Source organism: Oncorhynchus nerka, linkage group LG14, assembly GCF_034236695.1.
Source record: "Oncorhynchus nerka isolate Pitt River linkage group LG14, Oner_Uvic_2.0, whole genome shotgun sequence".
NCBI classification, from domain to species: domain Eukaryota; kingdom Metazoa; phylum Chordata; class Actinopteri; order Salmoniformes; family Salmonidae; genus Oncorhynchus; species Oncorhynchus nerka.
Genome location: NC_088409.1, coordinates 60,062,320 through 60,198,435, shown reverse-complemented (window position 1 = coordinate 60,198,435; position 136,116 = coordinate 60,062,320). Strand labels below are relative to the sequence as shown.

Genomic DNA, 136,116 nt, shown 5'->3' with positions numbered 1-136,116 from the left:
CTGGCTCCAGGTCCTCTACAAGTCCATGCTAGGTAAAGCTCCGCCTTATCTCAGTTCACTGGTCACGATGGCAACCCCCACCCGTAGCACGCGCTCCAGCAAGTGTATCTCACTGATCATCCCTAAAGCCAACACCTCATTTGGCCGCCTTTCGGTCCAGTTCTCTGCTGCCTGTGACTGGAACGAATTGCAAAAATCGCTGAAGTTGGAGACTTTTATCTCCCTCACCAACTTCAAACATCTGCTATCTGAGCAGCTAACCGATCGCTGCAGCTGTACATAGTCTATCGGTAAATAGCCCACCCATTTTTACCTACCTCATCCCCATACTGTTTTTATTTATTTACTTTTCTTCTCTTTTGCACACCAATACATGACCTGTACATGACCATCTGATCATTTATCACTCCAGTGTTAATCTGCAAAATTGTATTTATTCGCCTACCTCCTCATGCCTTTTGCACACAATGTATATAGACTCTTTTTTTTCTACTGTGTTATTGACTTGTTAATTGTTTACTCCATGTGTAACTCTGTTGTCTGTTCACACTGCTATGCTTTATCTTGGCCAGGTCGCAGTTGCAAATGAGAACTTGTTCTCAACTAGCCTACCTGGTTAAATAAAGGTGAAATAAGAAATCAAAAATAAAATATCACTATCGTTATTGATCTTGTTTGTGTAGATACGGTATATTATTTTATTTATATCGACATTATCTATTTCTGATATTGCTGCTATGCAAGTAACCATTTGTGTACTTTTTACACCTTCTGTGGCGATCCGCCCACTTTGCAAGACTGAGCAAAATATTGATATATAAAATGAATATTGATATGTGTGGTCGTAACATGATTTTGTGGCATACCACACACTCACTAAACACAAATGTTTTGTTTGTAAATTATGTCTGAGGTTTGGAGTGTGCCCCTGGCTACCCGTCCATAAAAAAATGGGCCTGTCTGGTTTAAGGAATTTGAAATTATTTGTACTTTTGATACTTAAGTACATCTTAGCAATTCCAAGTACTCAAGTAAGTATTTTATTGGGTGACTTTTACTTTAGTAATTTTCTATTAAGGTATCTTTACATCTGGACACTTTCTGTTCACCTGGAAATGTTCCTTATTGTAGGCTACTACCACTTTTAGTCTTAATCTTTACTGCACTACTCATTGTTTAGCACATGACCTCACATGTGAATCCTTAAGCCAGCCCCACCCATATCTTTAAGAGGGTGTGAACAATGCTGAATGGGTGTAGAAAAAGGAGAGCTCTCCAGTCAGTACCAAAACATTAAAAGGCCCTTTTCTCGAAAGTATATCAACTTTCAAAGCAGAATTACTTTCCCGTTGTTCCTCAAATGCAGTGTATGATATACCATTTTGTAGCTTTGAGTCTCTACTTTACTCTACTATCTGGTTTAATTTTATGGGAGACTTAAGGAATACGGAGTGTTTAAACAACATACTCTCAAGCCAACAACATATTTTACATATCTGTGGACAAAGTACCATCTTACACAAGATACCTTAAGGAATTCATAGTCTGCCTCCCAAATGGCACTATTCCCTATATAGTGCATTACGTTTCACCAGAGCCCTATGGCCAGACTTATGAGGTTAATAGTATTTTTTTGCGCTTTGACAATTATTTTGCACTACGAAAATTTCACCCGAAAGTAACGTTTTACACAAGAAACCTTAAACTATAAGAGGTCCGAGGTTAGGCCACTAAAGCCTGTCGTTAAAGACTAGAGAAGACGGACCAGATAGGAGACTGGTCAGGCTATCAAGGGGCACGCCTAAGACTCCATCCAATCCATTGTCTTGTTCTTCCAGAAACACAGAAACTCCTTCACTCCCCTCCCCTCTGTTCTCTCTCTCCTCCCATCCTCTCCACATTCCTCTCATATTCCTATATCATCCTATCTTCTCTACCAGACCTTCAGGCTTTAGCTAGTGTTCCATCACCTCTCCTGTAGAATAATAGAATGGAGACGTTGTGGAATTATAATGACAGACATTCCTGTTCCATTGCAATGTTCCGTGCTGGCTGGACCAGACCGACAGCCTTAGTGTTGTAGTTAAGTGTGTGATATTAGGAATTTCTAATTCATTGATTCTTATCAGAAGCCTGAATAAAACAAGTTATTATTTAAACAGCTACTACAAACTTCGGCTAACTTTAGCCACCACTAGCTAAAAAGCAATGGGAGTAGCACAGTAGGTGCATAAAAAAAAGGTCAAATCATCTTTAAGAGTAATGTCAAACCAAAACATTCCCCTCCTCCCATCTTCTCCTTCTCTACTCCCCTTTCTTCTCCTCTCACCATGGGCCCTAGTCAAAAGTAGAGCACATGAAATATCACCAGATATAGATTCTACAGACACTACTGACTACTTCCAATCCCATTTATACCTCAGCACAAATAATATTTGTTTCTCTATAACCCAATATGTATTTCATATATAGTGTATTGCATTGGGGGCAATGGAATAGGTGGAGTAGGAAGTGCTGCTGGATATTTAAAACAGTCCCCTCAAAAACGAAACATTTGGTTAGTAGAGACCTTACTGAATCATTTCCACCCCCTCTAGCTGAAACATGTAGTCAAGTATTTTTCTCTATGGCCATATGTATCTTATATACAGTGCATTGCAATGAAGGGAGTGAGTGGAGTAAAGAGTCACCAGCACTATGTATTAAACCAGCTGCCAAGCACAAGAGACCATTTATATTCTTCAGAATCTATTGGGTAATTCCAATAACATATAAAGTGTGTTTCTTAAAAAATACACAACAGTTTAACATAACTGTATTTGTGTAAACCTTCAAAATAAATGCTTTTTAAATAATAAAATATATAAAATCGAAAAAATATTTTTTTTTCTTCCATGGTCTTTGTTCTTCTATAAACACAGCAACTCGTCTCTCCCCTCCCGCTGTTCCATGTCCTCCTTCATTCTCCTCTCATATCCCTGTCATCCTATCTTCTCTATCTCCCCTCCAGACCTCCCGATTTAACTGTTTGTGCTGCCTACATAATTTCCTGTTGCTGGGAGAACAGAATACAATTCTTCTCACTCATATTCTTTACAACGTCACACCCCAATCCAGCCATATGTCTCGACTTGAGGTTCAGCAGTAAATTACAAATCTTCCCTTCAAGTCATAACGATGCAATGCTAAATGTTTGCGCCACGGTGGCGAATGAGTGATATGGCTTCAAAATGCTCCTCAATTCAGGGATGGAAGGTGTCACCGTACTCCTCAATTTCGCAGCTGGGGTAACTAGAAGATTGAAATACTGCTCGTTTTTAATTGAACTTTATTTTCTGTCAGCATGCTAGGCTAACTAATGCTAAAGCAGCCCATTGGATTCCACAACACTTCCGGCAAACTCATCCAAGGCGGATGAGAAAGTGAGACTCCCTATTTCTTTCTGGTTACATTGGAGTCAATGAACTAATAGACTCAACTGCTATAGCACTGGTGTCTATGGGAGAGCCACACCCTTAAGCAGACCGGAACGGACGGTAAACGGCCTGAGTGAACTTTTCCTTTATCCACCATCTTTGTGTTGGCGTCGCATGTTCATGGAATCCAATGGGCTGCTTTATCATTAGCTAGCATTGCAAGCTGACGAAAAAAAAAACGGTTTAATTAAACTAGCAAAGCAATAGTCACAGAGCCATGGCTCGTTGGCCAAAGCTTATGGGGAAATGTAATGTTATTTTTGGATAAACACAGAAAATAAGGTAAACACAGGCTTAGGAGATCTTACATTTTGTCCTATGAGATCATCTTCATCAGCTAACGTAACTTTGGATTTTGAAGCATTTGTGTAATTAAAACAAGCACATAAAGGTCATGTTAACTGACTGATATCATCTCATAGAACACAATGTATAAGATCTCCTAAGCCTCAGACTTTCAGATTTTCTGTGTTTATCCACAAACCCCATTCATTCTCCCATAAGAAAGGCTGAATGAACCACAGGTTCGTTTTTTAGAACTACAAGCTGACGAGCTCTATTTCAATCTTCGAATTATCCCAGATCCGCGTACGATATCCAAACAAAGAACTAAGACGGATAACAATTTTGACTGTATGGACACATTTTTATTGTTGTCCGCACGAACTGAGACAATACGGGCGTGGAGAGGATGGGCTGCAACAGGAAACATGTGCTAGCTGTTTTCAAAGTGAAAGCTTTGGTAATAAATAGTACTGGTAATAAATAGTATACTATTTTCTACTAGGCATCAGTTTTCTGTAGTTATATTGATCGCATAAAATGACTTGCCCTAGTTAAGGTCCATGAGAAGGACACACGAATAGCCAGAGCCATATAGATAAATATATGACTCTGGCCATAGCTGGTGCATGAGTTGTAAATGACAACAAACTAACCCAACCTTACATTATTTAAATTAAAACATTTAGAATATCAGCTCATGCCCTGAATTTACATGAAATGACTGACTCTCTGTTTTATACCAGCCAACATCACCAATCACTCTTTCCCTGCCTGGCAAGGAATGGAAGAAGGAGCGGGATGGTGGAGCAGACATGAGGATAGGACAATCAACCATACTGTCTCGGATTTTATTTTTGTTCAATTTCTTACATCTGCGTATCTTATTTCACACCTGTTTCAAAGAGGGGACCCAATGTTCCTCCACTCCTTTTTCAGGAGGATGCGAGGAAAAACATGTCATGCAATCATTGGTGGCTGTGTGCAGTGTGACCGCTATGTGGAACACCACCGTTCTCTACCTCAGGGGTGTAGTCATTCTGGTAAACTCACGGGCATGGACATCAGAATGAATAGAACAGGCTTGGAACCTATAACCCTGGCAATTTGACTGGTCAACTTATGGGTACACTTGCAATGGCTGCCTGGTGTTGTCAACAAACCAAATGTTTATTTGTCACATGCCTCGTAAACAACAGGTGGAGACTAACAGTGAAATGGTTACTTTACGGGCCCTTCCCAACAAAGCAGAGAGAGGAAATAATGGAATAGTAAAACACGTAATAATAATAAATACACAACGAGTAACAATAACTTGCCTATATACAAGGGGTAAAAGTACCAAGTCGGTGTGCAGGGGTATGAGGTAATTGAGGTACATATAAATAGGAATAAAGTGACATAATAAACAGTAACAGTAGCCTATGTTAGCTGGTGTAAAAAGAGTAAATGTAGATAGTTAACTGAATAGCTACATGGACTATCTATCAGTCTTATTGCTTGGGGGTAGAAGCTGTTCAGGGTCCTCTTGGTTCCAGAGGACCCAGCATTGGTACCGCTTGCCGTGTGTGATGCAATCATTTCCATGGTAATGTATACTGAACAAAAATATAAGCGTAACATGTAAAGTGTTGGTCCCATGTTTCATGAACTGAAATAAAAGATCCCAGAAATTTTCCATATGCACTAAAATTGTATTTCTCTCATTGTGTGCACAAATTAGTTTACATCCCTGTTTGTGAGCATTTCTCCTTTGCCAAGGTAATCCAACCACCTGACAGGTGTGGCATATCAAGAAGCTGATTAAACAACATGCGCATTACACAGGTGTACCTTGTGCTGGGGACAATACAATATCTCTCAAATGTGCACACAACACAATCCCACACGTCTAAAGTATTGATGGAGTGCAATTGGAATGCTGACTGCAGGAATGTCCACCAGAGCTGTTGGTTAATTACTCTACCATAAGCCACCTCCAAAATTGTTTTAGAGAATTTGGCAGTAGGTCCAACTGGCCTCACAACCGCAGACCATGCGTAACCATGCCAGCCTAGGACCTGTACATCCTGTTTCTCACCTGCGGGATCGTCTGAGACCAGCCACTGCGACAGCTGATGAAACGGAGGTGTATTTCTCTCTGTAATAAAGGCCTTTTGTGTCGAAAAACTAATTCTGATTGGCTGGGCCTGGCACCCCAGTGGGTGGGCCTATGCTTTCCCAGTCCCACCCATGGCTGTGCCCCTGTATTCCCAGTCATGTGAAATCCATAGATTAGGGCCTAGTTAATTTATTTCAATTGACTGATTTCTTATATGAACTGTAACAGTTAAATCGTTGACATTTCTGCATGTTGTGTTTATAATTTTGTTCAGTAAATAAATACAATAAGTATCATTCTTTTTGTGTTGTTTGTAAACTCGGGTTCCCTTTATCAAATGTTAGGTTTGGTTGAAGATCTCATAACATTCCGTATCAAAAATATGCAAAAACTTGTCTCGTTGCTATGACAATAACTGCGTAGCTAGAGAAGTCAACAATCACCACTGAATTATTTTGCAAGTTAGTTCTCCATGTTTGTGCTACATTAAGGCTTAATCATTCAGTCAATTGAGCATTTCTTGCCGTTCTCATATCTCCATTGTGTCAGTTAATGAAAGATATTTAGGAAATGGAGGGAGAAATTCAGGGTTAATTAGTGATAGACACCGCTGTGTTCAGTCACGGGTCTAACATTGAGTGGAGAGGAAGGACTGTTGTGTTCTAACCTGTAATGGAGGGGAGGGATGCTTTGTTTAAATTGTTTTGATACATTTTGCAGGGTTATTGGGGTGGAATGGCAATCTGAAGGGTTTTATAATTTTATATATATAATTTTATCCAACTGTGGATATGTTTACCGTTTTTGGGGGGGAATATCTGGTTTACAATGATTTAATTGGCAACTGAATAGTAATTTTATAGCTATCATAAGTTACTTTTCTCCCCTTTTATCCATCAAACGGGTATTCACATCACCACAGATGGATCAGGGTTCATTTAGTGATCATTTCCAGTAATCTGAGGGATTCTAAAGTTGACGTTGCTCTATTGCAAGATGCACATCTTTTAGAGGGTGGACATCTTTTCGAGGGTGATGTCCATAGACTTCAAAACAAATACTACAAACTGGCAGCTGCTTTGTGCTTTACATCTGAATCGAAAAGGGTGCTTATTCGACAAACACAATCGACCCCTTACAATTGAAAAAAGTGGAAATGATTAACAGGGTACATGTATTACATATGTTCCACTCTGTATGGAAGGAAAATAGCATTTGACAAAGATTTTCTCCCCTCTGTAACCAGAAGCCTGCTCAATTTATCGCATTATACGCTTGTTATTGTAACTGACATCAATGCCATTCTTTTTTCTAAGCTCGATAGATCTGGACCACATCATAGCTCATCACAAGTGAATGCTTCCAATGCGCTTAAACAATTTCTTAAAGATCTTCATCTTAATGACTGTTGGAGATTTCATAATCCCACAACTAAGGACTATACATGCTGTCACGCTGCCTCTCGCGCAACTCCCCTCCTCATCATGAGACACACCTGGACTCCATCACTTCACTGATTATCTCCCCTCCCCCACCACAGAGAGGTCTAAGGTTGCCATGGTTATTTCTCTGCTGAGTGGGCTACGGCCATCTGGGAGAGAGGAGAGGAGGAGCTTGCTTCGTATGAGGGGTTCATGGCTCTGTTCAGAGGTATCTTCGAGAGGGTGGTGAGCCCCTACTCTAACTACGGCAGGATGACCAGACAGACCACTGTCAAGTACACACTCACCTTCTGGACAGTAGCAGCATCCAGCAGATGGAATGAGTCGGTGCTCCATACGCTATTCAGAAGAGGACTGCGCGATGAGGTCCAGACGGAACTGGCATGTTGAGATGATAACCTCTCGCACTTCACGCACTCATTGCGATGGCGTTCTGAATGGATAACCTATTTCGGGAATGTCGATACCCTCATCGCTCCCAAGTGGCGCAACGTCTAAGGCACTGCATCTCAGTGCTAGAGGCGTCACTACAAACCCTGGTTCGATTCCAGGCTTTATCATAACTGGCTGTGATTGGTAGTCCCATAGGGCGGCACACAATTGGCCCAGCGTCGTTAGGGTTTGGCCGGGTTGGCCGTCACTGTAAATAATAATTTGTCCTTAACTGACTTGGCTAGGTACCTTAAAAAAAAGGAGACGTTTTAATCGATTCTCTCCCTCCCTCAGTGACCCATCTGTATCAGAACCTGAACCCATGGAGGTAGGGGTCACACGCCTCTCCGTGGCTGAGCGACGCAGACGGAAACAGCCGGGGCTCTGTCCATATTGTGTTCAAGGGGGACTCCGGCTTCATCAGTGTCCTGTACGTTCCAACTCAGGATACACGAGAGCAGAGGGACAGTCACGTGTTCTTCCAGGCAGGTGTGAGTATCCCTTCATCATTTTCTGACGAACCCTTTTTAATGTCGGTCACACTAGCTGGCTGTCCTTCATGTACTGTTTCTACAGCACTAGTGGATTCCTGTGCTGCGGGCTACTTTATTGACCAGACCCTTGATTCTTCTCTGAACATCACCTCATACCTGCTCTCTCTCCGTTTCCGGTTCAAGCCCTTGATAATCGGCTACTAGGATCCGGAACCATCACACCACTCACCTTCACCGTGGAGTCCATTCATCAGGAGAAACATTCCCTTCTTCATCATTAGTGCACCAGCTCACAAGATCATCCTCGGCCTCCCATGGCTCCAACGCCATAACCCCACCATCTCATGGTCGAGGATGAGAATCATGGACTGGGCACCCGAGTGCCGGAGAACCTGCTTTCCTGTCCCTTCTCGAGTCGTAGACCCTGTGGTCTGGGACATAGATGTGGACATTAGCCAGAGTTCTAGCCATGGGCCTAGTGAAAGTTATTAACAAGCTCAAACATCCTGAGCAAACAGGGTTTATTAAGGGTTATCAGGTAATCATTTCATGTGGTTTCTGAGGCTTCCAATCTGGACACCGTGTGCTGTGTTATCATTAGATGCAGAGAAAGCCTTTGACCGCATAGAGTGGGAATATTTATGGTTCGTTTTTGAACATTTTGGTTTTGGAGCCAGATTTATACATATGATCCGCACCATGTATGTGAATCATTCTTCTATGTTTACTGGAACTACCCATTCTAGTCCATTTACCATACAACGAGGATGTAAACAAGGTTGTCCTGCCTCCCCTATGCTATTTGCTCTCTCTCTTGAACTGCTGGCACAAAGACAAAACATACGTCAAGATTCCGCTTCCTCAAGCAATTTCTCTGTATGCAGATGACATACGTCGCAAACGCTCAGATATCCCTCCAGCCAATGTCTATTTTCACAGCATTCAGCTCATGGTCTGGTTACAAGATCAAATCAAATGGTATTTGTCACATGCCCCGACTACAACAGATGTAAACCTTATAGTGAAATGCTTACTTTACAAGCCCTTAACCAACGTTCCAGTTTTAAGAAAATGCCTAAAAAGTACCAAAAAAAGTAAGAGATAAGAAAAACTAAAAATCAACTGGTCTAAATCAGCTTTACTACCTCTTAACTCAGCTATGGGAAGTGTGATACCATTGAATAAATAAATCACCAAATGATGCATTACCATATCCCCCACTATTCTCACCACTTGCAGGAAGAACTACTAAGTAACCTTCTTTGCATGCTAGAATCTCAATTATTAAAATTAATGCCCTCCCTCATATCAATTTTATGAGTTCCATGTTACAACTGTCGCCTATAGACCATTGGTACTCTGTCATAAAGAAGTTCATTTGGGGGTGAAAGAGACCACAGATTAAATATACAACACTACAGAGAACAAAAGCAACAAAAGCATCAGGTGGAGTTGCCAGCTCTTCAGGCTTTCATGCCTCAGCCAGTACATCGGGGTGTCAAGACTCGATTGGCGGGTCAAGCGTCTGATGCCGAGTCTACCGAGGATGCCTCAGCTAGCTCATCAGGCTTCCATGCCTTAGCTAGCTCGTCAGGTTTTCAAGACTCGGTAGGCTCGCCAGGCTCCCATGCCACAGCTGGCTCGTCAGATTCTCACCAGGTTATAAGCGTTGCGGAGGTCCAGTTCGGTGAAGAATTGGGCCTCTTGGGCCAACTCCAAGGCGGTGGACATCAGGGGTAGGGGGTAACGATTCTTGATCGTAATCCGGTTCAGCCCTCTGTAATCGATGCAAGGACACAGGCCTCCATCCTTCTTACCCACGAAGAAGAAGTCTGCACCAGCTGGGGATGTAGAGGGCCGAATGAAACCTACCGCCAGCAACTCCCGGATATAATTGTCCATGACTGCTGTTTCAGGGGTCGAGTGGGAGTACAGACAGCCCCGGGGAGGTGTGGAGCCTGGTATGAGTTCTATGGCACAGTCGTAGGAACGATGGGGAGGAAGGGTGGCGGTTTCTCTTACTGAAGGCCTCCCTGAGGTCGAAGTATTCGGGAGGGAGAGCAGAGAAGTCTTCCATGAATGCAGGAGGACACGGCGAGGCTCTTGGTGGAAGTCTTAGACATTTAGTCTGGCAGTCCTTACCCCAGTCTAGTTGGTGTCCCATGGACCAGGAGACTAGGGGGTTATGTAGCTCCAGCCAGGTGTACCCTAGGATAAGGAGGTTCTCGGGAGCAGTGATCAAACGAAAACTAAGAGTCTCAGTGGTTCACCCCAATCTGCAGTAGAATGGGCTTGGTCTGATATTCCATCTGACCGGAGCCAATGGGCCGGCTGTCCATCGAGGGCTTGAATCTGCAGAGGGACGGGACATTTCACGCAGGGGATTTATAATTCTCTGGGCGAAGTCGTGATCAATGAAATTGTCTGCGGCCCCAGAGTCCACAAAGGCTTGAATCTGGTGCTGACGGTTATCCCAGTGGAGGGTTGCGTGTAGTGACAGACGGTGACTGGGTAGCTGGGAGGTAACTGCACAGCTCATCAGGGTCTCCCCTTGTCCTGGCGAGCCCTGGTGTTTCCCGTCAGCTCTGGGCATGTGGCACTGAGATGTAGTAGAGTAGAGGCAGCAGCCTTTGGGCTCAGACGTGTGCTTCCAAGCTGTGGGCTCAGACGTGTGCTTCCCAGCTGCATGGGCTCCTCAATGCTGAGTTCGGGGGGCTTGGGGTGCTCAGGAAACCGGGATACTGGGGTGGTGTCAAAAAGGCGCTGTCTCACGCGTTCTCGGAAGCGTTTGTCAACCCTGATTGCCAGCGTTATCAGGGACTTGAGGTCCTTCTCCCAGTTCCCGAGAGGCCAGTTCATCCTTGGAGTTAGACAAACCCTGGTGGAAAGCAGTGGCCAGTGCCTCTGTATTCCACCCACTCTCGGCGGAGAGGGTGCGGAACTCATGGCGAAATCAGCCACTGGTCTGGCCCCTTGGCAGATGTTGAACAGTCGGCTGACTGCTTCTCGTCCGACAACTAGGTGGTTGAAGACTCGTCACAGCTCGGCAGTGAAGGCTGCTATGGAGCTGCAGGATGGTTGCTGCTGTTCCCACACTGCCGTTGCCCATGCCAGGGCCTTGTCCGAGAGTAGAGAGATGATGTGGGCGATCATGGTGTGGATCAGTGTGGAACAAGGAGGGCTAAAGCTCTAACACCAGAGAACCCCTTGCATCCTCCCGGGTGGCCATCATACCGCTCTGGGGCTAGGATCTTGGGTTCCAGGTGCAGGTTCCCTGGAGGAATTACGGCGATGCCTGTAGCACTGGGGGAAGAGACTTGGGCATGGGCTCCTCGTGGCTTGGAGACGTGCCGTGGTTGGAGGGAATTGGTGCCCGGAGGGTCTCAGATTTGGAAGAGTTGTCTTTGCTGCCAACCCAACAGTGCTTCTTGTTGGGTTATCGCATTCCTAATCAGGTTAATCTCTGGTTAGAAGCTTGCTGTGTCATGGTGAGGTTGAACCCAGGTGCAGAGAATGGTCCAGACGATTAATCAATGATTAAGGATAAACATAAATACTTTAACGAGAAAAGATATCATAAGGATCACCGTAACACAGGAGAAAACAACGAACACTAGGATTAGACACTCACTCAGGGGACGAAGACACAGGGTAACCGAAATCAAGCTTCTGCAAAGAGAATAGAAAAGACAGCTCTTTTAAAGGGGGAAATCATAACAAGGAAATAGAAAACACCTGAATGTAATAATAGTCTCAAGGGCCGTCTCTGGTTCCCTCTGGTGCCAGGAGGAACCATGACAACTTCATAGAAGAGTTTATCTTTCACAAAAAAACACGATCACACTTTTATGAGTAGACTAAAACAACTGACACACACAAAACACTAAAAGGAGAGGAAGATCATGTTTTCCGGGGATGTTCTTCCTCAGAAGGAGCAGAGGGAGAGTAGCAGGTTAAAGCTTTCACATACTAACCCCTACAGAGAGGACAGAGGGTACGATGCGGTCGGCCTCCCCACCTCCTACACACACACGCACACACACTCCTTCCTCCTCCCTCCCTGTCTTCCCAGGGATGGGAAATGATGGCTGTAGCACAGGGAGTGTTGTCGATAGCTTCATGGCTGTGTGCATGCGGTATAAGGGATGCTCCCCGCTCTGGCTATCTCCACAGTCTCCTTGAACTCTCCCGGCCAACCCCTCGGACACTGTCACCAGAGAGTCTTCATACACACTGCTGCATCTTGGCAGCTGCCCCCCTCCACACACACTGACACACTCAATTGAAGTAGCTAGCAAGCGAACACATCATCACATAGTGGCCTATAGTTTGTGTATGATGGTTAGCACATTCAAACTCATTAAATGGCATGTAGCAAGCCTACCGTTATAATGTAACAGTAGATTCATTAATAATAGGTTTGACTATTTTATATATATATATATATATATATATATATATATATATATATATATATATATATATATATATATATATACACACAGTTGAAGTCAGAAGTTTACATACACCTAAGCCAAATACATTTAAACTCATAACGGTTCGTTTTCACGTTTACTGACGTTGCCGTTTCACATCGGAAAACCATTGGCCGTTGAACTAGGTACATTATCCACATTGATATGTTTGTAATTGTCAAAAACTGATTTGTTGTCGTCTTTTGGGGAAAAGGTAAAAGGTCAGTGGTGAAACGTCACAACTTGGGTAGCAAAATAGCACCACATTTTCTGCACAAGCTACAGTACATACAGTTGAAGTTGGAAGTTTACATACACCTTAGTCAAATACATTTAAACTCAGTTTTCACAATTCCTGACATTTAATCCTAGTAAAAATTCCCTGTTTTAGGTCAGTTAGGATCACCACTTTATTTTAAGAATGTGAAATGTCAGAACAATAGTAGAGAGAATGATTTATTTCAGCTTTTATTTCTTTCATCACATCCCCAGTGGGTCAGAGATTTACATACACTCAATTAGTATTTGGTAGCATTGCCTTTACATTGTTTAACTTGGGTGTAACGTTTCAGGTAGCCTTCCACAAGCTTCCCACAATAAGTTGGGTGAATTTTGGCCCATTCCTCCTGACAGAGCAGGTGTAACTGAGTCAGGTTTGTCGGCACACGTTTTTTCAGTTCTCACAAATGTTCTATAGGGTTGAAGTCAGGGCTTTGTGATGGCCACTCCAATACCTTGACTTTGTTGTCATTAAGCCATTATGCCACAACTTTGGCAGTATGCTTGGGGTCATTGTCCATTTGGAAGACCCATTTGCGAACAAGCTTTAACTTCCTGACTGATGTCTTGAGATGTTGCTTCAATATATCCACACAATTTTCCTTTGTCATGATGCCATCTATTTTGTGAAGTGCACCAGTTCCTCCTGCAGCAAAGCACCCCCACAACATGATGCTGCCACACCATGCTTCACGGTTGTTATGGTGTTCTTCGGGTTGCAAGCCTCCCCCTTTTTCCTCCAAACGTAACTATGGCCAAACAGTTTTATTTTTGTTTCATCAGACCAGAGGACATTTCTCCAAAAAGTACGATCTTTGTCCCCATGTGCAGTTGCAAACCGTAGTCTGTATTTTTTATGGCGGTTTTGGAGCAGTGGCTTCTTCCTTGCTGAGCGGCCTTTCAGGTTATGTCGACATAGGACTCGTTTTACTGTGGATATAGATACGTTTGTACCTGTTTCCTACAGCATCTTCACAAGGTCCTTTGCTGTTGTTCTGGGATTGATTTGCACTTTTCGCACCAAAGTACGTTCATCTCTAGGAGACAGAACACGTCTCCTTCCTGAGCGGTATGACGGCTGCGTGGTCCCATGGTGTTTATACTTGCATACTATTGTGTGTACAGATGAACGTGGTACCTTCAGGCATTTGTAAATTGCTCCCAAGGATGAACCAGACTTTTAGAGGTCTGCAATTTTTTTCTGAGGTCTTGGCTAATTTCTGTTCATTTTCCCATGATGTCAATCAAAGAGGCACTGAGGGTGAAGGTAGGCCTTGAAATACATCCACAGGTACACCTCCAATTGACTCAAATGATGTCAATTAGCCTATCAGAAGGTTCTAAAGCCATGACATAATTTTCTGGAATTTTACAAGCTGTTTAAATGCACAGTCAAGTTAATTTAGGCAAACTTCTGACCCACTGGAATTGTGATACAGTGAAATAATCTGTCTGTAAACAATTGTTGGAAAAATGACTTGTGTCATGCACAAAGTTGATGTCCTAACCGACTTGCCAAAACTATAGTTTATTAAGAGGAAACGTGTGGAGTGGTTGAAAAACGAGTTTTAATGACTCCAACCTAAGTGTATGTAAACTTCCGATACATGGACACACATACAGTACGTCTGACCACAGACTGTTCCTATAGAGTGACAGATCAAAATAACAAACTCATGACATGGAACACAGGCAGCAGAAGAAGCATCGTTGACATCAATTCAGCAATCAAAACAACAGGGGACTAGGAAATCTCCAACTTCAGTACGTTCAAAACAACAGGGGACTAGGAAATCTCCAACTTCAGTACGTTCAAAACAACAGGGGACTAGGAAATCTTCAACTTCAGTACGTTCAAAACAACAGGGGACTAGGAAATCTCCAACTTCAGTACGTTCAAAACAACAGGGGACTAGGAAATCTCCAACTTCAGTACGTTCAAAACAACAGGGGACTAGGAAATCTCCAACTTCAGTATAATCAAAACAACAGGGGACTAGGAAATCTCCAACTTCAGTACGTTCAAAACAACAGGAGACTAGGAAATCTCCAACTTCAGTACGTTCAAAACAACAGGGGACTAGGAAATCTCCAACTTCAGTACGTTCAAAACAACAGGGGACTAGGAAATCTCCAACTTCAGTACGTTCAAAACAACAGGAGACTAGGAAATCTCCATCTTCAGTACGTTCAAAACAACAGGGGACTAGGAAATCTCCAACTTCAGTACGTTCAAAACAACAGGAGACTAGGAAATCTCCAACTTCAGTACGTTCAAAACAACAGGGGACTAGGAAATCTCCAACTTCAGTACGTTCAAAACAACAGGGGACTAGGAAATCTCCAACTTCAGTATGTTCAAAACAACAGGAGACTAGGAAATCTCCAACTTCAGTACGTTCAAAACAACAGGAGACTAGGAAATCTCCAACTTCAGTACGTTCAAAGCAACAGGGGACTAGGAAATCTCCAACTTCAGTATAATCAAAACAACAGGGGACTAGGAAATCTCCAACTTCAGTACGTTCAAAACAACAGGAGACTAGGAAATCTCCAACTTCAGTACGTTCAAAGCAACAGGGGACTAGGAAATCTCCAACTTCAGTATAATCAAAACAACAGGGGACTAGGAAATCTCCAACTTCAGTACGTTCAAAACAACAGGGGACTAGGAAATCTCCAACTTCAGTACGTTCAAAACAACAGAACTCCGACTGGGATTTTCTTTTCTTTTTTAACGCGGTCAATTCCAAGTCTGAAACCGGGCATCTTTCTAGAACTCTGACTTTCCGGCCCGAAGATCACTGACGTCATGATTTGACCTCATCTTGAGAGCACCGTGGAAGTTGTTAACCACAGAATCAGATAGAACATCTAATCTTTTCTTGGTCAATCATATTTCAACTTTGGAGCATTGAGTAAAGAATCCTTCTTGAGTGACGACAAAATGCATCATAAACTGCCCGTCAATGCCAGCTGACTAGTCTGATATCATGTGTAGGCTAATAAAGCTGATACTGCTGCACAGTGCATGGAGAAGCCTTCCCATTCTAATCTATAACCTGTGATGTGAATACAGTGTTTGGTATAAGATCGATCATCTGTGCAGTACTAAGAATAATAGAGGTACAATTTCAGTCACTAAGGAAATAAACACAGCAAACCCCTGCTGATAATGAGACCACAGTGTTAAGGATGTGACTTAGTGTTAAAATGGGGGGGGTATATTGTGATATCAAATGTTTGTTTGACCGCTAGATTTGATGGATATTAATGACTAATGTACTCTATTAACCCACGTTATCGTTCCAAGACAACTCCCGCCCATGATTCGGAGGGTCATGTGTAGGTTGTATGTGTAGATCAACCAGCAACTCTCAGGAAATAACAGGGATCACACTTTCTCGTGCTTTTACAGTTTTAGTTTCACACAGGAAAAACAGAACGTTGACTTCACTGTTTGCTGCCAACAGGGTTAATTAAGGCTATTTAGCCTTCTGGTGTTATTATATTAGGTTTAAATTCAACCTGATATTTGAGCATATCTAGCACAGATTCCTTTGAATTCGATAGTTGGTATGTCCTTGTTTACCAGAGAGAATCTACTGTGGCAATTTACTCGACACATTTGATTCATTTAAAACTTGTGTTGGTGTCCTGACTTTTCATTTCCAGTGTGTTTAATACAATATGGTCGTTTCTCGTCAAAAGGGGAAAAGTGAGTATTCCTGAATTGTCTACGTCTAAAATTGTTAACTTAATCAAGCCAATCACGATTGAGTTAATATAGTATATGTTTTCATTAAATCATAGTCTAATCAAGGTATGTCAAATTACAGCATTGTGATCTCCATCCCACCAGAACAGGGACACATTTCAGGTGGTCTTTTAAAACAGATCTCACACTAAAAGGGCATTATCATAATTTTCCCAATGTCTCAGTATTATTCCTACCTCATTGTGTGGAAATATTAAAATCATGTTTTTGACTGCACAGGACCTTTATATTATTTGCCTGGATACAGAGAAACATAAACTTTGTTTTAGATTAGGACATAGGAGAACATTCTTTAAAATAGCTTATTGCAAATAACATCAATGTGTAATTTAAAACAAGTAGTATCTCAGGGTATGATTCATCGTCTCAAGAACCTGGGTTAGGTCGCCCTTAATTAAGATTGTTATCTAAGATGTGGTACCTGTGACAACACTTCCCCAGCAGCCCATGGAGGGGCTCTCCAGTCTCCTCAATGTGCTCAATGGTTCTGTCTCTTAAGCCATTACCATAGGTGAAAAGCACCATGGTGCTTCTCCATACCCCCTCACCCAAAACACTCAGGTATTTCTCCACAGCATGCCTATCTTCCTCGGTGAAGGAGTCCACGGGTATGGCCATAAGGAACATACTAACTACCCTATAGGGGCACAGGGATGCACTGCCTCTCATCTCTAGTCTTACCTGCTTCCATTTGGACAGACTGTAAGACTCCAACCGGGAGGGTCGACCACTGTATTTGTATTTATTATGGATCCCCATTAGCTGCTGCCAAAACAGCAGCTACTCTTTCTGGGGTCCAGCAAAATTAAGGCAGTTTATACAATTTTAAAAACATCACAATACATTCACAACACACTGTGTGCCCTCAGGCTTCTACTCCACCACTACCATATATCTACAGTACTAAATCTATGTGTAAGTATAGTGCATATGTTATCGTGTGTGTGTGTGTGTATGCATGTGTCAACCAATGTTGCTTCACAGTCCCCGCTGTTCCATAAAGCTTTTTTAAAAATCCAATTTTACTGCTTGCCTCAGTTACTTGATGTGGAATAGAGTTCCATGTAGTCATGGCTCTATATAGTACGGTGTGCCTCCCATAGCCTGTTCTGGACTTGGGGACTGTGAAGAGACCTCTTGTGGTATGTCTTGTGTGGTATGCATGGGTGTCTGAGCTGTGTGCCAGTAGTTCAAACAGACAGCTCGGTGTATTCAACATGTCAATACGTCTCATAAATAAAAGTAGTGATGAAGTCAATCTCTCCTCCACTTTCAGCCAGGAGAGATTGACATGCATATTATTAATATTAGCTCTCTGTGTACATCCAAGGGCTAGCAGTGCTACCCTGTTCTGAGCCAATTGCAATTTTCCTAAGTCCTTTTTTGTGGCACCTGACCACACACGACTGAACAGTAGTCAAGGTGCGACAAAACTAGGGCCTGTTGGACCAGCCTTGTTGATAGTGTTGTTAAGAAGGCAGAGCAACGCTTTATTACAGACAGACTCTCCCCATCTTAGCAACTACTGCATCAATATGTTTTGACCATGACAGTTTACAATCTAGGGTTACTCCAAGCAGTTTAGTGATCTCAACTTGCTCCATTTCCACATGATTTATTACAAGATTTAGTTGAGGTTAAGGGTTTAGTGAGTGTTTTGTTCCAAATACAGCGCTTTTAGTTTTAGAAATATTTAGGGCTAACTTATTCCTTGCCACCCACTCTGAAACTAACTGCAGCTCTTTGTTGAGTGTTGCAGTCATTTCAGTCGCTGTAGTAGCTGACGTGTACAGTGTTGAGTCACCCGCATACATAGACACTCTGGCTTTACTCAAAAGTCAGTGGTTTTGTCGTTAGAAAAAAATCCACTGCGACTGTCCTCCCTTCCTCCACTCCCTGTCCCACCACACACTGGACTGCTTTTTACCACTGTCAAAATGGTATTTCCTGCTGAACTCTACGTTTTGGATGCCTCTGTCAAAAAAAAGAAACAATAACATCTCAATATAACCTGTGCAGTTATGCAATGCTACCATGTAGCCTAATGTTCTCTATTTGCAATTGTCTTCTTTAAACCTTTGCCACAAACATGCAATTTTACACCCCAGCTCATCATTGAGCCTTGTGAGAGCAAAGCACTTACTTATGGGGAACACTGCTGTGACCCGCTGGTTCTGCCTTGTCCTCATGTCCTGCATGACAAGCATTTCTATGTCCTCTCCCTGCTGTTTCCATCCTCTCATCCTCAAGCTCTCTCTCACCTGGCTGTACAACCTCTCCTGTATTTCCCTTGGACGCCTATTTATCTCAACCATCCTATCAATCTTCTCCAACAGCAATTGGACCTGAACCTCTTTGTCCCTGGCTTGGCTGTCCAGAACATGGAACTTGTTCCAACACCTCTCCACAAGCCACAGGAGACTCTTGTCCTTCCCTTGGATGTGTTCGTCGACAGTGGTTCCTCCTGGTATCTCAGCTCAGTGGGTTAGGAGCACTAAAGGTCACTGCCAGATAGGGGCCTACCTCAGATGCTCCTCCATGTTCCCTGCCTGAAGTCCCCTGTGGCAGAGACCACCAGGAGGATGGCATGGGGCCCCAGGGAACAGAGGGACATGACCATCCAGGCGTGTCCACCAACGTCACCTGTCTTCCAGCAACAGTACCCCTACCTCTTGGAGCTGTGAGTTTCTATTACCCCTGTGTGAAATTCCCTCATGCCCAAGATGGTGTTCCCTACTGAGCTCTTTCCCCTCGGTCTCTCTCCAAGTAAAAGCACTCAGCTTTGAAATACACGGGTCTTGACCTAACATGGAGTTAAACACACCTCAAATGTATTTTATATCTATTCATGCTTTCATTTTATTGAGTAACAACGTGTGATCTCATTATAGCTAATGCATGTGTGGCACTATTAATGCTATGAGAATAGAATAACAATCAAAGACTTACCAAGAGTGCTTGAACTGTGAGCTGCCATTTGAGCGTGTTATTCTTTGTTACTATTGGGAAGTGCAGTAGATCGCAAAAAGCCAAGTCCATGCTCCCGTGTTCATGATGACTTACATTCCAGCGATAACAGAAAATCTCTTCTCCAACCTGTTATATTGTGAAGAGGGTACCTCCCATTTGCTTTTTTTTGTGCTACTTTTTACCCTTTTTTCTCCCCAATTGGTAGTTACAGCCTTGTCCCATCACCCATGGTTGCAACTCAATATTAGGAAGGTGTTTCTAACGTTTGGTCTACTCAGTGTATAGATTGATATAGACTCAAAGCAAACAAGAGATACACGTTTACTTCCTTGTTATTCTGTATGATTAACATCCCATTGTGTTTTTAAGAATGACTTCCCAGTATTCTCTGTTGAGGGATGTCATCCATTGTAATCAGGGGGCAGAGTGAGCATAACTATTCCTGGGTGTTGTACTTACATGGTATCAGTTCTCAGCAGGACAGTGACATCCATAGGCTACAGAAATAGGTCTGAGCTAAGGGAACAACACCTCAGTCCAGGAGGCAAGTCTGGGATTCCCATAAACAAGGTGTTGAATGGTTGGGGGTTGGTTCTCAGTACAGGGAAATCATTTTAGAATACATGTCTATCAAGTGGACATACAGCATTGGATGAGCTTGGTGGTTTGTTATTAATATAGTCATTTAGCAAACGCTTTTATCCATAGGAAAGAACTGTTAACCTCGACCTGAATATTTGAAAGTACGTGCAGAGGCATCCAGGGTCTGTAAGGGCTATGTCCCTTGGTAGCACGATCTCATTTTCGTGTCTGTAATGTAAAATATATATCCCATAACGGATTTAACATGAACACAACATGAAATACGAAACTAAAAGCCACGGTTTCTTTTTTAAATGAACACCCGCACGCACACACACACACACACACAATATACACCACCGTTCAAGTTTGGGGTCACTTAGAAATGTCCTTGTTTTTGAAAGAAAAGCACATTTTTTTGTCCATTAAAAGAACATTAAATGGATCAGAAATACAGTGTAGACATTGTTAATGTTGTAAATGACTATTGTAGCTGGAAACATCTGATTTTTAATGGAATATCTACATAGGTGTACAGAGGCCCATTATCAGCAACCATCACCCCTGTGTTCCAATGTTGTGTTCGCTAATCCAGGTTTATCATTTTAAAAGGCTAATTGATCATTAGAAAACCCTTTTGCAATTATGTTAGCACAGCTGAAAACTGTTGTTCTGATTAAAGAAGCAAAAAAACTGACCTTTAGTCTAGTTGAGTATCCGGAGCGTCAGCATTTGTGGGTTCGATTACAGGCTCAAATTGGCCAGAAACAAAGAACTTTCTTCTGAAACACATCAGTCTATTCTTGTTCTGAGAAATTATTTGCTATTCCATGCGAGAAATTGCCAAGGAACTGAAGATCTCGTACAATGCTGTATACTACTCCCTACAATAGCACCCGCAAAACACCAGTCTCAACATTAACAGTGAAGAGGCGACTCCGGGATGCTGGCCTTCTAGGCAGAGATCCTCGGTCCAGTGTATGTGTTCTTTTTCCCATCTTAATCTTTTCTTTGTATTGGCCAGTCTGAGATATGGATTTTTCTTTGCAACTCTGCCTAGAAGGCCAGCATCCCAGAGTCGCCTCTCCACTGTTGACGTTGAGACTGGTGTTTTGCAGGTACTATTTAATGAAGCTGCCAGTTGAGGACTTGTGAGGCGTCTGTTTCTCAAACTAGACACTAATGTACTTGTCCTCTTGCTCAGTTGTGCACCGGGGCCTCCCACTCCTCTTTCTATTCTGGTTAGAGCCAGTTTGCGCTGTTCTGTGAAGGGAGTAGTACACAGCGTTGTACGAGATCTTCAGTTTCTTGGCAATTTCTAGCATGGAATAGCCTTCATTTTTCAGAACAAGAATAGACTGACGAGTTTCAGAAGAAAGTAATCGAACCCACAAATGCTGAAGTTCCGGATACTCAACCAGTCTAAAAGGAGAGTTTTATTGCTTCTTTAAATCAGAACAACAGTTTTCAGCTGTGCTAACATAATTGAAAAAGGGTTTTGTAATGATCAATTAGCCTGTTAAAATGATAAACTTGGATTAGTTAACACAACGTGCCATTGAAACACAGGAGTGATGGTTGCTGACAATGGGCCTCTGTACGCCTATGTAGATATTCCATTAAAAATAAGTTTCATTAAAAAGACATTTCCAGCTACAACAGTCATGTACAACATTAACAATGTCTACACTGTATTTCTGATCAAGTTGATGTTATTTTAATGTTGAAAAACAAGGACTTTTCTAAGTGACCCAAAACTTTTGACCGGTAGTGTATCTATGACAAATGCATGTGTTTTGACTGCCAGAGTTAAAAAGTATGACTCGTATGTTATGGAAGTCACCTGTAAGCATAATTAAGAGCTTTTCTCCTTCACCTGTTAAATGAACTGACAACAGTATCGGGTCTTTTCAGCACCACTGTAAAGTACATTCTCTATATTGCATCAGAATATAAAAATAGACAGATAGTGTTTTTTTTTCTTTTCTCAAAACATTCTTCCCATGTTGTTCAATGGCATGACAGTCGAAGGATGAACAAATCCATACTGACAAGATAGTGACCAATAGTATTAGTTTGTACTGGATCGTCCTTTTCATTCACAGCACTTTAAAAACATCAGTAGCAGCCACACTGAAAAAAAATAAACACAAGACACAGGGCATCCTCTGAACATGTAGAACTCTCAAGAGGACAACCTGGCTACCCCTCCACTTTCAGAGGAAGATGCAGGAAGAGGAGAGAGAGAGAGAGAGAGAGAAAGATGCAGGAAGAGGAGAGAGAGAAAGATGCAGGAAGAGGAGAGAGAGAAAGATGCAGGAAGAGGAGAGAGAGAAAGATGCAGGAAGAGGAGAGAGAGAAAGATGCAGGAAGAGGAGAGAGAGAAAGATGCAGGAAGAGGAGAGAGAGAGAGCGAGAGCGAGAGAAGCAGTGAGAGCAGCAGTGAGAGGACAGAGTAGTACTGTACACAGCTGAACAGAGAAACTGGGATGAGACATTTCAGTGTGTAGGTAGGAGGGGACACTCAGGTTCGTGAGAGAGGTGTGTCAAGAAGAATTTCTGACGGTGCCATATTGTCCTACTCCAACCCGTCAGCAGGGGGCGCTGCCGCAACACAGTTCAGATAATCTTCCACCGTGATGATGGTGGTAATACCAATACAAAAATCAACAAGAAAATCCAAAATCTAAATTGAAACAATGTCTTTTTTAATATTGAGGCGATCTCGAACAAGAAGAAGAGAAGAAGGCGCAGTCGGGACGAGAGTTTGGTTTGTTGCAGTGCATAGAGAGAGGGACTTCGGAGAAGGAGACGCTTGGTTTTTATTGCCTGGAGAGGGTCTCCTGTGATAACACACACACACACACACACACACTCTCTGAGGCTCACACAAACGCACAGGCCAACTCCTCTGACCACCCTGCTCCCCAAGAGCAGAGAGAGAGAAGAGAGAGGGAGTGAAGTGAGGAGGGCTGGGTTGAACGACAACAGCAAATATGACAGATTCCTGTAGTGTTTCCATAGTCTGAGGGTGGACATCCAGCAGTTGAAGAAACCTCTCTCTGTTGTGGATGAAGTTGGGGAAGAGGGAAGTAGTAGCTTCTCTCTGTTGTGGATGAAGTTGGGGAAGAGGGAAGTAGTAGCTTCTCTCTGTTGTGGATGAAGTTGGGGAAGGGGGAAGTAGTAGCCTCTCTCTGTTGTGGATGTGATTAGTCCTAATGGACCTGGCTTTGCCCTCCTCTTCCTCTCTCCCTCCGTCTGCAGTGCCCTCCTCCTCCGGGAGGCCCTCACATCCGCGAGGAGGAGGCCAGCTCGTAGAACAGCACGTAGGCGTCACTGCTGCGCACTTGGCTGGAGGACATTGGCGTTACTCTGTCAGGGGAGAGAGGAAGGGGGGTGCATGTGGATGAGCTGCAACGTTATTGAGACAGTCAGATGGGTGCAAAGAGCAACACGAATTGACAATATTATTACAGAAATGTAACTATGTTGAACTGGGAACAGCCATATTGAGGTTCCCTTCAACCGTTGTGTCACAAAACCATGGAAATGGACGGGGTATTCAGACGGTTGACGATCTAACAAAAAGGTACTTGTTTTATGGCAGGGAGATTTTAGAGTAACATTGCGTGGGTACTATCATACTGTGCCATTAAACAGAGAGAAAGTTAACGGAGGAAAGGGAGGGAAAGAACTTAGGAGAGAGAGTGAGAACTGCATAATGAATGAGAGTGGAGGAGCAGGGAAAGAAGACAGGTGGCTGCTGGGAGAGAGAGAGAGAGAGAAGCAGATCTCACGAGGCAATGAGTGGGAGAGAGGTGAGAGAGCGAGGAAAAGAGAGGGGGAGGCAGAGAGAGGAAGGAGGTAAGCTACTGCACACTTGACAGAATTACAGGGAGGTACTGCTATTAAGAAAGCAAGTATAGCTCTGGGTGAGTGGTATGTAAGCCAGCCAGCAAGACAGACAGAAACAGGGTCTTCATGTCCTCTCTCTGACAGTCTCTGCTCTAGCACTCTCAACATGAGGCTCAGCAAATAAGGTCCAACACTGTGGTGGTCCGTTCTAAACAATATCCTATTCCCTACTGTATATAATGGTGCACTACTGTTGACCAGGCTAGGGATGAAAGTAGTGCGCTATAAAGGGAATAGGGTGCCATTTCAGATGTGTTTGGAGTGAGGTGGAGGTGTATGGAGTGAGGTGGAAGAGAGCTTGAATGTTCTAAACAGGAGTATTTCAAGTGTTCTAAGAGTTCCAGTCAATTCAACCTAAATGAGATGACTTCTTGCTAGCAGAGCCTTGTGGGTAGTGTAGTGTCATAAAGGGAGAGGGAAAGACATACCTGGAGTCATTGAACGTGTACCATTCTCCCGAGGTGGGGTTGCGACAGTACGCTGTGTAGTGGCCGCCCATGGTCGTGCCTGAGTGATTGGACACTGCGTACAGGTTATAAACTGCATTTACTGTGGGGGGGACAGGGGAAAGAGAGGAATCAGTAGAATGCCACTGTGGTACCTCGACGGACGATTCTACCCGACAGACGATGGTACTCACTGCTGTTTTCCGAGGCAAACTCCCTGAGGTCCAGTTTCTCCATGGGGAAGTTGACAAATGTGGACAGTTTGCTGGTTCTCCGCGCTTCAGAGAAGCGTTTCAGATCTGGACACGTAGGTGGGTAAAGGACAAAACAGTGCAGGGAGGAAGTGTCTGTAAATACACAGAGACGGGGGCTTCATATGAAGGTTCACATACATACATTTAACACACAGGCAAGCCTCTATAGCAACAGAGAGCACTTCTAGGCTGGTCCCAGATCTGTGTGCTTTAGTTGAACCATAAGCAACTCCTCTGACTACGATTGTCTCATACATGTTGTGTTGGCTTATATGCAGATCTGGGACCAGGCGTTAGCCAACTCCTCTCTCTTTTACAACATCTAACAGGATAAGAGACAAACGCAGGCCAGAAATATAAGCGGCTTGAGAAAGGATACGAAGCACTAAGATCTTGGGGAATTTCTGTACAGTGAACTTCTTTGTGCATCTTCTTCTGGCTTTACACCTGTAGCACGTTGGTTTTTCATCGCCCTCGAGCACATCCTCTTTGGTGAAGAGACTCATGCAGTCCATCAGACTCACTTCTCCGTAGCCCTTCTTGACACAGACACACGGCACATTAGGTTACATTAAAAAAAAAACGCTGGGACTGTATGTGGGTCTGGTGAACGGTGAATGTACAACACTGCGGGGAGGAAGCTGGTGTGGATTGTCGATACTGACCTTGGCGATGGGTAGAGAGAGATCCCAGAAGGGGTCAAAGACAGTGGAGCAGTAGCCACACGTGCTGCATGTCAACGAGCTCTTCAGCTGACCCACAAACAGGTCTGTGGAGGGCAGGGCAGAGAGAGACCATTACTACCCCCTCACACACACACACACACACACACACACACACGCGCAGGTTGGCATTTATTGTTATGAATTTTGCCCTGGAGGCAGAACGGAGCAATTTCCGCCAGATGGGCCAGCAGCAAAGTCAATTGCCTAGCTATATCGTTAAAAATGTGTTTGAGGTTAGATATTAGGGTTAGCGGTGTGGTTAAGGTTAAGGTTAGGTTTAAAATGGGATTTTATGACTTTGTGCCAGTGCCAGCTAGTGACATCTCCGCAGAGCTGCCACCGGGGAAAAATTCATGAAGATAAATGCCAACCTGCACGCACACGCACACACACACACACACAAACTACATCAATCAGCAGACTAAACATTACCAGAAAACACTATTTATTAACAGCACAGTGTTACTTAACCACTGTGGGTGTTGATGCGTGCCCTTACCCACTATTTTACTGTCCTCTCTCTCCAGGTACTTGCTCCACATTCTATCCCCTTTCTCCCGGTCACTGTGGGAGGGACGACCGGACAGGAGAGGGTGTGTCAGTATTCAGTGAGTTAAAGCCTCATGCTCATCGATCCCGCGCCTCCCCTCTTGTAAACCCATGAGAAATCCAACCTCCACACCCACTGACTGCATACTAATACTGTGGGATGTGCCCTACCCTCCCGGTTAACATTCTCTTGACCATGGTAGTTAATGGAGAAAGTAAGAGCAGGAGAGGAGAGCAACACTCACGGCAAGTGGTCAAAGTCCTCTGAGCTGCCCCGCGGCCGCACCGTGACCCGGTTTACCTCGTTGTGCAGCCCGTCCAGCAGGAAGCGCAGGAACTCCTGGGCGTCCTGTTGGCTGGAGGGAGGGACACAGACAGACACACAGGTTTTTTTTTTTTTTAACACATTGGAAAATCATCTACAATACCATTACTGATACAAAGTTATTCGATTTGGAGGATCTTAATGCGATCACGCTGCTGCAGGAGAACTTTCCTGCAAGGCAGGAAATTTCAAACTTGTAGTGTTTTTGAGGTTTAAAAACACTTCTGAAGTTTGTCATTTCCACTTTTGACATTTCTGACTTGATTTTCCCTTCAAATGTATCAACCCCTACAAAAATGTCTGTTAACTATGATCCATATAATAATTCACATTTCCTGTTGCTGCAGGGTTAGTTTCCTGCTGTAGCAAACTGGATCAAATTAAGATCCTACATCTGTATAAAGTGCACAAATTTTGACCAGGGCCCATAGGGCTCTGCACTGGTCAAAAGTAGTGCACTATATAGGGAATAGGGTGCCATTTCAAAGGTAGGCTTGGTGAATAGTTAGTTGAACAACACGTACTTGTATCCCACAAATCGGGGGGCGTATCTCTGGATCTGAGTTTTGAACTCTGACGGGCCGACCGCCTCGCTGCTCGACGACGTCCACATGGTCTGGAGGAGCTTGGCAAATTCTAGAAGCACAACCGGGAAACCAAGAAGATAGATCCAATCCCCTCGGAAACAGTGGCAGACATTGTAAAACGGAAGACTTGATGGTAAATAAAATGTTCAGCAATTCATTGACTAGAGGGGACTTAGGCTAGCTGTCTCACCCTCCATGAGGGCCCCAGTGTTGGTGCGGCTGTTTTTGTTAAGGTCGCGTCGGTGGGAGTTGTGCAGACAGTAGTCCCGGAGGTTGTGTGTGTTGCTGAGACACTGTAGGATGGAGTTCATGAAGCACTGTAGAGACACACACACACACACAGTCTTTAGAAGCGGGCTAACACGCACACTACCATGATGTTCATGGTACAGGAAGTTACAGCTTTGACAATAATGTTGTCAACGTTGCAGACAAACGTGCAGAGGTGAAATCGTGACTGCTGGAGTTATATTTAGATATTTTCTGTTACATACACGCACACACACACACACAGGAACAGCTAACATCACGTGGCCACATGTGACACGTGCAAGCACGGGGGAAACAAGGAGCAGTGGGCTGAGTGACTGAAAGGTAGCAGGGATAGAGAGAGAGAGGGAGACAGTCAAGTCCCCCAGCAGGTACAGAGTTCAACAGCAGCGAAAGCACTCAGATAAGGTTACTGTACACAGTGCAAGTAGACAGTTTATTTTGGGACCCATCCTTCTCCCTGTTGCCTGGCAAATACCCCCCTCCCCTCCTCCTGTTTGTAGAGCCATGAGATGGCATGGCAGATCATCTCAGCTAATGGAAATAGACTAGCTAAGGGAATGTGTTAGTGATATCAAAACACATCCCTTAAGCTGATGGCAGAGGATAGGAAATGTGGATTACACTTTTTTCGGTACACTGGCAATATTCAACGTTTCTTCCACAACACACATGAATAGAGGCCTAAATATATATATATATATGATGTGTGTGTGTGTGTGTGTGCGTGCACCCAGGCCACTACTTACGGTATTTCCCAGGTTCCGTAGGCCCACCAGGCCCTGGGCACTCTTGGAGTTCTGGGGAGGAGAAGAACACGACAAGAAAAACATTTACGACAAAAGCATGTGAACGAATGTCATTTTTTTTGGCAATGGCCCCACGGTCGAAGGACGTCTGCGACAAACATGGGGGCCATCCTCAGAAGAAGAAAAAAAACAGAGCCTTCCTGTTATAGGTTAGACTACTAGACATGCTATGAGATGTAAAGATGGACTTATTCTTTGTCAAACACTAGCCTGGTCCTGTTTCAATACAGAGGGAATCACGCCGCCTCAGATGGACAGTGTTTTCCACAAAACTGAAAGATCGCGGCTTAGCAATAGCCTGAAGGCCTTTGAGGTGGATAACGGTCTTCGATTGTCGACTAAAGGGCTTTGGAGAAAAGAAAATGACTGACGTCACCTCAGTTTAATTAGAGAAGTTCAGTTGTTTTATAATTGAGCAGTAACGGAAACAATTACCAAAGCACCAATCTGACTGCGGACAAAACTTTCATTACATACAGCAGGGCCTAGCCCATCTCTTTAATATGGAATGCAATGTGTTGTGCCTGAAGGCCTTTGTAGAAATGCTACAATCAATTATTTAGGCCTAGTACTTTGAACACAAGTGAACACAAGGCCCCATCACAATGATACAGTCCCCCACATTTAGATCAGCGGAAGGGAGACTGGGGTCGTTGTGAAAACGGTTCACGCAGAGTCAGTCAGGCCAGTAACCCGCTCACAATGGTGTTTTTATGGGTTGATGTAGAGCACAGCGCTGCTGGGGAACAGGAGAGGGAACCTGATCCAGCTTCCTGTGGAACTCAATATAACACTGAAGTGACTGAAGCTCTCCAGTAACTCTCACCTGCATGTTCTGTTCTGGCTCATATAGCCTCCCTCCCCATGAGCACAGGAGTGACCAACCACCACGGGACACACAGTGAAAAACAGACACACACCCATGTGCTCCTGGTATCTGGGAGTCCAACCAGGACAGTGTGTAGTGTTTATGTAGTGATGAGAACACAGACTTGGACGGCTGTAGCGTTTTACCATTATATAAATAACCCCGCGCCGTCTGTCCCCCGTTCCCAACAGACCAGGAAAAACACATCCAACAGTTTCATTAAATCAGGATGAACTAAATCCTCCTTTCTCAATTCCAATGTAAAATAAAGCGATTTATTAGTCCGTGACCACGTGAACAAAACACTTCCTGTTGTCAGTTATTGGTTTACTTATTTTTACATTTGTGGGAAGTCGTGTGGGAGTGTAGGCTAAGCTTCAGGAGGACCACTGATTATGCTAATAACAATCACACACCGCTTGTCACCTCCAGAACGACACCCATGACGTCACAACTTGCCGTACTTTGCTGAGTAATATCATCGGAGCCCAAAATAGCACCTTTCCTTCAGAACTTGCTGCCGCGTTCTCATTGGCTGGGTTGCTGTCAGAGTGGTGTGACTGTCACTGCAGAAGTCATCCTGACAGCCGCTCGCCCGGGGGAACGCTATTTTTACACGAACGAGCTAGAGGACAATATGACATCACAAACGCACTTCACATCTGGCAAGTGTGACTTGCTTGATTAACTGACTGACCAACCAGTGTTCTTCCTTGGACTAGTAACAGATGAATCAGTGTCACCCATTTTGAGAATGCCTCATTCATTAACAATTGATGAGCTTAAGTCTTCAAAGTGGTGTGACTAGCCCAGGCACCTGCAAGAGGATTCATGCGGAATGCAACATCATTAGAAATGATCTCCATCTGTAGGCTTTTGGAGGATCTTTTTGGGTGACGAAGCTCTAGCCTGAGTCAACAGAGGGGGAAAAAAAATGGGCTGATATAGAAGTGCAGAGAATGTTATTCTGTCCTGATCCCAGTCAGATAGTAGCCTTGTTTAGTCGGACCAACTGTCACAAGAGAACATACTTCCTCTAGATTCGCCAGATTCCCCAGAATACACATTGCACACAAATTGAAAATAAATACTGTGAAAGCTTGGCAAATGGGTTTGAGGTTCAAATTGTGTTGGTCAAATGAATTCTCTGTCCATGGCCACCTAACCCTACATTCAGGCCTACACCACAGTGCAACTCTATTGACAGCCATTCGAAGAAGTGAGCAGTTCTATTTCAGCAGAATGGTTGAAGGACTGGTACAGTCAGCTTGTGACCAATGTGTGACTGTGGATGGATACTACACGACAGGGGGGGGGGGGGGGGGGGGGGTCGGTAGCCTAGAGGTTACTGGAAGGTTGCTGGTTCAAAGCCCCAAGCTGCCTGTGGGGAAATCTACAGATCCGGCAGAGTTACCGGCTTCAATATCCCTGTATACTGTGCCTGTGTTGGGTGTCAGGTTGGGTACTGGGACAATAAAGAATATCTGTGCAACTGGACCAATAAAGCAAGTATTGTTCTCTCTCTCTGTGTGAATGCAGATCCCAGGCTGTCTTGCCAACTCCTATGGCCATTGTCAAGTGTTACAACATGCCCAGGCACATCCATTACACCAATCTATACATTGATCCAGAATATGATGCCATCCAGCTGCCACCATAAGGTGATGAGTTGAAAGGCATGATGGAGGGTAATAGTTAGTGGTGGTGGTTCACACACTTCCCATTTTCAGAGTTGACCTTGTTTTCCACATAACACGGAGACTGATGAATTAATTGCCTTGCATTCTCAATGTATTTACACATAACATGATCGCTGCCGCCACGCTATCAATCCGAGACATCTCATTGAAATGTTATCTGTTGTTGTTGTGGATTTCAGTGTTTTGGGTTCCTCTGCAGACACTGACATTGATACTGAGCAGAACTATCTCATGATGATTTTTTTAATTATTTAACTAAGCAAGTCAATTAAGAACAAATTCTTATTCACAATGACAGCAGACACCGGCCAAACCCGGACAGACAACGCTGGGCCAATTGTGCGCCGCCATATGGGCCTCCCAATTACAGACGGGTGTGATGCAGCCTGGATTTAAACCAGGGTGTCTGTAGTGGCGCCTCAAGCACTGAGATGCAGCGCCTTAGACCACTGCGCCACTCGGGAGCCTGGTACAAACAGCCAGGTACAAGTTGTGCCCTGAATGCTGAATGGGTTGAGTAGGCCAGGCCTGCCTGACACGGTTCCACCTTGCTCCACGGAATGCGGTAAAATCATTAGCTAGCAGCAGTGGGTTGTGTTGAGTGAGAGCTGCTGGAGATGGAGAACAGTTTGTTTTGACCTTCCTGTGCCTGGCCCCTAACAGGAAGCAAATACAACAGCAACCCACCAACTGTCTTCACATGGAGTGACTAAGCGGTCATGGACCAGCTCAATCAATTGATATTTACATCCCCGGTCTCTCGGAATGTTCAACACCAAGATAATCCACTGAAACAATAGCAACACTTCCTCTCCTTTCAAAGCAGGTTATAGGAAACCCGTACAAGGACTAATATGATCCATAGATAAAACATTTGAGGGACAACTGAAAAAAAACACACTCTTCACATTGTGATAGCCAGATACTAGCATCTGCCACTGGGCTTTCACCTCATGAGAGCGAAGCCCGGGAGCCAAGGATAGCGTAGCCAGGTATACTTTCAGTCATGCCACTCCACTCCTTCAGTTGAGTTTATTCATTGAAGCATTCAATACAATACACTCTCTCTGGGATGAAGCCAGATTATTGAAGATGATCAATGAAGTGTCAACGTTCAAGGTTGTAATAAAATCATCAATCATTGGTGGATAACTGTTTCGGTGGCCAAGGAGTTATCCAGACACTGCTAGATCCACAAGCACCATTAGCTCACTAATGTACGTCAGACGACTTCAACATCAGTCTGAAAATAGACCCCTTGACCAACAATTTTACCTTGATTTGTTTCTCTCTCTGGACATGGAATTTTGGGTAAAAACAAATAGCAAGAGGGTGGGACATAATGCCTCGTGTATTACAGTTGTTGCGTAATAAAAATCATTTAAAGATCCATTCTAAATATATTTTGATACAGGACTTGGCTATGTAATATCATTCAATATAGGAGCAATTGCTGGCTATGGAGTGAGATTAATTTGAGATTGTATAACTAGTCTAATGACCTGCCAGAATACTGATCCTCCACAAAGGCTTAACGGAGGTTTAGCCTACTGCTAGATTGAATGCAATGCTATATTGCTGTCAATGCTGATGTGTAGAAGAACCCCTAGTGAGATAAAGCCTCCTAGATCCTTATTGATTAACAACACATATATTACTGTAACTAATACGCAGACAAGCATTCGATAGATCATCTTGGTGCCAATATATGCTATGTTGTTTTTACCTTGGCTTGATTAATGAGAAGTCCTACAAAGGTTGACACCAGCACGGAGCCAGACATGCTGGAGCTTTTCCGCCGCATCTCTTGCTTCAAGAACGGGAAAGCAGAGGCCGGGGGTTCTTCGGGTACGGTCACCGTGTATGACTGTCTTATGCTGGGCATGTTGACTGTCTGAAATAGTCGGCTATCGGTGTGTTCTGATGCTATGCCGGTATCAGGCAGATAGAGCCGGTGCGCTCTTGATTCACCGGGAGTTGCCGCTCGTTCTCCTGATTTCTATGTCGCAGGATCTTCGTGTGAAAGTGTAGCCTACGTTACGAATATATTCGTATTTTCGCTCGAGCTTGTTCGTTTCCTTTTTGCGGTTGTCATGAAAAACCGAGCCATTCATCTACACTCGATTTACAAGCGATATATACCAGGCTGACACTCCTGATATCATGAAAAAACACATAAACAATACATTAATTAAATAGTTTTGTAATGAAAACAGACTGAGCAATGTCTTATTTTCTCCCACATGAATTCCATAAATCGAAGACCTCCAGTACACGCAAATCACAACACTTATCACTCGTGCGGCAATCAATCCTAGGGCTGATTGAGCAGTAAATGTACACTACCTCTTCAATCTTTTTACAACCCGGACAGCCATAGGCCCGCCTCTTTTCGGCTTAATACTACAGACGTCAGCCGCTGCCACAAACCTCTCCGACGTCAAACACCGTCAGATTGGTCCGTTCACATTTCTACGAATTACTTGAAGGACTCAGAATGGTGCTTCCAAGGACACCGGTGGAACGTTCACTCCGGTTGTCCATTACGCCAAGCAATGAGATACAACACATTCACTGTCCAATATGTTTCTCTTTTTAAAAAAAAGAGCTACTCAGTGTGAGACCCATTCATTTCAGCGCAGGACTACATTTCAGAGGAGCACAGTAAATTGTGTTTGGGAAGAGTAGGCTACTACATGCTCATAATCTGTTCGGCTATTGGCCGTGGCTGTACTACTCTTGTTGTAATAATACATCTATGCCTAGTTAGCTTCACAGAGGAATACAGTCACTGTGACCCCTACGACTCAGCCCCCTGCATAAAGTTTCCAGACCATTTGAAGGTCAAACATTGATGGCTAAATTTGGCTTACAGTATGTCTCTTCTGTGCGTTGTGGCAGATGGGGAGGAACATCAGAATCAACCATCAAGCCTTTTGTAAATTCCCAGTAAAGAAGGGCTCCTTCTCTGGAATGTGAACATTCTGCTGAGGGAGAACAGGGTAGACCTAACATATCTTAGCTACATTCAGTACCAAAGGTGAGAAGCACAAAAGATGAGGTTTTACAACATGGCAAAACAGATTGTAGGCTAGGACATGTTTTCCTCATGCAACAAATAGGATTAATTGCCAAACCCTTGTCAATTTGCTGTCAATCAATAAAACTAAGTGCTGACTGCAGTTTACCCTCTGTAATAAACATTTAGCACCGTTAGCTCTGAACTCTCACCTATGAGAGACAAACATGTTTGCTTGTTTACAGGCTTCAACACTCAATCTTGTTGCTCACCCCTCTTGCTCAAAGTCTAAAAATACCCCGATTTATTAGGACTCAAAAAGTGAGTGGGAAAATACAGATGGCTTTATGCAGCTAAAATTCCATCGGTCCATTTCAATTTCACCACCTCTCTTAAAACCTAACAAATGACAGTAGCATTGGAAAAGTACAGAGTCCCCGACACGGCTAAATGTATTTGCAAGGACGTTGCCTATTACATTTGAGGAGATCAGAATGACATTTCCCCATACCAGTCACACATAGAGCAGTGGTCTGCCAAGAAAGGGGATTGGTAAGCAGGAGACATTGTGACGCAGGCGTGAAAATCTCTAAACATCAAAAAAGATCTAAACATCATCAGCCATCAACTAAAGTTAGCCCTGGTCAGAGTATGATAACGGCTACAGAAAGTAGCATAGGTCTATTATGAACAGCAGACTGCTGCCTAGAGGCCCGCCCACCTATATTTAAATGTTGATTGAAAAAAAAAAAAAAGAAGCTTTATTTCACTAGGCAAGTCAGTTAAGAACAAATTCTTATTTTACAATGACGGCCTACAGAGGCCAAACCCGGACAACGCTGGGCCAATTGCGCTCTGTCCTATGGGACTCCCGATCACGGCCGGTTGTGATACAGCCTGGATATAGGCTGTATCACCAATATAGGCTACCTAGACTATCACCTTGATTCCATATGAAATGATCTACTAAATGGGTCTACTAAAATGTAACAACACTGGCCTAGATTATTCATGCTGCCACAGCTACTTCCTTAGCCGTTGGTCTTTAGAAACGTCTTCCTCCATAATTGTGATGTGCTCCTGATCTAGAAGCAACGTGGCAGTAAATTCAGTAAGTCCTACCGAAAGCATCGCTGGCTGCGACGTGACTCCTGCTCAACTGAGCTAAATTGTACTAGACTAACCTAATGAAACGCCACGAGCATTGCGTCTATGACGCTTGCCTGTTTCTGTAATTGTATGTGTCGTCCACATCTAAATTCTCTTTATGGTGTCTAAATCTGTATGTTGTTATGTCGGATATTTGTCTGAAACATTGTCCCCCCCCCCTACTACTGCTGCTGTTTTGTTTGGACCAGGTCTCTCTTGAAAAATGTATTTGATCTCAATGAGACTAAGCTGGATAAATAAAGGTTCAATCAAATATTTGTTTTTAGAACAAAACATCAAAATGGATTTGATCTCAATGAGACTAACCTGGATAAAGGCTCAATCGAATATTTTAGTTTCATAACAAAACATCAATAGGGCAGAAAGTCACATGTGAGTCAAGAGGGGAGGTATATTGTTGTACTTGCTGTTTCATTGAAGTGATGTGTAGGCTAAATGGTAAAGAGAGAGGGCAGTCCCCAGCTCAGTCTTGTGACCTAGCACGTGTACACAACAAACAGCCAAGGAACACATTCCATTATTTACCAGGCTGAGTGTGTGTGTGTGTGTGTGTGTGTGTGTAACAATCCCACCTTCAGGGGAGACGGAAGAAAACACAGAGCCTAAAGGATAGCAGACTACAAAATCCGACAAAGAAATCAATTTTTGTATTTTGTCTTCTGAGCTACATTTCCTAGATAAAGGGCATATCAAGGAGACTCATTTGTTCAAGCAAACGCCCAAATTGGTTAGCACAACCAAAAGGAAAGTAAATCCCGTAGTTCAGCATAAAGCTAGGCTAGGATACATTTCAAAGTTTTGAAACTCGGCTAAATGCAACAATCACTCAAATACAGCACACAACATTAATGAAAAGGACTTTCTGTTGATATTTAGGCTACTCGTCATTCTGCGGGCACTGATTGTAACGGAACAGAGGAATACGTTCTGAACGGTCATCGTTGCACTTAAAATCCCTTCATCACAAAAAGGCCTGCTGTTCTCAGTGCCAACTAGAGTACAGATACAGTTTGGCTACGTACTGAACTGTTCGAATCCACTCCCCAATCAAATTCAGCAGGTCACCAGACTGGCGTTTACATTTTCATCAAAGCGTTATACTACTGTAGCCGACTGAACAAGGTGGCAGATATGCAACAGACATACTGTTGATTCCGCACGAGTCTAGACATAGGATAAAGCAACCAAGAAACAAACGGCAGACAAATTTCACCCACGTGTGAAAGGCTGGATGCAGAGTTGCGGACACATAATGGGATGCCTGGGGGGTTGTATAACGGTTCTGAAAGTGTGTTTAATACCCGTTGTAATTACCCCGGCCACTAATTCAGCCACCCAAACAAAACCCCTCCTAGCCCTCTGAGGTAAAAGGAAAAAGGTTATAAAACACAGTAGGCCTATGTCACTAAAACGTAGCGCTAAGGGTGATAGAGAAGTACCCTAAAAGCTAGGCTAACTGATCAAACCCTTTTGCACGGGGTGGGCCTACTTTTTAAATCACTTTTTTTTTTTTTTTACATTTAACTGATTACATTGTAAAATCCCAGGTTTGTCCACCCCAGACTACAGCACAGTATAAAGACAGAACAGTAGGCTGTGCATGAAGGCAGCACTACACAGCGTTATTATTACTGTGTCCAGGACTGTGCCAGGCAGCTCGTCCCGGGGTAAAGAGATAGGATGATGGAGTTGACTTTATTGCCAGGGCTACTGCCACAAGGTCGTTTGGAGTTAGACGCCACCACACTAGTGAGTTGGCGTGGAACACGAGTTCATTTGGGTTCGGGAAAATAACGGAGCTATTTTTCTCAGTGCCACTTCTAATGTCAATGCCATTGTTCGTTGTAACTAGGAGCTGTGTATTGGGGTCGTATTCATTATGCTCCAAATGGAAGAAAACTAACTGAATTAGGGAGGGAGTACCTGAACTTGACCGATAAGAAAAGCTCATTTTCGTTTCCCGTTGCAGAGCATTTTGCTACAGTGTGCCTTAATGAATACAACCCAGGGCACTGGGTAGTGTGCAACAGCTGGCAGCACTGAGCTTGAGGATTAAACCGTTTGCCTGGCCGTGCCTGGCTGGATGACCTAAAATGGCATGACGATCAGGATGGCGTCACAAAAGCCTTTAGACTAACTGGGCATTTCCTTCACAATGTCTTCCCATGGTTCGTCGGTCAGTCAGCTTTGTGATGATGAACACAAATCCTATGCAGTAGGCCTATATGGATCGACTCCCAAGGACACGCAGTATAATAGGCACTGAGGCCTATTTTACAATGCAGCTTGCTAGTCACAGGCAGTGACACCCAATCACATGTCATCCTACCCACCTCTGATTCTCTTAATTAGGAACGGTTTCAGTTGACTAAGGAACTGTCCCAGGCTAACACATGAAGTGTACCTTTGCATCAGTATCTGTGAAGGATCTCGTTGTTACTCTGAGTCTGGACCCTGATCGCTCTTTTGACTAACGAATGAAAAATATTTCAAGACCAGCTTTTTCCCCATCTTCGTAACGTTGCAAAAATCAGAAACTTTATCCCAAAAATGATGCAGAAAAACTAATCCACGCTTTTGCCACTTCAAGATTAGATTAACGCAATGCTCTACTCTCCGGCTACCTGGATAAGGCGCCAAATAAACTTCAGCTAGTGCAAAACACGGCTGTTAGAATCATACAGTATTATTCCAGTGCTAGCCTCTCTGCCGTCTTCCTGTTAAGGCTAGGGCTGATTTCAAGGTTTGACTGTTAACCTACAAAGCATTGCATGGACTTGCTTGTACCGTATGCTACGGTCAAGAAGATTCCTTATTGTTCCTAGAATTTCTAAGCAAACAGCTGGTGGCAGGTCTTTCTCCTTTAGAGCTCCTCTTTTATGGAATGGTCTGCCGATCCATGTGAGAGACGCAGTCTCAGTCTTTACTGAAGACTCATCTCATCTCTTCAGTAGGCCCGATGATTGAGTATAGTCTGGCCCAGGGGAGCGAAGGTGAATGGCAAGGCAATTGGAGTGACGAACCACCCTACTCTCCATTGGGATTCTCTACCTCTGACCTTATTATGGGGGCGTGAGTCACTAGCTTGCTCGCGCTCTCCCATGCCATCCCTAGCAGAGTGGATCTCTTCATGCCAGGCCATTCCCCGCTATACTCGACTCCCTTGGGTGGGTTGAGTTACTGACGTAACCGTCCTGTCCGGATTTGCGCTCCCTCAGGCTCATGCGGTGGGGGAGATCTTTGTGGGCTATACTCAGCCTTGTCTCAGGGTAGTAAGTAAATGGTCTGTTGATATCCCTTAAAGGGCGACTGCACTTGGTGATTTTGCCTATTTTTAGATGTGGTTCATTAAGAAATGCTAGTGGCCCTGACTGAATTCAAACGTGAGTTTGTTTCGGGGTGTGGTTTGATGTGTGTGTGGGTGTTCGCAGGTGGGAAGAGTTAACCAAATTATTTGTGATAAGCCAATTAGCTTCAGCCGGCTGGTGTGCAACCATGGCAAAGTTGGTTTGATTTTGGATAGTCTATCTCTGGGCTAGTTAGGGACCACCAATAAATTACACAACATAAATGAGACAATATTTTCAGATTGCACAACTTTTATTTTTTTCATTAAATGCTTTTAATATATGTATATGAATTTCTACAATTTATCATTGGTTTGAGGTTTTTAAGTCATTGAAATTTGGAGCTATTGGAATTTTAACATATTGTCCCATGTATATAGTGTAATTTACCAATGGTCCTAATTAGCCCCATAGGCAGCTGCAGTCCGAATTGATGATTACTTGTGTCCTGCCAGCTGAGGGTAGATGGGCGGGATTGAAACAAACACAACCTTCATTTACATTGTGATGCAGTCACGACCACAATTCTCACAAAACTCTGAAAATGATCCTATTTTCACTTTGTAGTCAATTTTGACAGTAGAATAAATGTTTCTTACTCACATCGATGCCACATAGGCTGTATTCTAAATGAGAAGTTGTTTTTTAGGGGCAGTTGCTCTTTAAGTGGTGTGGGGGCTGTGATTTGGCAAAGTGGGTGGGGTTCATATCTATATCTATATTTTGCCCCATCCAGGGTTAACTTTGAACGGGGCTACGGTGTCCTCTGACCATCAGCACCCCTGTTTTCAATACTCTAGCACCTTCTTCCTTGCAAGGATAACGACACTGAGCCTTTTTCTAAAATGTTTTATGAGATTGAAAGAACACACTGGGAAGGATCTTAGACCATTCCTCCATATTGTCTTGCTGGAAGGTCCACTTGTGGCCAAGTTTCAGCCTCCTGGCAGAGGCAACCAGGTTTTTGGCTAAAATGTCCTGGTACTGGGTAAGTTCATGATGTTATTGACCTTAGCAAGAGAAAAGGGCTTTAAAAAATACATTTGATTGATTGATTGGTATCATTAGCTAGGTTTCCCTTTACTTGGCGAGAGATTTTCACGTGAATATAAAACATTTTCCCACAAGAGACGTTTCCATCCAACTGTGCGTGATGACGTAGTGCACATGAAAATAACTTTTGCAGTTCAGATCTCATGTACTAAATAAAAAATGCACCGCATTTTCAACTCTACGGATGGTTTTGTCACAAAAACTGTTGCGTTATACTGGTCTTGGCACCTGCTCTCTAGCCAGCAGCTTGCAGATACAATGTGGGTAGGCTAGCCTACATGACGATGAGATTATCACTGATAAGAGCGAGACCATTTGAATTTGTCAAACGGCAGCCAAGCATCAATCATCATGTCACCAGAATAAGACTCTCGATATTTACTGGAAAGAAGCATCATGCTCATCACCATTCACTTTCACCACCCTGTGAAGATCTACAAAAAAAGTTCATCTGTAGCCTAATAAACTGCATGCTTTCCCAAATCGTAGTGGGAGGAACACACAACATGCCATCGCGTAACTCCAGGTTTACTTTGACATGGTGCTTATTATATCAATATTTGCGCATAAAGGTGTGTCCACCTTAATTTCTCACATAATTCATTTTCCCTGACAAAAAGATCCCACCATGTCGGGAGAACAAATTGTTTATCGACAATTATGAAACTGTAGCGAAATATCCTGTTTCCATCCGCACTGTCGTGACTTTTTCCATGCGTCAGGCAATTCATAAATGGAAACCTCGTTAAAGAAACCTCGTTAAAGAAAGCAGCTACGCCAGTTGTCTTCTGGTGCTTGTGTCAAACACAACAGCTTGTTTATCAATGAGAGAGAGGTGAATCATCAGATGTCTTCGAGAGAAAAATCATGTCTTCCTAGAACGATCAATACCACAGTGTACTTGACCTACACAACCTCCTTTCTCCCATCCTGACCTTCCATCACTCAGCCTGGGAGAGAGCTGCTCTGATGAGAAGCTGCTGGTCTGACTGGTTTCTCCGAGGCATGACCCAACACGTTCATCAAAACATGACTCCATAAAAACTCCTCCGGATCCATACCCGAGAACAAAGGCTTTCTTTGCACCACGTGGAGTGGATGAGCTGACAAACCATTGTGACTCAAGCCCACAGGGATGCCTGACAGTCGGGACGAAGATTCAACGCAGATATTTATTTATGATAACCTTTATTTAACCAGGAAAGACCATTGCGGTTAGAAACCTCTTTTTGCAAGAGTAAGATTGAGTTGAGCCCCTATCTCCTAAATCAACCCCCCCACACACATAAAGCGCAATCACAGTTCTCAGACAAAGTTGGCACACATAGTCCTTACTTCACCTGCTCTGGGCACCTGCCTACTCTCCTGTCATGGTAAGGGGATTTACTGTATAAACTCCCTGCTCTAAACCGGTCCGGGTGGAACATTATACGAATTAGGAAGGATAATTAAAATGACTTGATGAGAACATTCGAGCCCAGGGCTCAGGAAATTCTCTCGTGACATTAAGAGAAAAATCTCAACCTCTTGGCCCCAATAGGCAACCCAGTTCCACTGTTCCACGTACAGGAGAGTCATTCCCTCATTGACTGGTGACTGTTAATTACAGAGAACATTCCGTACCACTTGCGAGTGGCTTCGGTAATTCAGAGATGGTGGGAAGCAACGGTTAGCCTCGATGCATCCTTCACTGAAGAGTTTCATTACAGTGCATCAACAGACTCTTTGCCTGCCGGATGCTGATAGTGATAGATGTTGCGAAAGCAGCTCCACGCCAACAACAAAACAGCCTTGTCAAAGAGATCGGCTTGCCCGGTTGTGAAACAAATGTCCTCCTACTTCTCCTTCCCACAGTGGTCAGTAATCAGGGCTAATCCCGTAAGTGGGTTCATTCACACTCCGCTCTCTAAGGAGAGGGAGAGGAGGATAGCCAGGCCAGCCACTCCCCCAGATGTCATTACTCTCCATGCGTCACAGAGGGAACACAAGGAGTCTAGTCAACGGTACACCTGCCTCTCTGACAGTCAGTATGCAGGTTTCCACTGACCCAGGTTTATTCAACAAAAGCAATGTCGGGGAAAAAAAAATCAATTCCACAGGGGTGTATTTTTCTTTTGTCTACCTTTCTTTATTTTCGACCAATTGTTCAGAAAAAAATGATGATTCCTGAATAAAGGTACGCAAGGGCATGTGATGTAATCATGTAACTTATAAGCTCCAGTCCGCATTTCTTTTTACATGCCTACTGTTTGCAAAATCGATTCATTCAACAACAACAACATGTGTTTCTTTGCAGGACAATGATTGTCCTGACTGTCAAGGCCTGAATTGCTTCGCCTTGTTTTTCTGGTTGCCTGGCAAGTTTCACCATTCAACTATTTCGGATATACAGGAGTGCCAGTTTCACTGTGACATGGACCATGGCAATACGTTGGCACATGAGAATTATTAGAATATGGCAAATATTTGTATATGACTGCATTCTATCCATGCTGGCTTTCGCGGTCTACCTGAGACATGATAGGTGGGATGGCATACTGGCTGTCGCCAATTTATTAATGCTCAATTAGCCTAAAATGGGTCATTTGTGGTTGTTTGTGTGACATCATTACACAAGATAGTTAAATGGACACGCGCCCTAGCAGGCAATTGTCGCATCTATTTTCTATGCCCACTTTCTAAATGTCAACAAAAGAAATCACTGGACAAGTTCATCGAAACATATATAGTGACACACAGACAGACGCACAGCCTCTTTGTCTAGCCTGGTCCCAGGGCTTTGCCAACCCATATGGTCATTGTCACATCAAACATGCAGGACCCATAGGAGTTGGCAATGCAGCACAAACAGATCTGGGACCAGGCTATAGCTATGGCCTCACTGAGGAACTTCCTGATTCATCATCATAGGGAGAAAAAAAAATGCATTTCTGAGGACCTTATGGGAGCTATGGCAACAGGCATGTTTACAATCTTACATACAGGGGCATGAAGATTTCTTTAAGCATGTTGTCTCTGTAAGATTAATTTCCTTTTTTATGGAAAATAGACCTAATATAGATAGCTGACATGGCTGCATTTTATACATCAATACTGTATGAATGAATGAATGAATACTGAAACAATTGTCTAAGACCTACTTTATACTGTGCAGTGAGTGACAGTGTTCCCATCATATGCGGCTATTGTTGCCCTAAGCCAGTGAGTGACTGTGTTCCTCAACACAGGACCTTAGTACTGTACAGTAACAGTGCAGAGCAGCTGTACTGACCATGAGCCCCCCCACATGGTGGCAGTCTGTCATGTCAGTGGCCTGAGGTCTAAATCGGAGAACACAGCAAAAAGTTAAGCAAACAGAAGAACACTGGTCTTACCGGGGAGTCCCTGGTGGGGGAGCTGGGTCGTCCGTTGCTGCTGTCGCTCCTCTCGTAGGAGGAGGTGAAGCGGCTACCACCACCACTCTTCAGGCTGCTGCTGCTCAAGGCCTCCTGCGTGGCGCTGTGGGACAGGCCATAACTGGAGCTCTGCAGGCTGCTGTTGTAGGAGTCGGCCACATCGCTGGCCCTGCTCCGGTAACCCCTCAGGGCGCTCGAGGAGGAGGAGGAGGAAGGGGACGTGGGCTCGTTGAGGCCCAGGGACGACAGGTCCCGCGTCAGGTCACTCTGGCTCGACGACCTCCGGCGGCTGAGGGAGATGCTGGATGCGCCAGGCGACGAGGAGAGGTAGCTGGAGCGGCTGGGCGTGGTGGACGAGGAGTAGCTGCTGTAGCCAGTGTAACCGGAGCCGCCGCTCAGGCCCGACGAGCCATAGGTCTTCACCGGGGTGCGGCTCAGGCTCTCGCTGCGCCGGCTGCTGCTACTCAGGAGGTCAGTGCGGGGGATGGGCCGGCCCCGGTCGAGCTCCAAGGAGGTGCTGTAGTTGTGGGCGCGGCTGGCGGCGCTGCTCAGGTAGCTGGAGGAGGAGTAGCCCGAGGAGGAGGCAGCGTTGCTCCTGTAGGAGGGCAGCCTGTCCCGGTCGGAGGTGTAGGAGCTGAGGGAGGATGGCGTCAGGGAGGAGCCATAGGAGCTATAGGTACTGGTATAGGAGGAGCCGGTGTAGCGCTTGGCGGTGGTGGAGACGCGAGACATGCTGGATTCTCAGCCACGGGTGATGCGGTGGAAGACCGCATCGACTGCAAGACAAGAGAGAGAGCAGAAATCAGTGTGTTTCTATCTTCAGACTGTGAGCCGGAACAACTTGATTTCCAAAAATGAAAACTTATTTAGCAACATTTGAATCTTTATAAGCACTAAATGAAATTGTATATTTTATATCAGATCGGCTTCATCTTAGTTTTATGGGTTAGTCTCATCTGATCACGAAACAGGTAGGATGCCATAGGTCACTAGGTCAAAGTCCAACTCTTTACATATAGGTGCACTATTTATCAACAGGCTGAATATAGAATGGCTCATTGCTCGAGACTGAGGTTTTACTCGTGTACAGGATGCAGATATTCGACAAGCAATGGCATGTGACCCTCCTTAGAACACATTACACAATATCAGCTGTGGCATCAGTATTCAAACTGAAGTAGCACACTGAAACACTGCTCACGCAACCAACTGGAAAGTCATGCTTGGTAATGTGATGTACTGTCGTAGCGATGGGTTGCAGAGCACAACGTTGTGGCCGGCTGAACGCACCCCTGGGCATCCTGTAACGGGAGAGTCCCCGTCAACGAAGCACCGAATGTTTCTGGTGGCACAGTCTGTTCCCGAGGAGAGACAGGGCTCTTGTTCACAAGGCAGTGCAGCATCTGAATAAATAAAAGTATCTGGTGTTGTCGATCCGTGTTGGGTTCAGTGGGGGAGGCTCCTGTTTCTTTAATCTCTCTCTCTCTCTCTCTCTCTCTCTCTCTCTCCTCCTCCTCCTCCTCCTCCTCTCTCTCTCTCTCATTCCAGGCCACAGGGGCATCAATAATTCAGCATATGGATCTGGAGTAGGCAGAGCACTGAAGTCAGGCAAAGACATACAGCTCTGTGCAGCTAGCTAGACCCAGCCGGGCTGCTCAGGCTCTGGAGCACTACTGCTAGGTTAACTTAGCAAGGCCATGCCCAACCTAGCCTTGCTTAGGCTCTCACCAAAACCCCACAGTGGATATGTGGGTATAACTGGCCTACCATTTCGCCATGTATCCTGCGCAAAGATGGCTGGACTGTAAAAGGAACACCGCTGTAAACATGGGCCAGTACCTCAAGTCTGCCTCACTATTGTTTTGTTCATCTCTTTTCTTCCCCCCCGTCTCTAAATAAAACAGCAGTACTATGACAAATCCTAGGTCCCGGACTAGGTTGACATACTGTACCTTGTTTGTGGTTCTCTGTTCTCCCTGGGATTCATGTTCGAAAGTCAACCTCTCTTCGTGTGTTGTTGAAATAGGCAACCCTGATCTAACGGATGTCCACGTGAGCAGACCTGGCATGTGGCGACAGGCCGCCTACAGGAGGGTCAGAATCCACTTTGGCCACGTAGAAATGTCTTCAAATACAAAGAGAACGGGGGGTAACAAACACAGAGCACTACCTCCACCACACGACCAAATAACAGTGACAGTGCCAATTTGCACTGCAAGGCAAATCTGGACATGTCTATTTGAATAATAACCAGAGAGAGTGATTGTACTTGTGACCCCTGGCAACTACTTCCACACATTCCTAATTGCCCTCCCTATTAACATACACAACATCATTTAGGCTACTGTAGGCGTCTCGTCCAATAAATGAGGGCCCTGACTTGAGGCAAGTTCAGGCGTGCCTGGCGGCCACTTGAAAAGAGAGTCGCAAACAACATCCATCCACGGGGAGTACAGCCTAAATGGACATGGGATTTGTAAGATGACGGCAGCACAGCACTATTACGTTATTCACTTCTGAAACCAGAAAACACACAAATCTGCTGGTTGCCCTGCATCTCAGCATCCCCAAAGGCTCTACTAAACGGTGGTTTCCATGACTACACGGCAACAAGAATCATTTGACCGCCACACAATCTGTGTCAAAGCAGGTGTTGCACTGATCCCATTGACTTCCTGATTCCCTTGCCCTGCAGAAATATAAGGTCCATCTAGCTATAGCCTAGGGCCCAGTAGATGAGCATACAGAAAAGGCAGATCGCCTTTTCAATCTATAGGCCTAATCCAAGTTTATTCCCCAAAGACGATATATTCCTGTTACCATCTTTACCTGGAAAATCCAGTAATTCCCAAGCAGGTGTAGGCTATATAATTGAATAGGGCCTACACCCTGAAACCTCACACTGAGCCACTCTTTCACACATTCGGTCCATCCCTACTTCTCCCACTGATGACAGTGTAACTGTGTTATTCTGATCTCTCAGCCTAACAGGGGTTATAGAATGTGTGACGACGCAGGAACGCTCTGTTACACCCAGCGTGACATTGCATGTTAGAATGTCAGATCAGCGTGGACTCTCTGTGGAGTGCTGGGAGGGGAGGCAGGTGAAAAGTGTTGTGCTAACGCAAATTGTGGGTTCCGTGGACAGGGCGGTACCTAGCACTCTCATAGCGAAGTAGATCGCCTGACACTTTCAAAACAGTCACAAGGCCTGCGCCTCAACTGAAACAAGTGAAAAAGTCCAGTAGCCGAGTCTGACAGAGAGAGATCAAGACAGGCCACCATAACAGGACAGTGTGGCACAGTAACTCAAACAAGCTAGCTAGCTAGCAATATAATGCTCCTCACCTACTAGCCTATATTATTATCTACCTTAGCTATGGCACGTCACCGATTTAGATACTGACAGTCTACCGTGTGTTTTTTTACCTCCTAAAATGCACAATCCCTGTGAATCTGTGCCATAACAACATATAATGATATATAAACTCAGCAAAAAAAGAAACGTCCTCCCACTGTCAACTTTATTTTCGGCAAACTTAACATGTGTAAATATTTGTATGAACATAACAAGATTCAACAACTGAGACATAAACTGAACAAGTTCCACAGACATGTGACGAACAGAAATGATATGTGTCCCTGAAGAAATGGGGCCGTACTGCTCGTTCTGTGAGTGATTTCCTGCAAGACAGGGATGTCAGTGTTCTGCCATGGCCAACGAAGAGCCCGGATCTCAATCCCATTGAGCAATCATGGGACCTGTTGGATCGGAGGGTGAGGGCCAGGGCCATTCCCCCCAGAAATGTCCGGGAACTTGCAGGTTGGTGGAAGAGTGGGGTAACATCTCACAGCAAGAACTGGCAAATCTGGTGCAGTCCATGAGGAGGAGATGCACTGCAGTACTTAATGCATCTGGTGGCCACACCAGATACTGACTGTTACTTTAGATTTGAACCCCCCCCCCCCCCCCTTTGTTCAGGGACACATTACACATTATATCATTTCTGTTAGTCACATGTCTGTGGAACTTGTTCAGTTTATGTCTCAGTTGTTGAATCTTGTTATGTTCATACAAATATTTATTTATTGCTGAAAATAAACGCAGTTGACAGTGAGAGGTAGTTTCTTTTTTTGCTGAGTTCCTATAAGGTCACCAAATTCTCATAGGAATACTGTTAGAAATCAGTGCACGTAATGTACCTTGTTGGTTGGTTCTTAGGGGGAGCTATATTTACCCTGAAATGTGAGCAGATAAAGAGACTCGTGTCTGTGAGGGCTGCACTGACGCCAAAGCCCTAACTCGGCCCAACGGCAATCGCACCAAACTGTCCATGCCAGCCGAGTCTACATCAGAACGCAATGCACAAAAAAAACTATGTTGATTCAACGTACAATTGCAAGGCAAACCAGCTGCAATAGGATTGTGAGTTTGCTCAACATTTGGGCATATAGCTTGAACCAATATACATTCTGAATTTGAATTGTATGTACATTTTAGCTTGAGCAAACATACAATTCAACATAATATCCAACAATTGGAGCTTTTAATCACCTGCATTTAGAATGACTGCCAGGGTAGGTAAGACTGATTATTGAGACTACCTAGGTCAAATTACTGACAGATTCAATTTGTTTATATAAATGTATGATATTTATGTTTGTGTTGCATAATATTATTCAACCAATCAATGTACATGCAAAAATACAGGCATTGAAATAAACAATTCTGAAAAGCAACCTGCAATAGAGCATGATGGGAAATATGATAATGATGGTTATGGCTTTGAGTGATTTTAAGAAAACATACATTTGTAATTTTACTCAACAAGCTTGTTCAAATTCAGCTCCCTTCAAGCTGAGTTTGTTGATTCGAAGTACAATTGTAAGGCAACCAGTTGCAATAGCATTGTGAGTTTGCTAAACATTTGGGCATATAGCCAAGCTGAACCAACATATCTTCCAAAGATGAATTTGTCATTTGACTCAACAAGTTTTTATACATTCACCTCACTGTGAGCAAACGTTCACACATTAGCTCCATTTCCTGTCCTTCGGAAGTCTACCCAACTCACAGAATAATGCTGATTGAGCAAATTGGTTAAGTTGGCTTTTTTACAGTGTACCATACACTTGTAAAGATTCTACTCTGATATCAGCTGAGAGATAGGCCTATTTAGTTATATCAACCCTTTTCTTCTGTTTGTACCTCAGATGAGAGCATTAGCTAAAAGTGACCCACCAAAAGGGCAATATGTGTGTGTGATTGATGCTCCAATCTCTGCTGTAAGTGAATTCATTCCTTATTCATTTATTCATTGGCCTAAAGATTAGCTCAATTAGACATCATTACTATTTTAAATACCATCAATCTGTGTTCTGTGCCACTGTGTAAAATGTTGTTCTGTACTGAATACTTATAGGAAAAGAGTCAACTCAAATGTTGTGTCTCCTTTAAAGCGGTAATCAGCAGTAGAAACAATAACATAGTGTCTTCGCCACCCCTGTTTTGACAAAAAGCTGAGAAGTGGGGTTGGTTCATAGACAAAGCTATGAATGCAAGGTGCGACCACCAATAATATCAAAATGATAGTTTTAACCATGTTTTGGGGCTATATACTGTTTGTTTACATTTAATTTGTTGTTTGGCTTCCGGGTTAAGCGAGCAGTGTGGCTTGGCAGGCTTGTGTTTCGGAGGTTGAGAGCCATGTGTCCTTCTCCTCTCCTGAGTCCGTAAGGGAGTTGCAGCGATGGGACAAAGTTGCAGCGAATAACAATCATTGTTATAAGTTTTAAAAAATGGATGTAGCAACTGCCTTGTGAGCCACTGCATCCTTTGAACATGTTTTCAGTACCAATCAGTCCTTAAGAAAGTATTGCCTTTCATCGCATTTGTGAGATGCATGCTGATTGCTGACAGCGCGTGTATTTGTTCATTTATGATTACCTGCTGTGTATAGAGCGGTGTCTCTCAGTCCCCGCAGGCAGCGATAGAGTGGAGCCCGCTCATCCTAATGTACCTCACAGACACATTCACAGTCACAGGGACTTCTCACTGATCAGATCTGTGGGAAGACAGAGACACAATCCAATGAGAGACACACATCACATAGCCATGCGGACATTACCTGGGCGAAAATGACTAAGGTAATGGATTTGCAGTCTAGCTAATGTGGACTTTGTTGGATACCACTGCATTGAGGCTAGCAGATCGATATTGAGCCATTAGAACATGAATTTGATAACATTACTGATTTGATAATGTCCAATTATCTTCGTCAATATACACAGAATTCAATGAATTGCATTAAAACAACACTGCTCTATGACTGCTTTAGGGGAAGAGCAAAACATCCCATAACAAAACAATCTACCGGAAGCCTAAAGTAGCCTAGGCTACATCTCATGCCTCCTCATCAACTGCATCACTTGACAGGCACAGAAATAGGTCCAAGTGATCTTTCACCACAGGCCTCCAGTCAACAAGTTCTCAGTATTTTAGGTTCAGCTATAATACAAAAAAATGCATAATGACTGTAGACTATTCTTCAGTGCTTGTTGTCAAATCCACAAAAATGATCTTCCTTGAAAATATGGTTTCAGGAAAAAAGATTTTGCCTTCCTATTTAAAGTCCTGTTTCAGACATTCTGTACTTGTTGAGTAGTTTAATAATCCAGCACTTGCATCCCATTATGGTCCAAACACACCATACCAACAGACCTGTGTCCCCACAACACTGGCACAGCCAGAGTTCAAGGAATAGGTCTAGTAACAGCCAACAGAAAATTGCCAATGAATAAATAGGTCTCAAGATGATTTTCAGAGAAACAATATCCCTTGTCTCTTCAACAAAAGAAAAGATGGATAAGCAAAATGAACAAACAGTAGGCCTAGGCTACCAACAGCCAAAATAACAGAAAGGTACCCTCGTAAAAAGGGAAACAAAGTGCAAATTGGTGAAGAGGCTCACCGGTGGCGTATCAAGCGGACAGGCAGGGTAGGGTGCTGCATAGGAGGCTGTGGCTCCAGAGTGAGAGCAGCCAGGGAGGGATTGTATGAGCACAGCGATCCAGAATGCCAGAGATCAAGTTACAGAGACGGTAAATATAGCAGTTGCCTATGACCTCCACAGGTCACTCAACACTCATTGGCATTCCAATTTGCTCTTAAAGGATTAGCATTAAGGTTTTTTATAGGCCACGAATAGGCCACGCTGTGTAGGTCAGCAGCAACCACTGGGATGTGCTCTCTGTTATCTAAAGGGGTTTTCATTGTAAACCTTCAAGGAATGGAAGTCAGTGAAATGTCCAGTTTCATCAAAAAGTGGAAAAATACTAATTTACACATTGATTATCAACAACTAACCATGGCTAGTTTATATTAAAAATATAAAAATATAAATTATATTTATATTATAACGGGTGTATGACACCATTAGGATACAAACAGGAAGCTATTGTCATAACTTGTGTTAGGACTGTTTTAAGAATGGGGGTAGTTCTTCCGCAATATTACACTGTCCGGTTTGAAATGCATATCACATAATGGATAGTTGAGTGATGAAAACTGAAACCCTGGGCTGATGAGCTACTTTGAGTGCAGGGAAGGGCGTGGGTGTACTGTACGGGGGCACCGTTTATGGACTAACCGCCAATACACTAGGGGCTAGCAGCTCCCCGAGTTTCTATACCGCAGCAGTTGGCTAGAACCACATATCACTACCAGTCCCAGGGCAAGCAAGTTGGCTAGCTAGGCTAGCTAACGTGTTAGCAGAGTGTGCGCGCGAACGAGTCAGAGCGCGGGCGTGTATTTTTTTATTACAAGGGACGGGTTTCTTTTTAGCTAAGCATCTGATTGTGACTCAAGAGCACCGGATTTTAGCTTAGCTGCATTCATACTACGAGATTGAAGCATACACATTTTAGATAAACTATCAGAGTGGCAAGAAATCAACTGTTCCAAGGTTTGCCTGCAGCCACTGGCCAGTGGCCACTGCATTCTTCACTCACCCCCAGCCTGAGATCATCCCGTCTGTTGTCAGTCCGACTGGCAGAGCGTCCCCAAAGTGGCTTCTAGCTGGCCTATCGGCGTCGTTAGACCGCAGTTTTGAATACCGGTATGCTGAACCGATAACATTTGACATAAAATAGCTATCACTGCCTTTGCATTTCAATAGTTTTAGCTGACCAAGTAACAGACCTTTCTCTTTAACTGTGACGTTAGTTCAGCAAATAGCTGTCGTGGATTGGTTTATTCCTGTCCACGAACGTAAAAGCAGAGGACCGCCTCCCTCACGATCACCTTGGCGACGGATGTAAACAGCACACAGAGAAAAATGTTAACATATTAACATGTTAACACATGTTTCCCATGCCAATAAAGCCCTTGAATTGAATTGAATTGAAAAAGACCCCCACGCTAATTCAGGTCCACACACTCACGTTCACATCTGATCTGACATAGCCCACACAACTGCTTGCAAAACCATTTTCTCTTTATCATAAATCCCATTGCGTCCGTGGGGTTCTAGACCCCACTCTGACTCTCTTTTTCTTGCCTTTCCTTGATTGCTGTTCTTGGCCAAGACCACACACGGCTCGGAAAAAATAATCAAGATAAAACTCGACAATCCAGAAGAGGGCAACGTTGTGTCATAATGAGAGCCTGTTACGTCACAACAAAGATTTTCTAGTCTCTGGTCACATAACCACAGACATGTTCATAGATGTCATGGTTACCGATAAGCATAGTGGTTATGACATTTCAAAATGTTAGATTTGGAATTCAGTAATACCACATAATATACACACACAACACCATTAAATATTGAAAAAATGTTTAATGCAAATGTTCAATGACAAACATTGGGCTTGGGCACTGCATCTCAGTGCTAGAGGCATCACTACAGACACTATGGTTCAAATCCAGGCTGTATCACAACCGGCTATGACTGGGAATCCCATAGGGCGTCATTGCAAATAAGAATTTGTTCTTAAGTGACTTACCTAGGTAACATAAAAATAAAAATGAATTAAAATGTGCATGTGTGTCCCTTGGTTATAAATCCTTTAGTTTGTTTCACAGCTACCAAAGCTGATAAGAATAATGTAGTTATTTGCAGTCTAGTTATTCGCACTACAGCGACCAATTGTCTTTTTTGGGGGGAATTTAGGAGGGGGACACAGATAATTCACATAATACAAATCATTAATATAAAATTGTGTCATTGAATGTTTTTTCACCTCTTATCAAAAGAAAGGTTTAGAAGCCAACATAATCTTTAACATTATCAAAGCAGCACCTCTATAAGTCACATGCCCTAAAAAAAATGTGCCACATTTATTTGGATTTACATGGTTGTAATGGATTTGAGCTGAAATGGGGCCATTTTCTTTGTAACTTCCATCAAGGCAATGGAAGCTAAGACAACTGGGACTGGCAACAATACCACAGACAACTTCATAATAAGCCAGCTGTACAAAAAAAAAAGAAAGGAGGCTGATAGCAATGACTGCATCGGTCTTCAACATCTCAGTCAAAGTAACAGTAGAATAATTGAATACTACACTGTAGAAAGAACACCGCTGTTTATTCTTGTATGCATCTTACTCTACACAGGTGACTAATATGGAGTTCAGAGGAATTACATCAATCTGCTCATCTGCCATTTAAATTGCATTCAATCATACAAACTCATACAGCCATCATTGAATGATACATGTTCCATACTTATATTTATGCCACACATATATACCTTTTCTAAACATTTGCATGTACTGTAGTAAACACATTTGGACAGCATTGTTACATCCAGGAGGCAGACAATCAGAAAAGAGTCTCTATACTGGTTGAACTCATGGAACACACATATATCAGGTGTTTAGAATCATGCTAATTTCGATGTAGCTAGCTGCCCGGTTTACCTAGCCTGTAATGTGGCTGAAATTCTCAGATTCTTTTGCCACATTTAAACCATTCCCTTCAATACAACAGTAAGTGGTACATTACTTTACTATCCCTTTCTTCTTCCCACATTTTACACAGTGATGAGAATACACAAGGTTAGGTTGAATAAGCAGAAGGATTCATACCTACAATAGAACAGCAGGAGATATATGTACTGTACCTGAATATTGTGGAGCTGCATAATGGCTTTATAAATAATTTGCGGTTCAGGATAGGCACTAACCCACAACAGCGATAAATATTTGTACTACTCCGGAACAAATAACACATAAATGAAGTATAAAGCATTGGCTATTAAACCCAGACTAAAGTAAGGTGGTGACCTGGAATAGATGCTAAACAAATCCTTTACCCGAAAACATACTGATCATGAAAATAACTAGTGCATCAATTCAGTGTGTGCTGACACTACTAGGGAAAGCATCACACACAAATAAATAAATCAATATTATACATTAAAATGTAATTAAAATGACACATTTCTGCATTTCAAACATGTCAAACTCTAGCAGATGTAAGTTGATAACTTGATTCAGAATCCTGAAATGTGCTATGTTGATGATGATGAAACGGAAATAAAAGGCATCACTGCAGTATGAACTGAATGAACGGGCTCAGATGACTGTCGCATACCATTAGCCTATAGCGGATTCAATTTTCCTTTAATTACTGTACTGTGCCACTCTCAATTCTGTCACACATTGTTAGTAGTAGTGTCCACTGCCTACACTAAAACATTATTTCAGAAATCACGGGAAGCCATTACATCTAGGCATATGACATTATCTAAAAGTACATTGAGCCATGGCTCCAGAATCAGATAAATGTTTTATTCCTTTATATTTGATTAAATCTTTATCCCTTTAGACAGTGCAACTCTCAATATTCACATTAATGCATTAGTGTGCCTGCCAGTGGGTGGGGTTATATCCTGCCTGGTTGGCTCTGTCCGGGGGTATAGTCGGACAGGGCCACAGTGTCTCCCGACCCCTCATGTCTCGGCCTCCAGTAATTATGCTGCAATAGTTTATGTGTCTGGGGGCTAGGGTCAGTCTGTTATATCTGGAGTATTTCTCCTGTCTTATCTGGTGTCCTGTGTTAATTGAAGTCTGCTCTCTCTAATTCTCTCTCTCTTTTTCTCTCTCGGAGGACCTGAGCCCTAAGACCATGCCTCAGGACTACCTGGCCTGAAGACCCCTTGCTGTCTCCTAGCCACCGTGCTTCTACATCTGCATTGCCTGCTGTTTGGGGTCTTAGGCTGGGTTTCTGTATAGCACTTAGTGACATCGGCTGATGTAAAAAGGGCTTTATAAATACATTTGATTGATTGATTGCCAGTGCATACTGACTACATTAAAACATGGGTTCACTAACCAAGAGAAGCTGTCTAGAGTAAACCAGGTAGCCATCTAAGCGACATAGAAATATTATGCCTACCAAAAATAACGGACCCTTACTGCTTATTACAATGTTTTAATGACTAAATAAATACAACAAGCGGTATGAAATATGCTGCTATTGTCTAGTTTCCAATCTTTAGAGAGATCTAGCTCTACTAAGCGCATCTTCCAATACTTTACTGTCTTCCAAATCAGACAATGACATAATACAACAAATGATGTCAATTAAGATCCAACAGGGAAACAAACAGCCTGTAAATTGGGATTTAAAGTGGCGGTGTCCCTTAGCTGTGAAGTACCAAGCAATGCCTTAGTTCTACTGTCCCAGACAACCGCTACTGACATAGTGACCTTTGCCCTCACAATGACAGAAAATAACACCAAGCATGAGCCTCTTCACACACAAGGAAAATGCATCAACAATGCAATGAACAGTACACAGAGTTCATACAAATCTTTGGTGAACACACAAAGCCTCTGTCTGCAATAGACCTGAGATACTTTGGCTCTGGCACAGAAGCAAATGTGTCAATAGGTGTTCAAACGTAATTTAGGCTTAACATGTACGGACGGTCCCAGACAGTGGAAGGATCCACACAAACTACATAAAAACACACTTAGGAAAGAACAGTCTCATGCAGCACTCTATGGTACATCAATGATTTCAGTCAGAGGCATCAATATCCTATAAACACTACGATACAACTGGCCAAAGGAAAGACCATTTAAAAGCTCAACACGATTTGAGTTTGAATATCAAGTATCCTCCAAAAATACTAATCTTACTGAATTCAACGTAGGAGAACTAAACCTAACTTAGAATAACCCATCAAAAACTATGGCTCGGTCTTGTGAGGAAGTGGAATGACACGACGCGATGAATACTTCCGTTAGCTACAGTACAATCAACCTAGTACACTCAAAACAGAGTCTGTGGCACAGCAGTATACCATATCCTTTCATCAACATCCTCTGCACACCACAGGGTATGCAAATGGGAGATTGTCTTAAAGATAAAAGATACTGTGGTTGTACTCTGCAATATCTCCTGTGCTCCTTCCCCAAAAGATAGCCTTTTTAGGAGTCAAGGGCAGAGGCGTTACACCAAGACAAAGAGGGGACTCAGTCACACATAATACACACACCTTTCGAGGGCAGCATACAAGACACATTTTTTCGGATTAATTGGTGTGTGTGTGCATGTGTGGTGCTGTGAGGTGAAACGCAAGCCAGTCAGAATCAGAGTCAGAGTCGCTGTTATTCCTGATAGTGTGTCCCACACTGAATGTAAAACATAGGATGGGCGTAAGGAGGGGTGCAGGGAGTTCTTCAGACAAGATTAGGATGGGGAAGGGTATGAGCATAGAAATATAATTACTAGAACTGCATTACCCATTCAAGTCAATGTGCCATGATAGGTGAACCGTTCTAGTTATTCTACTTCTATGGCGGGGGAGTTAAGGTTTTGGAGTTAAGGTTTGATAGTGGTTTGGCAGCGGTGGTAGTCCCCCGGCCAGCCTTAGGCACCACCAGGAGTTCGTCCCCGTCCTGGATACTGTAGGAGTGGAGGGCTCTGGTGTGGTACTTCATCTCCTCCGGCCCAAAGACACACTCCTTGTCGATGTAGTAAAGACGCATCTGATTGGCCGACAGCTGCACCACTGTCCTCAGCTGTTTCTTCAGCTCGGCCACAGTCTGGTCCAGGCGGATACTCACCTCCTCCACTTTGTCCTCGCAGTGCACCTCCACCTTGGCGTGGCAGCGGGGTCGAAGGTCGATCTCAGCCAAGGGTTCCAGCTTCCCGTATTTGGTCACCAGGCAGTGATACCTAGGACGGCAGGTAAAAACGGGTTTAGCAACACACAAACACACTACATTTACATCATGGTGAGGTTATTGTAATTATTTTTAATGAATGAGAAGATTCGATTTTTAATGTACACATTTTAATAGGCACCCGATACTACAATTAAGCCAGTTAAGTATGTGCCAAATCCTTTTGAATGGATATATGCAGTCTCACTGGATCAGTGAAAGGAGAAGCACAGTGTTGTACACCTGTAAGGTAGCTCCTCCTCTGGGTAGTCGACATGGTAACGAATGAAGAACCTCTCCGAGTCCTCTCTCTCCCCGTCCGTCACCACACTGCCATTGAGCGATGATACAGAGGGCAGGCTGCGAGGATGAAGGTTGAGCTTTTCACTATCTAGATATATGGCAGTGTTGAAGTATTGTGTGTGTGTCTGTGTTAATGTAATGTCACAGTGAGTATGTTTACAGGCACAGTAATAATTTGATATTAAACTGATTATGGCAGTAGGAAGATTATGCAATAGTCATGTAAACACCTCACTCTGCTTATCATAATTGGCGTACGGTCAAAATTGAAGTCAGCACACGCCGATTAAAACACCTGGTTTTCTGAATAATCTTTCAAATTATTAGGACATGTAAACACCTTAATCTGTGTTCCAGCGCTGTATTTGATCTGTGTATGTGCCGACACCAGCCGAGCGAGTCTCCCTCTTTAGCGCGAGTGAAGTGAGTTCGGAACAACTGAATGTATCCGTCTTAGAAGTCGTTTTCACAGACAAACTTTCTAATGTCCGAACTCTGAAAGAAAACTGCTTAACCAAAAATAACAAGGTGGTTGTGGTAGAATGTTTATTTTAATTGGCAAAAAAAAAATCGCCATCAGGTAACCTGTGTCCTTGTAAACAGGGTTGTTAGGGAAATTGTTCTTCTTGCAAAGCATGTAAACGTTTTAATCAAACTACTACATTAAATCGCATTATTGTGTGCATGCAACCGCACTCAGTGAAAAATGAGATCTTTCAACTCATTTGTGTGTTGAGGTCTGTGTGGTTGCCTCACTCACCCAGTAGCTCCCAGAGAAACTTACTGTGATACCATGAGGCTCCGACGCTCTGTGTTGGTATAGGTCTGCAGTAAGGGAATCCCCTGCAGCCTCACATCTTCCAGTTTAGGAAACTGGTTCAGCTTCTCTATGTCCTCCCATCGGTTAAGACCTGGCACACACAGAGACGCATAGCAGACCGCACACCCACACACACCTTATTAGTCAATGAGATTAAAACTCATAACTTCCATAAGCAGTCAAAAAGAAGGATCTTTACATTTGTGCCCTGGCTCTGACACAAACGGTTGAGATAACTGATGGTCAAAGAGGATGGTGGGAATGGGAGAAGAGGGGGATAGATAGATAGACAGACAGACAGACAGACAGACAGACAGACAGACAGACAGACAGAGACCGACCGACCGAACCAAGTAGAGGGGAGTGTTAGCGATAAGGATGTTGGGTGCACTTAAAATATCCAAGGACAGTTGCCAGTGAAGGACACAACCCCAATACTCTGCTCTGGTTGATACCTGAGTTGTGCAGATTGATGCTGCGTAGGTTGGGGAAGAGGCGCCGCAGCATGTCTTCGGAGTCCTGAATGGAGCTCAGGTTACAGTTGGACATGACCAGAGTTTCCAGGCCGGGGAACATGGGCCCAATCTTGCGCACCTCGGCCCAGTCCTGCAGGTTGTTGTCAGTGATGTGCAGCAGGCGCAGTGTGGGGCAGGGCACAGTAGAGGCTGACACGGTGGTGTACTCATTAAGGCACAGGAACAGCTCTTCCAGCCTGGCGGGCAAAGCAGGGAGCAACACAGACCATTATATATAGACCATTAACTTGTCTTAATGCTTCTACTGTAATGTACTGTTGGCTGCCTGCAACCTGGACCTCATGACAGATAACCACTCACTACTCTCTCCAGTCCACAATACTCGAGAAAGACACAAAATCCCTCTCGCTGACTTAGGAAAACAACATTTTCCGTCTTGAGAAGTGAACAATCAGAAGTTGCCTTTGCTAAATAAAAAAGGTGTTTAAAAGCAGTGTAGCATCAAGGTTGATCTTACTCAGGCATCTCCCGTGTTAGTACGAGCACCGTGTTCCAGGACACTTGAGTGTTGTTGAGGACCAGGCGTCGGACTCGGGCAAAGGCCTTAGCACCGCTAGGCTCCAAGACAACCTCACTTAGCGGGTTGGAGCTCAGGTTGAGGAAGTCCAGGTTGGGGATGTTTGACACAATCTTACTGATCTGAAAGGAGTGGCTTCATACTTAGTGTGACGTCCTCAATATAATTATTCACACATGTAACTATCTACAAGGATATGGGTGAGATTGCATACTGGTAGAGGAATTAATGTACAAAGTTACTATAAAATGTACCCAATTCTTATACTAAATGTACTCAATGTTTCCCATCTTGACAGAGTACCCTAGTTGAGCCCACCCACCTCATGCCAGTCCTGGAGCTTGTTCTGGGACAGGTCGAGCTCCATCACGTGGGCACAGAAGGCTGCGATCTCTCTCTGCTCTCCCGCATGGCTGATTCCACAGCCAGCCAGGACGAGCACACTGGGAAGGTTCAAACGATCTATATATATATATATATATATATAAAGAGAGAGAGAGAGAGCAGAATGACTTGAGTAAACCTGGCCTCTCTCTACCATCGCTCAATCATCATAATCCTCATCTTAACTGAGCTGCTGAAGAGGAAGGAACCTACTCAGGGATGCCAATGGCGTTTTTAAAACAGGGTTCAATGGGTAAAACTGTGGATGGATCATGTTGAAGTCCTCACCTTTCATGGGCGAGCCCTGTGGGAGAGTTGGCACTACCACCACGCCCATGCCGGGCCATCGGCGGTACGGGAAGTTCTCCGGGCTGTACTTCTCGCTGAGAACCTGCATGAAGGTGCGGCCCTCCTCCTCGGGTGGATCCACGGCCCCGCTGTCCCACATCCCCTCTGGGTCGGCTGGGACGCCGAAGTGGTAAAAGAGCCAAACACTCATAGAGGTTAGCTTGGCAGGGTCAGCTGGCTGAGACAATAGTGGAAGTCATTCACCTTCACACTCACGTCCAATCACTTGGAGGGGCTCGCCCATCACTAACACTAGCCTAACCTGTTTCACCTTCTAAACAGCTATACAATACATACCAGTCTTCACTGAAAAGTAGGCTATTCACATATGACAAATTCTATTTTCATCTACAGTATTTCAATCAGGCTTGTTAACAGTTACTCTTTCACATGGTCATTCAGTTGATGCTGCTTGATATAAATACCTTGGAGACCAAACAGACAGACCATAATAATACATTCAGTCGTCTGTCCTGAAGTCCTTATCAGTAAAACACAGGGAGACTTTCCCATAAAGCCCTCTGAACGCCTGAGAAAAGGGCGGGGCCTATAATCGGTGATTCTCAAACTGTTTGTCTGGATTATGTTGTCGAAACCAAAAACAAATGAATTGAAAAAGTGGATAGACTTCTGCTCTTTGGACATAATATTTAATGTTTAACCAATTTAGGAAAGATTAAGAAACCAGCACACTTGCTCTTGATAGTATTCAGTGATCTTTAATAAGCTTTACGTATCGGGCCTCACGGCCTTCCTCAAATGAATGACATTACTACGCGCTCCACCACCTTTGTTATCTACATGATTAAATGTCCATGTGGGCTGTGCTATGTAGGAAAAACCTCTCGTTCTCTCAAACAGAGAATCTGTGAACACAAATGTTCAATCAGGAGAAACGACAGGGATTATCCAGTCGCAGTACATTTTGTGGCATAGAGAAAGTTAAAGGTCTTAATGATGAAATGCCTACGTATGTTATGTTGTAAATGTCAACATGAATTATGCCCCTATTTCAGATGACTCTGACGTTTTTCTTGCGCTGTACCCATTGATTTATGAAAACTTGCTTGGTAGGTCGATGTCCTCATTGTGGTTTTACAGAGGTGTTTAATACGTCTTATTTACACACTTTATTCTAATATTTATGAAATGCATATTGTTATATTTGGTAGCACTTATTTGTTTTCCCTCGACTTCAACCCCATTCGATGAGTGGAACGGATGTGGGCGGGGCTAGGTCTACATAAGGGTGCAATTCTTTTTTTTTTAACTCACAAAAGTTCTGACGAAGGCCGTGAGGCCGATACGTAAAGCGTATTAAAGAGCAGGGACACTAGCAAGAACTGTTTGCGGGCTTCTTCTTTTTTTTCTCATTTTATTCAACTGTACCCATGCACCTGCAAAGAAAAAAATGGCTCAGATGTGCGAGTGCCTTTTGAATGTTTAACCAACTGAACAGGCAAAGTTTGACACAATCCGGAGACACTGATGACATTATCTGGTGTGCATCAGGTGATTTTAAACAACTATGAGCAGGCAAGCGTTAGTAGTGTTTGACAACAAAACAAAGAAACCCATCCTTTTCAAATATGTTGATATTGGGATGGTGCTGGAGATGATGAATGAGGTCGTTATAAGTGGTGAAATTTCTCTTTCGATATTCAACTGTGAAAAAACACATTTTTGAACGCCTTGCAGGTTGCCCTAGATAAACCACCATCTGCTGCTGGCTATATAAATAATGTATACGTTTTACTGAAATGAAAGTAATAGTATCATTTAAGTCATTTAGCAGACGCTCTTATCCAGAGCGACTTACAATTAAGTAAGTAAAAATTTTTTTTTTTTAAAGTAAAAAAGTATCATATTAAAGTACTTCACCAGAACGTGTAGGTCACAGTAAACAGGGGGATATGGCCTATATTTGTTATATTACGACAACAATAAAAGGAAATGATACATTACAGTATCCATAATATCCTTCTACTTATCATTGTACAAAAGTGACACGTTACTATTAGGTTATTGACTAATATGAGCAAAATTATTTCATTAACATATATGAGTGTGAGGAAAATCATAGGTCATATAAAGTACAATGATACTACAGTAACAAGAGTGTCTTACCTCCAGCAATGTTCCTCTCCACCAGTCCACTATCACAGCTCATTGTGGGTTTCTGCAGAGAAGGTCTGTCAGAAGGACACAGTTTTTGGAATTGAGGGACATTCATGTGCTGGTGGGACGGATTTGCAAGTAACACCAGTATAAAAGGAAGTACAAATCTCTTCTTCGAACAGTGTGCAATAACTCAATTTGATCTTGCACTCTTTGCAAACAATGCCATTTTTTGAAATCTACAAAACATAGTGCACTCTGTTTACAATAGATTGTAGTTTTGGGAACAGAAAACTGTATTGAGGTCGGGCTGCAGAATTTCGGCCCAGTTCCATCTCGCTCCATACTCTCCCACTGCCGGCCATTGACCTTCCTCTCCTCACTAAACTATTTATACATATGATGAAACATCTGGCTTCTTGTTCTATCTGTGATGGCGCTGGCTGTGTGCTCACAGATGCCATAATGGGACATTTATAAAGATGCTATCTCTATAATTCTCAATGCTTACTCCATAGTGGCTGGCTGGGCAGGGGAAGAGAGGCTGAGCCCTCCTCCTTCAGACTTCTCTCCAGTGAGGGGCTGCTAGGTGAACAGGAGGGACACGCAGGCACCACGTGAGAGTAGACACTGGAATCAAAACAAACCATATGCAGTTATGCATGCTATTCAAATGACCTTAAAGAAATCTACATAAATATGTTTGTATTGTGGACTTGTTAAAGCATAACTTTGAGGGGCAGGTAAAATAAATATCAGCATGGAAATGAATTTCGATTGTAAATAGGCCTAGGTCTACTCATTATATTCGTTTGACTAGGCTATAGCCCAGTGCAGGGACGTTCAACTAGATTCAGCCGTGGGCTGATTTATTCTTGAGCAGATGGTCAGGGGACCGGAAACACCATTACAAATCATTTGTAGGCTGCAAATTGACCGCAAGAAGCCCAAACAGATATAATATTTGACTAAAACATAATACTTTCAAACCTTGCTTACATTTTTATATGATCACTTATACTATATCTCTCTATTATGCGTGAGAATACTTTGGAACCGATATCCTAAATTAAAATCACTTGGCGCTGATAATCCGGTGTTTTCAGTCTTTTATGTCCGACATTTAAAACATTTTTGGACATTTTGCTCAGAAAACTTGGGGGGGGGGGTCAAATAACAAAATCACCTGCGGGACCCAAGTTGGGGAACTCTGGCTAAGTTATGTCCCCGACGTTGTATTATGTTTTGTGAATAGCTTGGCTCTGAAGAACATCAATAGGCACATAAACTGACCATAATATGGTGCTGTTAACTTCAGAATAGAAGGAATAAAAGGACCAAATGAAATATGTTTTTTTCCTGAGGTTCAAATATGGTCATGAGATTGTGCGAATAATTAGCCTGGTTCATATCTGTTTGTGCTATTGCTAATTACATTTCTGTCAATGTCATGCCAAACATTGTTTGTGTAATCCATGCCAAATCCTTGTCACAGCTATCTAGCTAATTTACAGGTCAGATATTGCTCAAATTAAGTATTTGATATACTAGCTAGTGCTCCAGTACAGCAAATGCACATAATGGGTAATTTACTGCAGAGAGCTAACGTTAGCTAAAAATATGGCAATCATATCAGGGACAATTACGTGCAGATCAAACCAATCATGAAAAAGAACACAAAACAATAAAAACAGTGAACGGACAACGCTACGCTGGAAAAATAAATATGTCAAGCATGACATATTTACGTATTTTATAGGATAAACCTAGAGGCTGATTACAACGTGATTTCATAAACATTACACGTAAACATTCTGTACAATTTGACTGTAGCTTTCAGCTGCTAGTTATCTGCAGGATCAGTGGTTTGCTAGCTTGCAATGTATTACGATTACACTAGTACGATTAGCTAGCTAGATGGTCTACGAATGGTCAGAGATTGGTCCAGACTCCACAGTCAGCATCATTGAACGACCCATGCAAAGACAATGCATCAACATGACGCAACTACTATTGTCATAATACGATTGCATTAGCTAGATATAATCTAAAGTAATATATATACATTTCATATTTTCGCATTTCCAAACTCACCTTTATTGATCTGTTCTGTGTAAATGTATTGTTGTTGATCAAGCTGTCATTGCCACTCTATCATCCCGGAAATGACGTATATTTATGAAACGTCTGCATATTTTCCCGATATCCTGCATGCGCAGCTTTGTATAGTATACAATACAATAATTTGTAATAATAACCCCTTTACAATCATATGTAATGCTACAATAGCTGACATGACTGGTAATGATGCGAAAGGTTTGAAAATCAGTTTGCTGACTAAATATGTTGCACATCGATATCTCTGCTAAAACGTTTTCAGGGATATACTTCCTGCCCCTCTTGCTGTTGCATACAAATACAAATGATGAATTAAATTGGATGACATTGACTGAAGGAGTGGTGGGCAAAACCGAGTACATCCACTTGTACATGACAAGTGTCACTGAAATTCCCATGACTGTACGTCACTTTAATACCATGTCCTGCAGCGTCCTCTCCTGGCAGAGAAGCTTGTTGTTTTGGTTCAATTTGAAGAGGTGCTGTCCCCGCTGGGAAACTACTGTCACTGTGCTGGCGCCCTCTACTGAACATCCCAGCCTGGTCTCATACGAAATCAAACCAAATAAAATTGTATTGGTCACATACACATGTTTAGCAGATGTTATTGCGGGTTTAGCGAAATTATTTTGTTTCTAGCTCTGACAGTGCAGTAAAATCTAACAAATAATATCTAACAAGTTCACAACAATACCCATAATACACACAAATCTAAAGTAAAGGAATGGAATTAAGAATATATAAATATTTGGATGAGCAATGTCAGAGTGGCATTGACTTAAATACAGTAGAATATAATATAGTATATACATATGAGACAAGTAATGCAAAATATGTAAACATTATTAAAGTCACTAGTGTTCCATTATTAAAGTGGCCAGTGATGTCAAGTCTCTTTATATAGGGCAGCAGCCTCTAAGGTGCTAGTGATGGCTATTTAAGTCTGATGGCCTAGAGATAGAAGCTGTTTTTCAGTCTCTCGTCCCAGCTTTGATGTGACTGCACTGACCTTGCCTTCTGGATGATAGTGGGGTGAACAGGCAGTGGCTCGGATAGTTGTTGTCCTTGATCATGTTTTTGGCCTTCCTGTGACATCGGGTGCTGTAGTTGTCCTGGAGGGCAGGTAGTTTGCCCCCGGTGATGCGTTGGGAAGACCGCACCACACTCTGGAGAGCCCTGCGGTTGCGGGTGGTGCAGTTTCTGTACCAGGCAGTGATAGAGCCCGACAGGATGCTCTCAATTGTGCATTTGTAAAAGTTTGTGAGGGTTTCAGGTGGCAAGCCACATTTCTTTAGCCTCCTGAGGTTGAAAAGGCTCTGTTGAGCCTTCTTCACCACACTGCCTGTGTGGGCAGACCATTTCAGTTTGTCAGTAATGTGTACGCAAAGGAACTTGAAGCTTTCCACCTTCTCCCCTGCGGTCCCGTCGATATGGATAGGGACGTAACATAGTAAACGTAAATCCGAGACACTCAAATTAGTATGATTCTTTTCATATAGTATGTTACCTTTGGTATGGTTACATAAGATAAAAGTTGACTTAAGGCAGAAATTAAAGGAGGGTGGTTGGTCGGGGTGTCAGGTAGCCTAGAGCATTAGATCAAAGTTGGATCAGTTAACCCACTGTTCCTAGGCCATCATTGTAAATAAGAACGTGTTCTTAACTGACTTGCCTAGTTAAATAAAGGTTAAATAAAATAATTAAATAGATGTATAACGTGAATGCCTAGCAATCCAAAGGTTGCATCTTCAAATCTCATCACAGACAATTTTAGCTAATTAGCAACTTAACAAATACTTCCTACTTTTATTTACTTTGCAACTAGTTAGTATGTTAGCTAATCCTTCCACTAACTCTAACCACAGATAGAATAATGAGACATTATTATATTTCAAGGCCTACCTTCAAACTCAGTGCCTCTTTGCTTGACATCATGGGAAAATCCAAGACCTAAGCTGAGCCAAGACTTCAGAAAAAAAATTGTCGACATCCACAAGTCTGGTTCATCCTTGGTAGCATTTTCCAAATGCCTGAAGATACCACGTTAATCTGTATAACCAATAGTATGCAAGTATAAACACCATGGGACCACGCAGCCGTCATACCGCTCAGGAAGGAGACGCGTTCTGTCTCCTAGAGATGAACGTACTTTGGTGCGAAAAGTGCAAATCAATCCCAGAACAACAGTAACGGACCTTGTGAAGATGCTGGAAGAAACAGGTCCAAAAGTATCTATATCCACAGTAAAACGAGTCCTATATCGTCATAACCTGAAAGGCAGCTCAGCAAGGAAGAAGCCACTGCTCCAAATGGCCATAAAAATGCCAGACTACGGTTTGCAACTGCACATGGGGACAAAGATTGTGCTTTTTGGGGAAATGTCCCCTGGTCTGATGAAACCAAAATAGAACTGTTTGGCCATAATTATCATTATGTTTGGAGGAAAAAGAGGGAGGCTTGCGAGCCGAAGAACACCATCCCAACCGTGAAGCACGGGGGTGGCAGCATCATGTTGTGGCGGTGCTTTGCAGGAGAGATTGGTGCAGGAGGGACTGGTGCACTTCACAAAATAGATGGCTACATGAGGAAGGAAAATTGTGTGGATATATTGAAGCAACATCTCAAGACATCAGTCAGGAAGTTGAAGCTTGGTCGCAAATGGGTCTTCCAAATAGACAATGTCCCCAAGCATACTTCCAAAGTTGTGGCAAAATGGCTTAAGGACAACAAAGTCAAGGTATTGGAGTGGCCATCACAAAGAGCTGACATCAATCCTATAGAAAATTTGTGGGCAGAACTGAAAAAGTGTGTGTGAGCAAGGAGGCTTACAAACCTGACTCAGTTACACCAGCTCTGTCAGGAGGAATGGGCCAAAATTCACCCAACTTATTGTGGGAAGCTTGTCGAAGGCTACCTGAAACGTTTGACCCAAGTTAACCAATTTAAAGGCAATGCTACCAAATACTAATTGAGTGAATGTAAACTTCTGACCCACTGGGAATGTGAAATAAATCATTCTCTCTACTATTATTCTGACATTTCACATTCTTAAAATAAAGTGGTGATCCTAACTTACCTAAAACAGGGAATTTTTACTAGGATTAAATGTCAGGAATTGTGAAAAACGGAGTTGAAATGTATTTGGCTAAGGTGTATGTAAACTTCCCACTTCAACTGTATACACTACCTTTCAAAAGTTTGGCGTCATTTAGAAACGTCCTTGTTTTTGAAAGAAAAGCACATTTTTTTGTCCATTAAAATAACATCAAATTGATCAAAAATACAGTGTAGACGTTGTTAATGTTGTACATGTTTTATGGAATATCTACATAGGCGTACAGAGGCCCATTATCAGCAACCATCACTCCTGTCTTCCAATTGCACGTTGTGTTAGCTAATCCAAGTTGATCATTTTAAAAGGCTAATTGATCATTAGAAACCCGTTTTGCAATTATGTTAGCACAGCTGAAAACTGTTGTTCTGATTAAAGAAGCAATAAAACTGGTCTTCTTTAGACTAGTTGAGTATCTGGTGCATCAGCATTTGTGGGTTCGATTACAGGCTCAAAATGGCCAGAAACAAAGAACTTTCATCTGAAACCGGTCAGTCTATTCTTGTTCTGAAAAATGAAGGCTATTCCATGCGAGAAATTGCCAAGAAACTGAAGATAGAAGACCAGCATCCCAGAGTCGCCTCTTCACTGTTGACATTGAGACTGGTGTTTTGTGGGTACTACTTAATGAAGCTGCCAGTTGAGGACTTGTGAGGCGTCTGTTTCTCAAACTAGACACTGTAATGTACTTGTAATCTTGCTCAGTTGTGCACCGGGGCCTTCCACTCCTCTTTCTATTCTGGTTAGAGACAGTTTGCGCTGTTCTGTGAAGGGAGTAGTACACAGCGTTGTACGAGATCTTCAGTTTCTTGGCAATTTCTCGCATGGAATAAATAGCCTTCATTTCTCAGACTCTTATGGTTGTTGTTTTTGTTGTTGTGGTAAATTACTGTTATCTTACATGAAAGTGTAAAAGAAAAGATTATTGGGAAAAAACGACTACAGGAAGTTTTCCCACTGAGTGGTGTACATTTGGCTCAACTAAACATATTAGTTTTCAACCTAGTTGGACAACAGCAAAACTCTGTTTACTGAAAAATAAGCTTCTCTGTAAGCATTATTAGAAGTCCTATACTCCTGAACTGAACCAATCACTTTTTCCACATTGCCCAAATACACAACCTACCCACATGCACCCGCCCTGCTGTTTTCCTTCAGAAACCAAGCTTGAGTCTCGTCTCTCTAACATCCCTGAGTAATGAGAGAGGGACTCTTTGCCAAGACGCTTTGGGTGGAAAACAAAACAGAAAGAAATAGCATTGTAAAACAGAAATAGATGTAGACCTACACACAACAGTTGTGCTGTAGCTTTGTGACCCTGTAGTTAGGGGCCAGAAAACAGCCACTCCATCCAGACAGCGCATGGTAAGATCTGTTTGTGAACTTTGTTTTCCATTCAGGTTGGTTACCAAGGAGTTGTCACCTCAGCTCTGTCACAGAAAATGTTACATGATTGGTTTAATCCTCTCTCATCAATTAATTAAAGGAAAGTTAACAACAGGCCCTTCAAAACACAGAGATGATTTGGGAGTGAGGTCCCATCAATCTCCCATCGTTAATGGTAATTTAAAACAAAGCCAAAATATTTTATCTGTTGTCATTTATTCTCATTTAATTAGATGATTTATGTACGATTTCAAAGCAGATAGATTATTACATCCAGCTGTTTAATTATGGAAAACCAGGTGAACAGATGAAACGTTTTAAATCAGTGTGTGACCAAAAAACAGTTGAAGTTTCAGTCCAAAATGTCTGCTTGTTGATTAAAAAAAAAAAAAAGAAAATGCAGATTTTTTATTTTTTATTAAAAAGTGCAAGTATCAGTCAAATTATCTGAGGATTAAAATATTTGTTATCAACAATCATGAAGAATAGTAATTATTCATTGTTTAATTTACATAGGTAAAAGTACACATCTGAAAATAATCTTTATCTTCATCTTCAATGATGGCTGTCGAATTATTTTGGTCAGGGTCTCAGCATTTGACAAAACCCGGAGAAAACACAAGCTTGGAATGATCATACATTAATTAGACTGGGATTTACAGTTTGACATTGATTACAAGCAGCCATAATAAATAAATTCATTGGTTGGTACATAAATAGGCAGTTATGATTTCATCCACTCACACAGGCTTCAATCATCTCTTGAGTTGCTCAAAATACATTACCCCATATACTGTATATCACAAAATGAAAATAAACTATGAATCATTATTTTAAATACAATGAAAATCACCACTGAGATGACAGATAATAAAAATGGTGTAGTACCTTAGATCGAGCTTTTATCATGTGCAACTACAAAACGGACTCCAACCTTACCCATATCAATGTCAGCACATTATGGGATTGTGCGTGACATTTTGATTTATTCCAAACAGTGCTCTTGATCAGTAGAACTGATTTAAACCATAGTTCCTATCTAACCCTCATAGTCACCTAGGTGCAGTATTAAGAATCTTGTCCAATAGGTTGCTTGTGTCTCTTTCCACTGCCCTTTGTCAAAAGGAGTCAATACCAACAACCCACAGGGATTCAAGTCCAAAAGTCCTCTTAAATGGGTATTTTAATATTTTTCTCCATATGGTTGCACTTATGAAAGCTCTTTCCCAGTCTTGCAAGGACTAGGCATATCGCTCACAATGGAAACAGTCATCATACTTTCTTTACCAAGGTGGCTGTGAAGGGTGAAAGGTCACAACATGGCTATTCTTTCCTTGTGTTGTTCCACTTCCTCAATGTGTTGTGCGGTCCGGCCCTGGTATCGGCACCACGTGCAGAACTTGACAACGAGCTCCATTGTGACTTGCTGTTGAGCTGCTGTCTGTCTGCTTGAGTCATCAGAACGTTTCCAGAGCAGTTAGTGCCGTTAGAGCATGTCGTCGTACGCCTCTCTGACCGGGGCTCGCTTGGTACTCCGCCGTCTCAGTCTGGAGAAGCAGGAGGAGGCGGTGAGGGCGATACGGCTCAGGCCCAAGTTCAGGCAGTGCACCTCGGATGTGACGGGCACCTCGGAGAAGAGGGCGCGGTCGCGAGACAGCCGTGTCAGGGTGTCACTGTTCTCAATGTCCTTCACGATGTTCAGGATCTCCTGGCGCTCCGTCTGCCGAGTCATCCCACGGATGTTCAAGATGGCCGACACATGTTTCTTCCTGCAAACAGAGGAGGAGAAAGAGGGCTTAGTCTAGTTCACACTAATACAAATCGACATGGATGTCGGGGCGGAAGGTTGCAAGTTCAAATCTCCGAGCTGACAAGGTACAAATCTGTCGTTCTGCCCCTGAACAGGCAGTTAACCCACTGTTCCTAGGCCGTCATTGTAAATAAGAATTTGTTCTTAACTGACTTGCCTGGTTAAATAAAGGTTAAAAAAATAAAAATAAAAATATAGGCCACATAAAGCCTTGAGTTGAGTTGAGTTGAGTTGAAAAGAGTGTATCTTGCATCACTGCAATGGCAGAGTGAACCATCACAAGGACATGATATGGGTAGGAATAAAGAGAATCATCAAAATATTGAGAAGGCAGTCAGCCCTGAGGCAAGTCACAAAGGAACATGGGAAGTTAGACAAAATAGTTAGTTAGAGAACGTTCCCAAATGGTTCTGTCACACCCTTACATACAAACACAATTAGTAAAACATCTGTCCCTGTTTTAGGGTGCCTGACTGGCCTCCGATTTGACACCTTGGCCTATGGAAATCGAGCGGCTCTGAAGCCACTTCCTCTCTGTTGAGACTTCCACTTCCTCTCTGTTGGGCTGAGCAGCAGCACAAGGCTGAATGACAAGCAGCCATAAACACTAACAGCAGCCCTAGCCCTGGGACGGTAGTAACTCCACCTTACCTGACACCCTAGACCCACACCAATTTGCATACCGCCCCAACAGATCCATGGATTACGCAATCGCCATTGTATTAAACACTGCCCTATCCTATCTGGACAAGAGGAATACCTATGTAAGAATGCTGTTCATTAACTACAGCTCAGCCTTCTACAGCTCAACACCAGAGTGCCCTCTAAGCTCAACACTAAGCTTGAACCCCGCCCTGTGCAACTGGATCCTGGACTTCATGACGGGCCGCCCCCAGGTGGTGAAGTTAGGCAACAACACCTCCGCTACGCCGATCCTCAACACGGGGGCCCCACAAGGGTGAGTGCTCATCCCTTCCTGTACTCCCTGTTCACCCATGACTGTGTGGCCATGCACGTCTCCAAGTCAACCAAGTTTTCAGACGACACAAAAGTGGTGAGCCTGATTGCCAACAACGACGAGACAGCCTACAGGGAGGAGATGAGGGCCCTGGCGGTGTGATGCCAGGAAAATAACCCTTCCCTCCACACCAACAAAACAAAGGAGCTAATTGTGGACACCGTCCGCAACACAGGGCTCTCCAGAAGGTGGCACGGTCAGCCCAACTCATCACCAGAGGCACACTGGCTGCCTTCCAGGACATCTACAGCACCAGCTGTCACAGGTAGGCCAAGGATCAACAAGGACCTCAGCCACCCGAGTCATGGCCTGTTCACCTCCGCTACCATCTAGAAAGAGGAGACAGTACAGGTGCTTCAAAGCTGGGACCGAGAGACAGAAAAACAGCTTCTATCTCCAGGCCATCGGACTGTTAAATAGTTACCACTAGCCGGCCTCCGCCCAGTATCCTGCCTTGAACTTTAGTCACTGTTACTAGCCGGCTACCACCCGGTACTCAACCCTGCATGTTAGAGACTGCTGACCTATGTACATAGTCTTTGATCACTGGTCACTTTAATAATATTTTCATACTGTTTTACCCACTTCATATGTATATACCGTATTCTAGTCAAGGGTCATCCTATATAACTACTGCTGTACACACCTTTCCTTTTTATATACTGTCCATACTGTCTACAAACACTATCCTATACATATATATTTATATTCCGGACTCAGACACTGCTTGTTCTAATATTTATGAATTCCTTTCTTTCTTTAAAAAAGTGATTTGCGTGCGTTGTTTTTAATCGTTAGGTATTACTGCACTGTTGAAGCTGGGAACACAAGCATTTCGCTACACCCGCGATAGAATCTGCAAAACATGTGTAGGTGACCAATAACATGGATTTGATTTTGATGATGGAGCCCAAACTCACTTCCCACCACGACCAGTGACTATCACCAAAAATAACACGCAGATAAAGTGGTGGGCAGCTTGGCTTCCGGGAAACCTTGTTTTTCTGTTCGCTACTACGGAGGATTAACGAGCAGTTCCATCCAACCAGGTGATAGATTGCAATTGGTATTTGGAGCAAATTATGCCATGAAACCAACTAGGGTATTATTGTACATAGTGTACAGGATAGTACGAGGCCCTGAAGGGTCAATGCCCTGCACAGTTGCAAGCATCAGGTGTGTACTTTACAGAGGGATTTGTCATACTTGATGCAATATGTCAAGGATTGTACGGTGTAGTTTCTGTCAATGGTTAGCATTCTCTAGATTCAAGTCAAGATTCCAAACAAGACATGCGAGTCTGTTATAAGTTACGGATGGAGACAAATCTTAATTTAGAGAAAAGATTACAATGAGGACTGCCTGCCCACGCCAGGTTGTGCTACACAGCTACCATGTCACCCCTGGGCAGGAAGTACGTGTTTTTGCTTTGTTTTCGCCCAGGACCCGAGACGGACAAACGGACAAGACCCCCCTTTAATGTGTGCCAGCGACGTCCAACAGCTCCCCATAAAAATAAGGAAATGACTCAGCTCTTGTTTGCTTTTAACAAGTCCTCCATTTGCCATCCATAATTAATGCAGAACAGTAGCCATGTTTGCTTTTGGGGTGTTTCAGTCCACCTAAGCTTTTGGAAATATTGACGCTCAAGTGGCTCGATGGAAGTCCTGAAAATATGGCTGTCATTCTGCATAGATGATCGCTGCCTCACGTGCTCCTTACCGAATGTCTGGGAACTCCCTCACCAGGACCCCCACCTCCATTTGGATGGAGGGGATGTCTTCCAGGAGGATGATCTCAGAGAGGTGTGGGATAGCACTGTCCAGCCAGGAGGAGGGAGATTCCTAAAGGGGAGAGAGATAGAGAGAGAGAGGTGGGATCAGAACAGATCCTCTAAACAGCACAAATGAGGACACAACCGTTTAAACAGGGCAATTGATGTTCAAGTAGTTCTGCAGCGTCATGACAGGTCAACAGGCTATTCTCTGACTCAATGCCTTTGAATCTACTCCCTTGGCAACGGCTCAAACCCAGACCTAGATGAAGTGATTTCAAGCCTTAATGGTTACAACTAGATTGGTGATGTTCACACATTCGTTTGACTAGAGGGAACCATCCGATAACATAGACCCAAAACACCAAAGGTTAGAAGTACAGCGACGGTATTGAGCGTGCAAACTCAATCGCCTGAGCATCAAAGTGACCCTGTTATTCTGAGAGGACTAAACCGTCTGGTCCTCCACTCAACCCCAAAGGCTTGTCAGGGCTCCTAAGGCCCAGGGCAGGATGCCAGACCACTCGTCTGTAAACAACGCTATCCTGTTGTCCGGAGAGGTGACAAATGGATGTCTTATCTGGAGAAAGGGGCGGACGCCACAGAGGGAAGGATAGGGAGTGGGCTGGGGTGAAGGTTGAGGTGATTGCCCCCTTGTGCAAACGGCCTGCCTGGTCATCCATCTCTATCTAGGTTACAGTAGCCATTCTTTTTTCTCTTTTTTCTTTTTAACCCCTCTTCCGAGGTCAAATATGATTTATTTATTTATTTATGTATTCTTCACGTCTCCTTTGTTTGAACTCATCCGGAGTTGTTTCAGTAACTCTCACAGACAGGCCGCATACCAGTCAAATGTGATTAATGAGCACACACTCATGAGTGCAAGCAAACACACACACACACACACGCGCGCGCGCGCACACACACACACGGACACACGCACACATGCACACGCCACACGCCGTTCGTTGCGTCATGTCACAGGCAGCACTGTTGATCCGACTACGGTTCTCCAGTGTAACATAGTTGTTCTAGAATGACTCACCAGATCTTTGAAGAGCACTTTGACCTGCTTGCCCTCGTCACGCAGTCGTCCAGCCATCCTCTTCCTCATTCTGAGTGACGTGCAGATGATCCTCCCCCTCATGAGGGAGCGCAGGTATTCCATCAGAACCCGTCTATGCACCTCTCCCACCAGGACCTGGGAGAACGAGGGAAAGATTGATTGATTCATTCTATCAGCCAATTATCCATTCAGTCAATCAATTTAAAAAAAACAGTTTTCTCCTGAACATTCAGTTTTTTTTTATGCTTAGAATTAAAACCAATCAAATATCTTTGAGTTATTAGTGCACATTGTAACATTGTGCCAGAGGGAGGACCTTAGAGCCTCCCCATGTCTACATGGCTCATACTTGCTGTGTCTCTGCCATGTACCTGATAGGGTGGGCTGTCCATCCTGCGGAACTTCTTGAAGTGTTCCTTAATATGGGACTCGATTTGCTCATAGGTCTCTGTGTTGTTCAGCCACTTCCTCTTCACCAGCTTCTCAAAGAAGGGCTAAATATGGCCAGGAGAGGGAAAATGTGAGTGAGCAAGAGAGAGAGACAGGAAAATGGTGAGAGAATGAAGAAGACTAGGAAGCGAGGGAGACAGAGAGATGTGGATGTGGCACCTGAGTCAGATCCGTGTTTTATCGCTAACTGAGTCACCCGACTGGGTTTGTGTCTTCCTATGAGGATGTGTGGGCCGTTTAGACCAATCATTTCCCAGATTGGGACTTCCTACCCAACGACAACAGCATAAAAAGCCCCAGCTCGGTCAACTGTGCCCCTGGAAGACTGGCACTGCCCGTCTCTATGGCGGCTACTGAAGAGGAGTGGAACTTCATAGCCTGCCAGTAACTGTGTGGCATGCTGCCAATCTAATCTTATTTAACCATGTTTGTCACATTGGAGCGGCTATTTTAGGGCATCAGTTCTTCAGCACATCCCTGAGAACTTTGAGGGCAAGCCATGTGGAGAACACTGATAAGATGTGCTATATATTCTGGGACACATGGCAGACTGAGGGATGCTTGAGGGCGTGTGTGTGTGTGTGCGTGTCTGCGTGTCTGTGTGTGTGTGTGTGTGTGTGTGTGTGTGTGTGTGTGTGTGTGTGTGTGTGTGTGTGTGTGTGTGTGTTTACTATGTGTGTGTGTGTTTTTACATTTTATTGTACTTGTGAGTACCAGAAGTCATCATCAGAATAGTAAACCAACTAAAATTCTGAAAAGTGAGGACAGTCCTCACTTGTAAAAAAGGCTATTTTAGGGTTAGGGGTTAGGTTTAGGATATATGGTTAGGGGTTAAAGTTAGGGTAAGGGTTAGGTTGAGGTTTAGGGGTTAGGGAAAATATGATTTTGAATGGGAATCAATTGTTGGTTCCCAAAAAGTACACACAAGTATAGTAAGACATAGCAGTGTATGTGTGTGAGGTTGTTTACATGTTGTGTTAGAAAGCTGTGACCATGGGTGTGTTTAGGAATCCTATGTGTGTGTGTTTACATGTGTGTGTGTGTGTGTGTGTGTGTGTGTGTGTGTGTGTTAAGAACACTCACCCTTATGCGCTCATACAGTCTGTCACTTAGCACCTTCACTCCCTGGTTGACTATTCTGTCCAGGGAAGTGTTTGCTCGCCTGGCTGAGTCCTCATTGATGGCAGGGTCACACTGCACACAGCGCTGGACAAAACCCCTGCACACACACAGTCACAGCAGATTAATGAATACATTGTACACTTACATGATTTATGCATGTTTTAAGGAATATTCTGAAAACACACCAAGGCAGTTTTTGCTCTGTCCTTGAAAACTTGAATGCTAACATGTACCATTTTGGGGAATTGTTTTTGAGTATAGTATTTAAAGGGAAACTCCACCCAAAAACGATATTTTGGTATAAATTCATTAGTCCATTGTGGCCCTAAAATGTTCTGCATGTCAGCAATCGAGTCTTCAAGATATATAACTTTTTACAGAAATACAGCCGGTGTGATGCATTTTGCATCATACTGGCTGCAAAACAAATACCAAAATATATTTTGGGGGTGGAATCTCCATTGAAGGCGTTATTGGGGAAATGGACCGACTGTAACACAATGCAGGCTAATCCTGCTACAACAGTCCTACCTGAAAGGGGGACAGCAGTTGACCAGGGCGATGGTCTTGGAGATATATCCATCCTCGTTATCCCCAACCATGTTGACCAGACACTCGTGGAACATCTCCACTTTCCTTTGGAAGCTGGAAGTTAAGCAGTTTTAACAGTATTAGAATGTCTCATAGAGATGTTCCTTTCCATATTCCAGTTGAACTGGTTGGTTCCAGTTGATATATTCTAGCATTATTGCAAAATAAAATGCAGTGGGCAGTGAGACAACTATAGGTTTGGCCCTGTGTAATACTCATTTCATTCTAAGAACGATGACAGTGACTTTGGTCTAGGCCTTATTATGCAATATGTAATGAGACAGTGTGCTCTAGGCCTTATTATGTAATATGTAATGATACAGTGTGCTCTAGGCCTTATTATGTCATATGTAATGATACAGTGTGCTCTAGGCCTTATCATGTAATAATAATGATGCAGTGTGTTCTTGGCCTTATTATGTAATATGTAATAATACAGTGTGCTCTAGGCCTTATTATGTAATATGTAATGAGACAGTGTGTTCTAGGACTACTACAGTGTGTAAACATGTCATTCTGCAGTGTGTGGTCCTCTCACCTGTACAGGAAGTCGGCCAGACCATTCAGACTGCACTGAGCCACAAGGGAACCCAGGTTTCTGTTGATGGCAGCTGACTGCTCGAGATCTACCTGCAGCCTCTACACACACATACACACACACACACACACACACACACACACACACACACACACACACACACACATACCAGATGTAATGTTGGCAAACATGTATTATGTGTGAAATGCTATTTGACTCTTTCTTTTTTTCTTTTACTGCATCTGTGTAGAAAGTGCTGGTACCAATCAAGGCCACTAGAGGCCAGTGAAGGGACTCTAACACAGTGAGCTGTGATGGAGTTCTAAGGGAAGTGTCTGTATTGACTTTGGCTGCTGCTTGAGGAATGTTTCCTCTGCTCCACCAGATGGATGAGCTTATCCTCAAAATACGAAGTGACCACATTTAGCGTGCAATACAAAACCATCATGACCGGCCTCATCAAAATCAATTACTTACTCCTGATATCTATCCCTGTGTGTGTGTGTGTGTGTGTGTGTGTGTGTGTGTGTGTGTGTGTGTGTGTGTGTGTGTGTGCGCTTACCTGGATGACGGTGCGAGCCAGCGTGATCTGATACTCCTCGATGTGTAGCGTCTCCATCCAACGCTTCTCCTCCTCATCCAGCACCTGAGACAGCTCCGTCGTCACCTTCTCCTGGAACGCAACCAGACCGCACGGTCAGACACAACTCCGCCATGCACTGAACCACTGTGAGCTCTGCAGCCGCTAAGCATCAAAATATTCCCAACAGATGCCGTCAAGACATCAAGATGGAAACAGGCTTAGAATCACAGATAATACTGTAAATCTGGCTTCATTTGTTCTGATCAATATCCCCTTTGTAGACATCCCCTTATATTTTAGGTGAAGGTTTCCTCTCATTGGTGGGTGAACCCGCAGGGGCATGATTGATTGCCAGCCCACAGGCCACGCTGCCAATAAACCCAGTGCTCTTTTTCCTCTGCAGGATTTACTTGTGGACTACTATTATGTCTACATACATGGTCCCTGGGCCCTGGAACTCCAACAGTGAACAGAGTACCACACACACAACAGTGCTCTAGCCTACCTGGACTTGACTCGCAAGTGAGTTGCGTAATGACCTGAGCTAAATGGCCTGTTGTCTGGCTTCCATTGTGTGTTGTCCGTCATAGACAGGAAAACCCACGAGCTGACCCTGAGACGGTGCGCACTGATTGGCTGCACTGGTCAGAGTGATATCCCTCCCTTTAGGTGGACAGGAAGGACCATAGGAGCACCCTTTCGGGGCGCACCAAATGAGGAGGGGTGAGGGGTGGATGGTCGGCCCTTACCCTGACACAGTTGAGACAGTCCAGCTCCAGTTTGTCCACGGTCTCCGAGGGCAACAACGGCCCCAGCTGGGACCTGTTGAAGGGCGTCGTCATGCTGACTGTTCCAAGGACGTCCCTGGAGCGATTACAGTAGGAGGCCAGAGTCAGTGGCATACCCATACAGTAACACTTAACTAATAAACGACTGTTTATCTACAGTATAATCGACAGTATTTATGCACAGTATTAAGTACAATAACATCACACCACCTTGTAACATGCTTTACCGTGAAAGCATAAAGTGAAATGAAACATTTCTGACAAGTTTGTGGTTCATGCAAGTTTGTTACAACCTGACATTTAGCTATATACTTTTGTTCATTCCTTTTTTTGTAATGCTACTCTGCTACTTACAAAATCTGATATGTGTAAAATCACAAGTTGCAATACACAGTTATTGAATGAACTATTCAATAGTCTACACTCAGTTGCCTTTAAGATGGACACCCACTTGTTATAGATGTTGTAGAGCCAGTCCAACAGAGAGTAGATATCTGTGATCAGCAGCTGGTCGTCAGTGATGCTCTGCAGTCTGCGGGCCACCGCCTGGTGGTAGCTCTGTAGGTACACCTGGAAGGGTTCATACTCCTCTGGGTACACTGGCACCACGTTCCTCTTGGCCGCCCCCAGGTCCTCCACCACCCGGGTCCGCACCCTGTCCAGGTAGTCCGCCAGCTCTCCGCGCCGGGCCTCGTTCCTCTGGGGAAGGCTCCCGTTTGCTGCCTCCGCCACCGCCTCCTTCCACCGCTGCTTCAGCTGCCTGGGTCTGGGGCCTCCGGGGAGCGCCCCCTCACCCTGCGCCCAGTCCCGGTCCGCCTGCTCCTCCTGCTGCAGCACCTGCACCACCAGCCCCAGGTTGGGCCCCGCCGTTGGGGAGCGCAGCGACTCACGCACCACCGCCCACAGCTCCTTCTGCAGGGCTTCGTATAGCAGCTCCACGTCTTTGGCTTTGCGCCTGCCGCCGTCTTTGCTCCCGGGGCTGTTGAGGTCCTCTGGGACAGCACCGCCTGCTGGCGATGAGGGCAGGGTCGCTGCGGCCGCCTCGTTACACTCCTGCTCCAGCTCCAGGATGTGTGTGTCAGCCAGGAACAGGTCTCTCTTAGTCACCAGCTGCAGAATTTCTAGAACTAAAGTAGAGAGGAGGAAAATGCGTGATACAACTCCACATAACGCATGATAAATCATGTATAGGCAATACAGCTGCATTAAGTCAGAAGGCAGAATGGAGACACCATCCTAATGGAAAGATCTGGGCTCTTGCACCCTCACCTGTCTATCTGTTATGCCACACAACACATGACCTGGTCAACTGGATCAAGTCCCATGTGAATCCAAGACCTACTCAAGTAAACATGACTATGCTTTGCTTTGAACGTGTTTACGAGCTACATTTGTTTTCACGTCAAGCCAAAGGCTAAGCCAGGTTGTCGCCTCCTACACAGGTTCCCACATCAGGTCCTATCCATATCAGAGGCTCCAGGCCTGAGAGACAGATGTTGTTTGTCCCCTTTTTGGCGTGTTGTTTTTGGGCAGATTGGACACGGTTAAACCGATCTCTCTGGAGGTGGGTTAGATTCATCTCTACTTCAGTTGCACACTTCAAAAGATCCCATCAGGGACATGTGGGTGCCAAACATAAAGCATCCCAGATTCCCACAGAATGTCCACTCACTTGTCCTCTCCTTAGACGCTTCTTTATCAGGTTGAGGTCTTTTATTCGGCTAGTATAGCTATGGAATTGTATATAATAAAAGTTCATTTTGCTTTGCATTAAAGTGGAGAAATTATATTTCCTGTGGAACTCCACTTTGGCTTCAGAAAGTTCCCATAAGTGCATATAGACTTTTAGAGCCCAGCCTCACCCATTGAGGTGATCTCATCATCTCTTACTCTGATGTGGTGTGACAGAACGTTTTTAAATTAGTACTAAAACCAGTGATGAAGTCGGCCATTTCCTATTGAAGTCACCAGACACTCCCCTCTGACATCACCCCTCGCCCTCTGGGAGGAGCAACACAGCCCGTTAAAAATCCATGAAGTCTGTTGGTCAATTACAGGATAAGACCAAGTAAAGCCATGTGCACCCTCAGGTTTGTCCAGTTTTTTAAAGTTAAATTAATGACTAAACTTCATTTTGAAGCCCACGTTTTATCAAGATCAAAAAGATCTGTCAGCAGTATTTTGCGGGGGCCAGGCAAAGAGTTCCCCCCCACACACTGCCTATTCTCCCTAGTAAGTGGTTCCTTAAAAGGTGCACCACAGAGCAATGATTGATTCCTTCTTGATGAATAAATAAAATGCTAATGTTTTGTTGTTTCTCTGCAATACTAGCCACCAAGCAATTCTATGAAGTTTACATTGGACTCCCCAGTGGCGCTGCGTTCTAAGGTACTACATCTCAGTGCTAGAGGCGTCACTACAGACCCTGTTTTTATTCCAGGCTGTATCACATGATGTATCACGTGATTGGGAGTTCCATAGGGCGGCGCACAATTGGCCCAGCGTCGTCCGGCTTAGGGTTTGGCCGGGGTAAGCCATCATTGTAAATTAGAATTAATAAGTAAAATAAAGGTTAAATAAAAAATTAAAAATAAATGATATTTGAGTCATTTAGTATACGCCCTTATCCAGAGCAACTTACAGTCAGTGCATTCATCTTAGTAGTGGAGAGGGTAGTAAGTTTTAAGTTCCTCGGCGTACACATCACAGACAAACTGAATTGGTCCACCCACACAGACAGCATCGTGAAGAAGGCGCAGCAGCGCCTCTTCAACCTCAGGAGGCTGAAGAAATTCAGCTTGTCACCAAAAGCACTTACACACTTCTACAGATGCACAATCGAGAGCATCCTGTCGGGCTGTATCACCGCCTGTTACGGCAACTGCTCCGCCCACAACCGTAAGGCTCTCCAGAGGGTAGTGCACAACGCATCACCGGGGGCAAACTACCTGCCCTCCAGGACACCTACACCACCCGATGTCACAGGAAGACCATAAAGATCATCAAGGACAACAACCACCCGAGCCACTGCCTGTTCACCCCGCTATCATCCAGAAGGCGAGGTCAGTACAGGTGCATCAAAGCTGGGACCGAGAGACTGAAAAACAGCTTCTATCTCAAGGCCATCAGACTGTTAAACAGCCACCACTAACATTGAGTGGCTGCTTTATGTAATACATGTATCACTAGCCACTTTAAACTATGCCACTTTGTTTACATACCCTACATTACTCATCTCATATGTATATACTGTACTCGATACCATCTACTGCATCTTGCCTATGCCGCTCTGTACCATCACTCATTCATATATCTTTATGTACATATTCTTTATCCCTTTACACTTGTGTGCATAAGGTAGTAGTTTTGGAATTGTTAGTTAGATTACTCGTTGGTTATTACTGCATTGTCGGAACTAGAAGCACAAGCATTTCGCTACACTCGCATTAACATCTGCTAACCATGTGTATGTGACAAATAAATTGGATTTGATTTGATTTGAAGATAGCTCGGTGAGACCACATATAACAGTGGAAGTAAGTACATTTTTCCTCAATAAAGAAGTTATCAGCAAAGTAGATCTAGGGGGTGTCTTATTGAAGATGGGTAGGGTCTTACTTGACATTTTCGTAAGATGGGAGCGGGGACTGTCCTAGCATCAGAGGTTCCACCATTGGGGTTCCAGGACAGAGACAAGCTTTGACTGGGCTGAGCGGGAGCTGATGTCCCGTAGTGGTGGGACGGCCATGAGACCAGAGGCGACTGCATGGAGTTCTGGGGTTGGGATGTAAGGTTTGAGCAGAGCCTGAAGGTAGGGAGGGGCAGTTCCCCTTGCTGCTCCCTAAGCAAGCCCCATGGTCTGGTCGTGGATGCGAGCTTTGACCGGAAGCCAGTGGAGAGTTGCGGAGGAGCGGGTGACTTGGGAAGGTTGAACGCCAGGCGGGCTGTGGCGTTCTGGATAAGTTGCAGTAATAAGAGAGTTGCAGTAATCCAGACGGGAGATGACAAGTGCCTGGATGAGGACCTGCGGCGCTTCCTGTGTTGGGAAGAGTCGTACTCTACGGATGTTGTAGAGCATGAACCTGCAGGGGCAGGTCACTGCTTTGATGTTTGCAGAGAACGACAGGGTATTGTCCAGGGTCACGCCAAGATTACTTCCGCTCTGGGAGGGGGACACCGTGGAGCTGTCCACAGTGATGGAGAGGTCTTAGAGCTGGTAGGCGTTCCCCGGGAGGCAGGGCAGCTCCGTCTTGTCGAGGTTGAGCTTGAAGTTGTGGACCGACACCCAAGCTGAGACGTCTGCCAGGCACGCAGAGATTGTCACCCACATAGCAACGATAGGAGAGACCACGTGAGGATATGACAGAGCCGGGTGACTTAGTATAGAGAGAAAAGAGCACACTCTTAGAAAAAAAGGGTTTTTGGAAGGAAGGATTCTTTGATTATTCCTTGGAAGGCAAGAAGGGTTATACATAGAACCATAGCTGCACATCCTATTTTCCCAGGATGCTCTATTGCAGGGTGATTTTCAGAATAGTTTGCTTTAATATCTGTGTTTTTGCATATACATTGATTGGTTGAATCATTTTATGCTACACAGAGATAAACAGGCTAAACTAATCCAATCGGTTAGTAGTTGAGCTTATTGCACCCGTTACTGAGATGGTTGTTCCAGTTTAGATGATTGAGAATTCAATCTTCCCTGCCCTGGCAGTCATTCTGAATGCAGGTTGCGGATGGTTAAAAGGTAACAGTGTTGGATATCCTAACTCTGGCTGGATTCCGATAGGAATTACACGTCACTTTGCAAGCCAGCTTAACTTGGCATGATGCGGCCTGTAAACCAGGAGTGTCCTAACACAGATGTGTTAGGGTATAACTAGGCCATCCAAGAAAGGCCTTATGATATATGCAAAGGGTCCTACCTAGCACCAAAAAAGGGTTCCCCTATCAGGACAAACCCAAGAACCCTTTATGGTTCTACTTAGCATGTCTTGGTGCAGACACAGATCCTCTCCACGCCACCTGGTAGGAGCAGCCTGACAGGTAGGATGCAATCCAAGAGTGTGCAGAGCCTGAGACGCCCAGCCCTGAGAGGGTGGCGAGGAGGACCTGACAGAGCCTGAGACGCCCAGCCCTGAGAGGGTGGAGAGGAGGACCTGACAGAGCCTGAGACGCCCAGCCCTGAGAGGGTGGAGAGGAGGACCTGACAGAGCCTGAGACGCCCAGCCTAGAGAGGGTGGAGAGGAGGACCTGACAGAGCCTGAGACGCCCAGCCCCGAGAGGGTGGAGAGGAGGACCTGACAGAGCCTGAGACGCCCAGCCCCGAGAGGGTGGAGAGGAGGACCTGACAGAGCCTGAGATGCCCAGCCCCGAGAGGGTGGAGAGGAGGACCTGACAGAGCCTGAGACGCCCAGCCCTGAGAGGGTGGAGAGGAGGACCTGACAGAGCCTGAGACGCCCAGCCCTGAGAGGGTGGAGAGGAGGACCTGACAGAGCCTGAGACGCCCAGCCCTGAGAGGGTGGAGAGGAGGACCTGACAGAGCCTGAGACGCCCAGCCCTGAGAGGGTGGAGAAGAGGACCTGACAGAGCCTGAGACGCCCAGCCCTGAGAGGGTGGAGAGGAGGACCTGACAGAGCCTGAGACGCCCAGCCCTGAGAGGGTGGAGAGGAGGACCTGACAGAGCCTGAGACGCCCAGCCCTGAGAGGGTGGAGAGGAGGACCTGACAGAGCCTGAGACGCCCAGCCCTGAGAGGGTGGAGAGGAGGACCTGACAGAGCCTGAGACGCCCAGCCCTGAGAGGGTGGAGAGGAGGACCTGACAGAGCCTGAGACGCCCAGCCCTGAGAGGGTGGAGAGGAGGACCTGACAGAGCCTGAGACGCCCAGCCCTGAGAGGGTGGAGAGGAGGACCTGATGGTTCACGTTGTGGAAGGCAGCAGATAGATCTATGAGGATGAGAACAGAGGAGAGAGAGTCAACTGCTTTGGCAGTGTGGAGAGCATCCGTAACACAGAGGGAAGCAGTCTCGGTTGAGTGACCAGTCTTGAAGCATGACTGATAATGAGAGAGTTGGTCAGAGACAGCAGGCTCATGTGTTTTGGAAAGAAAAAAAGAAGGGGAAAGGGGGATACCTAATCAGTTGCACAACTGAATACATTCAACCCGAAATGTGTCTTCCGCATTTAACCCAACCCCTCTGAATCAGAGTGGTGCGGGGGGATAATGGTCTGTAGTTTTCTGACGTCAGAGGGGTCGAGAGTTGGTTTCTTGAGGAGGGGAGAAACTCTGAAAAATGCTAAATTCTCCACCCATCCATCCTCAAAGTACTTCGTGACACCTCGAAAATAATGGGTGCATGACGTCCCTGAGACCAAGCCCTACTTCATGTCTTTGACTCAGTCCCTGGTTGTGCTGCCCTAATGTAATTGGCCAACATACTGTAAGGCTCCTGGAGTCCTTTTCACATGACCTCACTTACTGAAAGCAAATGCGAAATGAAACAGACTCATTTACATAGTTCATTCCAATAAACAGTCTTATGTGCTAAACAAAACCATAATTTTACAGGAATACACCCGTTTAGGTGTTGATGGTTTTTCTAGAGCAGAGAGCTTTGAAATGCTCTTCATGCCTGGGCCCCATGATGGCATTTCAGACCAAAGTTCAGTCAGCGTTTATCGGATGGTGAAGTACACTTGTTGATTAACTTATTGTGGTTATGGGAGTTGGCTGGCAAAAGTGCCTCTCTCCGCATGGTGGGATCTGGTGGGTAACAAAAGCATAGCAGAAGTTCAAGAGAACATTAGGACAAATGGGGAACGGTCTCCCATTCTAAGTTGCTCATTAACTGACCAATCCATAGATCAGCCATCAACAGTGTTCCCAGTACCTGAAAGTGTTCCCAGTACCTGAAAGTGTTCCTAGTACCTGAAAGTGTTCCTAGTACCTGAAAGTGTTCCCAGTACCTGAAAGTGTTCCCAGTACCTGAAAGTGTTCCCAGTACCTGAAAGTGTTCCTAGTACCTGAAAGTGTTCCCAGTACCTGAAAGTGTTCCTAGTACCTGAAAGTGTTCCCAGTACCTGAAAGTGTTCCTAGTACCTAAAAGTGTTCCCAGTGCCTGAAAGTGTTCCCAGTACCTGAAAGTGTTCCTAGTACCTGAAAGTGTTCCCAGTACCTGAAAGTGTTCCCAGTACCTGAAAGTGTTCCTAGTACCTGAAAGTGTTCCTAGTACCTGAAAGTGTTCCCAGTACCTGAAAGTGTTCCCAGTACCTGAAAGTGTTCCCAGTACCTGAAAGTGTTCCTAGTACCTGAAAGTGTTACCAGTACCTGAAAGTGTTCCTAGTACCTGAAAGTATTCCTAGTACCTGAAAGTGTTCCCAGTACCTGAAAGTGTTCCCAGTGTTCCTAGTACCTGAAAGTGTTCCTAGTACCTGAAAGTGTTCCCAGTACCTGAAAGTGTTCCTAGTACCTGAAAGTGTTCCTAGTACCTGAAAGTGTTCCTAGTACCTGAAAGTGTTCCCAGTACCTGAAAGTGTTCCCAGTACCTGAAAGTGTTCCCAGTACCTGAAAGTGTTCCTAGTACCTGAAAGTGTTCCTAGTACCTGAAAGTGTTCCCAGTACCTGAAAGTGTTCCTAGTACCTGAAAGTGTTCCCAGTACCTGAAAGTGTTCCCAGTACCTGAAAGTGTTCCTAGTACCTGAAAGTGTTCCCAGTACCTGAAAGTGTTCCTAGTACCTGAAAGTGTTCCTAGTACCTGAAAGTGTTCCTAGTACCTGAAAGTGTTCCCAGTACCTGAAAGTGTTCCCAGTACCTGAAAGTGTTCCTAGTACCTGAAAGTGTTCCTAGTACCTGAAACGGAATGGTGGATGGAGGAAGCTTTCCAATCACACCTGCAAAGCAATGAAGCTAGCTGTATGCATATTTCAATACAGACATATTTAAAGTTGCTAAGCTCTATACGCCAAGGAACACGTCAAAGTATGTATTACCAGGTTTTACCGCAACAACAAACCACTCAGTTTTATGAAGGTGAGCAAGTTGTGGGCCCAAGCTAATGGAGTACGGTACAACTACACCTTTATAAATCCAGCCCTTACACCCAAAGCAGCTGACTACAGTTTGACAAATAAACATACATGCATTGAATGCTTGCTTGTGCAACATGCATGGAGCGCTATTGTGTAACAATAGTTTACACAAAAGAAAACTCAAAAGAGCTGTTTGCACATTCTGTGTGATAAGTGCAAGGGGGTAGGTAGGGTTTTTACAATTTTTACAGTAATCACACAATGTGATTAGAGGGGTCAGTGTAGTGAATCACTGTGTCCTAGAGTGTTTGGAGATGCTTGTCTCTGCATACCGCCCAGCCTAAGTGAGGTGACTGGGGCATGAGCATAGCACTGGGAGGAGAAGGTTAGCTGTCTGATGAGAAGCAGGAGGAGTCAGCCATGTCTGTTTACTGTATATGCTAGTGAATGGGCTGCTGTGTGTCTCAGCATCAGGTTTCAAACTCAATAAGGCTCCCGATCTGCTTGCATAAGTCATTTGTGTCTCTGGACAGCCGGATAGCAATTCACATGCTGTTGTCCTGCAAGCCCAGCAGCATGGCAGGAAATGATGTAATTTCCTCCTCCTACATTTAATTGGCGTGGTGACTGAACACAACGACCCTAGGAAAAGGGGCAGGGAGGTGTGGGGCTGGGGCGTTGACATGACACCACTTTGGGGACTCTCTCTTATTGGCCTAAGAAGCACATTGAACCACTGCTATGGTGCGTCACAGATCAGCTGTGTAAATAACCGCCCCTCTTGCTCTGTTCGGGAACCTCACGGCTTCCACTGCCGTGCTGAGTTGCCCGTTATTTCTCCCTGTTCCCATAAAGGAACTAGAGGATGCGGGGGCGCGCCACTGCCGGCCTATCGCCTTGCTCATCCTTCCCTGTCCCGCTTGAGGAAGAGAAGTGATGCCATGACACCGCCCATACCCGTCCCCCCCAACATCACTCCATCATTTCCAAAGCTGCCTGCCAACGCATATAAAACATAATTCAGCCAGGCACATCTCCCTTAAAGAGAGCGGGAGGTGGAAAAGGACTGTTCATCTTCCCTTGTGATGTGGAAGACACCACGTCTTCCACATGATGGTGGTCTGCCCACAGACAGAGCGTGGTGTGGCTGGTGACGACGCGTCACAGAGAGGGAGTAACCGTCCGCCGTGGCTCGGCCTGCTCACAATCACCACGTTAAGGTGAGAAGTCAGTGGCCCTCACTTTGAGTAGAGATGTTTTTTTTTGTTTTTTTGTTGAGGCCCTATAACGTATCCCCTTGAAAGAACACCAGCACTGGCATGCCAGATGTTTGAGGGCTTTGCACAGATTTGACGGCCTATTCGGGGATCATTAAATGCACAGATTGGCCTGGAAGGGGCAGTTCCACAGACGCTTAGCTAAGCTAAACAGTACATGGGAACACTGGTCTTTTGTTCCAAGGCACTTGGCCCCTAAGCCTGCCATACAGAACATACCCAGCTAATGTATAGCAGTGACACCACCCTTCCTCAGTGCAAACCACAAAAGTTATAATGCTGCCAGGGCCGCCTATGGGATCTCTATGAAGTCTGCGGCTATGGCAGATATTATGGAACTTTACCTTGAGGAATTTAGGGGGAAATGTTGTTGTTTTTTTTCTTCCCAAAAGTAGTAAAATCAATATGTAGTGATATGTAGTGTACTCTCTATTCAAATGATGCAGGGTAAGAACGCACCTGTAGAACTGCCATCGAGACGCTCTCCAGCCACGCTGCACAGAGCCTGGCGGGGCTCTATTGTCCGGGGGTGCCAAGCAAGGCAAATATGAGCCTCCTTCCTCGACTCCAAAAAACAACACTTCTCTCTCCAGTGAATTCAAAGCAGCATCACATGTTCCCTTTAAACTGTATCTTCGCCTCTCTTGAGTCTGTAGAGGAGTTGCAGAGATGGGACAAGACTGTAACTACCAATTGGATATCACGAAATTGGTCCTCTGCAGGCTTTCTATGGGAACTGTATGTGGACACCTGAGCTGTAGAAACTCAACCTCTCCCATTCTCTGGTACCCATTCAGCCTTTATCTAAAACAGAAGCAGCCTAGCCTGGTCCCAGATCTGTTAGCGCTTTAGTAGAGCCAACTGCTATGGTAGTTGTCTATGCTAAACAGATCTGGGACCAGGCTAGAGGCAGCCTGCCTGTCTTCACATCTCAGCGTGTGCGAGGCAGATAAATATTTTCCTCCAAAAGCTAAAAATCTAATAAGCAGGGGAGCATCCAACAACCTCCCCACAGCTCCACCAAACTCCCCCATACTCCTGCGGGCACAGCTGGGTCAAATCTGTTCCCCCCTTCCCTTCCCACCCTCTCATTCCATCCCTTTCTCCACAATCCCAAGCTCAGCCACAACAAAGCGAGCCAGGCCCTGTCCTAGCCCTGTCCTGAGAAAGCCTTTGGTCCCAGGCCAGCCCTCCAGGCCTTGGTTGTCCCTCCGGATGGAGAGTGACATGGCGTCTATGCGAAGTGAGCGGAGGCCCAGAGACAGAGAGGCCTCCTCCCCAGTCACTCCCTCCCGTCAGCACACATCCCAGCAGGGCTGGGACTGATCACATTAACTCATCCTGGGAGTCGGTAGTGCACTGCACTCAGATTCCCCTTTCTCCTCATTGCTCTGGACGTTCGACCGACAGTAACAAAACAAACACTAATCAGATGATAGGACAAATTCACTCCCTGGGTTGTCACTGGCAGAAAAGGCAGCTCTGCCCAGCTTCATTTCTTCGTCTTTTATTTCCCTAACTGATTGCTTGTTATACTGCATTTCTATTTGCCACAGTGAGGTATGAAAACACCTGTTACTTTTGGCACACGGACACTTTAAACTGACAGTGTTACAACTGCTGTGTTTCAAGGTCATATATTGAATATGAGAGGAAGCAGCATGCATTTCATCATGGCTAATATAGCCATTAGTTGCTAGGATCCCGACACAGTTTTCACAGCAGGTATTGCAGGACATGAGCCAGCGCTAGCTATGGTTTTATGGTCCAGGGGCCTTGGGGTTGTCATTTGGCAAGGCCTGGAAATCATTCACAAGGCAGTGTGGTGTCAGGAAAATAACCTCACACTCAACGTCAACAAAACTAAGGAGATGATTGTGGACTTCAGGAAACAGCAGAGGGAACACCCCCCTATCCACATCGATGGATCAGTAGTGGAGAGGGTAGCAAGTTTTAAGTTCCTCGGCATACACATCACAGACAAACTGAATTGGTCCACTCACACTGACAGCGTCGTGAAGAAGGCGCAGCAGCGCCTCTTCAACCTCAGGAGGCTGAAGAAATTCGGCTTGTCACCAAAAGCACTCACAAACTTCTACAGATGCACAATCGAGAGCATCCTGGCGGGCTGTATCACCGCCTGGTACGGCAACTGCTCCGCCCTCAACCGTAAGGCTCTCCAGAGGGTAGTGAGGTCTGCACAACGCATCACCGGGGCAAACTACCTGCCCTCCAGGACACCTACACCACCCGATGTTACAGGAAGGCCATAAAGATCATCAAGGACATCAACCACCCAAACCACTGCCTGTTCACCCCGCTATCATCCAGAAGGCGAGGTCAGTACAGGTGCATCAAAGCTGGGACCGAGAGACTGAAAAACAGCTTCTATCTCAAGGCCATCAGACTGTTAAACAGCAATCACTAACATTGAGTGGCTGCTGCCAACACACTGTCATTGACACTGACCCAACTCCAGCCACTTTAATAATGGGAATTGATGGGAAATGATGTAAATATATCACTAGCCACTTTAAACAATGCTACCTTATATAATGTTACTTACCCTACACTATTCATCTCATATGCATATGTATATACTGTACTCTAGATCATCGACTGCATTCTTATGTCACTAGCCACTTTAACTATGCCACTTTGTTTACTTTGTCTACATACTCATCTCATATGTATATACTGTACTCGATACCATCTACTGTATGCTGCTCTGTACCATCACTCATTCACATATCCTTATGTACATATTCCTTATCCCCTTACACTGTGTATAAGACAGTAGTTTTGGAATTGTTAGTTAGATTACTTGTTGGTTATCACTGCATTGTCGGAACTAGAAGCACAAGCATTTCGCTACACTCGCATTAACATCTGCTAACCATGTGTATGTGACAAATAAAATTTGATTTGATTTGATTTGAAGGCAGTGGCCTGCACCGCCTATATGGCCCTGTTATCAAGGAGCTCTTGGATGCTATGAACTCAATCCAATGTGGATCCACCCAGACAATCAGAGGGCTATGACTCATTGAGATCATGGCTACCATGTTAGCTGGTTCACCAGCTAGGGCTGACAATGATGGGGGAGCTGGGTTGGGGCAGGGGGCTGTGGGCTGAAGGCTTGGTCAGAATATGTTGTAATCCGACCCTAGCTTTCTGAATACTTGAGGCCAGGTTGGTGGCCACATTCATCTGATTGGAAGAAGACTGAAGGGAAAATCCCATGTGGAGGTACAGGGAGCAGTGTTGAGGTTGCTATAGCTTTGTGTTCTTTCAGGCTACACAGATTGAACTGCTTTACTTTCAAGGCACGGATGGGTTGCAAGATGTACTGCGGTTTCGCATATGAATACATGTTTCCTTAGTTTCAATATAGTTTATGTCTGTATCCTTGTCTATATCCTGTCTTGAATCATTTAATATCAGCACACTCCCTATTCGGTTGGCGGATCATGAACATTTCTCTTTCAATACGTCTGAAACAGTTGGCAAAGAGTCTAAATAGTCACTCACTCTCCATTACTGAGGTATTTCCTGACACTTGAGCACAGTCACACAGTCTACTTAGCCGAGCACATACTGGTTTCTTTTTGTAATGAACACCACAATACCGATGTCCACAAACATAAACTGTCCGTCCTGTTTTGCCTTCGCTCCTGGCTCTTTTACAAGGACCAGTCCAGAAACAAACAGCCTCAAGGAACAAAAGCTTTCTCCATGTTGAAGGAGGGCCCGTCTCTTTACAGAGGGAGGGCCTGGTGAGAATGTTACTGCTACTGCTATTGAACCCTCTTGTAAGAAAATGATGATGTTAAATATTTACCAGCCTCAACACAACCCTGAAAAGACCTTTAAAATAGGAGAAGTTTCAGTTTTGTGGCATGAGGAAATTAATGAAAGAAATCTGCAGGGGGGGGGGGGATAACAACCACCAACAGTTTGTGCTGACAGCTGAGAGAACAATGCCAGAAAGCTCCGTGTTTTTCCCCTAACAAACACAATCAAATATACCAACAAAAAAAAGGCCTGTTCGCTGTGCGTCAGCTAGGGGGTTCACCCAAGAAATAACACACATGGTTGAAATGCAGTGGAGCACGCATCCCATTCCTCCTCCGTGGATCCCTCCTTCATCACTCTCTCCGTACGGCACTCATGCATGGATCCCCGGGGCGAGGTGTAATGGTGTAGAGCTTCGACGTGACAGCCTGTATGGCTGAACTCCTAAGGCGATAAGGCCATTCTGTCCTGCTTCACTAGTCTCAGATACGTCATGGGGCCCAGTGGTGCAGGTGAAATGGCATGAGCACGGAGAAGCAGCATCGACACAAAGCCTCCGAACGCGCGACGTGTCCTCTGGGTCTTAGCAATGGAGGCATGAAGTCAACAGCCTGTAAACAACACATCTCAGTGATATTTTGAGCGTGATAAGATGGTATTTGGACTGCTTGCTTACTGAAAGGCCAGGACAAAGAGTGGACATGTCTGATCCTGAGCTCTCAGCAGTTTCTGTGCTCTTCGTAAAGCTGGCTAACTGGCCCTCTGCATTCTTGATCATAACAAAAACAAATGCGGGGGCTGTTGCTGCCACCATCAGCCTTATCTTTCCTCCTCACACAGAGAGACAGGCACAACCTGTTGGTATTAAACATGAAAGCTGATCTCTAGCAGAGCTGACATGAGGGGAACACCATTACTGAGTGCTCACACACTATCCCGACCATTAAGCTCTGGGTTAAGTTCAGACTCGCGGAATCAAGTTCTGTGCTTTACAAATATTTAACAGACCTATCGTCAGACAATCATTGTACAATAATTATTCAATACAACCTTTTTTTCTTCTTCTTCTTGCAACATTGGATATTCTAAGCATAATGGAGTACCTTTTCAAGCAACCCCGTAGTGTGGTTTGTGTGCTAATTATACTCTTTCATACCGGAGATGCCGTTTAATGAACAGAGGTGGGTAACGGAACAGCACATATTTAACGGCGAGGAAGGCCAGCGTAATAGTGAATAAGGTCCCAACAGCACCACAACACCACCCTACATCAAACATTTCTGTGGGAAATCCTTTGGTTGGTCCTCCTGCATGGGGATGACCGCATCTCTCAGCCGTGGCCTAGTTGGACCTGGTCTCCTCTATCCCAGCGACATCTTTCTCCCATTGTTTCCAAAGTGTCCAAAAATAGCCCAGACATTGAGACATTGATAGCATCATCCCCGTGGTGAAAATAGTAACATACTGCAGGGATTATGGCGGGAATGATTGTTTACTGGAAGGGAGGCTGACACTGTTGTATCGTAGATCTGTGACACATGGAACGCCCAGCTGAACTGAAGTAAACCTGGGCCATAACTATCAACTAACTTGGCGCATAGAGTGCGTCTCTGTCTGTTGTGTTTGACCTGAGTGGTTTTACTCATTGGTTAAAATGTGATTTAGTGATATAATCCAAGGCAAAATAACAGTTGAAATGTTTGGGTTATTATTGGGTAAATGGGTTATTATTGGGTAAATGGGTTATTATTGGGTAAATGGGTTATTATTAGCCACGATCTCCATTAATTTGACCAGTATCTTAACTCCTCAAATGTAATGGTGAGCTAGCATGACCTTACTGTTACCAATCAACAGTCATTGACAGTCATCATGTGACCCCCGTTGGAATCCTTCAGAGTGGATCCCAGTGCACACTGGCTGACCCTTCGGAACCCAGTGCTCCACTGAGGGCTGTCCTTACCTGAGAGGGGCTCCCTTGGCTTCACCTCCTCCACCACTTCCTCCTCCACCACCTCCTCTTCATGAGACGAGTGGTCGGCCATGGACCCCCTATTCAGCTTGCCCAGGCCCACCATCTTCATGAAGGAGAGCCGTCGGCTGGAAGAGTCGCCCCCCTCGCTCTCTGAGCACAGCTCCCCGTTGGGCAGGCTTTCCTTGCGAAGGCTCTCCCTGCACTTCCCTGCAAATCTGTGCGCAGTTAAGGGTTAATTTTTTATTTTATTGAACCTTTATTTATCTTAAGGGGGTTAGGTTATAGGAGGCGTGGGCTGAGCTCAACATCCTCTACTAAACCACCTCAACAGCTTTCCTCTACACCTCTCGTAACTGAGTAAGCTTCCCTCTACACCTCTCGTACCTGAGTAAGCTTCCCTCTACACCTCTCGTACCTGTGTAAGCTTCCCTCTACACCTCTCGTACCTGAGTAAGCTTCCCTCTACACCTCTCGTACCTGTGTAAGCTTCCCTCTACACCTCTCGTACCTGAGTAAGCTTCCCTCTACACCTCTCGTACCTGAGTAAGCTTCCCTCTACACCTCTCGTACCTGAGTAAGCTTCCCTCTACACCTCTCGTACCTGAGTAAGCTTCCCTCTGAGCTCCGTCGACCCTTCTTCTTCTTCTCTGAGGTGGGGGTGCTTGCAACGGACCCCTGAGGGGAAGGGGTGGCAGTGCCCTTACTGCGTCCTGACATACGGAGCCCCTTGCCCAGCTTGCCCAGAGTCTTTAGTGGGGAGACACCTCGGATCCGGTCCAGGGTGCCCTTGAACGAACTCCTCCCTGAGCCGCCACGTCTCTCCTCATTTGCCTCATTCTCATCCTCCTCGTCCTCGAAGGGGTTACGGTCTCGGGGTGTGCCCCCGTCCAGGAGTGAGTGTGCCTGAGCCCATTCCTCATTGTCACTGGGCACCTCAAAGGGGCTCAGCTTCAGGCTCATTTTGCGAAGGATCAGCTCGCCACGCGTGTTCTCCAACTCCCCGTTCACCCTGCTGCCTCCCTTCAGCCGCGCTGGGAGGTTCTTGAGGATGGGCATGATTCCACTTGCGGGTTAAACTAAGGAACAGAGAGAGAGAGAGAGAGAGATGTAGAATGATTACAGGGGACCTTTTCCAAGAGATGCTTCCATAAAATTTGGCCTGAATGGAACTGATAAATGCAGTGTCACACATCTTTCTTTGTTCATTATACTAGGCTACCTGATAAGATTTATTCTGACACAGCTAATAAAGACAGTTACTAAAGTAACTCAGATATACAGTTTAAGATAAGTCATCTGTTCACCCAATGTTACTGCCCCCCCTTGTGTCGGGTAACGGGAGAGTTCATATATTGGATGGTTAACAACAATCATTCTCTATAAAGAGTCTATCTGGTAAAGCATTAACATGTAACCGTCCGCCTTACCACCCAAACAGGAATCACCATGGAAACCCTAACCCTGCTTCCATTTGGGTGGGAAGGCGGTTATGAATAGATGTGCTACGTTATTATGGTCATGTGGCTAAGATCCAGGATCTGGGGCTATTTTATTAGGTTTCAGATCATTGTTCTACTTGTTTATGCGCTATAGTCTTTGATGCCCTTTGACCCTTTTCAAGAAAACCTATTTGTTCCTCTCTATGGGCTTCCTCCCACACCGAGAGCCTTGCGGTATTTACGGCTGGTGACAAGGGGAAGGGACAACGCTGAATCACTTCCTCTGTGTGTGTGTTCAAAAGCTTTAGGGTAATGATGGAGGCCGCTAGTTCCGTGCACTTATTTGGGGGGGAAATGAAAGTGGCATTTGAGAACATTTGAGTGGGAAGTCCTGAATTTATCAATGGAAAATCCTGAGACCTCCTTCGCTCACCAATTTACAATGCTCTCCTACCTACTCCTACCGATACTTGAGACAAACAAAAAAAAGTATTGTTTTTGTTCTAATCAATGAAAATTCCTTGATGAATTCTGGGTAAAGTAAAAACTAAGTCAAACATGATGAATGATTAGCTTGGATATAACATATTCTAAAACACGTTCCATGTCAGATTTGGAAAAAAATGACTTGATTCGTGATGTTTCACAATAACATGAATGGCTTTACACAAATGATTACGGTCAGCGTGTTTTGAATTCCTAAAGAGGACCTATTGTTTTCTGGCTTCCCTAAGTGTTTTAGAATGTCAATGCGTCTGGATGCTTTTTCCATGTGGTGGCTAAAGCGTTTAAGGTTTCCCTGTGCAATTAGAGAGCCAACCTCCAGGGGAACCACACTGAGAATATTGTGATACCATATAAGAGCGATATACACAGCTGTACTTATTTAGACCAGGTCGCCAGCATGGAAAAGTACCCACCTGTCTAGGGAGGGGATGTTAACCAAGGGGCGAAGGACACTGCTACGACTGAGACAGACAACTGATGACCGGTTTGTGGAAAGGGATATTATGTAACAGTGAACCATTTCATTTTTCTTTACACAACATGGGCTATATAAGTGATGTGACAGAATAAGCCTACATGTGACTCTGGTTATAAATGTGTTATTACACACCCTTACTAATGAAGTTATATTTTACCCATTTGGTTCAAGGTCATGACATGCAGAAAACGCATATGAGCAAACAACAGGAAGCAAGCCCAACTAGCGGCATGACAACAAGGAAACTAAAGAGATACGGAATAGTTCTGCAAAGCAAATGATAGGCCCATCTTTGACTTCTGGTAGAAAACACAAAGTCTCATGAACGATGGCTTGCTAAATGCACAGATATTCACGGAGGGACATCAACATGAAGCATGATGTTGACAAACCGAGTTGTGTGAGCATGTGGCACTGGCGACAGTTGGTGACACTAGTAACACAGATGTCTGATAAGCTTTTTTGAGATTGGATGTAACAAGTGGTCCCGTGGACAGCCCTCCTTGTTATCCATCCCGCTCTCCCACACCTCCTCATCTATTTAGCTACTAAAGCCACATTGTAATTCCTGCTCTAATTATAACCTAATCAGAGGAGCCATTATGAAAGCAGCAGTTAGATCACTGGGGGAGATACGGGGACCACTTTCCCAGACTAACTCTACTTCCTGTCTCGTCCAGGACCAAGTAGCAGACAAAAGGGACAGGTCCCCCTTGGTCCCCTCCCCTCCACCTCTGCAACGGGCCAACAGCACAACTCACCAGCCAGGCCAGGCATTTCTGTTTTGTTTACACACACTATCGAGGGTCTCATCTCTCTTGACACAGATAAACTTCAAAAGCTTGTACACCATGTCCTTCTGGATTGGCTGGATATGTATGACGCTAATGTGTTGTTTGTTAGCCAAATCAACAAACAACCCTCTTTACTCTCATGTCTTGAATCGGCCTACACTCAGGCTTGACCTCCAGCTATTTAACATTTTAGAGACTGAGAAAAAGGCTTAGAATAAGTTTGAACTGTTGAACTGAACACGATAGTGTGTAATTAAAGACTTCACTGGGTCCAAAGTCCCCTCTCTGAAGACATCTTGTCTCTTCTCTGAAGGTCAGAAGGGAGAGAGCGGGCATCGAGCTACTGCAGAGAGGCCAGGACTGCCGTCAAGATGTGTCAGATATGAGGGGCTCCTCTCCGTCTCCATCCTGGGCCTAAGGCCACTCAATGAAGGCAGTGGTTAGAGGAGAGGCCCAATAATGTTGGAAGGGCCCCAAAAACACACAGTTTTGTGTAACTTTCCTTGAGGACAGAAACTGTCCTGAGAGCGATGGTGTTATGGAGACTGGCGACATGGGAATGTGAATCCAATAAAACATATTAGCAGCATAGGAAATACCTGTACGAGTAATTACGATTACTTTGGAAAGGCTGTTTTTTTCCCCCTCAATTATTTCCTCATTTACGAGGAAAAATGAAACAACAGGTGATTTCGCCCTTCGGTGTCCTTGATGGGCCAGGTTTCATCTCAATCAAGGCTTCCAATCTCAGTGTTGGCTTTGAACAATGAGCTCTAATACCGTATCTGTCATCAGGATCATATTAAGGGATGAAGCAAAGCAGCTCACTATCACATCAGCATTGCTCAGTAGTTGCAACAGCTAACACAACACTATAAGACTTCGGCAAAGATTGTGTTTTTTCCATGACAGGTCCCTTATTTCAACATATTTAGGACAGTAAATAGTTAACCGTTCTCTGGTAGACCCATGTCTAAATCCACAGTGCTGGCTGTGAGCAGATCTAAAAGAGGGGAGGGGGACCCCCCCCTGGGGGACCCCCCCCCAAAAAAGAAGTGGACTTTCTGGATTTTCTTCTGCAGGAAGAAAATATGTCACAGTCAGCTCATTTCGAGTGAAATTCTCCTGAGAGTGCAGAGGAATACATCATGAATCTCTTGAAAATGCTTGTGTTTATAAAGAGAGTCAAACTCAGCGTTCAGCATTAGCGACTTTTCTGATCAATAGTTATTCTACAAAGGTTGTTATTTATGAACTAATCAGATTAGTCTCTAATGCAGAACCCTGAGCTTGACTCTTTATAAACTCAATCATTTTCAAGAGATTCAGGAATCTCAAACTAGCTACAGATTGTAACACCAGATAATGCGATTTAACATTTTTTGGGGTTAAATTGTATAGTTTTACAAACTGTAGTTTGTCATAGTCTACTGCCACCAAAATATAACACAAAAACTGAAAATCGGAGATGATCTCTGCAAATATCTTTAAATTAAAATATAGCACTTTATGTTTCATCATACACAACACTGAAAAATAATGAATACAATTACAACGTGTAAATGTACCACATTTCCCTAGACACTACTGTTTGTAGGTTAATGCCATTTGTCAATGTCATCAGTGTCAGTCCATTAGTGACAAAATCATAATGACTATCCAATAACAGTCAGAGAAACACACAACAGATCAATCTACTTACTTGATTCATGATTGCTCGCTTATTAAAAACATGCACCAAAAATACAACTAAAAGTGAAATCCAAGAACTAGTCACAAACCAAGATAACGTTGTCTCGTCAGGTGAGAGACTGCTGCGCTCAATGCGCTGCTGAAAGTCCCATAAAGCTTCCTCCCTTTATTTTCTGTGGGCTGGCTTCTGGACGAGGAGCCTATCGCCGTGACGCGGAGCAGCAACCCTGGCATCGCGCGAAGGCATTGACAGCAGTGCGACTGAGGTCTCTAGAGTTGCTGTCAGAATCAAGTTAATAAGTTCTCTCTTACAGACGTGTAATGCCACGCTGTCTTGTCCGCACGTTTCCAGTAAAACAGTATACCTCCGCTAAATGGAAGGGAAAAAACCTAGACGGGATTCCCCTGGAATTTCCAGTCAGGTTTACAGTGCTACGGTAGGCTACCTCACCTGTTACATTATGACCCTGGATCAGCCAATGGCTTGAGCTTCTGGCAGTCATCCTGACTGATGATTTATTAGGAATGTAGACAGTTTATTCACAAAACATCGCATTATTGTGTTATGCGAGCCTACCTTTGTCCGTTCTGTGAGAGTGACACCCTCTGCAGTCTACATAAATAGGATGCTATCATTAATGAGCACTGATGGCAATATTCCACGATGGAATATTGTGGGGTAGGTGGTGCTATAGAGTTAAAATTGAATCCTAACAGGCTCCCTACACATATTTTGCCATAAGAAAATGTCCATTAAGATTGAACTCAAAAGTCCACCTTGTGCCTTGTGAACGAATGGAGCACATCCCTCAAAAGGTCAATGTCCTGTCTCTGCCCTTCTCTCTGCCCTTCTCTCTGGCCTCACTGGCCTGTAAGTTGTCCAGAGCAAAACGGCCTCAGCACGCGCGCTGAAAGGAAGTCACTCAAATACGTATCAGTTCACTCTCAAAAAGACAATAGGAGTTGTGTACGAGTGCGTGAGTGCGTCACGGCGGGGTACATTTCATTTTTGACAGCCAATAAGGACACCATTGTTTGGAGCCGTGCTGGACGAAGCACCCCAGACTACACAAACTCCCGTTTTCCTCTCAATTCCTCTCGATTCTGGCACTCAGTAAAAACATTGAGAAATCCGTTTGAGCCTCTGGGAGGCTGAGAGTACAGTAAACAATTGGGAAAAGCTTAGCCGCAGATGTATTGATGCATAAACAAAGGATGGTCCCCAGAGTGCCCTTTCAGCCTGGCTGACCTCAAAAACCATCTTAAAAAGTTCTACAAGGTTAAGTCATGGGGACAAGTGAAAGAGTCTAATACACATGAATTATAAATATTTACGCTCCGTAGTCGGTGGACACTTTAGAATAGCAATGGTTTCTCGTAAGTGTTTAAAAAAAAATTTGCACAGCACTCACACAGCACGCACAGCACTCACAACAAGCATCAAGCTTTTAGTGATTTTGACTTTGAGAATGGATGGTGATACTGATTAACCTGGGCTGCCGCTGGACACAGACTCTGAACCAGAAGAGCGAGTGGCCACCACCAGTCACCTTGGCTAACGCAGTTGACCTGCAGTTCTTTAAGGGCAGTTGAGTACTCAGTTACCCCACCTCGCATAGTGCTAAGTCATGCTGGAATGCCAGAACTTATTTGTCAGAGACAACGAGTTGCATGAAGATACAGTACACCAGGGGTGTCAAACTTATTCAATGAAGCCATACACAACCAGGTGAGGGGAGTTCCTTACTAATTAGTGACCTTGAATCTTCAATCGGGTACAAGGGAGGAGCGGAAGAACCTGCAGCCACTCAGACCTCAGTGGAATGAGTTTGACACCTGTGCACTCGAGCAGGGATTTACCCTCGCTGAGATCATTTGAGAATGATTTGCAATCCATCACTAAATGGATACACACTATATACGGCAGGTAGCCTAGCAGATAAGCGTGTTGGGCTGGTAACCGAAAGATTGCTGGTTCGAATCCCAGAGTCAACTAGGTTTAAATGTCTGCCGATGTGCCCTTGAGCAAGGCACTTAATCCTAATTGCTTAGGTAAGTCGCTATGGATAAGAGTGCCTGCTAACTGACTAAAATGTCAAGGTAATACAGTTCTGAATAGTCTCCCCTGGCCAGAATCAGGGTGCTCTGTATGCTCCAGTGTCTGGGAGTAGAGACCAAGCACTGCATGGATATGAGAGTTGGAATGAACTTTGCCACCTTTCAGCATCCCGTTGAGTGAGTCCTCCAATGTCCTGTCCCAAACAGATGAATTGCAGAGCAGTGATTGGATCTGTCTGAGTGGAAACACTTTGAGCACACCACTAGTTGGGCCTGTTCCTGTTGATTGGCATGTGGGTGATGAGAGGGACAGGAAACATAGCCACTGGCAGCACATCTAAGGCGTGCTGTGAATACAGAGTGGCTATTTGTGTGCCTTGGCTTCTATAAAGAGGAGCCACGCAATTGGAGTGTATTTCAGGCTTTAGGGAACAGGAAATAGCGCTGCATAAGATTGCCTTCTTCATTGTCAAGTCCAACATTTTCTCTCTGTCTCTCTATCCTTTTCCCCAAGCTGTCACTACAGTTCATCTTGGCAGTGTTTCGGCGGTTTCGTAACGGCCCCCCAAGTGTTATTTGGGTTTTTAGACAGTGAGTTATCTTTAGGTCATCTTCATGACTGTGGAATGGATTCCATATCTCTATCATCTCAGCGTCTTTCACTCTAGGATTGAAAAGATAGGCAAAAGAATGAGGGTAGTTCTAGTAGCTCAATATTTCTTGAGGTAGAGGCTCTGCCACTGAGGTTCTGGAATTCCTGAACGAACAAGATTGCATGCTATTAGAAAAGGGTTCCATCTTCTGCGATACCGTTCGCATTCTCAACCCATGCATATTGTACAGTGGCATCTGCATTCACACGGGCAGGTGACATTTTTCCTCGGGATAAGCTAAAAGATGCTAAAAACACATCTTTATAGACCACTCTGTCCACACAACCCCTCTATGTGTGTTTCTCCAAAACCACAGACCGCTGGTATGGCCCTGGAACCACTGCCAAACCACTCCAGGCTGGATGACACTAGGCACAGACGTCAGTTCAATGTCTAGTTTTGATTGACATTTTTGTTAAGTTGTCAACTAACATGAATTTCATGTGAATTCAACAAAAATATTCACCGTGTCACCCTCTCTGGCCAATCAGGACATTTTCCTTGTTTGTCGTCATGGTTATGTAACCTTCCACAATGTAGCACCTGTGTGTGGGAACAGCGGGGGGGGGCGCTCCAATCATAGCCTGCCTGCATCCTGCACTGATCGCCCCACACAGGCCACGGGAAGCCCCCTCGGAGCACCTCTACCAACCCACACTGAGTGAAGGGCCCCTATTGAATGCCCTCTCGGTTCATCAGTCTCAGTGCATCAATCTGTCTCCTGTCCCACTCAAACAAACGCAGCCAACAGCACATGAGGAATTACGGTTATCCTTTATTCGCGCTGACTGCAGTAGGTAGCATCCGGGTGCCTTCACGATTCACCCATCTGGGGAGCGGATAGACGTCAAACTCATTCCCTGACCTGAAGAGGTTCAGAGCGTTCGAATTCAATGCTAATTCAGGTGGACGGCAGGGGGATGCAGCTAGCTCATCACTCAGCAGGCGAGTCAATTGTAATGTGGACTGTAGGAAAAAGAGGATCCAAGAAGATTCCCACAGAACCATTTTGGTTATCAAAGGGTGTGCTGTAATGGCTTGGTGACAAATGTAATTATGTACAGTATACTCCCACACATCCCATGTTTCTCTCTCGGTCTCTGTCTCTGTCTCTCTCTGCCTCAGCTTTTCCTTCCTGAGTGAAACTCTTTTGCAATCATGGCATTGGTACCACTGACCTTGGCAACATGACCACGATGTCCTCAGTTTGGCAGGCAGTTCTGTCCCTGATGTTGAGAATGAAGTTGCTCTTTTTTTGTCAAGTTTTGTATTGCTTGCGGTTGTTTACTGGATATATGACACTGTAAAAATGGAACGTCTCAAAACGCCATGATTGTGTCATGAAACCATGAAAAGTAGTGCACCTAAGCTGAGATCTGGTGTTTGGAGGGTGTTTGAATGTAAACCCAATGGAAGTGTTCTGATACACCGAATGGGTTTTAAAAATGAATAGAGGTACTCTGAAACAGCCAAAGTAGTCCTTCAATCTGAATATTGGGGGTTTTAAGAGTGTTGTGAAAACGCTTTTTTGTTGTTTCAGTGCATGTAAAAGGCAGCATCAAAACACATTGGAATTCTATTTGAATTTTACACAATCAATTACACAGTAAAATATTATTCAGAGGCGAATGTTATTTTACCAAAACAACTAAGAATAAATCCAACTTAACATGTTGCTCAAAATGTAAGTGTCTTTTATGAGGATTACCAAAGATCGAGAAAATTGAGTTATTGAACTCATTGGAAGTCTCTGGTTTAATCTCCTTGCACTTCCTATCTTGCAACGTGGCTCTGTTTTTAGAGGATTGTGGGTAATATTTTTTTTGACATTGTTATATACACAATGTTGCATGCATGTTTGATAAAATAAATATGTATTTCTTTATTAGTATTAATAAGCAGCTTGTTGTGCCATGAGGTGTAATGAATCATGATGAATGGATATCAGAACTGTCAGGAAAGTTGACTTTCAATAATGAGAGAACCCATTCCCACATTTCCAACTTCAAATGGTGGCGGCAAATATAGTATCCTGCAATACTTGCTGTAAAAACTCTAGCCAGTGCTAGTGGTTTGAATACTGTATTTGACAATGCCTGCCAAAAAGGTATATAATGGCAAATGATCAAATATATAAAATAATATTAAACATGAAGACATTTCAGAAAAAGTATCCAATTCTGCAATAGACAGGATTCAAAACATCATCGGGATTATTGGTTTCAATACTCCATCAAAGTTAAGGTTTCATCTCCTTCAAGTTGGTGGCAACTCAGTTGTCACTAGTTTTGTTGTTGCAAAGCACACATTTTTAACAGTGTACTTATCCACTTAACACACTTTATAGCCTGAAAACATTGTACTATCTCTCATAAGGTACTGTGACTGCTATGACTACTATAGCATGTTATATCACACCATGTAGCATCATTAAGGCCAGACAGAAACTCTTTACTTTATACGTTTTGAAGTACAGGTCAGATCGTTCAACATTGAAATCCCTAGTGGGAACAGGTCTTGTTCCTTTGAACTGTCCAAACTTGAATTGCCTAGGTGTACCTGTGCCCACAGTTGTATTAAGGAGTGAATAATGGGGGCCCTGGTTACATAGCGCCTCACTGTAAGACATCTCACAAGAAGACTTATACTGGCCACTTGAAAAAGAGCCTCCAGGGTCTCAATGGGCTTTTCCTGGTTAAATAAAGGTTAAATAAATACAAAATAGGACTGAAGGATTATATTAAGCTACTGTTCATATGATTCATCTTTAGACTTTGTCATTGTTGCTCTAATGTTTCTAGAAAAAGTGACTTTGAATTTTCCCGTGACCGTGCATGCGTCACAAACACGCAGGAACAAACAGTGCAGACGACAACAGAGATTCCCTGATGGACTCTCAGATAATCATCAATGAATCATCAGGCGGCTGCTCCCTCAACACTGGACATGTGGTCAGCGGGTCAGTGTAGTTGAAATGCACTTACACCGCATCAAACAAGGCATTCCTACCATTGAAACATTTGGTTAAAACGGCACCGACGTTACAGCTTCACCCACGGAATTCAGTTACGTTGTTTTGCGTAGCCAATGTACTCTTCACTTTTCACCCAGAGAAAACATGATCAAAACATCCAACAGATGAACAGCTGTGGCTAGTCCACTATGTGGGATGTTTCTAGAAGGACTCAAAATTAAGCAAATCTGCTCTTTGTGTATATTCGTGTAGTTATCTATGCATGGCTTTTCCTGATCCACAAGGCGTTGGAGCCCTGTATGTATTATCAAGTGCTGCGATACATGCTAACAAAATACTGATCTTGGAGGAAGTTATATTTAAATGATGTTATTCCATAGACTATAGTACAGACACAACAACAGATGCATAAACATACCATACAGACTTTGCATGAAACAGCAGTGACATACTGAATGACTCTAAAGAAAGCATCCACTGAATACCGCCGCTCACTGGTCTCTCATTGGTCTCCGCTCTGACCAATACGGAGCCCTGCTCTCTATGAGTGGGAGAGGACACTTGCCTCCGAGGGGAGCTCTGACTGGAGCCCAGCCGGACCAGGGGCACCCCGGACAACATGAAACTGAGATGAAAAGTGTAATATGGTTTCAGACGGGCCCAGTGTCCAGCTCTTACCTTGTTATGCTGTTAAGAAGAGGATCCCTGTGGTTCTCACAGCAGTGGCATCCCTGGGCCACACGGACAATGTAACTGGTCGAAGTGGGTGTGTGAGTTGCTGTGTCCTCGTAGGTCCGACAGCTCAGAAGCAATGCCTGCTTCTCTGTTCCAGAGGCTCGTCTGGACTCCAGGGCTGGCGTTGGCCATTTCCTGGCTATAGCGCAAGATGCTTTTTCCTGAGGAAGTGGGCCATCCCATTTTTGCCCCCCACACACACACCGCCTCCCCCTCCATAGCGAGCTACAGGCCCCTCAGGGAGAGAGGCTGATTATACTAATTGCCGTTGGTTATTGTGGCTAGACTTTCATTTAGTATATTCATTTGTTTGTTTGTTTTAGACCCATATGCATGTTGAAACACCCCTTTCATAGAGCTGATCTATTTTCAGTCAATAACCTTAGGCCACCCCCTAAGCCCTATCCGCTGGCCATCAGGATGGAAGCGAGCCCCACATGGAGCTGAAACGGATCTGTTTTGGAGTATTCTCCCGTTACCTCGTCGTCTTGCACTTTGTTAATGAACGTATTCTGCAATGAACACACCTACACACGGATGTGGTCATAGAGTTCATGTGTAAAGCTCTTTGTTTGAGGCCCATGTTTGTTTATGTGCTTTGAGCATCTGTGAGACTTTGGGGTGTATTGATGCTGTGGAACAATGCACTTGGAGTTCTAACCCTTTACTGTATGCTGTTTGTCCAGCCTACATACAGCCTCAGTCTGTAGGAGCATGAACCATCAACCAATAACTCATTGATCCTTGGTTCACGATACAGTTGAAGTCGGAAGTTCCACAATTCCTGACATTTAATCCTAGTAAAAAAATCCCTGTCTTGGGTCAGTTAGGATCACCACTTTATTTTAAGAATGTGAAATGTCAGAATAATAGTAGAGAGAATGATTTATTTCAGCTTTTATTTCTTTCAACACATTCCCAAGTGGGCCAGAGGTTTACATACACTCAATTAGTGTGTCACGACTTCTGCCGAAGTCGTTGCCTCTCCTTGTTCAGGCGGTGCTCGGCGGTCGACGTCACCGGTCTTCTAGCCATCATTGATCCATTTTTCATTTTCCATTGTTTTTGTCTTGTCTTCCCACACACCTGTTTTCAATCCAATTAATTACCTGTTGTGTATTTCACCCTCTGTTTCCCCTCATGTCTTTGTCAGAGATAGTTGATTGTCAGTGTTGTGTTTGTTGTATAGGTGGGCGACGGGTCCTCGTCATGTTTGTTTACATCTGTTCTTATTAGTGTTATGGAGCATGTTACATGGACATTCATTAAAAGACTCCATTTTACACTCCGTTTGACTCCTGCGCCTGACTTCCCTGCCACCTATACACAGGACTCTGACATAGTATTTGGTAGCACTGCCTATAAATTGTTTAACTTGTGTCCAACGTTTCGGGCAGCCTTTCACAAGCTCCACAATAAGTTGGGTGAATTTTGGCCCATTCCTCCTGACAGAGCTGGTGTAACTGAGTCAGATTTGTAGGCTTTGTAGCTTTTTTTTAGTTCTGCCCACAAATTGTCTATAGTATTGAGATCAGGGCTTTGTGATGGCCACTCCAATACCTTGACTTTGTTGTCCTTAAGCCATTTTGCCACAAATTTGGAAGTATGCTTGGGGTCATTGTCCATTTGGAAGACTCATTTGTGACCAAGCTTTAACTTCCTGACTGATGTCTTGAGCTGTTGCTTCAATGTATCCACATCATTTTCCTCCCTCATGATGCCATCTATTTTGTGAAGTGCTCCAGTCCCTCCTGCAGCAAAGCACCCCACAACATGATGCTGCCACCCCCGTGCTTCACAGTTTGGATGGTGTTCGTCGGCTTGCAAGCCTCCCCCTTTTTTCCTCCAAACATAACGATGGTCTGTTTTTGTTTAATCAGACCAGAGGACATTTCTCCAAAAAGTACAATCTTTGTCCCCACGTGCAGTTGCAAACCGTAGTCTGGCTTTTTTATGGCGGTATTGGAGCAGTGGCTTCTTCCTTGCTGAGCGGCCTTTCAGGTTATGTCGATATAGGACTCGTTTTACTGTGGATATAGATACTTTTGTACCTGTTTCCTACAGCATCTTCACAATGTCCTTTGCTGTTGTTCTGGGATTGATTTGCAATTTTCGCACCAAAGTAGGTTCATCTCTAGGAGACAGAACGTGTCTCCTTCCTGAGCGGTATGACGGCTGTGTGGACACATGGTGTTTATACTTACGTACGATTGTTTGTACAGATGAACATGGTACCTTCAGGGGTCTGGAAATTTCCCCCAAGGATGAACCAGACTTGTGGAGGTCTACAATTTTTTTCTGAGGTATTGGCTGATTTCTTTTGATTTTCCCATGATGTCAAGCAAAGAGGCACTGAGTTTGAAGGTAGACCTTGAAATACATCCACAGGTACACCTCCAATTGACTCAAATGATGTCAATTAGCCTATCAGAAGCTTCTAAAGCCATGACATCATTTTCTGGAATTTCCCAAGCTGTTTAAAGGCACAGTCAACTTAGTTGTTGTAAACTTCTGACCCACTGGAATTGTGATACAGTGAATTATAAGTGAAATGATCTGTCTGTAAACAATTGTTGGAAAAATTACTTGTCATGCACAAAGTAGATGTCCTAACCCGCTTGCCAAAACTATAGTTTGTTAACAAGAAATGTGTGTAGTGTATGAAAAACGAGTTTTAATGACTCCAACATAAGTGTATGTAAACTTCCGACTTCAACTGTACAATGGTTTATCAGTTGTTCCACCAATTGGGTGCCTTTTGAGTAGTCACCTATTTTTAACATTCTGTCATAAAGAGCACAGACAAAATGTGTTTCCGCATTTCAAGAGGTAATTATTATTATTATTTTTTTACAAATGACTATATTAAGTGCCTATTAAGTAACAAGATTGATTATTTAATCTGAAAACAGATGTAAATTCCCTTGTGATGGGGGGGAATGGAAGTTTGTTGTCTGCAACAGGACTGACATGTTATGTTACATTTATAGCCTGTCTAACTATGGGTAACAGGGCTGACATGTTATGTTACATTTATAGCCTGTCTAACTATGGGTAACAGGACTGACATGTTATGTTACATTTATAGCCTGTCTAACTATGGGTAACAGGGCTGACATGTTATGTTACATTTATAGCCTGTCTAACTATGGGTAACAGGGCTGACATGTTATGTTACATTTATAGCCTGTCTAACTATGGGTAACAGGGCTGACATGTTATGTTACATTTATAGCCTGTCTAACTATGGGTAACAGGACTGACATGTTATGTTACATTTATAGCCTGTCTAACTATGGGTAACAGGGCTGACATGTTATGTTACATTTATAGCCTGTCTAACTATGGGTAACAGGGCTGACATGTTATGTTACATTTATAGCCTGTCTAACTATGGGTAACAGGGCTGACATGTTATGTTACATTTATAGCCTGTCTAACTATGGGTAACAGGGCTGACATGTTATGTTACATTTATAGCCTGTCTAACTATGGGTAACAGGGCTGACATGTTATGTTACATTTATAGTCTGTCTAACTATGGGTAACAGGGCTGACATGTTATGTTACATTTATAGCCTGTCTAACTATGGGTAACAGGGCTGACATGTTATGTTACATTTATAGCCTGTCTAACTATGGGTAACAGGGCTGACATGTTATGTTACATTTATAGCCTGTCTAACTATGGGTAACAGGACTGACATGTTATGTTACATTTATAGCCTGTCTAACTATGGGTAACAGGGCTGACATGTTATGTTACATTTATAGCCTGTCTAACTATGGGTAACAGGGCTGACATGTTATGTTACATTTATAGCCTGTCTAACTATGGGTAACAGGGCTGACATGTTATGTTACATTTATAGCCTGTCTAACTATGGGTAACAGGGCTGACATGTTATGTTCGACCCGCTCATTTCCCCACCACAAAACACCAGAAAATGGCCAAAAAGAGTAGAACCAGCTCACCTGTTTTTACACTATGGTTTGACTATTAGATATCCAATGTTTATTTTGAAAAGATATTTGAAAAAGAATAGTTTCACTACATTAAAATGAGAGTTCAGTTCACCTAACAGGGTTGACTTTAAAATGAGAGTTCAGTTCACCTAACAGGGTTGACTTTAAAATGAGGGACAGTCATAAATTAATCGCTAATCACATTAAATAAATAAGAATTTTCAGAATTGACTTTGTCAAAGCACCAAAATAACTAGGGTTTTACAAGGATGGTGAAAACATAAGAGAAATGTGGGGATTAAGCGGGTTCCTAGAAGTCACAGAGGGTGTCAAAATGCTGAATTTTGGCACTTTAGTTAGTCTTTATTCGTATTTAAAATCAGATGTATTGAATTATCTATGTGGTCTATATTAAAGGGGACATTTATTCATATAACTGGCTTTTAAAATTCAATATTGCCGCACAATTTTTACTTAAAATAGCAAAGGGATGCAAAAGGCACTAATTTCGTGGAACAACATTTATACCAAACCATCATGGACTGTCAAGGGGGAAAGTTCACTTCACAAGTTCATCTGATTCCATGATCATGACACATGACGACATTTCTAAATATGCACCTTACACACCAGAAATCCTTAATTCTCAGGTGGAATTTGTCATGTTTACACGACAAATATAGTCAAAGGTGTGTTGACAGCACACACACACACACACACAACACAATTGTGAAGGTGACGAGGAGCCTGGTTGGTCTGTGACTCGTGGATCCGACAAGCTTCAGCAACAAACAGGCGTATACATACACAGAGCGTTTTAGAGCAATGCAAAATTCCACCGTAAATTGTGAAATTGAGGCTAACGACCGTAGCATGATAAAAGGAGGTGTAGCATGATGTACTACAGTACCCATAATGCTCTCTAAGCATATCTGGTTTCATCTTACTAAAGACATTCCTGACGCTGACTCGATGGTGTCCCGTCTCCTCGTTAATACAATGAGAAAGGAAATGTTGACTTGTGTTCTCCTGCCATCTACAGGCTATTCCAATGAACCATGTCTGTCAGATTAGATAGCATTGGACTGGATTGAGTAATAGTTAATACTGTAGGATTGCTGTGATAAAGTTATGAGTGCTTGAAATATCTGACTCGTCTCGGATATTACATGCATCATTGGATGCAACTCGCTGTTGGCTGGGCTCCCTGCCTGTGCCATTAAACCCCTACAACTCATCCAGAACGCCGCAGCCCGTCTGGTGTTCAACCTTCCCAAGTTCTCTCACGTCACCCCGCTCCTCCGCTCTCTCCACTGGCTTCCAGTTGAAGCTCGCATCCGCTACAAGACCATGGTGCTTGCCTACGGAGCTGTGAGGGGAACGGCACCTCAGTACCTCCAGGCTCTGATCAGGCCCTACACCCAAACAAGGGCACTGCGTTCATCCACCTCTGGCCTGCTCGCCTCCCTACCACTGAGGAAGTACAGTTCCCGCGCAGCCCAGTCAAAACTGTTCGCTGCTCTGGCCCCCCAATGGTGGAACAAACTCCCTCACGACGCCAGGACAGCGGAGTCAATCACCACCTTCCGGAGACACCTGAAACCCCACCTCTTTCAGGAATACCTAGGATAGGATAAAGTAATCCTTCTCACCCCCCTTAAAAGATTTAGATGCACTATTGTAAAGTGGCTGTTCCACTGGATGTCTTAAGGTGAACGCACCAATTTGTAAGTCGCTCTGGATAAGAGCGTCTGCTAAATGACTTAAATGTAAATGTAAATCATTGCACTGACACTTCACTTAGCATCATATAGGCTACTATCTGTCTACCCTCAGTCACACCCTAGCAATCTATTTACAGTGATGGTAAATGGGGTGACCCCTATGGGATTAAATAAACACCTAGTTCCCAAAAGGTGTGCAGAGTAGACTGTCATGGTCAAATGTAATGTTGTTGTAAATTACTGCTCAGTACATTTAGCCAGGAGAGGGCGCTGTTTATCCATAAGTCACATCTAAAAAATAAAACAATTCAATAAATAAACACATTGGCCAACACTACCTTGCGGTAATACGTAAATACAGCCTCTAATCTAGAAAACACTATACTGTATGAATCCTAAAGATTTAAAGTTACTCTTGGAAAAGCTGAATTTAAAATCTATTCAAACCAAATATACAAGCAATACAACCAGCCAGAGAACTACACATTAACAAACCGTGTTGAAAATGATGCAAAACGAAACATTGTGTACCTGATGGGCAACAGTGAAGCAGTTGGGGTACTATCCTTTAGCTGACTGAAAAATCCTCAGCATTCCATCTATAGATATACAAACACTTGGGTAAGAAATAAAGGACCTGGTATTGCTGACAGCTTTAAATGTTATCGTACATTTTCCTTAATAGCTAGCCCAAACGCACTTTGTGAGTGACAGTTGACAACCTGCCAAGCAATACTGCTTGGTCTTCATGAAAAATATCCTTTGTAGCTTTATGTATATGGTCATTAAACTCATTGGGAATATCACAACACAATATTTATCCCCTTTTTATATATATATATATATATATATATATATATATAGAGAGAGAGAGAGAGATTTTTTCTTCCACTTGACCACATGAACTATTGTCTCATGTTGCTGGATACAGTTTGAAAATATGGTAGGCCTGCTTGTAGCTAGGTACAATCGACTAACCCATTGGGATATATGAAAGCCTAGTGGTCTTTCTTACCTTCAGACTGACACTGGTACCTACAGTATGTTGCTGGACTCTGCCTATGGTTTATGAGCTAAACAGAATTAGAGGTGCATCTCACAACATAAAACACAGACCAACAATTTGACACCTTCATGGGCTTTGCAATAAAAGCATTATGCAATGGACTGGAAAATAAGAGAGAACAGCATAACAATTCGAGGAAACACAGAACATAAGTAGCAGTAGCGACCCAACAGAGAAGCAGCCTGTTTCACACAATTCGGACACTTTATAAGTTGACAAAAATAAAACATAATTCATATGACATTGTAGAGGTCCAAATGTTGCAGGGACTGCCTGTGCATTGTAGTGTGTGTGTGTGTGTGTGTGTGGACAGAAGATAAGGTGTCTGCAATGTTTCTGATAAGTGGTCAGATCTGTGTATTTGACAGTGTGTAGCGCAAAGTGTATAGACCCGCAAGACTCAATGTTATGCATGTTTTTCAGGTAAGGTCCATGACATCGGGCTGGGGAATGGGGTGCTGGGTTTGAAGGGTAACATAACAGGGCCTTCAGATCACCTCTCGGTCTGCAGAATCTTGCCGGTTGGGGAAGATGTGTAGCTGGGGTTGTTCGATGCCATCGTTGTGGAGGTCCTCCTGTTTCTGCAGACCGTGGAGTTTCAACACCAGCTCCTTGATGAAAACCTGACGTGAGCAGGGAAGAAAGGCAATCGGTCATCACATGAAACATGCTCAGAACAGATACAGTGAGAGGCCGTGATACACAGCGTTGGTAATGTTGAGCAATTCACAGTGAAACAACAAGGGAACATGTTTCAGAGATAGCACTTCATTCATTTTGTGTGTATGATATCAATATATGTGTGTGTGTGTGTGGGGGGGGGTCAACATGGTCTGTCAACCCATAATGGACAGGTTAAGTAATGCTGATCACAAAGGATACAGGGACCGTGTGAAAGAGGGACAAGACTAGCATTGTCGGCTACTATATGCAGAGTTATCATTAGTTACTTATTTGCCTGAAAGAAAGAGAAAGGAGGTGACAGAGAGAGAGAGAGGGAGGAAGGCCGGCGTTGTAGTACTGGAGTTTAGGACTTGGACTTGGCTCAAGTCACACTTTCATGACTTGGGTGGGACTCAACCCAGACTTGATCAGTGGTGATTTTGTCCTTTTATAATGACATCCTTATAACCCTGTTCTCTGACTGGTCCCTTCATCATAACATTGTCATAACCTGACATCTGATTAGTCATTTTGCAACCTTAATAATGACATAGTCATAACCCTGTTCTCTTGATTGGTCCCGTCACATTGACTAATCAGATAGCAGGTTATGAATTTGTAAACATTTTAAGGGACCGGTGTCACAAAGTTCCGGGAACTTTCAATAAATTCCCTGGTTTTCCCCGAAATCCCAGTTTGGAGGATTCCCGAAATCAGGAGGGAATAAGCAGGAAAAATCCAGAATCCTCCAACCAGGACTTCTGGAAAACCAGGGAATTTCTTGAAATGTTGATACCTTAATAATGACATCATCATAAACCTGTTCTCTGATTGGTCTCTTCGCCGTGGCAGTCTATATACTCAGTCTTGGGAACATTCATGGCATAAAATACTACCCAAAACAATCTTAAACATATTGTTTTGATATTACTATTATTTATAGACTTCCTCACTTACCTCTGTGTTATTGCAGGTGTGAAACATTTCCTGGAAAAAAATCCCCAGACCAAATAATGATTTTAGTTCAACTGGCCAACCTGCTACTGAAACAATATATTTTCAACAGCAACCAAATCTACAGCTATTACTGCAAGTCCCACAATCAAAAAACAGTACAACTTGTTCACACAGTTTTGAAGTTGATCAAATGATAATGTCTTCAGATGATTTCGCTAGTGGGTAGTACAGTTCACCTGGAGCCTCTGAGTTCTCTCCTCGTCACTCTTCAGGTCTAACAGCTCGTCGATGTTCACCTCCTCCGGCATCTCCTCCTCCTGGGGACACAAGGTGACAGAGGGTCAGTCAAACTGTCCACCCATCCACCACTACATCCTGTAGCTAAATGTTAGGACTCTGCCCAGGGCATCCTCCACGAAACTCTGCCCAGGGCATCCTCCACGAAACTCTGCCCAGGGCATCCTCCACGAAACAGAATTGTGGAGGCAGTATACTAACATACAGCTATCACATACCCCATTATATGTAAGGGACAGGCTCAGATACGAGCATATAATATATAGGTCACTCACTAAAAGGACAAAAATACAAGTCTTGCCTTGAGTTCTGAGTTGCGTGGGTCTTACAGACACAGAGGAAAAAGCTGCGCGTGTTTTTAGAGTGCAACACCCAGAGATAGTCACAGACCCTGAAGCACTGCAGTGTGTGTGTGTGTCCGTCCATGTCGGCTGTTGAGTCATCATATGCATGATGCAGAATGCTTGATGTGTGGGCTGGCAGTTAAGGGCTAAGGATGATTTGGGAAGAGAATATATATTATTTAGATGGCTGCGCCGCTGTTGGAGTCGGCCATCAAAGTGCCTCCATAAATTGTAGGATTTAGTTTCAGAAGGAACACTGCATGTGAGGATATGCCTTTGAGGAGAAGGGAGAAAGGGAGAGACAGAAGAGACAGAGAGAGCGGGGGAGGGAGAAGAGAGAGAGAGAGAGAGACTACTAGTCTAGGTATGCTGTAAGGACGGAAGCCACCACCATCAAGGCCAGACATTCTCCATCACAGACAGAATCCATTACGCTTTCTCACGGCCTCCTAAATCGGTCACACTCAAACAGTGCATTCAGCTCCTCCCAAAGCCTCAGAGGAAAACAGAGACTATTTGTATAACAGTCTATGCACTTACTTCATTTGAGAAATTTTCGCAGATCATTAACTACACTGAACAAAAATATAAAAACCGTAAAATGCAACAATTTCAAAGACTTTACTAAGACTTTTATAAGGAAATCAGTAGATTGAAAATCAATTCATTAGGCCCTAATCTATGGATTTCACATGACTGGGAATACAGATATGCACCTGTTGGTAAAAGTTACCTTTAAAAATAAAAAAAGGTGGATCAGAAAACCAGTCAGTATCTGGTGTGGAAGAACTGAGACATTTTCAGCTTCCAGGAATTGTGTACAGATCCTTGCAACATGGGGCCGTGCATCATGCTGAAACATGAGGTGATGGCGGCGGATGAATGGAACGACAATGGGCCTCACGATCTAGTCACGGTATCTCTGTGCATTCAAATTGCCATTGATAAAATGCAGTTGTGTTCATAACTTATGCCTGCCCATACCGTAACCCCACCGTCACCATGGGGCACTCTGTTCCCAACGTTGACATCAGCAAACCTCTCGCCCCCACACAACGCCATACAAGCCATCTGCCCGGTACAGTTGAAACCGTGATTCCTCCGTGAAGAGCACACTTCTCCAGCGTGCCATCGAAGGTGAGCATTTGCCAACTGAAGTTGGTTACGACGCGGAACTGCAGTCAGGTCAAGACCCTGGTGAGGACGAGGAGCTTGCAGATGAGACGGTTTCCTGAGACGGTTTCTGACAGTTTCTGCCGAAATTCTTCGGTTGTGTAAACCCACAGTTACATAAGCTGTCTGGGTGGCTGGACTCAGAAGATCCTGCAGGTGAAGCTGGATGTCGAGGTCCTGGGCTAGCGTGGAAACATGTGGTCTGTGGTTGGACGCACTGGATGTTGGACAAACTGCCAAATTCTCTAAAACGACGTTGGAGGCGGCTTATATGGTAGAGAAATGTACATTAAATTCTCTGGCAACAGCTCTGGTGGACCTTCCTGCAGTCAGCATGCCAATTGTGTTGTGTGAAAAACTGCACAATTTAGAGAGGCCTTTATTGTCCCCAGCACAAGGTGCACCTTTGTAATGATCATGCTGTTTAATCAGCTTCTGGATATGCCACATCTGTCAGGTGGATGGATTATTTTGGCCAATTAGAAATGCTCACTAACAGGGATGTAAACAAAATTGTGCACAACATTTTAGAAAAATAAGCTTGTGTGTATAGAACATTTCTGGGATCTTTCATTTCAGTTCATGAAACATGGGACCAACACTTTACATGTATTTTTGTTCAGTATAAAATGCTGTCGTCACCAACACACTCCTTATCTAAACTACGTATCTCATGCTGAACAGCATTCCAAAGTGATTTCTAGCCAAACACTGACCAAGAGTCGCATGGTGAGATTCCATCTTATTTATTTTTCCCTGGGGGCAAGTCTGCTCATTGGCACAAACAGCACATTCAAAGGGCATTATTCATGATGTGCTGCTATCAACATACTGAGCCAAAAATGAACCCCGATCGTTTTTTATTGCCCTTTTTGGAAAAGGCAGAGATTCTTTGAATAACAAAATATGGAAATTGATGAAGACGACTGCAAATATCACTGTAGACTAGACGGAAGGCTCTCTTCAGAACCTAATCCAAACACCAACCGCAGTACACAACAAAGATGGCATGGGTGTGGTGTGTGACGTGTTGACTAGTGACACTCACACAACAGGCCATAGAGAGTTCAGTCTGACCTGAATGCTCAGCAGTTAAGGTTAACCTGCCCCATTGGGTTCTGTCTGTGGGTGTCGTGGGGGCGGACGACTTAGAGATTCTGATGCCGGTAGTGTAAAGGTCCGTCCAGGAAAGATCCAAGCAGCCCCTTCCTACCCAGGCATCCCTGACCTTTCTTTCAACTCCAAATGCCAATGAAATACTGTCTCATATTGCCCACACACACACACACAGACACAGACATAGAGAAACACAGCCACGTGAGCAAGTCCACAAACAGTCTCATACACGTACCACACAGACACAACGACGTGTGTAATACATGGCATTGTAATATACATGTAGTAAAACGACACAGTGGGCATCAGCAGATCTATTCTGTAAAAACATCTTAATTCATACCATAACATCAAAAATAATTATTGTAACGCTCAATTATACATGCTGTATATTCACCAATTAAGCAAACGCATAGCTCATTTTCCACCCCTCTCATCTCATCCTGGCTGTCAACCGCTAGAACGAGTACTAGTAATGCTGGGGTTAATGAGCAGCTCAAAAAATCACATTCCTGGAAGTGTTGAGTAAACACAGCCTCCATGTGGGACCAACATGATGTGTCAGGCCTGTCGGGATGAGTTAGTCACTGATGCAGTGCTTTTATCGGGATTCCACTGCTTTCATTGTCCCAAGTCTGGGTTGCACATTATCCTTAGGTTGCATTCAAATTTTCCGTGAGGGGGGGATGTGTGATGTCAGGTGGGCTAATGTGTCCTATACTTGTATTTTCTTGAGTCCTATCTTACGTGTGCAGGAGGCTAATAGTAAAGATGAGCAGGCAGGTGTACAGATAGAGCCCTCCTATGAAAAGAATGCCCATTTTAGTCTATTTTCTTTTGTAACTTTAAATGCAACGAATTGCCCATCAAAGTAGATCATTCCTCGTAAATGTGTGAATCTAGAGTCCCCTCCCTGCCCTCTCTTCCTGCATACATGAGTTTGAAATTAATACCGCCAGTAGTAGGTTCCAAGCCAAATCTAGTTAGCTTGTTTTGACAGCATAACCTAGCTAGCTGCTATGCTTTTTGCCAGTCCTGTCTAGCGAGGGTGGGTTTGGGCCCATAGGCGACGTTGTTGCCACTGATGTCTGCCGAGGACCTGCCTTACAACAGGCCTACAAGCCCTCAGTCCAGCCTCGCTCGGCCTATTGCGGACAGTCTGATGGAGGGATTGTGCGTTCCTGGTGTAACTCGGCAGTTGTTGTTGCCCCACTGTACCTGTCCCGCAGGTGTGATGTTCGGATGTACCGATCCTGTGCAGGTGTTGTTACACGTGGTCTGCCACTGCGAGGACGATCAGCTGTCCATCCTGTCTCCCTGTAGCGCTGTCTTAGGTGTCTCACAGTACGGACACTGCAATTTATTGCCCTGGCCACATCTGCAGTCCTCATGCCTCCTTGCAGCATGCCTAAGGCACGTTCACGCAGATGAGCAGGGACCCTGGGCATCTTTCTTTTGGTGTTTTTCAGAGTCAGTAGAAAGGCCTCTTTTAAAAAGTTTTTTTTAACCTTGATTTATTTAGGCAAGTCAGTTAAGAACACATTCTTATTTTCAATATCGGTCTAGGAACAGTGCCTTGTTCAGGGGCAGAACAACAGATTTGTACCTTGTCAGCTCGGGGATTCGATCTGGCAACATTTTGGTTACTAGTCCAACGCTATAACCACTAGGCTACCCTGCAGCCCCTTTAGTGTCCTAAGTTTTCATAACTGTGATGTTAATTGCCTACCGTCTGTAAGCTGCTAGTGTCTTAACGACCTTTCCACAGGTGCATGTTCATTAGTTGTTTATGGTTCATTGAACAAGCATGGAAACAGTGTTTAACCCCTTTACAATGAAGATCTGTCAAGTTATTCAGATTTTTACGAATATTCTTTGAAAGACAGGGGACATTTCTTTTTTTGCTGAGTTTAGTTAGCTAGGCTATGCTGTCAAAACAAGCAAAGTAGCTAGCTGATTCATGTAGCCTACATTCGTGATGATCAGATGATATAGCACACCCCAGTATCTCTAGCAATGATACTTTTAATGAACTCCCTTTCATCAGTTCTAGTTTAGCCTGCAGTGTGTTTTAACAGACACACACACAGATAGACACACACAAAGAGAAAGAGAGAGAGAGAGAGAGAGAGAGAGAGAGAGAGAGAGAGAGAGAGAGAAAGAGAAACATTCCACCCAGTTCAGCATCAGTAGAGGGCTCCAAGGCAGCAATTTAGTCCACATCACTTCCAGGCCAGTGGGTTGAGGGTAATGTTTTTTGTTTGCTTGGGTACTCTGGTTGGTAATGTAGTCCACTGGTCCCTGTGTCCAGCTGTGCACCTGTGTTCATTTCTGTGTAATGTTTTCCATAGCCAACACCCTGATACAGTAAGTGGCCTGTCCCACACTGGTGCAATATAAATCTGGGTCAAAATACCATCAGGTTTATCTGAAGACTGACGGAAAGTAAACGCATTTACAAGTGAAGCGACCGCACTTTAAATGTACACACGTTTACAAAATTGCCATAACCCATTGAGGTGGAAGGACATAAACAATAAAAATAACTGAAACCAATTAATACATACATGAACCATTCAGCCTCAAGACAGTACACTTCACCGATAATGAGCACGAGGGTCAGTTTGTGTACATCGTGTTATAACCCTCAGCTGTTACCCCCCTTCCATTGCATATCCCGCAACAGGCAAACTTCTAAACGCAGAAACACTACAGTCTCTATCTACCCCTGATATCCTACATTAACATATACATTTCCAGAGTCACGCTCCGTCAAATCGCTCGTCTGTCCCACTCACTTCTCTCCCACTCTCTAACATTCCCATCCTCTTTACTGCCTGTATGACATGCTATTACACATCTCTCTCTCTCTCTCTCTTTTTATCAGGGCAGACGGCCATCCCCTGCTGTCACTTTCTAACAAGTCATTACTATTCAAAACATCGTGACTAGTTTTTACCCGATGCATTCCCACAGTTACTCGGTGCTACAGCACGTAAACATCATATTAATCCGGAACAGGGGAGTCGTTTTTTTTTCTTCCCCCTTTCAATTAAGACCTAGACAACTCGGTGACGGGAGTTCCTTACTAATTAGTGACCTTAAATTCACCAATCAAGTACAAGGGAGGAGCGAAAACCCGGCAGGCACCCGGGCCTCTGTGGAATGAGTTTGACACGTTATCTACTATTAATTACAACATCTGGTCTGAACACTACCAAAATGTCTCATTGTCAAGAATGTAAAGGAAAAATATGGGTTTAGTGCTGTCAGTGAAATCGTGGTTATTGATTGTGTGGTTATTGACTTTATATCAAATGATTGCGATATGATCGGGCACAGCGAGATTTCCAATAGAGGTTCTCTCTACACCAGGAAATGGGGCTGGTCATCAGATGATTGATGGCTGTTTATCTCATCTACATATGCATGCAAATTAAACGCATTCCAATTAGGTTATTCATTCGTCAACTAAATTGTGGGCAGGTGCTTTGGTTCAAGATAAACGCAATTATGTCATGTTATTTAAGTCTTATGAAATTCATTTCCACGTCGTCGACAAATTGCATTCGTCGGGGAACCAGCTGTTATAGATAATTTGCCATAGATATTTCACATCCATTAGATATTGATTGTTGCTACAAAAATAAACAATTGCACTCTAAAATCCTTAGTTCTCTGATGTTTTTCTCTCCCAGTTTGTAGTGGTAAATTGCATAACAACTGGCTGTCACATCTGTGTGGCTTAGTGGGCCGTGACGACTCAATAGAACGGTAATAATGACTGGGTGTAGTCGTGGGACGGGATTAAAAAGTGAAAAGACTCCGAGCCTGGGACACAATCACGCAGATAGCAGAACACTGCGGGGGTCTTAATCTGGGCCTCCGATTGAGCGTTGATACAAGACTAATGGCCCTTGATAATGGACCAAGCGATGCGCTGCATTCAATGCTTCAACAACAGGCTCAGTGATGGGGGGGGGGGGTATTCTCTTTGTGCTCTTTGGTGACATATGGGACCTTCACTTCCCCTAAACCACCATCCCCCCCCATTCATAAGAATCATCCCAGAAAACAAAGATGTCATCAATCAATAACTGGGATAGTTAGCGTCCATTCAGGCCTGGTCAGGGGTTTTCACGTTGCAGGGCCAGCCAGGGTGGGCTTTGGTGTAGCAGGAAATGAGTATGGGGGAGATCTGATTACACCGTAATTACACATGCTTGCTCCACTATCAGTAAAGCAATTAACTAATTAACATAGATATAAAGCTGTGGCCATGTGTGTGTTTATGAGAAAGCAAGACATTGAGTGTGTTTACTGTATCCACCCACGAGAAACAGAATGGTACAGAACATCAAACTGTCATGATCAAATGCAATATTTCTATATTCTCTATTCTTTAAGTATGTGGAGAGACGCTATAATATATATATATATATATATATGATGGCTCACTGAGGCAGCTTTTACTGTCATTGTGGTTGTATAATGGTCACTACAGAGACTGTAGAGAATTGTGATAACTCCTGCCATTAGGTAGCATCTGTCAGGTGGTGGCCTTTGCAGTAGACACTTTGAGTTTTTACTACCATGTTTTATTACTGTGTTATGAATTGGATGTAGAAAATAGATGCTGAACAACAGACTGCTAATTGCTCTGCAGAAAAAAAGAGACCCACCCAGAAGGCTTTAGACTCAAATAGGTCTAGTTTCTATAGCATTCTAGTTAAATACCTTCTGAGCAGGAGATGGTTGTGTCCGATGGAGAGATTATTGGTATGGAATAACCCTAAACATCTGCACCATAGCACCGACCCCATCCTTACATCAACCATCGTCTCCAACCCCGCCTACTCGCACAGCTACCACCATGCAGTGCCATGGCCCAATGCCCACCAACATCCTCTGGTGCCCCTGCCCTCGTTGATGATACCACACACCACACCAGGTCCCCCAGGGTCCTCCTGTTTTGTCAGCCAGAAGCCCATAAACCCTCAAGGCTGTCCATGTAAAGCAGCAAAGACTAAGCGACCTGGCCAGCCTGCCACAGACCTGTTATATATCTGGGAGCACTTTCAATTGGACCTCTGATCTTTCCCATGTCACCCCTGGCAGCGAGACAGCCTTCCCCACTCAGTAGTATAATGTCCTCCAATGACCATCCATCCCCTTACATACAACCCTCACATACAACAGGAAGGGAACAACATGAAGGGAATCTACCATATCTACTTGTGTATTTTGCATTGGATGTCCGAGTCTATTTTTAGGGCTATGAAGTGTGATAATATTTCGTTCAGCTAATAAAATTCATCAGACAATACCCACATTTCCTTAATGAATGCAGAGAAGGAAATTGACATGGACTAAAAAGGGTGTAAACTGAAAACAAAGCTGGACATGGTTAACCTTGTTGTCCTGTGCATGTGCTCTATGGCCTTGCTAATGGCTTTGTCGTTTATTCTAATCCCATCTTCTTCTGGTGGCTCAGACGTGTTTGCTTGAGGTATTAGCTAAACGGACAAGTGTCCAGTTAATAGTGTCTGATAAGAAAACACATGCACAATACTATTCATCTGATTCGATGAGACCACGAATTTACCATTATGGCAGGCTGTTTTAACTCGACAGTCATTCGGCACTATGCCTAGAAGGCATCTATCTACACATCCTTGATTCATCGAATGTCAAGCAGACAAGGCGCAGGGAGACAAGGCAGGCAACCCCCCACGTAAAATGGATTAACGTCGTAGCCACATCCCAGACCGCAAGGGACACTAGGCAGTACAATCTCTGAAAAACCGACTCCAGACACATTTTGTGAATAGTTTTACTTACATATCTTGAGGAGACTGAAAATACGCAATCGCTGCGTAACCGCTGTACCCAAATACGCCAAAATCCGATATATTCATTATAGTGATTTAAGTCCAACTGAAGAGTGATGTGCAGCGCTACAGTGGATTGCGTACCCCGTGCCAAAGTCGCTTTATTTCATGCAGTGGACACTGATGCTAAACTGAATAATTGTTATTGCGTAAAACCCTTTTTGTATTCTTACAATAAGTCAAATAAATGTTTCCCATTGTCTAGGTATGTGACTGTATGCGTAGCCTATCAATAGAAATCCGTTTAATTTCAAATAGATGGGACTCACCCTGCCCACATAGAGCTCGTCCAGACTACAGTCAATCCACTTCTCCACATCCAAGCGCCTTTGGAGCTCCTTTCTGTTGTACTTTACCGTGACCCGTGCTTGCCTCTTCTGCAAGCTAAGCCCCGGGTCCCTACCTGGACCCCTACTCGGGGAATGGACCTTGTTGTTACATCTCCTCCCGACCCGGTTCGCAGCCATATCCACTTTGGATGACAGACACGTGCAGACTATGAACCATGGGAGTTATTAAAGAAGTGCACGATCGTTGGCAATAGTAGCGCACTGGTGAAGAAATCGGCTATGGGTCCTAGCGCCACACCTTACAGACCCGGGTAACTGTTGTGCGCCGAGAGCAATGTGATGACTGTTTATTTGATTGAGATTAGCTCTAAAGCAGTTCTACACTTTCTGAATTGTGTGACAAGAATTCGCCAGAATGTGAGTGACGGAGTATTCTGGGGAAATTACAATGACTCACCACTATTTATATTTATTTAGCCTACAAATAGGAAAGTCGAAAAGTTCAAGGCCTATTACCATGGGCAGCAACATTGAGGGCTTTCACCGTTGTGAGGTAGTCAACTGGGTCGGACTTCCAACTTCATTGGCTGATGAAGGTGATCAGCCAATTAAAGAAAGAAGAAAATGAACTACTTCATATTGGAGATGCCTCAATGGCGCTGCCCATGCTGTCACAGACGCTAATGATGGCACAGATACAAAGATGAATCCTCTATGTATCTCAATGAGGCCTAGTGGCATGGGCTATTCAAATCACACCCTATGAGGTCCGGAGCCTGCTGGTTTTCTGTTCTACCTGATAATTAATTCCAATTAATTGCATCATCAGTCCCTGATCAGGGGGGGGGGGCAGTGGAACTGGTATCATGGTCTAGATTGGATTTCGAGGGGCCTAGTGCTACACTCTGGATTTACCTACAGGACGGTAGCGCTCCAGAAACAAGGTTGGAAAACCCTGAACTAGATGGTTGCAGATTCAACACCAATGTCCTGAAGGGAATAAATAATATTTGGTCCAGCAACAGGAGGGTTACTGGCATCACTCCTAAATGCCGTCCCCTGCCGTTGTGCCCTTGAGCAAGGCACCTAAAACTCCAACCTTTGAGTGTTTCAGTCTTCTTTTCTGTCGACTAAGGCAAATGGATCAATCAAGTTGTCTTCTTCCTCTACTACATCCATCCCCCTGTGCTCAAAAGCCCTGCCTTCGTTATAAACACAGCTGCCTGTAGTAGATATGATAATAAGGACTATTTACTGATGCACTAAGCCATTTGGTTTTAGGTTATACCCAGGGCTGCACCATGCAATAAACCCCGTTTGCAGCCTACTGCCTTATTTACTCATGTCTGTTAGTTTGTCCTTGCTGTAAGCCCTGGACTTTGACTCATATCTGCACACCCCTATTCACACACTCCTAAACAGCATATATATTTTTTAAACATAACTAATACGACATTGAACCTACTACTAGAGGACGCTTGCAGCTGGTATTGTCCGCTCACCTTTCCAATCACCAAACACTGGAAAGCATGAACAATGTTATTTCACAACCTTTTATAGTAGACTTGTGACAGGCTTTTATCCTAAATAAGAATTTAAATCAACTTGCCCAGTCTGGTATTTCTCGTACTTTTTTTGATGCTCTTGTCTGCGCTCTAATGGGTTGACTTACCATGTACACTGGATATCTTTATGGCAGAAGGGTAATGGTGCCATCTTGTGGTATCAAAATAAAATGGATTCACTTTTCTGAGAAGGCAATGAAGAACAACCTGTGTACTCAGGTACAGCGTCTGTGTTAGTCTACGACAACAGAATAACTAAATGAGTGATTAGACTGAACGAATCCGAAGGCCTAACAAAGTAAATATATGATACATCTGAATGTCATGAAAAAGAACACAGAAGATGGAACTTTTGAAAAAGTTGAACCTAACTTCACGCCCAAAAGGCCGCTTGGTGCGCCTCAGCCGGACGGAACGGTTTGGAACGTTCAGATATACATATGATATGTAGAACACATTGGCTCTTTTCGTGACATTTCTCTATCTGCAAAGTTCGAAAACGTTTGTCAATTGAACATGGCCTCGCCTTATTCCGTGGGCGGGGTAAAGAGCACCTGTCTCTAACTACGTACCGTATATTCAAGACAACAAAAGGAGGTCGTTTCAACAGGGAAGTAGTTTCGCCTACAGCATCTAATAATCTAAGACGAATTGCTACTTCGATCGAGAAAATATTATTTGGAAGACTGTTATTTACTTTGACGAAGGCTTTCGCGGAAGAAAAACAACAACAATGAAACAGGTGTGGAGTAGTGGTGTATTGTTCGCACTGCTCGCGGTACTGGTCCGCGGTCAGTTGGGCGAAGAGAAACAAGGATGCGCTTGGGATGTAGACGCCGACCAAGGTCTTGACCCAAAATCTCTTGACGCTGGAGCCAGCTATTTGGCTCACCTGCCGGACATATCAGACAGCATGGGGTGTCAGGAAGCTTGCTGCGGCTACCAGGACTGCCAGATCGCTTTGGTTGGCGCTTCAGCGGATGGACCATCGGGGTGTTTTCTCGTCAACTGCATGAAAGATGGAAAGGACGTCTGCGTCTTACAGTCCGATACACAGTTCAAGGTCTACCGCAAAAAGACGCATCCAAAGACGACAAAAATCGAAGTGGACGATATTAGTGAAGCTGGTGTGCCCAGGGAAGTCAACTCGACAGGTAGGCATATTGGTCTTTAGGATAATTACAATTCAGGGGCGTCATTGGCACTAATAGGGACTGCTTTAGCTAAGTAGGCTAGGCTATATCAGCACTTTGTCAATTAATATGGCCTATTTTTTTTTTTTTGGGGGTCAATATGCTTTACAAATTGGGGTCATGTGACAGATTACCATTCCCCAGCTATGTCCTTGTTTTGCAATTTATTTTTATTGAACTAAGGAGTTATAGTACAAGTTAAGCACTCTATACATTCGATTTGATCTGGACTTTAAACTGCCTGAAAGGCTAAAGTGAGAAAATGTCATATGGACCACCACTCAAGTTTTATACAGTATTGTCTCTTTTATTTGCTTCTTCCTACACACATTATCTCAGTGGCGACCAGTGCTTATTATTCTGGATTTGATTCACATTATCTCTAGAGCGATCAATGGTGTGGTCTTTGCATCTCACATGTGCCATCCACTGGACATTGTCAGACATTCGTAACCAAGTCAGGTGCGGTTTATGAAGGGTCATCCCTACGGCCTCTGATCTGGCGGACTACGAGGTCTGAGTGTTGGTGAGAAAATTGTGCTGTTTGGATTGCCTAATAGAAGTGATTTATACTTGATACTTAAGTATATTTTGGCAATTACATTTACTTTTGATACTTAAGTATATTTGAAACCGAATACTTTTGCTCAAGTATTGTGACATCAGTGATCTTCAGGTTGGAAAGTCAGAGTTCGAGAAGTTGTCTTGAACGCACTGGAGTCGGAAGTCAGATGTCCGACTTCGCATTCCCCAGTTTTGAATGCGGCAAAAGACTGGGCCAACAAGTCAGCCCAGTTTGCATGTGCAAGATAAGATTGATTGGTGTAATAGGTGTGGTGGAGAAACTCCAGTCTCTGCTCTTTTGTCACGTTTTGTTTACCCATTCCAGCTCTCATGGTTTCACTCAGTATGTAAATCATTGGGAAATAAAGGTCGGCGAGAGCTACAGTCTAACTCTCCTCCTAGAAAGGTGCGTTTCTTTGACAACTAGGCCCTCATCATACATTTATTTGCACTTATACTATTTTGTATTGGTGTTAATCATATTTTCATCTTGACTGATGTAGTTCCCGATTGCTACGGAGTATAAAAATGGCCCCCCTTTTTTTTAAGCATGTAATTTACCCGACAACGGATAGGTTTCCTTGTGAATTGAGCTTATCGTGACCCGCTTCAGTGTTAACCTCTCGTCTGCCCTTTCCTCTTCCCACAGATAAGTGCCGCATGCCCATGGTAGTGGGTTCCTGCCGCGCTGCCTTCCCCAAATACTACTATGACGTCACCAACCAGACCTGCAAGCTGTTCATCTATGGCGGCTGCAACGGCAACGGCAACAACTTTCACAGTCGGGAGGAATGTGAGGGGGCTTGTAGTGGGGTGACAGGTAAAGATATTGTTCTACCTAGTTGATTTTCCATTTTTGGGGTGAATACTTGTGGATCTGTGGTTTCTCTGTTGGCCCAGCCATGGCGTCACTGCCGAAGTGTTGTCAGTGGAATTCGGCTGTGTCCTTAAGTCAACACAGGCAGCCTGAGGGGGTGGGACAGAGCCAGCTGTAACAGAAGGACGTGACCTTGTGTAAACTAAGTAACAGCGGGAGGGAAGTCTCACTTTACTAACAACCTTCAGCAGGGACTGCTGGGGGGCAATTCCATGGTGATAGAATTACGCAAATACTTTTTAAAACTTTAAAACGGATACATTTTACAAAAGTATATTGACAGGATGAACTGTGCACATAATAAGTTTGTTAACAGAAAAAAAACAAGGGAGATTTTATTGTAATTCTTTGCATCTGCAGTTCTTCCAGTGAATATAGATATATAATCTCTCTCGGCAAAAAAGGAAACGTCCCTTTTTCAGGACCCTGCATTTAAAAAATAATTCATACAAATTTAAATTGCTTCAGATCTACATTGTAAAGGGTTAAACACGGTTTCCCATGCTTGTTCAAGGAGCCATAAACAATTAATGAACATGCACCTGTGGAATGGTCGTTAAAACACTAACAGCTTACAGACGGTAGGCAATTAAGATCACAGTTATGAAAGCTTAGGACACTAAAGAGCCCTTACTACTGACTCTGAAAAACACCAAAAGAAAGATGCCCAGGGTCCCTGCTCATCTGCGTGAACGTGCCTTAGGCATGCTGCAAGGAGGCATGAGGACTGCAGATGTGACCAGGGCAATACATTGCAATGTCCGTACTGTGAGACACCTAAGACAGCGCCACAGGGAGACAGGACGGACAGCTGATCGTCCTCAGTGGCAGACCACATGTAAAAACCTCTGCACAGGATCGGTACATCCAAACATCACACCTGCTGGACAGGTACAGGATGGCAACAACTGCCCGAGTTACACCAGGAACGCACAATCCCTCCATCAGTGCTCAGACTGTCCGCAATAGGCTGAGAGAGGCTGGACTGAGGGCTTGTAGGCCTATTGTAAGGCAGGTCCTCAGCAGACATCACCGGCAACAACGTCACCCATGGGCACAAACTCACTCAAAACTGTCAAAAAGTGCTCTTCACAGACGATTCGCGGTTTTGTCTCACCAGGGGTGATGGTCGGATTCGTGTTTATTATTTGTGTTTATTGTCGAAGGAATGAGCGTTACACCAAGGCCTGTACTCTGGAGCGGTATCGATTTGGAGGGTCCGTCTGGGGCGGTGTGTCACAGCATCATCGGACTGAGCTTGTTGTCATTGCAGGCAATCTCAATGCTGTGAGTTACAGGGAAGACATCCTCCTCCCTCATGTGGTACCCTTCCTGCAGGCTCATCCTGACATGACCCTCCAGCATGACAATGCCACCAGCCATACTGCTCGTTCTGTGTGTGATTTCCTGCAAGACAGGAATGTCAGTGTTCTGCCATGGCCAGCGACGAGCCCGGGTTCCCATTGAGCATGTCTGTGGATCTTTGGCTCGGAGGGTGAGGGCTTGAGCCCCCCCCATCATAAATATCCGGGAACTTGCAGGTGCCTTGGTGGAAGAGTGGGTTAACATCTCACAGCATGAACTGGCAGATCTGGTGCAGTCCATCAGGAGGAGATGCACTGCAGTACTTAATGCAGCTGGTGGTCAAACTAGATTGTTCAGGAACATGTTATGCCATTACTGTTAGTCACATGTCTGTGGCACTTGTTCAGTTAGTCTCAGTTGTAGAATCTTATGTTCATACAAATATTTACACGTGAAGTTTGCTGAAAATAAACACAGTTGACAGTGAGGACTTTTTTTTTTTTTTGTTGCTGAGTTTATGTACACTGTGTAAATTTCTCAAATTAGTCATGGTGCATAGTTGTATGGTTTTTATATGAATGGTTTGAGATTTGAAAGTGAACAATCTGAGTCTTCAGCGTAATTCTGTTACTGTGGAAATGCCCTGGGTTAAAAGTCTTTGTTTTCTCGATAAGTAGGACTACCTATTTATTTTCTTTGTTCTCAACGTCTCACATTTTCCCCCAGCCCCGGCTTGTGTGTTGATCATTATTTAATGTGCGTTTTATTCATCTCCCGAAGTCATAACTCCTAAACTGGATTGGGCAGTCTGCGTTTTGTCTCGACTAAAACTGACAAAACACAGAACGAATTGTGTCAACGCCTTTTCAGCAGGTTTAACTAACTCTCTTGTGTGCGTCTTGGTCCACACCCCATTGTTATTTCGGTTTTTCATAGAAATCCGTACCGGTTCTATTGTTTCTGTGCTGTAGGGATGGGCAACTGATGTGGGTGGGGGCCACAAAAACCCGAACTCATCATGGGCTAAATGAGTGACTGACACAACTACAGAAACACTGATGCACAACCTAACTTCGACATGGCGCCTTGTGTATTCTACACTGAACAAAAAATGTAAAGTGTTGGTTACATGAGCTGACATAATATCCCAGAACTGTTCCATATGCACAAGTGTTTCTCTCATTTTGTGCACTATTTTAATTTATTTTACATCTCTGTTAGTGAGCATTTCTACCATGCCAAGATAATCCATCCACCTAACATGTGACATGACAAGAAGCTGATCATTACACAGGTGTACCTGGTGCTGTGGACAATAAAAATCCACTTTTAAAATGTGCAGTTGTCACACAACACAATGCCACAGATGTCTCAAGTTACGGGAGCTTGCAATTGGCATGTTGACTGCAGGAATGTCCACCAGTCCTATTACCAGAGAATTGAATGTTGATTTCTCTACCATAACCACCTCAGGTCTTTTTAGAGAATTTGGCAGTATGTCCAACTGGCCTCCACATCTGGCTGCTTCACCTGAGAGATCGTTTGAGACCAGCTACTCGGGCATCTGATGAAACTGTAGGTTTGCACAAACAAAGGATTTCTGCAAAAACTGTCAGAAACCGTCTCAGGGAACTTTATCTGCGGGCTCGTTGTCCTCACCAGGGTCTTGACCTGACAGCAGTTCCTGTTGTATCCGATGTCAGTGGGCAAATGGTCACTGGCACACTGTAGGATTGTTGTTCACATATAAATCCCAGTTTTAACTGTACTGGGCAGATGGCCGTTGAGGCCCCGACTGAGTTCCCCGAATATAAATATTTTGATTACTTGATCCGTAGGTGTGCCGCCAGTTGCCCATCCCTGCTGTAGAGTAATTACGCTGAGACTCTTGAGTTCTCACTTAAAATATATGCCAAACAAAAAAACATTTGATTTCAAAGTGTAGCAAACCATACAACTCTATGCAAAATGAATACATTTACAAGAGAAAGTGAAATTGTGCAGATGCAATGTTTTGTAACAGAATTACGGTAAAATCACCCGCAGTTTTATCCTATTACAAACTGTCTGCACAGTTCTTCCTCTAAGTGTGCGTTTGTAAAATTTTCGGTGGAGATTAAGTGGTCCTTGTGCATAGCGTAGCATGGTTTGTAAAATGTAGAAAATCAATGGTATGTTTGGTATGCATTTTAAACTGAAATCGAATTCTTTGTCTTGTCCTTTTTTTATTTTTTTAAATAGTCAAAATATCTCCTTTTAGGTCACACACCTCGTCAGAGGTCATACACAGAGCATTAAGCCTCTTGACATGGCAATCTACTGTTTAACAAAGTGGCCCACTCTAACCACAGTAACCTCCACCACAGTGCTCCCCATGGGGAGACGGGCAAAAATGAATCTGTGGCTTGTGTTCAGGCACACACTATCTACACTAGGATCCTGGCAGCATCCTTAAGTCTGGCATATCAGTCCAGCAGGCTACTAGTCCAACTACGGTCTCTGTTTCCTACTATGTTACATAAAATATAATTATACCTAACAAAGTAAATTGAACTCAAACGGGTCATTTTAAAGGCTGCTGGAACTGTAAAAACAGAACCATGTCCATTTTAATGTGAATCTCTACTGCCAAGCTAGTTAGTTTCACATCATCCCTTTGAGGTGTAGGGTGTTTGTTATGGGTGTGTCGTGTGCATAGATGGTGTTATGATTGTTTCAGCTTACCCAATGCCAAACCGGTTAAGTGACCTCCGTACGATGAGGTTTGGCCTGAGCCGTTCACCACAGTCTAGCATCCATTCCATAATAAACTGTCCATGGTCAGGCTCTTGCAATTGGAGCAAACGTATACAGTACCAGTCAAATTTTTGAACACCTACTCATTCTAGGGTTCTTTTTCTTTTGACTTATTCTACATTGTAAAATAATAGTGAAGACCACTATAAATAACACATGTAGTAAGCAAAATGGTGTAAAACCAAAATGTATTTTTGATTCTTCAAAGTAGCCACCCTTTGCCAAGAGTGTGCAAAGCTGTCATCAAGGCATTCTCTCAACCAGCTTCACCTGGTATGCTTTTTCAACAGTATTGAAGTAGTTCACACACATGCTGTGCACTTGTTGGCTGTTTATCCTTCACTCTTCGGTCCAACTCATCCCAAACCATCTCAATTGGGTTGAGGTGGGCATTGTGGCAGACAGGTCATCTGATGCAGAACACCATCTCTCCTTGGTCAAATAGCCCTTACACAGCCTCCTGTTGAACAAATTGTAGTCCCACTAAGTGCAAACCTGATGAGAGAGAGATATATATATATATTTTTTTATCTCACACACAGTTGAAGTTTACATACACCTTAGCCAAATACATTTAATCCTAGTAAAAATTCCTGGTTTTAGGTCAGTTAGGATCACCAGTTTATTTTAAGAATGTGAAATGTTAGCATAATAGTGATTTATTTCAGTTTTGATTTCTTTCGTCACATTCCCAGTGGGTCAGAAGTTTAACTTGGGTCAAATGTTTCAGGTAGCCTCCCACAAGCTTCCCACAATAAGTTGGGTGTTTTGGCCCATTCCTCCTGACAGAGCTGGTGTAACTGAGTCTGGTTTGTAGGCCTCCTTGCTCGCACATGCTTTTCCGTTCTGCTCGCACATGCTTTTCCGTTCTGCCCACAAATTTTCTATAGGATTGAGGTCAGGGCTTTGTGATGGCCAGGCCACTCCAATACCTCCACTTTGTTGTCCTTAAGCCACTTTGCCACAACTTTGGAAGTATGCTTGGGGTCATTGTCCATTTGGAAGACCCATTTGCGACCAAGCTTTAACTTCCTGACTGTCTTGTGATGTTGCTTTTGATATATCCACACAATTTTCTTGCCTCATGATGCCATCTATTTTGTGAACTGCAGCAAAGCACCCCCACAACATGATGCTGCCTTCCCGTGCTTCACGGTTTGGATGGTGTTCTTCGGCTTGCAATCATCCCCCTTTTTTCCTCCAAACAGAACAATGGTCCTTATTACCAAACGGGTCTATTTTTGTTTCATCAGACCAGAGGACATTATTCCAAAAAGTACCATCTTTGTCCCCGTGTGCATTTGCAAACCGTAGTCTGGCTTTTTTATGGCGGTTTTGGAGCAGTGACTTCCTTGCTGAGCTGCCTTTCAGGTTATGTCGATATAGGACTCCGTTTACTGTGGATATAGATACTTTTATACCTGATTCTACCAGCATCTTCACAAGGTCCTTTGCTGCTGTTCTGGGATTGATTGGCACTTTTCGCACAAGTACGTTCATCTCTGAGACAGAACGCGTTTCCTTCCTGAGCGGTATGACGGCTGCGTGGTCCCATGGTGTTTATACTTGCGCACTATTGTTTGTACAGATGACCGTGGTACCTTCAGGCGTTTGGAAATTGCTCCCAAGGATGAACCTGACTTGTGGAGGTCTACAATTTGTTTTTTTCTGAGGTCTTGGCTGATTTTCTTTTGATTTCCCCATGATGTCAAGCAAAGAAGCACGGAGTTTGAAGGTAGTCCTTGAAATAAATCCACAGGTACACCTCCAATGGACTCCAATTATGTCAATTATCCCATCAGAAGCTTCTAAAGCCATGACATTTTCTGGAATTTTCCAAGATGTTTAAAGGCACAGTCTACTTAATGTATTTAAACTTTTAGCCCACTGGAATTGTGATACAGTGAAATTATTTGTCTGTAAACAATTGTTGGAAAAATGACTTGTGTCATGCACAAAGTAGATGTCCTAACCGACTTGCCAAAATTATAGTTTGTTAACAATATATTTGATGAGGTTGAAAAACAAGTTTGAACTTCTCTGGGATATGTGGGATGGTAGCGTCCCACCTCGCCAACAGCCAGTGAAATTGCAGGGCGCCAAATTCAAAACAACAGAAATCCCATAATTAACATTCCTCAAACATACAAGTATTTTACATCATTTTAAAGATAAACTTCTTGTAAATCCAGCCACAGTGTCCGATTTCAAATAGGCTTTACGGCGAAAGCACACCAAATGATTATGTTAGGTCAGCACCTAGTCACAGAACCATACAGCCATTTTCCAGCCAAGGTGATGGCTCACAATCAGAAATAGCGATTTAAATTCATTAATAACCTTTGATCTTCATCAGGAGGCACTCGCAGGACTTCATGTTACACAATAAATGTAGTTTGTTCGCTAAAGTTAGTCTTTATGTCCAAAAACCTCATTTGAAATTGGTGTGTTATGATCAGAAATGCATTGTCTCAAACAAACATCCGGTGACAGTGCAGAGAGCCACATCAAATTACAGAAATACTCATAATAAACATTGATTAAAGATACAAGTGTTATGCATGGAAATAGATCAACTTCTCCTTAATGCAACCACCACGTCAGATTTCAAAACGCTTTACGGCGAAAGCACACCTTGCGATTGTTAGGTCAGCACCTAGTCACAAACATCCAGCCACCAAGTAGAGGTATGAGAAAAGTCAGATAGCGCTAGAAATATTAAATTTGATCTTCATTATAATGCACTCCCAGGAATCCCAGTTCCACAAATGTTTGTTTTGTTCGATAAAGTCCATCATACACTGCTCAAAAAAATAAAGGGAACACTTAAACGACACAATGTAACTCCAAGTCGATCACACTTCTGTGAAATCAAACTGTCCACTTAGGAATCAACACTGATTGACAATAAATGTCACATGCTGTTGTGCAAATGGAATAGACAAAAGGTGGAAATTATAGGCAATTAGCAAGACACCCCCAATAAAGGAGTGGTTCTGCAGGTGGGGACCACAGACAACTTCTCAGTTCCTATGCTTCCTGGCTGATGTTTTGGTCACTTTTGAATGCTGGCGGTGTTTTCACTCTAGTGGTAGCATGAGACTGAGTCTACAACCCACACAAGTGGCTCAGGTAGTGCAGCTCATCCAGGATGGCACATCAATGCGAGCTGTGGCAAGAAGGTTTGCTGTATCTGTCAGCGTAGTGTCCAGAGCATGGAGGCGCTACCAGGAGACGTGGAGGAGGGCCCAATGTCCACAGGAGGGGTTGTGCTTACAGCCCAACACTGTGCAGGATGTTTTTCATTTGCCAGAGAACACCAAGATTGGCAAATTCGCTACTGGCGCCCTGTGCTCTTCAGATGAAAGCATGTTCACACTGAGCACGTGACAGTCTGGAGACGCCATGGAGAACGTTCTGCTGCCTGCACCACCCTCCAGCATGACCGGTTTGGCGGTGGGTCAGTCATGGTGTGGGGTGGCATTTCTTTGGGGGGCCGCACAGCCCTCCATGTGCTCGCCAGAGGTAGCCTGGCTGCCTTTAGGTACCGAGATGAGATCCTCAGACCCCTTGTGAGACCATATGCTGGTGCGGTTGGCACTGGGTTCCTCCTAATGCAAGACAATGCTAGACCTCATGTGGCTGGAGTGTGTCAGCAGTTCCTGCAAGAGGAAGGCATTGATGCTATGGACTGGCCCGCCCGTTCCCCAGACCTGAATCCAATTGAGCACATCTGGGACATCATGTCTAGCTCCATCCACCAACGCACCACAGACTGTCCAGGAGTTGGCGGATGCTTTAGTCCAGGTCTGGGAGGAGATCCCTCAGGAGACCTTCCGCCACCTCACCAGGAGCATGCCCAGACGTTGTAGGGAGGTCATACAGGCACGTGGAGGCCACACACACTACTGAGTCTCATTTGGACTTGTTTTAAGGACATTACATCAGTTTGATCAGCCTGTAGTGTGGTTTTTCACTTTAATTTAGAGTGTGACTCCAAATCCAGACCTCCATGGGTTGATACATTTGATTTCCATTGATCATTTTTGTGTGATTTTGTTGTCAGCACATTCAACGATGTAAAGAAAAAAGTATTTAATAAGAATATTTCATTCATTCAGATCTAGGATCTGTTATTTTGGTGTTCCCTTTTATTCTTTTGAGCAGTGTCCAAATACCTCCTTTTTTGTTCTTGCGTTTAGCCCAGTAATCCAAATGCATAATGCGCCATCACTTGTCAAAAAAGTTATATTACAGTTCATAGAAACATGTCAAACGATGTATAGAATCAATCTTTAGGAAGTTTTTAACAAATCTTCAATGTTCCAACCGGCGAATTCCTTTGTCTATAGAAATGCAATGGAACGCAGCTACCTGTCACGGGGGCGCGCGTGATCAGCTCATGCCACTCTGCCAGACCTCTCAGTCAAACAGCTCTCTTTCTCTCCCCCTTCACAGTGGAAGCCTCAAACAAGGTTCTAAAGACTGTTGACATCTATTGGAAACCTTGAAGTGCAATATGACCCCATAGACACTATATATTGGATAGGCAAAGACTTGAAAAACGACAAACCTCAGATTTCCCACTTCCTCGTTAGATTTTTTTTTTCTCTGGTTTTTGCTTGCCATGTGAGTTCTGTTATACTCAGACATCATTCAAACAGTTTAGAAAACACTGAAGTTTCTAATCAAAATGTACTAATTATATTCATATTCTAGTTTTTGGGCCTGAGTAGCAGGCAGTTTACTCTGGGCACCTTTTTATCCAAGCTACTCAATACTGCCCCCCCCAGTCCCAAAGGAGTTAATGACTCCAACCTAAGTGTATGTAGACTTCGTATATATATATATATACACACACTTGGCTTTGATTTGACATGCTCCTATAAACTTCACATGTTGGTTCTCATGGGTCCTTTTACACGAAGTGCCCAACAAGAGAGTCCACATTCTTCCATGTAGAGTCAGTAAGTCTGCATTCTTGCTGGCTGCTTGTTTAGACGGGAAATGGCTGTAATTCAGGATATATTTTTAAAGAATACAAATTGCACTCTATTCCACTATTGCTTTTTTTTCCCTGGGTTGTAATATGTTTCATGAACAGCTGTTTGTTGCTAATATTAACAGGAAGAAGCCACAGCTGTCGAAAGGAAACCTTGCTTTTCCCATGTATTAGTCACTTATCAATCGATACACCGTTTTTACAGTAAGGCTAAACCGTGGGTCAATGTGCTTGTCAGTTAATGTCTTTCATGGACCATCACTTTCTCAACAGGTACTGTGCTGCTGTCCAAGGACTCGCCCATGCAGAGAAGACTGGCTATGACTGCCGACGATCGAGGTAACACATGCGTAGTACTGTTTACCATCACCACCTATTTTGAAATGCTTTCTTTTAGCTGTAGTAAAACTGGTAATATCATACAGCATCTCTTGGATGGTGTTTGCTTTTAAAAGGCAAAATGTCACGATCCTCAACATTTTAAACACAACTTGACTGTGTACAATGTCGGCTACTCGAGAGAGCGGAGGGGGTTCTAGATAAATCAGCTAACAGTTCCACATTCCTCAGTCCTTCCGTAATGTGTACAGCTCCGCTTATCTGTGTTTGTCTAACACACTTCAAGTCATGGGTCATGTTAGGAATCCTCATACAGTGCCTTCGGGAAAGTATTCCAAACACTTGACTTTTTCCACATTTTGTTACATTACAGCCTTATTCTAAAATGCATAAATAAACTTTTCCTCATCAAGCTACCCTCTACCCCATAATGACAAAGTGAACAAAAGGTTAAAACAAACAGATATACCTTAATTACATAAGTATTCAGACCCTTTGCTATGAGATTTGAAATTGCGCTCCGGTGCATCCTGTTTCCATTGATCATCTTGGAGATTTTTCTACAACTTGATTGGAGTCCACCTGTGGTAAATTCAATTGACTGGACATGATTTGGAAAGGCGCACACGGCTGTCTAAGGTCCCAGAGTTGGCAGTGCATGTCGGAGCAAAAACCAAGCCATGAGGTCCAAGGAATTGTCCGTGGAGGGAGGGAGGAGGGGGCTCCTCTGTGGAGATGGTTGTCCTTCTGTATGGTTCTCCCATCTTTGCAGCACTCCACCAATCAGGACTTTATGGTAGCGTGGCCAGACTGAAGCCACTCCTCAGTAAAAGGCACCTGACAGCCTGCGTGGAGTTTGCAAGGCACTTGAAGGACTAAAAAAATAATAATAAAAAAACACCAGAACATGCATAATGCACACTCACTACTTAGAGCAGGCGTTATATAAAATTAACACTGGTCTCATAAACTCAAGCAAAAGCCCATGTGATAGTGAGAAGCCAGCTCATCTTTAGATTTAAATATTTGCTAGCTACCAAGGCTACAGTTGAATTGTTATGGACACACCCTTCTGTCCGTCTCCAACCGTTTAAACAGCATGCTAGCCTGTCCACTTTGTTCAGATGTTGAAATCAAGTGGCCTACCTTATTGTGTTAAATGCTTATTGCACATTTTATTAAACAAACTTGACACCTAGTTTAAGTCTGTCTGGACCAATTTCATTGCCAACAGATTATATTTTAATCCCATGTTTTATTTTCTAATGCACACAAT

The 136,116-nt window shown here is 44.0% G+C and overlaps 5 protein-coding genes across 12 annotated transcripts in view; 1 reads left to right on the top strand and 4 right to left on the bottom strand.

The window, feature by feature from the left end:
- Positions 1-20,593: 20,593 nt before the first annotated feature.
- On the bottom strand, positions 20,594-50,995 carry LOC115141579 (ubiquitin carboxyl-terminal hydrolase 2-like). 5 transcript variants are annotated; one of them, XM_029680582.2, is made up of 13 exons: positions 50,754-50,995; positions 48,691-48,808; positions 42,723-43,519; positions 28,132-28,182; positions 27,303-27,429; positions 27,050-27,161; positions 26,446-26,556; positions 26,151-26,215; positions 25,592-25,695; positions 25,306-25,465; positions 24,867-24,971; positions 24,655-24,775; positions 20,594-23,683 (listed from the first exon to the last, which is right to left on the bottom strand). In XM_029680582.2, the coding sequence occupies exons 3-13, from the start codon at positions 43,473-43,475 to the stop codon at positions 23,599-23,601; spliced, it is 1,794 nt and encodes a 597-aa protein (XP_029536442.2). In that variant the 5' UTR covers positions 43,476-43,519; positions 48,691-48,808; positions 50,754-50,995; the 3' UTR covers positions 20,594-23,598. The 5 variants fall into 5 exon arrangements, with proteins under 5 accessions (XP_029536442.2, XP_029536441.2, XP_029536443.2 ...); XM_029680581.2 differs by lacking the exon at positions 50,754-50,995 and adding an exon at positions 49,715-49,822; XM_029680583.2 differs by lacking the exon at positions 50,754-50,995 and adding an exon at positions 49,715-49,822 and having other exon boundaries at positions 25,306-25,462.
- A 1,319-nt stretch (positions 50,996-52,314) lies between these two features.
- Positions 52,315-63,146, bottom strand: LOC115141578 (tubulin-specific chaperone cofactor E-like protein). Of its 2 annotated transcripts, XM_029680579.2 has the most exons (10): positions 63,046-63,146; positions 61,463-61,581; positions 60,961-61,025; positions 58,774-58,947; positions 58,424-58,563; positions 58,042-58,223; positions 57,504-57,760; positions 57,013-57,139; positions 56,169-56,285; positions 52,315-55,938 (listed from the first exon to the last, which is right to left on the bottom strand). In XM_029680579.2, the coding sequence occupies exons 2-10, from the start codon at positions 61,465-61,467 to the stop codon at positions 55,554-55,556; spliced, it is 1,452 nt and encodes a 483-aa protein (XP_029536439.1). In that variant the 5' UTR covers positions 61,468-61,581; positions 63,046-63,146; the 3' UTR covers positions 52,315-55,553. The 2 variants fall into 2 exon arrangements, with proteins under 2 accessions (XP_029536439.1, XP_029536440.1); XM_029680580.2 differs by lacking the exons at positions 61,463-61,581; positions 63,046-63,146 and having other exon boundaries at positions 58,774-59,011; positions 60,961-61,012.
- Positions 63,147-68,048: 4,902 nt separating this feature from the next.
- LOC115141577 (tumor necrosis factor alpha-induced protein 2-like) lies at positions 68,049-103,800 on the bottom strand. 3 transcript variants are annotated; one of them, XM_029680576.2, is made up of 13 exons: positions 103,656-103,800; positions 92,984-93,458; positions 92,371-92,597; positions 77,759-78,434; positions 77,269-77,383; positions 76,499-76,609; positions 75,937-76,037; positions 75,339-75,452; positions 74,769-74,904; positions 73,607-73,729; positions 73,215-73,370; positions 72,118-72,239; positions 68,049-69,336 (listed from the first exon to the last, which is right to left on the bottom strand). In XM_029680576.2, exons 2-13 carry the CDS (start codon positions 93,436-93,438, stop codon positions 69,054-69,056), a joined length of 2,619 nt encoding a protein of 872 aa, XP_029536436.2. In that variant the 5' UTR covers positions 93,439-93,458; positions 103,656-103,800; the 3' UTR covers positions 68,049-69,053. The 3 variants fall into 3 exon arrangements, with proteins under 3 accessions (XP_029536436.2, XP_029536437.2, XP_029536435.2); XM_029680577.2 differs by lacking the exon at positions 103,656-103,800 and adding an exon at positions 97,382-97,593; XM_029680575.2 differs by lacking the exon at positions 103,656-103,800 and adding an exon at positions 97,303-97,592.
- A 6,449-nt stretch (positions 103,801-110,249) lies between these two features.
- LOC115142142 (protein phosphatase 1 regulatory subunit 14A-like) lies at positions 110,250-121,581 on the bottom strand. Its single transcript, XM_029681610.2, has 4 exons — positions 121,179-121,581; positions 112,325-112,405; positions 112,089-112,118; positions 110,250-111,091 (listed from the first exon to the last, which is right to left on the bottom strand). The coding sequence occupies exons 1-4, from the start codon at positions 121,374-121,376 to the stop codon at positions 110,957-110,959; spliced, it is 444 nt and encodes a 147-aa protein (XP_029537470.1). The 5' UTR covers positions 121,377-121,581; the 3' UTR covers positions 110,250-110,956.
- A 1,651-nt stretch (positions 121,582-123,232) lies between these two features.
- Positions 123,233-136,116, top strand: part of LOC115141576 (kunitz-type protease inhibitor 2-like) — a 21,219-nt gene continuing 8,335 nt past the window's right edge. The window contains exons 1-3 of the mRNA XM_029680574.2: positions 123,233-123,918; positions 125,171-125,341; positions 134,775-134,840. Coding sequence (XP_029536434.1) covers positions 123,498-123,918; positions 125,171-125,341; positions 134,775-134,840 — 658 coding nt within the window. The 5' untranslated portion in view covers positions 123,233-123,497. The remainder of the gene's footprint in view (positions 123,919-125,170; positions 125,342-134,774; positions 134,841-136,116) is intronic.

Bases quoted from the DNA above. Each gene is read 5' to 3' on its own strand.
- LOC115141577 (XM_029680576.2), bottom strand. From the start codon at position 93,438: ATGCCCATCCTCAAGAACCTCCCAGCGCGGCTGAAGGGAGGCAGCAGG. The intron at 78,435-92,370 runs GTAAGGACAGCC...TCTCTACTTTAG, and splicing joins GCCAAGGGAGCCCCTCTCAG to TTCTAGAAATTCTGCAGCTG. The intron at 76,610-77,268 runs GTAAGGGCCGAC...GTTGCGTTCCAG, and splicing joins ACTGTCTCAACTGTGTCAGG to GAGAAGGTGACGACGGAGCT.
- LOC115141579 (XM_029680582.2), bottom strand. From the start codon at position 43,475: ATGTCTCGCGTCTCCACCACCGCCAAGCGCTACACCGGCTCCTCCTAT. The intron at 26,216-26,445 runs GTGAGTGTTGCT...TCCCTCCCACAG, and splicing joins GAGGACTTTGACCACTTGCC to TGACCGGGAGAAAGGGGATA. The intron at 23,684-24,654 runs GTATGTCTTTCC...CTCCCCTGACAG, and splicing joins TACACGTTCAATGACTCCAG to AGTAACGCCAATGTCCTCCA.
- LOC115142142 (XM_029681610.2), bottom strand. From the start codon at position 121,376: ATGGCTGCGAACCGGGTCGGGAGGAGATGTAACAACAAGGTCCATTCC. The intron at 112,406-121,178 runs GTGAGTCCCATC...TTGTGTCCCCAG, and splicing joins ACGAGCTCTATGTGGGCAGG to GAGGAGGAGATGCCGGAGGA. The intron at 112,119-112,324 runs GTGAACTGTACT...ATTTTTTTCCAG, and splicing joins AGAGAACTCAGAGGCTCCAG to GAAATGTTTCACACCTGCAA.
- LOC115141578 (XM_029680579.2), bottom strand. The intron at 57,140-57,503 runs GTATCAACCAGA...TGTGTGTGCCAG, and splicing joins CATCAATCTGCACAACTCAG to GTCTTAACCGATGGGAGGAC. The intron at 56,286-57,012 runs GTAAGTTTCTCT...TCATCCTCGCAG, and splicing joins CGGAGCCTCATGGTATCACA to CCTGCCCTCTGTATCATCGC.